Genomic DNA, 144,179 nt, shown 5'->3' with positions numbered 1-144,179 from the left:
TCAAAAGGCAAGATTCTTCACGAGATACCTGAAGACTACTGTGTGGTATCCTGATCCAGCTTCAGTCTGTGTCATCCCATCTAAGGCAGTTACAGGTCCAGAATCCAGCAACCACCACAGTAGTACCCAGTCGCAACCAGCTGTCTGCCTTTCCGTCCAAGTTGCCAGTGAATGTCATCTCCTGCAAGTAAAGGAGTTCCCATAGCTTGCTAAGAGTAGAAGGGTGCCGGGCTTTATGCCTTTTGGGGTCAAACCTCTGTGCTATTATTCTATTGCCTTTGTTAATTTGTTTAATTTTAATAAATCTTAGTAAATCTATCTTTACACTGAGTTGTTTTTACTTACCTCATGGGTTTTAAAAAGTGATACAGATATTTATCTGGGTCCGAACCTTAGTCTTATTTATCCATTACAGAGTTTTGAGTAACACCAGACCAATCATGGATTAGAAGTGGGAACCAATCTTTAGACTTTCAGTAATAATCTGATCACTAAACTACTACTGAAACTTTTTGGAGAATAGATTAGCAAAAAGGCCAAGTCACATTCACAATTAAAAACATGCCTGGCAACATATGTTATTCCCTGCTACAGTCTGTTCAGATAATGCAGCACAGGTAAGTTTAGAAAGTTTAGTAAAAAAAAGAGTGGATGTGTCATCCTGTAAACTCATCTCTAGGATACCTGCACAAGAGAATGGAGAAACAGAATTTGCAGTGAAAGATCCGAAAGGTGTGTAGCCTGATTTGGGGAGGGTTAATAGGGACAGTGGAATTTATCCACTTAATTTAGTTGTATTTAATAATTAATTTTCTAATTAATTAAGAATGTTAGTAATAATTAATAGATATTAATAATATGGGTATGGCTCGCCAATATGTGTGATCAGAAGATAAAAGTTCGTCTTGAATCAGGCTTCACAGAATTTAATACAAGGAGATTGGGGTATAACAGGAATTACACTGAGACAAAGTTTAGTCAAACAAGACCTTTTATTTAAAATCAATGAAACAAGAAGTAAATGTAAAATGTTAAAAGCAGTTTGATTACAAAGTTACAAAATATCACAGTTCTTTAAGAGATATGATATGATATTACACAGTTCTAATGCACTTTGCAGCAAATAGTACTAGAGTTAATTTCACACCTCTGCTAGAGGAAGTATAGTTATAAAGAAACTGGTTATGAATTAAACCCTTCTTAGCATAGATGCTTTAGAGGTGAAGTAGAAATTAAGAATTATTTCATACTCACAACTTTGAAAAGAATTAATACTATGACTTAGTATTGACAGCGTTCGTAGGAGGAAAAGGCTTCGAAGCAGGTTGAGACGACCAGGAAACAGAGAGATGTATCGCCTGCCCTAATGGTGGATTATCACACCTTTTATAGGGAGAAATCCTTCCTCCTATGCCCAAATTTGTCTTTCCCCCATGGAAAGGTGAGGGTACCTGTTTTCATTGGCTGACCTTTTGTGTGCGTACTAATGACAACTATCTACGTATCTTGTGGTAGACTTGTATTTTGTGGGCAGAAATACCCTACTTTTGCACCTAACTAGGTGAAAGGTTAGCAGATATTCAGAAAGTCCCTAGACAATTTGCGTAGGTTTGTTTCCTATTATCACTTTTCTGAGTAAGGGTCTTAAAGGTTGCTTTCAGCATCACAGAGGAAATAGGCCAGGATGTCTGGTTTAGAAGCTTCTAGGTATCTTGCATTTATAGCTATTGCAAATTCTATTAATCTATGCAGCCTACACACTTTTATCAAAAAGACATTTTATACAGACCAACAGATTAATCCTCAGGGCTACAGGTGGCAGGGGAAAGTTAAAAGTAAAAGGCTTTTACAGTAGACTGATGCTGCCACCTGTTGTTTTTATAAACTATTGCAATCAAACAAATGTTCAAAGTCTTTTTTTGGTAGTACAAATTCAAATCAATAAATTCTTGAAACAAAAGTAGTGTTTAATTGGACTAATTTTCAAACTTTGAGAGTGAGATTGTTACCATGCCCATGTTTGATTTTGAATATGCAGGTCTTTGCCTTTCAAAAGAGCGAGGTTTGCAAGGCAGTGCCACTCCAGACCAATGACTAACTTGCAGTGTTTATAAACAGGGTTTCAGGAGTGCTTCATTATTGGTTCCCTCTTTGGATCCTTTCTGCTGTAACTTAGTAGGTAGCACTAGTTTCCTGTTCAGCCTGAGGAAAGTTCCTTTAATGTGACTCGTCTGGAAGTGGGTCGTGTGACTGCTCTAAGAACTCCTCCCAAGGCCCTCTGCCAATCAGAGTGCAGCACCATTACCCCATTAGTCCCAGCGCCGGACAGAGGATACCATCTCTTACCAAGGACACGTGTTTTAGAAATCATGGAATGGCTGCTGAGAGGAAACATGGACTCCTTCACCACCCCCATGAGACCTTTGGACTTTGTTTTAGCCCCCAGGGTCTTTGACCATCCGTGGAGAAAGCGCTACATCAGCGACAGTTCCGAGGAGGAGGGAGCAAATGAGGGGAGCCCTTTGGCCCAGCTGTTGATGGATACATCAGAACATGCACCCAAAACCCAACTGCTTGTGAGACACCCCAATGGGCATGGTGGCCTCTCTTTGTCCACCCCCTTAGAGGTGGAATGCAATTGCAGCTTGGGGGAGTCACGGGCGGACAAGGTGAACGGAAAAGACGTTGCACAGGTAAATGAATGATTAAGAAGCGACGGTCGAGGAAGGGATGTAATGGGTTAGGAACCGGGGGTTGTGTAAATCTAAAAACAAGCCGTGGGGTGCTTACACTGTTTCTTTTCTGAAAATCTCTCAAGAGCATGACGATTCCTTTCTAGAGGACCGGAGGCCCTGGACAGTGTTGCATCAAGCAGCAAAGATGAACCGGGCCCACCTTGTTTTTGCTCAATGCTGATACAAATACTCTGAGGAAGATGGCTATGAGGAGTTTAGGAGGCAGCTTGGCATAGAACTAACTGAGCCAGTGCCATGTCGTGAGCATAAAAGACTCATGTGGCCTATTGTACGCATTGCTGTTTATGCTCTCCTTATACACTTTCTTAGGGAAAAGCTTTTTGAAAATTGTGAGGGCTCTTTCATAGATACGTCAGCCCAATGGTACCATGACTGTGTGACTTGGATTTCAGTGGATATAAACTGCAAGCTCCGGGGCCTGTGTGCTGAACTGTGTTTGGAAAGCTTATTAAACACTGTTATTGCCATAGGTTATGCTATGCAATGTTTGTGCCTAACCCAAGAACATTTAGCACAAAGGGTGACCTTGATAAATGCTGTGCAATTTAGTGCAGACCCTAACCGTGTTTTAAAGAAAATAACCAAACCAGAAGATGCCTGCTTACAGTGTTATATTGACCGTCTAATCCACACAAAAAGTTACAGTAAGAAAAAGACTATTTGTAAGAAATCTAAAAGGATTAAGTTAGAACAGGCCTGCACAACACGCGGCCCGCAGGGTCCCACTGTGCAGCCCGCAGGGTCCCACTGTGCGGCCCACAGGCAAACGGCGGTGGGGCTTCCAGGTTCACCCCCCCGCCCGGGGGGGACCGACCTCACAGCCCTGCGCACCGTGCTCTGACTGCCTGGACGGTCAGAAGCGCAGCTGCCGGGTTCGTCCCCTGCCCGGGGGGGGCGGGGCGACCTCACAGCCCCGCGCTTCTGACCGTCCGGGTGGTCAGAGCGCAGTGTGCGCGTGGGGCTGTGAGGTCGGCCCTCCCCCTTGGCAGGAGGCGAACCCGGCAGCCGCACTTCTGACCAGGTTCACCCCCCGCCGGCGGGGGGGTGTGTGTGACCTCACAGCCCTGCGCTCCGACCGCCCGGACGGTCAGAAGCGCGGCTGCCGGGTTCGCCTCACTGCTCTCCCCCGGGCAGGAGGCGAACCCGGGCAGCCCCGCTTCTGACCAGGTTCACCCCCTGCTGGGGGGCCGCGACCTCACAGTCCTGCGTGCCGCGCTCCGACCACCCGGATGGTCAGAAGCGCAGCACGCGTCTCTGTCTCCTGCTCCTCCTACACCGTCACTTCCAGAGCTGCTGAGGCGGGAAGCACGAGGCAGAGCCGGTAAGTGAGAGCGAGGGGAGAGGCACCCGGCCTGGGCTCGAGCCGCAGCAGGGGCTGGGTCAGGGGGTCCTTGGCTCAAAGGGGCTGGGCTCCGAACTAGGGGTCAGGGATGGGGAGGTTAGAAGGGTGTCTGGCTCAGAGAGGCTCAGGGCTGGGGGGCTGGGGTCAGGGGGGTGTCCAGCTCAGAGGGGCTGGGCTCAGAGCTGGGGGTCAGGGATGGGGGGGTTAGGGGGATGTCTGGCTCAGAGGGGCTGGGCTCATGGCTGGGGGGGGCTAGGGTCAGGAGGGCACCCAGCTCAGAGGGGCTGGGCTCAGAGCTGGGGGTCAGGGATGGGGAGGCTGGGGTCAGGGGTGTCCTGGACTCGGGGCTGGGCTCAGAGCTGGGGTCGGGGGGTGTCTGGCTCAGAGAGGCTCAGGGCTGAGGGGATGGGGTCAGGGGTGTCCGGCTCAGAGGGGCTGGGCTCGGGGCTGGGGGTCAGGGCTGTGGGGGAGCTGGGAGTCAGGGGGGTGTCCAGCTCAGAGGGGCTGGGCTCGGAGCTGGGGGTCAGGGATGGGTGGGATGGAGTCTGGGGGGTGTCCGGTTCAGAGGGGCTGGGGGTCAGGGCTGGGGGGGAGATGAGGTCGGGGGGTGTCCGGCTCAGAGGGGCTCAGGGCTGGGGGGGATGCCCGGCTCAGAGTGGCTTACCATGCTACTTACCCCCGCCTCATCCCTCTCCCGGAGCCTCAGTGCGCCGCGTCCAGTAGTGGCCTTGGACAATGCTGCAGCAGCCTGGCTCCAGCGGGGTGTGAGCTCCCGCTGCTCGGCTGCAGCTTGCAGCCCCGTCCCCTTACCACACGACTCTGAGCGGGAGGAGTTCAGGCCTCGCTGGAGCGACACCACTGCAGCACTGTCCACGGCTGCTCCTGGACGCGGCATGCTGAGGCACCGGGGGATGGGCGGTAGGGTGACCAGATGTCCCGATTTTATTGGGACTGTCCCGATATTTACATCATTGTCCCGCGTCCTGACCGACGTTCGGTCAGAACGCGAATTGTCCAGTTATTTTGCCTCCACAGGCACAGCCCGGAGGGGGCTCGCGCCCCCCCGACTCCGCCCGCTCCTTCCCCCATTGGATCCCTCCCCAAATCCCCGCTCCCTCACTGCCCCATTGGATCCTTCCCCAAATACCCGCCCTGGGGGGAGGAGGTAGAGGTTTTGGCCTCGGTGCCGGGGAAGGGGTGGGGGATGCCAGCTGCGGCTCAACTGCCCGTGCCCCAGCCGAGCGGTCCCGTGCCCCACCAGGCGCTTTGCAAAGGGTGGCAGAGTCGGGCTTTGTGGGCAGCTGGGTGCTGGATTGCCGGTCCCCTTGCCCAGCCCGTGTTTGTGAAGCCAGCTCCGTGGCAGCCCGCCCTGAGAGTCTCCCTTCCTGCTACCCCGGGGGCGCTGTGCCTTGCAGTTGTTTGGCTGCTGCCGCAGCTTTGCTGCTCGGGTGGGAAGGGGGGTGTAGTTGGCGCTGAGTGCCAGGTTACACGCAGCAACGGAGAGGTGAAGGAGCGGGTGGAAAATGTTGAGGGAGCAGTGCTGGGGATAATTAGTATCTGTGAGTCTGTCTGCCTCTGGGGGGCAGGGCCGGGGGAGCAGTGTGTGCCTGGCTGGGTGTGCGACCCTAGGTGAGGAGATCCCATCCCGCGATGCTGAGGCAGGTCCTGGCCTAGGGGTCATGGCAAGGGCCCGCTTTCTCCAGCAGGGTGTAGCCCAGTGGCGCAAAGGTCACTATGGCTCCGCACTCCCGGGCCTGTGGGGAGCTGGAGCCCGCCAGGGAAAGGGCTGCTCCCCGCCGGTGCGCCCACGGCCAGCCCAGGCCGGTCTCCACGCAGGGACCTGGCGGGGGCGCTCCCCCTGTCCATGCCCATCTCCGCGGCATCGGGGTGTCAGTCCTCGGGCTCTGGATGGGGGTTGTTGAGTGCCGGGGCCGCCGTTTATGTCTGCATGGCTGGCGCCAGCCCAGGTGCTTCCCACTTTTTCATGCTTTTTTTCCCTCCGCCGCCAGCTTTTTTTTTTTTTGGCTCCACCCCCGCATCTCGATATTTCGCCTCTCTGATCTGGTCACCCTAGATGGGGGAAGGGGAAGGGGAAGGCGAAGGCAGAGGCGGGGTGGAGCCTCAGACATTCTCGTGGGGGCCCCTGCGGGGCCTGGGGCAAATTGCCCCACTTGCCCTCCCCCGGGCGGCCCTGCGTGTGTGCATTGCACCTGCCCTGCCCCGACTGCTGTCCCCTTCCCTGGTCCAGGGACCTTACCCCTGGCCCCTATCACACTGCTTCCCCCCACCCCGCCCCGCAGGCTCCCTGCGGCCCCTGTGTTTGTGTGTTGGACAGTCACATCCAATCCCTCCACACTGCCCCCCCTTTCCTCTCCCTGGCTTAGTTCATAGCCCCAGAAAATCCCTTCAAACTGTCCCCCTTTTCCCCTCCCCTTATTTCATAGGGGGGTGATGAACTGAGAGGGTGGGTGGGCAGGTAGCGGCGGTGAGGCTTTATACTTTGGGGGCGGGTGAGGAGACGAGCGGTGAGTTGGTGGCTAGAGGGAGGCATCCATTTTAAGTATTTTAATTTTTGGTACTGCTGTGTGCAGTAATATAGTGACCCCTGGGGGGTTGAAGAGGAGTGTAATGGTGGGGCCGAGCAGGGAGGGGCGGTTCTATTTTACTGCTGTGATCTGGTTACCCTATATGCGCCATTTCTTTCCCCCTCTACAGGCTTCCACACACTGTCAGTACCTTGCTGGTGTGCCACGCGCCGTGAGATATCTCTTCTCTTTGTGTGTGACTGAGTGTTTCCCTTGTGTGTAAATTTATTCAACAAAATCTTGAGCTTCATAATGGTTACCACGAGTGAAAAGAAAAAGAGAAAAATAGAATCAGAGCACAGAGTTTTCAACACTGAATGGACGATTAAATACTTATGTACTGTTTCCAAAGACAAAATACTGTGCCTTGTGTGTCGCGAAACATTAGCTGTTCCGAAAGAATACAACCTTCGGCGGCACTTTGAAACTAAACATCCCAATCTCGCCAAATTGAGCCCAAATGAAAAAATAATTAAAGCAACCTTAGTGGAGAACAGCAAATTTTCAAGAAAGTGAGCACTGAGAACGATACGGTTACTAAAGTAAGCTATCAGATTTCTAAGGAAATTGCTGCCGCTGGGAAATGCTTCACAGAAGGCGAGTTTTTAAAAAAGTGTATGTTGATTGCTGTATCTGAGTTAAGTCCAGAAAAGAGGGGAATATATGAGAATGTCAGTCTATCACGCATGACTTACAGAGAAGAATAGCAGACATTCCTACCAATCTAAGGCCTGGTCTACACTAGGAGTTTATGTCGAATTTAGCAGCGTTAACCCTGCACCCGTCCACACAACGAAGCTATTTAGTTCGACATAGAGGTCTCTTTAGTTCGATTTCTGTACTCCTCCCCGACGAGGGGAGTAGCGCTAAATTCGACATGGCCATGTCGAATTAGGCTAGGTGTGGATGGAATTCGACGCTAATAGCTCCGGGAGCTATCCCACAGTGCACCACTCTGTTGACGCTCTGGACAGCAGTCCGAACTTGGATGTTCTGATCAGGCACACAGGAAAAGCCCCGGGAAAATTTGAATTCCTTTTCCTGTCTGGCCAGTTTGAATCTCATTTCCTGTTTGGATATCGTGGCGAGCTCAGCAGCACTGGCAGCGATGCAGAGCTCTCCAGCAGAGGAGTCCATGCAATCTCAGAATAGAAAGAGGGCCCCAGCATGGACTGACCAGGAAGTCTTGGATCTCATCGCTGTGTGGGGCGATGAGTCTGTGCTTTCGGAGCTGCGCTCCAAAAAATGGAATGCAAAGACCTACGAGAAGGTCTCCAAAGCCATGGCAGACAGAGGATACAGCCGGGATACAATGCAGTGCCGCGTGAAAATCAAGGACCTGAGACAAGGCTACCAAAAGATCAAAGCGACAAACGGACGCTCCGGAGCCCAGCCCCAGACATGCCACTTCTACGAGGCACTGCATTCAATTCTAGGTGCGGCCGCCACCAGTACCCCACCACTGACCGTGGACTCTGACGATGGGATAGTGTCGATGGCCGGTTCCTCGGAGATGTTCGCGGACGGGGAAGATGAGGAAGCAAATGAGGACGACGAGGCAGTCAACAGCGCTTACAACGCTGATTTCCCCAACAGCCAGGATCTGTTCATCACCCTCACTGAGATCCCCTACCAACCCTCCCCAGCTGTTAACACGGACCCTGAATCGGGGAAGGATCAGTTGGTAAGTGCTTTAAACATGTAAACATTTATTTTTAATGGAGCAGGAATAGTTACTAGTTGAAAAGAAGGTCAATATATATGGGGATAGAACAGAAATCCTCTTGGGAGATCTCCGAGAAGCTCTCCTGCAGGTAATCGAAAAGCCTCCGCATGAGGTTCCTGGGGAGAGCTGCCTTATTGGGTGCTCCGTGGTAGGACACTTTCCCGCGCTAGGCTATCATCAGGTACTCTGGGAGTATTGCCTCCACGAGCATGGCAGCATAGGGCCCTGGTTTGTGCTGGCTTTCACGCAGCATGCGCTCTCTGTCTCTGTCACTGATCCTCCTCAGGGTGATCTCGCTCGGCGACTCCTGCATTGAATTAGGTGAATTAGGGTAATGTTAGTATTGAGAATGCTTCACTGTTCCTTTGCATAACAATAAGCGTCGGTTTACAGCCACGTGGTGGAGGCTGCAGAGGGGCAGCATACAGGGATCTTTCCCGGGGACAGCCGCGAGGGGGTGGAACAGGGGCAGAGTTAATGCTTTCCGGATTGCCTGCAGCAGGAGGGCACTGCTATACATTAAGGCCTGGTCTACACTAGGAGTTTATGTCGAATTTAGCAGCGTTAATTCGATTTAACCGTGCAACTGTCCACACCAGGAAGCTAATTAGTTCGACCTAGAGGGCTCTTTAGTTCGAATTCGGTACTCCACCCCGACGAGGGGAGTAGCGCTAAATTTGACATGGCTATGTCGAGTTAGCCTATGTGTGGACGGAAATCGACCTTAGTAGCTCCGGGAGCTATCCCACACTGCACCACTCTGTTGACGCTCTGGACAGCAGTCCGAGCTCAGATGTTCTGACCAGCCATACAGGAAAAGCCCCAGGAAAATTTGAATTCCTTTTCCTGTCTGGCCAGTTTGAATCTCAATTCCTGGTTGGACATCGGGGCGAGCTCAGCAGCACCGGCAACGATGCAGAGCTCTCCAGCAGAGGGGTCCATGCAATCTCAGAGTAGAAAGAGGGCCCCAGCATGGACTGACCGGGAAGTCTTGGATCTGATCGCTGTGTGGGGCGATCAGTCTGTGCTTTTGGAGCTGCGCTCCAAAAAACGGAATGCAAAGACCTACGAGAAGGTCTCCAAAGCCATGGCAGACAGAGGATACAGCCGGGATGCAACGCAGTGCCGTGTGAAAATCAAGGACCTGAGACAAGGCTACCAAAAAATCAAAGGGGCAAACGGACGCTCCGGAGCCCAGCCCCAGACATGCCGCTTCTACGAGACACTGCATGCCATTCTCGGTGGGTCTGCCACCACTGCCCCACCAGTGACCGTGGACTCTGAGGATGGGATAGTGTCGACGGGCAGTTTCTCGATGATGTTCGCGGATGGGGAAGATGAGGAAGGGTTTGTGGAGGACGAGGCAGGCGACAGCGCTTACAATACTGATTTCCCCGACAGCCAGGATCTCTTCATCACCCTCACAGAGATCCCCTACCAACCCTCCCCGGCCGTTAACCCGGACTCTGAATCAGGGGAAGGATCAGTCGGTAAGTGCTATAAACATGTAAACATTTATTTTTAAAAAAACAGGAATAAAAACTATATGAAAAGAAGGTCAATGCATATGGGGATAGAACAGAAATCCTCTTGGGAGAGTTCCACGAAGCTCTCGTAGAGGTACTCGAAAAACCTCCGCAGGAGGTTCCTGGGGAGAGGTGCCTTATTGGGTGCTCCGTGGAAGCACACTCTTCCGCGCCAGGCTGTCCTCAGGTACTGTGGGAGCATTGCCTCCACGAGCATGGCAGCATAGGGCCCTCGTTTGTGCAGGGTTTCATGCAGCATGCGCTCTCTGTCTGTCTTAGTGACCCGCCTCAGGGTGATCTCACTCGGCAACTGCTGCATCTAATTAGGGGAATTAGTGTCATGTTACTATTGGGAATGCTTCACTTTTCCTTTGCATAACAATAAGCGTCGGTTAACAGCCACGTGGTGGAGGCTGCAGAGGGGAAGCATACAGGGATCTTTCCCGGGGACAGCCGCGAGGGGGTGGAACAGGGTCAGAGTTTATGCTTTCCGGATTGCCTGCAGCAGGAAGGCACTGCTATACATTAACTTTTAAGCAGCCTAAAGTTTACGGCTTACCATGCCTGGCTGCTACACGGATTCTGCTGTCCTGCCCCGCTTGTCTGATCTCCAGTGCAAGACCCCAGGCAATGAAAGTGAAGGCCGAAAATTCGAACTTGCCCTGAGAGCGCATGAGATAGGTGCCGTGTATGGTCTTGTTCACAGAGACAGACTAGACTGTGTTCAGTGTTCGCAAACATGTATCTTTGCAAGGAAATCACTTCCTTTTTCCCATCACACAGCTGCGGCTGTTTCCCGACCTGCCCCGGCATCCCCCTCACAGAGGCTGGCGCAGATTAGGCGGCGAAAGAAAAAGACTCGGGACGAGATGTTCGCTGAACTGATGGCCTTCTCCAGAGCCGAGGCAGCCCAGCAGAGCCAGTGGAGGGAGACCCTCTCTCAGTACCAGCGCTCACACAGCGAACGGGAGGACAGTTGGCGGCAGGAAGACCAGCAGGCAACTCAAACGCTGCTTGGCCTAATGAGGGAGCAAACGGACACGCTCCGGCGCCTTGTGGATGTTCTGCAGGACCGCAGGCAGGAGGAGAGAGCCCCCCTGCACTGTATCTGCAACCGCCCTCCCCCGCCACAAAGTCCTGTCCCCCCCTCACCCAAAATAACAAGAAGGAGGGGCGCTAGGGGCCGTGAAAACTGTCACTCCACCCCAGCAGAGCGCTCATGTACCAAACAACTCTCATTCCCTAAATTTTGAGAAGTACTTCCCTTCCTGGCTCACCCAATCCCAAATCCCAGTTTCATCCCCCAACTGTGTAGTTGAGTATTAAAAATAGTTTGCTGTTAAGTACTGTTTCCGTCATGTTTCTTTGCAGAAGACTTTGTGTGAAGGGGGGGGAGGGGTTTGTTAATTGCATAGGACAGCCACCATTACCAGGGTACAGACATGGGGGCAGGATCAACAGCAGGTCACACACAGAGTGCAGTCACTAGGCACCCGGGTCACTCTGGGAGGTGTCTGCTGCCCCAGGTCAGTCTGGGAGGTGTATGCTGCCCCAGGGTCCTAGCGCCTGCCGTCCACAAATGGCAAGGCAGGCTGCCCTTACCATGCCCTTCCACCCTAGCCATGAGCCTCTCCGATGCCCTGAGCCCCAGCCAGAGCCCTCATCCCCCTACTCCTACTCACCCTTCCCACACACCCCTCACCCCTTCCTGCAAACCCACCCCTTCCTGCACACCCTCCTGTAACCGTCCTCCCCCCAGAGACCGCTGTAGGAGCAGGAGCATGTCATTCCTCGAGTGTAGAAGCAGTCTGTACATCACTGCACACCGTACCCACCACAGTCTGCGTCCCTGTTTGAACCCTTTAACGCGAATTCATTAGTAAAGAAAACTTTGTTAATTAACAATGTTCCATTAACTTTATTTTTAAACGTCTGTTGGAAGGGGGGAAACCTGGTGATCGGGGTATGTAACCGCAGAAAAAAGTCAACAGTAACTGAAACAGGGGCAGGTTCAGCTTCTCTGTAAAGAAACTGGACAGTCATAGGTTACCCTGCTCTCTGAGGAACCTAGCTTTCAAAGCCTCCCAGATGCACAGCGCTTCCCGCTGGGCTCTTCTAATCGCATGGGTGTCTGGCTGAGCGTAATCAGCAGCCAGGCGATTTGCCTCAACCTCCCATCCCGCCATAAAGGTCTCCCCCTTGCTCTCACAGAGATTGTGGAGCACACAGCAAGCTGCAATAACAATGGGGATACTGGTTTCGCTGAGATCCGAGCGAGTCAGTAAGCTCCTCCATCTCCCCTTGAGACGTCCGAAAGCACACTCCACCACCATTCTGCACTTGCTCAGCCGGTAGTTGAAGCATTCCTTGTCACTGTCCAAGGCGCCTGTATAGGGCTTCATGAGCCAGGGCATTAGCGGGTAGGCTGGGTCCCCGAGGATCACTATAGGCATCTGCACATCCCCAACAGTTATTTTGTGGTCTGGGAAGAAACTACCTTCCTGCAGGCGTCTAAACAGACCAGAGTTCCTGAAAACACGCGCGTCATGAACCTTGCCCAGCCACCCGACGATGTTGGTAAAGCGTCCCCTATGGTCCACCAGTGCTTGCAGCACCATTGAAAAGTAGCCCTTTCTGTTAATATACTGGCTGGCCTGGTGGGCCGGTCCCAGGATAGGGATGTGAGTTCCATCTATAGCCCCACTGCAGTTTGGGAATCCCATTGCGGCGAAGCCATCTATGATGACCTGGACGTTTCCCAGGGTCACTACCTTTGACAGCAGTAGCTCAACGATTGCGTTGGCTATTTGCATCACAGCAACCCCCACGGTAGATTTGCCCACGCCAAAGTGGTTCGCTACTGACCGGTAGCTGTCTGGCGTTGCAAGTTTCCAGAGGGCTATGGCCACTCGCTTCTGCACACTCAGGGCTGCTCGCATCCGGGTGTCCTGGCGCTTCAGGGCAGGGGACAGCAACTCACACAGTTCAAGGAAAGTGCCCTTACGCATGCGAAAGTTTCGCAGCCACTGTGATTCATCCCAGACCTGCAGCACTATGCGGTCCCACCAGTCCGTGCTTGTTTCCCGGGCCCAGAATCGCCGTTCCAGAACATGAACATGACCCACTGCCACCATGATGTCCACGGTGCGGGGTCCCGTGCTTTGTGAGAGGTCTGTGCCACTCTGACACTTCATGTCCTCACCGCTTTGCCGGAGCCTCCTCGCCCGATTTCTCAGCATCTGACTGCGGAAGGGGTGGACGATAAGCTGCGGGGAGTTGACAACGGCCATAAGTGCAGCGATGATCGCAGCGGGCTCCATGCTCGCAGTGCTGTGGCGTCCGCGCTGTCACTGACCAGAAAAGTGTGCGAACAGATTTCCCGCTGGCGCTTTCAGGGAGGGAGGGCGGGAGTGACGGTTGAATGATGACAGTCGACACATATTTTCCCCCAGCAGGCATTGGGGGCTTGCCCCAGAATTCCAATGGCCAGCGGGGACTGCGGGAACTGTGGGATAGCTGCCCACAGTGCACCACTTCCAATGTCGACGCTTGCCCTGTTAGTGTGGACACACAAAGTCGAATTACTGTCCTTAGTGTGGATACACACGTTCGACTTTGTAAGGTCGATTCCACAAATTCGAGTTAAGTTAAATCGAACTACTCTGGTAGTGTAGACATACCCTAAGTGATCAGTTAAAGCAGAGAGTCACTGAATTCTGCTTTTACTCCCTAGCTATGGATAAAAGCACCAATTTAAAAGACACTGCCCAACTTCTTATTTTTATTAGAGGTATTGATAAAAACTTTGAAATTACAGAAAAACTTGTTGGCATGTGCTCCATGACAGGCCGCACAACCGGAAAAGAAATCTCCAGTGAAGTGATCAAGTGCATGAATGATAAATTGGGATTAGATTTCACAAGCTTGGTGGCCATTTGTACTGATGGTGCTCCAGCTATGTGCGGAAAAAATGTTGGAGCCGTTAGTCTTCTTGAAGAATTTATTGGGAGACAAATAACCAAACATCACTGCATTATACATCAGCAGGTTTTGTGTAGCAAAGTCTTAAAATTTGAGCATATAATGTCAGTGGTAGTTTCCATTGTAAACTACATCCGTTCTAGAGGACTAAAACATAGGACATTTCGAGCCTTTCTTGAAGGGGAAGACGCCGAGTGCAGGGACTTAATCTACCATACAGAAGTGAGGTGGTTGAGTCGAGGAAGAGTGCTCCAGCGTTTCGTTGCTTTGAAAGAGGAGATAGCAAAATTCCTAGAAAATGGGCCAATAAAATTCCCAGAGCTTGAAAATGAGTCCTGGAATCAAGATCTCTTTTTCTTTTGTGATATTACAGCACACCTGAATGATCTCAACATTCAACTTCAGGGAAAAAATCTACTTATATTTCAAATGTGTGCAGCAGTGAAAGCTTTCAAAATGAAATTGAAACTTTTCAGAAGTCAGCTGTCAAAAGGTGAAATGTGTCACTTTCCCACTTGTGCACAGCGTATCCCTCAGCACAAACAAGCCGAGTTAGGAGAAAAATACGCAAAGCACATCAATCTTTTGATTGAAGAATTTGACAGAAGACTTACTTTGTCTAAAGATGATGACATCCAGTTGAAGCTGATTGAAGATCCCTTTTCTCTGGATCCAGAGGAAGTGCCAGGAGATTTGCAGTTGGAGGTTATTGAACTTCAGTGTTCGGCAATTTACCGAAATAAGCACAGAGAAAGCAGCCTGTGGGACTTCTACAAAAGTTTGGATGATGAAAAATACAAGAATCTTATCGAAGTTGCACTGAAAACGCTTAGCATTTTTGGAAGCACTTACATATGTGAACAAACATTTTCCATCATGAACATGAATAAAAACAAGCAACGTTCTTCTCTGACTGACAACCATTTGGAAGACATTATGAAAATATCCACTTCAAATATGACCCCCGAATATGACAAGCTTGTTGCCGAAAAGAGATGTAATATCTCTCATTAAATTTGCAAGGTGATTATGAAAAGTACAAATGTTTTCTTTCAACGGAACAGGTGTTTTTCATTTTTCCATGGTTCATAAAAAAAGTAAAAATAATTTAAAAAATTGTTTGCTTTAATTGAAAAATTCTTAATAAAGTGTCACCCCCCCCAAAAAACCCTTCCTTTTCAGCCCACAGCTGTTTCGGCAAGGCGGCGCTGGAGAAGGCGGGTTTGTTTCCATGGTGTGGGCATCGCTGGGGTAGGGGGATGTGTTTTGGGGGGTGTAGCAGGGTGGTTACCCCGCTCCTGCCCTGAAGGGCTTAAAACAGCCCTGGGGAAGGGCTGTGGCAGGGGAAAAGCTGAGCTGACTGGGGAAGCCGCCCCAGCTGGCCTCTATAAAAAGGCTGTGGGCCAGAGGAAGTCTCTCTCTGCTTGTACAGAGAGAAGGGTCTGGCTGCTAGGGACCTGAGCAGGGTACTGGGAGTGGAGCAGGGCTGGGGGAAGACTAGAGGAGCTGGGGGAGCTCCAGCCTGGAAAACCCCCAAGCTGCGGACTTAGCTGAGGGCCTAAGACCAGTACCAGGACAGTAAAGAGGCAGCCCAGCTATAGAGGGAGGCAGCAGGTCCAAACCCAACCTTGCCTGTGATGAGTGGCTGGTATAATGCAGTCTGCCCCAGGGCGCGGGGGCTAGTTGGTGACTGGCAGTAGCCTTATAGTGAGGTGAGGTGAGGATTAGAGGATTGGGGGTTCCCCAGAGAGGGGAGACCTAGAGCCAGAGTGTGGGGGTATTGTCAGGGGGCAACACCCCAGATCAAAGGGCACCAGGGTCGAGGAGGGACACAGAGCCAGCGGCAGTGGGACACCGGCCTGCAGAGGGTGCTCCAACGACTGGATGAGCTAATTCCCGAGAAGACCAGCAGGTGGCGCCGCCGGGGTGAGTCCTGCTTGCTTACAAGGCTGGGCGGCACGTTGGGGGGGGGGTGGGGGCGTGTTTCAGTACGGCCGGGGGGATTCGGCCCTCAGCTATTTTCTTTGGAGTAATGTGGCCCTCGCCGCTCTATGAGTTGTGAAGGCCTGACATAGAGCATACCAAGCCCTTGAGACGCTCGACTCAGCTCTTCGTCGCGGTGGCGGAGAGGATGAAGGGGCTCCCGGTCTCCTCTCAGCGAATCTCTTCGTGGATCACGACCTGCATCCGGGAATGCTACCATATAGCTAAGACCCCTGTCCCTCCAGTCACGGCCCACTCCACTAGGGCGCAGGCCTCCTCTGTGGCGTTCCTGGCTCAGGTCCCGACTCAGGATATTTGTAGAGTGGCCACGTGGTCCTCCATCCACACATTCTCGGCTCACTACGCCATCACGCAACAGGCGAGGGATGACGCAGCCTTCGGTCGTGCAGTTCTCCAGTCAGCAGTGATCTCCAACCCCTCCTCCTAAGGTTAGGCTTCTGAGTCACCTACTTTGAATGGACATGAACAACCACTCGAAGAAGAAAAAACAGTTACCCACCTTTTAGTAACTGTTGTTCTTCGAAATGTGTTGTTCATGTCCATTCTAACACCCACCCTCCTACCCCTCTGTCAGAGAGCGGGCAAGAAGGAACTGAGGGGGTGGAGTGTCAGCGGCCTCTTTTATAGGGCACCGTGGTGGCGCCACTCCAGGGGGCGCCCGAGCCGACCCTACGGACGCTGCTGGGGAAAATCTTCCGGTTGGGCGTGCACGCAGCGCGCACACACCTACTTTGAATGGACATGAACAACACATCTCGAAGAACAACAGTTCCTAAAAGGTGGGTAACCGTTTTTTTTTTGTTTTAAAGCTATGACTTTTTAAATAGAAAAAACACCCTAATGAATATTTTATTTTTTTAAGTTTACAAGATGGTTTCCTGTATTTTATAATAATGTTGTTTGCTCCACAGTACAGTCAAAACATGAGAGATCCTTAGACCAGATGGAAAACAAGCTCAAAAGAAAAAGGAAAGAGACAGCTGAAAAAGAAAATTCACCAGCATCAGTGACTGATGGATGGATGGATGAAGCCCAGTAAATATATTTTGCTTATTGGTTTGGTTGTTTTATGGGGTTTTGTATTTTAAGTAAATACATAGGTGTGGGAGAGAAAGCTAGTAAAGTTCAGTTTTGTAATTCCCCGCCCCCTCCCCGCCCCCATAGGCATGGGCAACTTTTCTGACAGTGCTGTAGTCAGAGCTACAAGGACACCTCCTCCAGAACCACCAAAGAACCAGGAATCTGATTTGAGACCTTTAACAATGCACAACAGCACAAGAGTGCAGATGAAGCATCAGGGTGGTCCAAACTTCATATACATCAAACCCAATGACAAGACAAAAGACTCTAGTAAAAAACAACCAAGCAAACAACTCCAGTTCCTCAGCGGCCATCACCACACCAAACCTTGAGGAAACTATGAGCGAAAATGCACACATTCATGCGCTTTAGTGTTGTGAATAAAAAAAAAAAAAAAAAATAAGGACTGAGAAACCATTCTCCCAAAACCATAAGCTCGTCACAGCTCCCCCATATTCTAGTATTTGGGAAGAGTCTGATGCTTCATTCAGAAAACTGATGGATGCTGTATCCTCAGGGAGTCTAAAAGAACGGCATTCTAAAAAGATTTGGGAAAAATAGACGCTTTGTTCAGAACACTGCTGAACTCTGTATCCTCAGGGGGTCTAAAAGACAGGAGGGCTGGAAAGGGTGGTTCTTCTTCGAGTGATTGCTCCTATGCATTCCATGTAGGTGTGCGCGTCGCGCGTGCACGGCTCTTCGGAACATTTTTACCCTAGCAACTCCGGCGGGCCGGCTGGGCGCCCCCTGGAGTGGCGCCGCTATGGCGCTGGATATATACCCCAGCCGGCCCGTCCGCTCCTCAGTTCCTTCTTACCACCCGTGACGGCCAGTTGGAACAGTGGAGTGCTCCTTTACCTCCACAGCCCTAGCATTTCTCTGTTTCCTACGTGTACATAGTTGGTTAAGTTAGTTAAGTTTTTAGGTTAGTTGAATAGTTTAGTTAGTTATAGTGTAGTAAGGGAATTAGGGGGGTTACCCCTCTTCTTCCACAACCAGTGCGGGCTCATGCCCAAGGCACCAGGGTTTAAGCCCTGTGCGGCTTGCCAGCGGCACATGCCGGTCGGGGACCTGCACGACTCCTGCCTGCGCTGCCTCGGGGAGACCCATCGGCCAGATAAGTGTCCGATCTGCTCGGCGTTTAAGCCGCGAACTAGGAAGGAGCGGGACTCTCGCCTAAAGCAGCTCCTTATGGAAGCGACACTTCAACCTCCCACGCCGACCCCAGCGGCACCGAAGTCATCATCGGCGCGCAGCGCACCTGCGGCCCCGAGCCGCTCCAGTACCGAGACTGCTCGAGCGCCGCAACCGGCACCGGCGTCCCGGCACCGTTCCCTCTCTCCCGCGAGGAAACGGAAGACGGCGCAGACGGCCTCTAAGCCGCATGCTCCGGGACCGCTTGCCCAGCCACCACCAGCACCTCCGGTACCGGCTGCGGCGGTGCACAAACCGTGCACGGTACCGTCGACTCCGGCGCCGCAAGAACCGTTGAGTCCGGTACCGCTCTGCTCCCCGGTGCCAACCGTGGTCGAGCTACATCTCCCGTCCACGCCTGAGACCTTCTCGACGGCGAGAGAGCTCATCGAGCTCACAGAGGCACCGAGCCTCCGGCCCCCGGCACCGCCGGTGCGGGCCGTTCAGTCAGCGGGCAAGCCGGCGATGATGCAGCCGCCTTCCCCTGACGGACGAAATAGACGACGGTCCCGGTCCCGCTCCCGCAGATGGTCACCGCCACGCCGATCCAGGTCCCGGCACCGTTCACCATCGCGGTACCGCTCCCCGTCTCAGCACCGGTCGCAGTCCCGGTACCGCTCAACATCGCGGTACCGGTCGCACTCCCGGAGACGCTCCCGGTCCCGGTCACCCGACCGTCGGTACCGAAAGAGGTCCAGATCCTGGTACCGTTCCCGGCACCGCGACTCCCGAAGCCGCTCCCGACACCGTCGGTCGAGATCGCGGTCGAGCTCCCGGCACCGAGGCAGTCGATGGTCCCGCTCTCCATCCCGGCACCACGACGACCGGCACCGATCCTCGGCACCGTCCAGGGACATGCTGCCAGCATCCACGGCGCAATCTATTAGCGCCTCTGCCCTGCCATGGCCTTCTCGTCAGCCCTCAGTCGCCTCTCAGGCAGGAAGCGGGAGAGATCTCCGGGCTAACCCCCAAGGCCAGGACCACGGACCGCAGCAGTGGGGTTTTTGGGTCCCCTGGGCCTACCATGAGCCTCAAGGGCTCCCCTTCCCCCCGCGGCATGCAGGCACCGAACATAGGGTGCCGGAAGCCACGGTGAGCAGGCCTCCCCCATCACCACCGGGTGAGGCCCCGTCGCCACCTGGTCCCGCAGAGCATCCGGGGTCCGAGGCGAATTCATCATCATCCTCGCCGGATGAGGCGGTGGCGGGGGCTTCTACAGCAGACCCCCCTCCTATTAACTTGCGGGCCCACCAAGACCTTCTTCGCCGGGTGGCGAAGGCTATCGACCTCCCCGTGGCGGAGGTCCCAGAGGATGACGACCCGGTGACCAACGTGATTGGAGCTGAGGCCCCGCTGCGGGTGGCCCTGCCCTTCATCCGCACCATACAGCGAAATGCCACTACCATCTGGCAGTCACCGGCGTCCGTCCCTCCCACCGCGCAAGGCGTGGAGCACAAGTACTCGGTCCCGCCCACTGGATACAAGTACCTCTATATGCACCCGACTCCGGACTCCCTCGTGGTGCAGTCCGTAAATGACCGGGAGAGACATGGGCAGCCCGCTCCGGCGCCAAAATCCAAAGACGCACGGCGCATGGACCTGTTGGGCTGGAAGGTCTATTCGGCGGGTGGCCTCCAGCTCCGGATTGCCAACCAGATGGCTCTTCTCGCTCGCTACACCTTTGACATCTTGGTGTCCCTGGCGAAATTTTCAGAGCTGATCCCAACAGCCTCACGTCAGGAGTTCTCGGCCCTCCTGGAAGAAGGCAGGAAAGCCTCCCGGTCCTCCATCCAGGCCGCTCTGGACTCGGCGGACTCAGGAGCCAGAACCCTGGCCTCAGGTGTGACCATGAGGCGCATGTCCTGGCTGCAGTCCTCCACCTTGCCGCCTGAGGTGCAGTACACCCTACAAGACCTCCCATTCGACACTCAGGGTCTCTTCTCGGAGAAAACGGACTCCAGGATTCAGACCCTCAAAGATGGTCGAATCGCCATTCGCACCTTGGGTATGCACACACCGGCTACCCAACAGAGGTCATTCCAGCAGCAGCCCTACCGGCCCTTTACTCAGGCCAGGTCGCGGCCGTATAATAGTCGGCGAGGTAGCCTGAACCGCCGTAGACCATCGGGCAACAGGCGCAACCAGGCCCAGACGCCTTCCAAGGCCCCTCAAGGACCCAAACAGGCCTTTTGATGGGACGCCCGAGGACGGCCCATCAGACTCTTTCCCGGATCCTACCCCATTATTTTGCAACCGCCTTTCCCACTTCCTCCCGGCGTGATCCCAAATAACATCGGACAACTGGGTACTTCGTACTATCCAGAATGGTTACCGCCTTCAGTTTGTTTCGCCCCCTCCTTCCCACCCACCTTCCCCGTCCCTCTTCAGGGACCCCTCTCACGAGCAATTCCTCCTACAAGAGGTCGAGACTCTGTTGAGCTTGGGTGCCATAGAGGAGGTGCCGCACGACATGCGGGGCAGGGGATTTTATTCCCGATATTTTCTCATCCCCAAGGCGAAAGGAGGTCTCCGACCTATACTAGACCTCTGGGTGCTCAACAGGTACCTGCTCAAGCTCAAGTTTCGCATGGTCACCCTGGGGACCATCATTCCCTCCCTGGATCCGGGAGACTGGTTTGCCGCCCTCGATATGAAGGACGCGTACTTTCATATCGCGATTTACCCTCCCCATCGATGCTACCTGCGCTTCGTGGTCAACAGCACGCACTACCAGTTTGCGGTGCTACCCTTCGGCCTGTCCACCGCGCCAAGGGTCTTTACCAAGTGCATGGCAGTGGTTGCCGCAGCCCTCTGCCGTCGTCGCATACACGTCTACCCGTATCTCGACGACTGGCTGGTTCGCGGGACATCCCGACAGCTGGTAGTGGATCAAATGACCGAAATACTATCCCTATTTCGGTTCCTGGGCCTTCTCATCAATGCCGAGAAGTCCACTTGAACTCCATCACAACGAGTGGAGTTCATCGGAGCGGTCCTCGACTCCAGTTTGGCCAGGGCCTGCCTCCCTCAACCTCGGCACCAGACAATGGTCTCCATCATCCGGGACCTACACACCTTTCCCACGACAACGGTTTGGTCCTGCCCATGCCTCCTGGGCCACATGGCGTCCTGCACATTCGTGACCACGCACGCCAGGCTGCGCCTTCGCCCATTTCAATCGTGGCTAGCATCGGTGTACCGCCCGCATCGCGACCCCATAGACATGGTGGTCACAGTCACGAAACCAACCCTCGATTCCCTCAGCTGGTGGCTGGACCCAGAGGTCGTGTGTGCAGGAGTCCCGTTCTGCCCTCCTCGCCCATCTGTCACCCTGACCACGGATGCCTCGGCGTTGGGATGGGGGGCTCACCTGGGCGACCTTCACACCCAGGGTCTCTGGGCGCCCCAAGAGCTCTCCCTCCACATCAACGTCCGGGAGCTGCGAGCGATCCGCTTGGCGTGTCTCGCCTTCCGTGCCTGTCTGCAAGGCCGCTGCATAGCGGTGATCACGGACAACACGACGGCGATGTTCTATGTGAACAAGCAGGGTGGAGCCCGCTCCTCCCTGCTCTGCAAAGAAGCGATGCTCCTGTGGGACTTCTGCGTGACCCACTCGATTCGCCTGGAAGCGTCCTTTCTTCCAGGAGTGCAGAACATGCTGGCCGACCATCTCAGCAGGTCATTCCTCTCCCACGAGTGGTCTCTTCGTCCAGATGTGGTGCACACAATTTTCCGGAGGTGGGGGTTTCCCCAGATAGACCTGTTTGCCTCCAAGAAGAACAGGAAGTGCCACCTGTTTTGTTCGTACCAGGGTCGCTCTCCAGGCTCCCTGTTGGACACATTCCTCTGCTCCTGGACGGATCACCTCCTCTACACCTTCCCTCCGTTCCCGCTCATACACCGGGTGCTACTCAAGCTTCGGAGGGACAGGGCCCACCTAATACTCATCGCTCCGGCCTGGCCGAGGCAGCACTGGTACACCCTGCTGCTCGAGCTCTCCGTTCGGGATCCCATTCCCCTTCCGTTATGGCCGGACCTCATCACGCAGGACTTCAGCAGACTCCGCCACCCGAACCTACAGTCCCTCCATCTTACAGCTTGGTACCTGCGTGGTTGACCCACGCAGAGAGGGACTGTTCGGCGGCAGTACAGCAAGTCCTACATGAAAGCAGGAAGCCTTCCACTCGCTCCACCTACCTCGCGAAATGGAAGCGTTTCGCGCTCTGGTGCGATCAGCGCGGCCTTAATCCCTTCCTAGTCCCTATCCCTACAATCCTGGACTACCTCTGGTACCTTAAAGAACAAGGACTCGCGGTCTCCTCCTTGAAGGTGCACCTGGCAGCCGTGTCCGCCTTTCGGCCATCCATGGGAGGTCGGTCCATCTTCTCCAACCAGATGGTTTCCCGCTTCCTTAAAGGCCTGGACCGCTTGTACCCGCCGATACGGCGTCCTGCCCCGACCTGGGATTTAAACCTCGTTCTGGCCAAGCTTATGGGACCGCCCTTCGAGCCCCTGGCCACGTGCTCTCTACTCTATCTCTCCTGGAAGATGGCCTTCCTCGTCGCAATTACGTCGGCAAGACGAGTTTCCAAGCTCCGTGCCCTAACGGTTAGTCCACCATACACCATCTTCCACGGAGACAAGGTGCAGCTTCGACCACACCCAGCCTTCCTCTCTAAGGTGGTGTCGGCCTTTCACCTCAATCAGGAGATCTTCCTTCCGGTCTTCTTCCCGAAGCCGCACGCCTCACCTCGTGAGCAACAGCTTCACACCCTGGACGTCCGCAGGTCCCTCGCTTTTTATATCGAGCGGACGAAGCCCTTCCGGCGTTCACCACAGCTATTTGTAGCGGTTGCTGATCGCATGAAAGGCGAGCCGGTCTCCTCGCAGCGGATTTCCTCCTGGGTGACGGCATGTATCCGGACATGCTACGAGCTTGCTCGCGTGCCACGATGCCGCCTCACCGCTCACTCGACGAGAGCGCAAGCCTCGTCGGCCGCCTTCCTGGCCCATGTTCCCATCCAGGACATCTGTAGAGCGGCCACCTGGTCTTCTGTTCACACCTTCGCTTCCCACTACGCGTTGGTGCAGCAATCCAGAGACGATGCAGCCTTCGTCTCCGCAGTCTTACACTCTGCCACGTCTCACTCCGACCCCACCGCCTAGGTAAGGCTTGGGAATCACCTACATGGAATGCATAGGAGCAATCACTTGAAGAAGAAAAGACGGTTACTCACCGTTGTAACTGTTGTTCTTCGAGATGTGTTGCTCCTATCCATTCCAGACCCGCCCTCCTTCCCCACTGTGGGAGTAGCTGGCAAGAAGGAACTGAGGAGCGGACAGGCCGGCTGGGGTATATATCCAGCCCCATAGCGGCGCCACTCCAGGGGGCGCCCAGCCGGCCCGCCGGAGTTGCTAGGGTAAAAATGTTCCGAAGAGCCGTGCACGCACGGCGCGCACACCTACATGAAATGGATAGGAGCAACACATCTCGAAGAACAACAGTTACAACAGTGAGTAACCGTCTTTTCTGAGCAGGTGTGACTAGTCGTGGCTCTGAGCAGGTGTGACTAGGCCTGGGTAAAAGGGGCACTCTCCAGGGTACACATCAGCTGATGTGTAAACACAGGGGGGACAGCGCTTGGGGGATAAACAAATGGCTACCAAAAAGTTTCAAGCCAGGGTTGTTGTAAAATTTTTAAAAAGGGCTAAAGAGGTAATGAGAAAAAAAAGATGCCCCCTATTGGAGGCTTTCAAACTGGCTTGTCTGAAAATGGGGAGGCAGAATCAGACTCTGGTTTAGAAAATTCCCCAGAGGGCTCTCTAGAGGGGTCCCCGTCTACTCCCAATGACCCTCACGGAGGTGCCTCTGATGTAGAATATGCTGCTAATGGTCCCGTAGAGGAACCCCCAAGTAACCCTGAAAATGCAGAGGTGTATATGGAGACAGTGAGAAATTGGCAACGTGAATTACCTAGATTTGGGGGGTCCGTGTATTGTGAGTAATTTCGCTTCCTCAATCTTGAGCAAATAAATTCAGCTCAGCAGGTTGTTGAAGCCCTACACAGGGGGATACAGTTAGTGCTCAGTGACGTTAACGGTAGGGTAGGCCCTGATGACTATGTTCAGTTACGTTTAGAGAGCCGTAATTTAACTAACCCTTTGTTTTCAGTCAGAAGAACTAGGGATGAGCTGTCTGCTGAGGATTTCTTAAATCAGACCTCAAAGCTGCTACAGAGCAACCGAGTTGCATGTCGATGGGACATTGCACCTCGTTGTGACAGTTGTAAAAAAGGAGTGGGGGCGCTCATAGAGCTTTAAATTCTATCCTTAGTAGTCAAATTATTCATAAAAAGAGACAATGTTTAGTAGACCTAGTTTACACTGGTACCAATCTGTGTTTTGCGGGTGGGCTCTTGGCCGTCAAGTCCGATCGTAAACATACGGACATGGAATTGTTAGCGGAGGCGAGAAAGTTGCATGAGAAACTGGGGTGGTCAGATAAAAAAAAGGTTATGCTCAGTGATGTAGCAAAGTTTGCACAGCATTTAGGAGTTAACATACAGGTGGTGCTGTATACGGCGAAAGGCAGCTGAGGCTTTTTTAAAACGGGGGGCACAGTGTACCCCAAGACTTATTTCATCCTGTTGCACGATGAGCATTACTGTGGGGTTCTGGATGTGAAAAAGTTCGGAGCGAAAAATTATTGTGAGTTTTGCCACACAGTGTACAGCCACGACCACTCTTGCAGGCATCATTGCCACCTCTGCTTGAGCGTAACGTGCTCAGATAGCGTGGCCGTGCAGCTGAGGTGTCCTAGCTGTAGACTGTATTGTCGGTCCAAAGAAAGTTTGGTCAGACATATCGACTGTGCATCAAAAAACCAAGTTGAATGCCTGTCTAAAACTTTGTGTGATAAGTGTCAGTCTTATGTGGACAAGCGGCACAGGTGTAAAGGGAGGTGGTGTAAGCAGTGTCAGGGTTTGATCATTGGTGATGTAGACAGCCACCTCTGTTTTATGGACAACCTTAGAAAGCCTGAATTCCTAGAAAAGTATATTTTTTATGATTTCAAATGCACGCAGGAGACTGGGTTGCATACTCCCAATTACATTTTTGCTATGTCCCTAAAGCCAGAAAAATCCTGGGAATTTAAGGGCGATAAGTGTCTTTCTATGTTTGTTAAGACCTTTATTGGCAAAGTTTTGGGACTACACGTTCCTAGCACACAATTCCAAAGATTACGATGAGTACTTTATCATTAGGCAGTTACTGAAAGAAAAGATGTGCCTAGAACTGATCACTCAGGGTAGTAAACTAATGTGTGTGTGGAAGTTAAGGCCCTGGGGATTCGTTTTATAGACTCTTTAAGCTTCTTGCCCATGAAGCTTAGCAAGCTACCGCAGGCGATGGGGTTTGAAGGGTGCAAAGGTTATTTTCCACATTTTTTTAAAACTTTAGAAAATCAAAATTACGTGGGGCCTATGCCCAGTGTGGAGCACTATGGTGTAGAAAGCATGATGCCCAGGGAAAAAGCAGTTTCTCGACTGGTATCGGGACCACAGCTCTGAGGCGTCTGACTTGCAGAAAGAGCTCGCGTATTACTGTCAGCAGGATGTCAAAATTTTGAGACAGGCTTGTATCCTATACAGAAAAGAGATTATGAAAATGACGGAGAAGGGAGATATAGTAGAGAAAGAACCTGGTAAATTCACCAAGATAAAACTGTGCATATATCCATTCCGGTACATAACACTAGAATCTGTCTGCATGGCTATGTACAGGTTTATGTTTTTGGAGCCTAACACAGTAGCTCTTCTCCCTCCAGACAATTATCACAGGCAGAAAAAGAGATATTCGACCCCATCTATTCAGTGGCTGTTGTATATCTCTCACAAAGAAAATATACAAATATGGCATGCTTTACAGGGTGAGGAACTACAGGTAGGCCCCTACTTTTTAGATGGTTATGCTGATGTTGATGGGGCATGCACAGCCTTTGAGTTTAACGGGTGTTTTTTCCACGGTTGTGTCACCTGTCACTGTGAAAAAGTACAAAACCCTATGATGGGGACATCTTTTGGGTTTCTTTATTACAAGACGCAGTTCAAGACTGACTCTCTAAAACGACTTGGTTTTGTAGTGAGGATTCTTTGGGAGCACAAGTGGGAGGTGATGAAAGAAATAGACAGGGATCTTGCAGACTTTTTAAACTGAGCCCAGTTACCCCAGCCTCTTGTGCCTAGGGATGCTCTTTTTTGGGGGAGGACAAATGCTATCTGCCTATATTACAAGCCTAACCCCGGGGAAGAAATCCACTATTATAATTTTACCAGCCTGTACCCTTTCATAAACAAAAGCAAAGAATAAATTATATTGGGGTGTCCGATAGGGTATGACAAATTTGGACCCCTTGCAAATTATTTTGGAATTGCAAAAATTAAAATGTACCCCCCGCGAGGCCTCTTTTCCCCACTGTTACCTGTCAGAGTGGGTGACAAGCTTATGTTCCCGCTATGCCGAACCTGTGCAGAAACCCAGCAGCGGGAAACATGCACCCATAATGACGAGGGCCATCCTGGAGACTTGGTGCACGGTGGAATTAAACGCGGCCATAGCGAAGGGGTACGCGGTGGCTAAAATCTATGAAATCTGGCATTTTAATGAAAAATCTGATGAACTCTTTTCAGAGTACATAAAATTACACCTCTGCCAGAAACAAGAGGCTTCAGGGTATCCTGGCTGGTGCACAGATGAAGAAAAACAAAGTAAGTATGTTAGTGATTTCTTCCAGAAAGAAGGCATGCGTTTACGCCAACATGAGATCAGATCAAACCTTGCTAAACACCAAATCGCTAAACTGTTTTTAAATTCTTTGTGGGGTAAATTCGGCCAAAGAAACAACCTACCCAACACCAGCATCGTGACAGACCCTGATGAACTCTTTCAGTACCTGTTTTCCCCCAATTACAAGGTTTCATCCTGCGAGTTTATCAATGATGAAACAGCATGTGTGTCTTGGAAGCACGCAAAAGAACGGTACTCTATCTCTGGCAATACCAATAGCCTGTTTCATCGCTGCTTATGCCTGCTTAGAACTATACAGCCTCCTAGATGGGTTGCAAGAGCGGTGTCTGTACCATGACAGTGACTCAGTGATATTTGTGAAAAAGGGTGGGTGACTGGAATCCTCCCTCTGGGGGATTATTTAGGGTACCTCACGAGCGAGATCCCACCAGATCAATGTAAATTGCCACGGGCACACAGGGGCAAAAGAAAATGCAAGCCTGTTATTTACCAGGCTGCACGTGGCAATAGACTATATTGGTAAGGGATGCAAGGAGAGTATTGGGTCACGATGCAAACTGCAGACACACACACACAACTAAAATTAATCAATTTAAAGTTTTATTGGGGATAATTACAAGGGGTAAGGGAGCAGCGTATGATTAGCTAATAGAGTTGATGAAACTTAAAACACACAATGACTAAATATCTACTAACAATATTTATAAACAAAGATGCAGCATTTAGTAATAACCGATACTTACAAGTACAAACCAACACATAACGACCGGCAAACGTAGAAACTGTTTGAAACACGTGAGCTGAGAGAGAGGCTTCGAGGTGATCAGGCTCGGTTACGGGTGTACACAGGATACACAGGATTCGTTTTTCTTTCTCCTCTCTCTGCCTGCACATGGCAGGCAGGCCTAAAGTACCAACTATGACATCATAGAAGAAGTGTCATAGGGGACGGGGCCCAAAACCTGTTTGTGTTCGTTTCTGATTGGCACAAGCAAAGTTTACACCAAGTAGGGGAGCAGGTGCCTTAAAGTCTGGCTTCGCCCCCAAAAGGTGAGGAAATGCATATTGTTTTAGAATGCATTCAACACTGAATGACAAAAGAAGAGGACAGGGCAATACCGGTATGGGCAAGTTTTACAGGATGCAGACAGGAACTCATCTCAACAATCAACACATCACTGAGTTTATGTTGGCAGGCCCGAAAACGTATGGGTATAAGCTGTCGGGAGGAAAGGCCTGTATGAAAGTCAAAGGTATTACCCTAAACATAGCAAACTGTGAAAAGATCAGCTTTGACAGTTTGAAAGATCTAGTCCTGGACTATTTCACGGGTCTGCGAGAAAACACCTAAAAAAAGATAGAGGTGCAGCAGCCCTCTATCGTAAGAAACAAAAATCAGTGGCAAATAGAGACAAAAACCCTTAAAAAAAATACAGAAAGTCCTTTACAACAAGAGGGCCCTAGGAGAAGGGTTTAAAACCCTGCCCTATGGCTATTGAAAAATGGATACGAGGTAGAAACACCCCTTTTCTGCAATTCTTGCAGGGCCTAGCAACTGCGGGAAAAGTTACTTTATAAAAAACGTGTTGGATAATGCCAAACAAACACTGTCTGTTATGCCTGAGAATATTGTGTGGTGTTACAGTTGTTAGCAACCTCTGTATAAAGAACTGCTCTGTAAATATGCCTTTATCAATTTTATGGAGGGGCTGCCTGATGCTTTTGACTATGACTGTTTCCTACTAATAAAGTAAACATGTATCAGAGGGGTAGCCGTGTTAGTCTGGTTCTGTAGAAGCAGCAAAGAATCCTGTGGCACCTTATAGACTAACAGATGTTTTGCAGCATGAGCTTTCGTGGGTGAATACCCACTTCTTCGGATGCAAGCAGAGATTGTAAACATGATTATATCATAGACGATCTGATGAACTCTGCTTGTGAAAGAGATGAAATTGAGAAAGCCTTTACCAAGTACGTGCATCACAGAAACCGAGCATTATGTATATGGTTCAAAATGTATTTTGTCAGGGAAAAAAGAGTCGCACGATTAACCTAAACACAAAGTACATGGTTCTGTTCAAAAACCCCAGGGATAAATTACAAATCGCTACGCTCGCTTGGCAAATGTACCCCGGCAAAGCTCAATTCTTTCTAGAAGCTTTTGAGGATACTGCCAAAAGAAATTATGGCTACCTGGTGGTGGATTTAAATGCTTCCACACCAGAAGCTTATAGACTAAGAACTGGTCTTTTCCCTCCAGAATGGCCGGCGGTTTATACTTTGAAAAGAACAACAGCAGGGTATAAAAAGAGATGAAATATTGGCAGGCCTCTTTTTAACAGCTGGGGCTGCTGACCGAAAACATGTCTAGCTGCGTGAAGAGAAACCTGGGCCTTTCAAAATTACTTAGCAAATCGTCCCCACAGCAGAGGAGGGCTATACTGTGTTCAGCCTCTGACAACCTAGTAGCAGCCATCTCAGAAATAGCGCTCAATACCTTAAAAGGAAACGTACCTTTGACACAGAATCAAGTGCGCATGCTGAAAAAGAGATGCACACTTATAAAAACTTTATGTAATAAAAGGGTTTCACTTAAAAGAAAGAAGCATCTGTTAAAGAAGTCTAGGGGGTTTATCAGACCTCTGTTAAGTTTTGCTATCCCTCTGATAACGGGGTTTTTAACTAATCGATAATGGAGTTTGCAGAAAAAAATGTACCTGGTGCCCAGCCGCCAGTTGGGGCAATTAAAAAACGAAAATTGGCTAAAAAAGCCAAATGGCTCAGTATGTAATGTTTTTTACATTCTAAAATTTTTAAAACTGGTAATGTTTTACTTTAAATAAAACATTTCTATACTTTTAAAAAAAAATAATCTGTGTCCTTTTTCTCAATTGGTCATTTTTTAAAAATAAAAACAAAACAACAACAGCAAAACACCAAACATCAAGTGTCTTTAAACCCCTCACTCGGGGTGCTTTATTGGTAACATGGCTATGCAAATCATTGCAAGATACACGTCTGGGCTTGTTGAAACATGTTTTGAGTAAGGTTAGGCATGCTCAAGAATTTAAATTTATTTTTTACAAAATTCATCACCATCCGGTCGTTTTTCACTAAGTCGTTAGAATACAATTTTAAAATCCAGTCAAAAGATATACCTTTGCTACGATGATGTAAGAAAAACAGGCAGTGATAGCCATAGACGACGGAGTGGGGGTCTTGTAATTGTCTATTGTGAAACACGTCTGTGGCATTTTTGTTTAAAAATTTCATAATGCTTTTAGGAAACACCACACTGTTTGGGGGGTGCCCATATGAATAAAAAAACTCTCCACGGTTACGCTCCGCCAGATACAAGGCGAGCCAGTGTTCACCTGGTTGGTTGTGTGGATGCGTGTTCACCACCAGACCTAGGGGTCTCTGAGACAGCTTTCCTACAAGGAGCCAATCGCAAGGGAACGCATCTAAGAAATTCTTTTTCGTGTAAGGATCCGTTGATAAGATACATGAAAGCTGCACGGTGTCCACGTTCATATATAGTCAAACAGAACGTTTCTCCTCTGATTATCTCTATGACATAGTCAAAAACCCCATACACAATCATATTGACGGTGACCGTTAAAGCCTTCCCAAAACGTATTTCTGCTCTCAGGTTCCCGGTTTTAATCAGGGAGTAGTGATCGGTGCATTCCTGGTCGGGAGACAGGTCAAAGGCAAATGAGGTGTAACCCTGTGCAAACTCCTCACGGTCAATTAACAGAGAACGATCTTTCATGTGTTTACCAGCCGTCTGTACCAAATTCATGTATTCTCTCACGCAGTGTCCTGCCTCGAAGTCTGGTTGCAGAAGCTTGGTCGGTATCTGTTCACCATCCACATACAAGGCCACAAAATTAATATTGTAATGTTTAAAATGAAAGGGATTTTTAGCGTAACTTCTGCGAAAGGCATCATTATCCACAAACCCTAGGACAAGCATTTTGGGTAACTGTCCCAAGAACAGGTTCTCCTGGTTACTGACTCTGCTGCCCGCGGGGATGCTAAACACTTTCATTCCCACACGGCCCACGGAGTATTTAGCATTATCGGTAAGCAGGACCTCCGCGTGCCCCAGACGGACACTCAGGGCCACCCGTACTTTCTTCACAAAAAGGGACGCTGATATAATGCACAGTTTAAAGCCTTCAACCGCACTGCCCATTAAACAGAAAGCGTCTTTACTGCAAGTCAGTTTAATTTTCACATCCACTCAGTTCAACAAAAGTTTTTCTTGAAAAAACAGGCTGCTGGGTAGATGACCCAGCAGCTCTACCGTTCTGCTCTGGGCTGTCAGCTTTGCACACCTCACAAACCCTAGATTCCCGCCATCCAACTCTGTTTCTTCGTGCTGTCCGACAGTGTCTTTGTAAACAGGCCAGTGGAAAATTGTGTGGCGAGGATGTCATTGCTGTAAATTAGCACCGATTCTATAAAGGCCCTTTAAGGGTTACAGTTGTTGCTTTTGGCTTATGAGGCAGTTTCCCAGTGTAACATCCAACTGACTGAAAACAGAGGCCACGGGGTAATTTACCAGACCCACCTCGGTGTCCACGGCGAGTTCAGTTCCGTCTCCTTTTACAATCTTGCAACACAGGTACAGCAGCGTGTTGTTTAAAACCATATAATCTATGCCATTCCCTGCTATAAAAAGGTCAATGGGGGCAGACTCCGTAACGGCCGATAGAGGCGGCACCTCAATGTAGATGCTTTTCTCAATGCTGGTCTGCATAGGGGCTATTTGGAACAAGTCTAGTTCGGATTTGGTGCACTCTTCAGACCTGCAGAGAACAAAAGCCATAATGATTAAAATATGTCTCTTTTACCAGACAGAGCGTGTCTCCTCTTTCGCCCAGGCTTCCTCTTGGACTTTCGCTTATGGATGGACCTGTGTCAAAGCCCTTCTTTTAAAGGGTTTTGGAGGACCTGTGCATCGCGAGTATGACATATTTCTCTTTCTCTTCCTCCTTTTAATGTACACCAGCCCCGATCCTTCCTGTGAAGCTGTATTCCTCACCTTCTCCAGAACAGCACAGGAGACAAGACCTACCACGTCTTTAGCTATGTTTTGAGCAGCATTTTCAGGACGAAACCCATCCTAATTGGTAGAGGACAGCGGGAAGAGTTTTTAGAGGGGTCACACAACCCACTTCCAGATGGGTCACCCCCGCCTCAGAAGTCGCCCTGATTTGTCAAATCTCCTCTTGGGGCAGTTCTTTCAGGACGAAACCCATCCTGATTAAGATCTCCACCCACCACCCTCTGCCAGAGGGGTCACATGACACACCTTGTTTCCAGTCATGTGGCCGCCTTGACCCCAGAAGTAATACCCCCATGGGACGGGACTTCCAGTGACAGGTGGGAGGGACTAGGGGATCAAGGGGTGGCGCTTAAGGGGCCAACAGGCGGGGTTAGGGTTTGATTGACGATACGGCCCTTATACTACTACTATAAGTCATGGACATTGAGTCTTCACATATAAACATTGCCAAAACATACCATTCACTAAGGGACCAGCTCATTCTGGACATACATGTACAGTACCATATATATAGCACACAAGGTTTTGTGAACCCTGTATCTTGATAATCCCTGCTCAGGCCATCTACCATGGCATGAGTAAGATCATCATCCCCAGAGGTTTCATCTCCTCCAGGCCCACAGGAACTTAATCAATTCACATTAGACCACATGATCTTCTCACCCAGCAACAAGACCTCTGACAGGGCTGTAACTAGGGCAGGGCGAGCATGACAGGCACACAGGGCACAAAGCTGGGGGCAGCGTCAGTTGAACAGAGGGTGCTCAGCCCACCTGCAGGATTTGACCCAGCAGCATCAGCCACAGTGCTCAGCATGCTCCCCGCCCCCCAATACTGGAAAAATTGCATGAACTCCATCTTAGGTCCCTAGCTTCCATTTTAAAATAAGTGTCACTTCACCATTGAAAAATTGCAGGCTGTATACTAATTGGAAGTTGTGGAGCAGATGATTGCTACAAGTAGAATGAAGTACGCCCACGAAGTATCTCTGGGCTTAGCATGCCCAGTAGAAAGTTAAAATGGAAACAACTAAAGATTGCTATAGGCCTAAAGGTTACTTAGGGTCCCACAGCTGAAGATATGGGTCACTAAAGGCTACAGAGTAGAAGCTAAAGGTTACTGGGGGTTGTTAAAACTGCTGGACACACATAGAGCAAAAATAGGCTAAAGATAAAACGTGAGACTAAAGGGTGAGATCTGGAGCATGCTCAGTAAAGGTCTCGGTGCTGATAGAATAGTACCGGTATATCAGGCAGTCAAATGAGATAGTTGAGAGAGATTGGAAATCTGACAGAGCAGGCAGAAGAGCTGCTGGAAGGATCGAGGAGACGACCCTTAGGGGTTCTGAGGAGAGAGTGACAGTTTAGAACCCTGAGAACACTGCTGTAGAGAGCATCCACCGCTGCAGCCGCATCACCAGCAACTCTAGCAGCCACAGTGCCGTAACACCAGCTGCACCCATACGTCTACGGCAGCAATACAAATAACCAACAGAGGAAGTAAGCTTGCTATTAAATTTCAGTATATAGTGTACCATAGTTTAGTAGTAGTAGTATTATGTATAAGTGTGTGTGTGTGAATAAAAGTTTATTCATTAAAGTTCATATAGGAAAATTGCAAAGTACAAAGTAAGCACTGCTGTCTGAGACCCGTTACAGATTGGCCACCTACTCCGGATCGTATCCATGTAGTGTCATTTGAACTGTACATCACTGCAGTTCAGATGCTCAGACTTACATTAAGGAATTGTGTCTGATATTTACTTTTAGATTATAGTGTAGTACAGATTATTTAGTTATATTAATAAAAAGATACTTTGTTGTGGAAAAGAATACTGCCTGTGGCAATCATTTTATCAGAAGTTTATATCTGTGTCCTTTGGTGTTTAACTGTCCTGGAAACCCATACCTTGGGAGGGATAGATTAAGGGGGCAATGAGGTTATTCTAGGGGTTCTGCAATCCATTTTTTTGGGATAATACCCCTCCCCGTAGGATCGGGCCCAGTGACTTTGGCTGGAGCAGGCTCTCCCCACAGGGCTAGGACCACGGCAACAGGCAGGCAGGGCACTAAGTACTGCCAACTGCTGAAGTGTGAGTCAGATATGCCCCCTGCCAACCCAGCCCACCTTCTGCAGTCCAATAGGGGGGAGGGAGGCGTCACTCCGTTTTTACAGCCTCAGGTTATGGAGCTGGTGGGAGCAAGTCCACCTTGCCAGCAGCAGTCAACTGCCCCAGCACCTGCAGTGGGGGCTGAGCTCAGACTGTGTGACCGTGAGACCAGCAACCATGGGGCTGGGGCAGAGCAACCAAAGGGAGCCAAAGGGAGGTGGTTCCACTCTGCACTCAGGGAACGTGGGAAAACTGACATGGCTGCAAAGGCAGGTTTCCAGGTGGCGAGCGCAGTGTGACTGGGCTGCTGAGAGACAGGTGCCCCAGGGGGATCAGTACTGCAGGGAGTGCCTCAGGGAGCATCTCATGGCAGCCAGGCTCCACAGGCAGGGGTTCAACTTCAGGAAGTGTCCACTGAGCAACTTTGGGCAGAGGCAAGACTGCGTCAGGGACACAGCTCTGAGCTGTACTGCCCACCCTGCCTGGGGAGCACCCAGCCCAGTGTTGGGGAGGTCTGGATATTGGGGGGACCATCCCAGGAGGGTAGGGTGATGGGGACCACTCCCTCAGTGGAGGGTTGGATGCATGTGAGGGGGCCCCACATCAGGCAGGGCTCCCCACCTTTGCAGGCAGGCTCGGCAGCCACGCTCTCCGGGTGCTTAGTCCAGCCGTGCACAGAAGTCAAGGTGGCAATACACCATGCTATGCCACCCTTATAGTAAATTAATGTTAACAATTAATGTTTTGACTTATTTTGCTAATTTAAAATGACCTTGGTAGACATTTGCCAGTGTTGAAATGAAAGTTACCGTATTGATTTGAATAAAACCTCATTTTTTAAAAACAGATGTACAGGTAATATATATATTGTGTGGATGCGGTCCATGTAACACAGAGAGCTGCGTATGTGGTCCACGTTAGTAAATAGGTTGAGAACTATTGCCTCAGCCTCTCATAACAACTAGTGGCAGCTCCTCTGGCTCAGACCCCAACACCACATGGCATCTCTCTGGAGGAAGGTAGCCACAGAAACACTGATCCAGTTTGGGAGCTTTTCTGTGATGGGGTAGAAAAGCTGGAGATAATGATGTTCTGCCTCTGAGAAGTTGGCAGCTAAAAATTGTAACAAAACATCATGCCCGATGGATCTACCCCACTCACCCCATGCCGATTATTGGTCCGGTTCTAAATCCTGTGAGGGCTAGCTATTGACCGACTCTTTTAAAACAGCCCCAAGCTATTTGTGTTTCAGGTCCACTTAGAGAAGCAAAAAGAGCTACAACCTCCTGGTTATAATAGAAATAGAGCTTTTTCTTCCACTGAGCTCCAGGAAAGAAACATCAAGAAAGCTAACAAAGCAGAAGTCTACCACTCTCTCAATCAGGAGATAGGGAAGACAGGGGACAAGGGAGAAGGGAGAAGGCAATGGCTACTAGGCAGACTCCTGGAGGACAAGGTCTACTCCCATCTTCTCTTGTTTCTGCAGGCTCCTCCTCCCCAACATATCAGCTTTGAAAATGCCCATGTTCAGGATTATAGGACCTACTTCAAAGGCAGCATGGAGTCAGGTAGTGATAGACAATTACGTCAGCAAGCAGGCGGGTGGCTCACTATGCTCTCCTGTATGCAGAGGCACTAATCTCTGGGACTGCTGTATCTGTCATAATGTTTAGCCTGTGGCCCTATATTTGATTTGGCAGGAGAAAAACAAACAATGTACTTGCAGATCACCTCAGCAGAAACAGCACTCAGATGCATAAATGGTCCCTAAAGGACAAGTTGGTTCAGACCAACTTCTGCAGCTGGGGTCCAACCAGTTGTGGACCTGTTTACAATGAGGTCCAACAAGAAGCATTGCCTCTTCTGTTCCAGAGCAGGCAGTGCCAGTATCTCTATCAGACCCTTTCTTTCTGCACTAGGGAAGAGTTTTGATACATGCTTTTCCATTGGTCCATAAGGTAGTAAGAAAGATACACCAGAACAGGGTAAGGATGATTCTTCTTTGAGTGCTTACTCATTCACTCCATGTTAGGTGTGTGCATGCCACATGCACTGTTGCCAGAGATTTTTCCCTCAGTGGTATCTGCTGGGCTGGCAATAGTGCACTCTAGAGCTGCACACTCATGCACTAGTATAAGGGGCACTGCCGGCCATGGACCCTCTCAGCTTCTTCTTACTGCCCATGATGGTTGCTGGAAAAGGTTGGAATTGGAAAAGGTTCAGAAAAGGGCTACAAAAATGGAATGGCTACCATACGAGGAGCAATTAATAAGATTGGTACTTTTCAGCTTGGAAAAGAGACGACTAAGGGGGGATATGATAGACGTCTAAAAATCATGACTGGTGTGGGGAAAGTAAATATGGAAGTGCTATTTACTCCTCATTACACAAGATCTAGGGGACACCAAATTAAATTAATAGGCATCAGCTTTAAAACAAAAAGGAAGTACAGTATTTTTTTCACACAATGCAGAGTCAACCTGTGGAACTCCTAGCCAGAGGATGATGTGAAGGCCAAGATTATAACAGGGTTCAAAACAGAAACTAGGTAAGTTCATGAAGAACTGGTCCATCAATGGCTATTAGCCAGGATGGACAGGAATGGTGTCCCTAGCCTGTTTGCCAGAAGCTGGGAATGGGCGACAGAGGATGGATCACTTAATGATTATCTGTTCTGTTCATTCCCTTTGGGGCACCTGGCATTGGCCACTGTCGGAAGACAGGATAACTGGGCTAGATGGACCTTTGGTCTGACCTAGTATGGCCATTCTTATGTTCTTAGGACCCCTCTTGCTTTGGCAAGTCTTCCCTGTGGTTTTTGGACTCTAATTCTTTGTTGTTGTTTTTAACATAGTTTTTAGTGTATACAGATATTGTAGTTAGAGCAGTATAAAGTCGTTGTCTATGAATTTTTAGTTTGTACCAACTTCACTATTTTTTTTATGTAGCTTGTTGTAAAACTAGGCAAATATCTAGAAGAGTTGATGTACCCCTTGGAAGACCTCTGCATACCCCCAGAGGTATGCGTACCTCTGGTTGAGAATCACCGATCTAGAGTATCAATCTGTTTAGGGAAGGGGCCCTCTGTACATGGTCAATTATAATGTACAGCACACCAAGTGAAGGCACATCCACAGAAAAGTGAAATGGAAGTTAATTTTTGGCTTGCGTAAGACAGCAAAATGTGGCATGCCAACCTTGATTTCATTGTGATACTCTGAAATTCATCTTAATGCATGTTTTATTATGCATTTTCAATACAATGAACTATGAAAAATTCTTGTATTTGACTCCCTTCAACTCACCTCAGAATTTGTAATAGAAAATGTATAGCAGCCTACATACAGTGTTCATGTTTTACTAAGATCTTACAAGGGTATTTCCACTGCTGAACGCGCCCACCTCTACAGAAGCTGCCAAGGTAGAAAAATTCAGCTTCCATGTTACCTTACTAGTTTCTGGTGTTTGAAAAGTGAATCATTTGCTGCTACAATATGATTGCAAACAATCTCTCTACTCTGTATTTCGCACTGGTGGGACTGTTGCCACGCTACCGTGAGTAGTTCTGGTGCCCACAATTCAAGAAGGATGTTGAGAAATTGGAGAGGGTTCAGAGAAGAGGTGTGAGAATGATCAAAGGATTAGAAAACATGCCTTATAAGAGACTCAGATATCCATCTATTTAGTTTAAAAAGAGAAGCTAAGGGGGTAATTTGATTACAGTCTTAGTATCTACATGGGGAACAAATATTTGATAATGGGCTCTTCAGTCACGCAGAGTTATTCCAATGGCTGGAAATGAAGCTAGATACATTCAGCCTGCAAGGAATAGATTTTTGCCAGTAATGGTAATTAACCACTGTAACAATTTACCAAGGACCATGGGTGATTACCCATCACTGACAATTATTAAATCAAGATTGAATGTTTTTTTTTTCTAATATATACTTTAAGAATTATTTTGGGGAAGTCCTATGGCCTATTTTATATAAAAGGTCGGACTATATGAACACAGTCATGCCTCCTGGCCTTGGTATCTATGAAATTGTTCCTTTAGGATGCCTTCAAGAATGTTAATAGCTTCATGTTGTCATATGTAATAAGCATACCTCTTAAATGTCAACATTGACATTAGAGTTTAAGGTGGACCTAGAAAAGTACTCACTAAAATGAATAGACACATTTTCATTAAATATGTTGGTAAATAATTTAGAAAATCTTGGGTAAATTGAGATTTGAGTATTATGATCCAAAGTTGAGAATGGTTTCCTTGGAATCTCATGTTTACAATATATTGAACTTTAATTGAAATATTATGCACACTGGTTGCATACTGAGTGTTAACACAAGAGCTGTTTTCAGCTGCATGAAAAATCTGCTTTCTCACAGAGGGGAGGAGTTCTCTGGCCATCTCTGATGACACACAGTCTCCATGGCAACAAATCCATGACAAGGCAACAGAGGAGGGTACTGCAGGCTGCAATTTGAGCTGTCTGCTTCAGGAATGCAGTGGTTAATGGCTGTACGGAAGAGCTAGGAAGTCAGCAAATTTTAATGACCAATTTTGATCAAGTAAAGAACACCCCTGTATGTTTTGGAATAAAATGGATAACTCTTTTGTGGAAGAAGTGGCTGCATCTTTGGTTAGAGAATTTCTCAGCAGAAAGGTAATTTTGTCTCATTTTGCTCCAGTCAATGCATGTGCGAGACCCTAGCAAAACAACACATGAACAGCCCCCCAGTCATCTGAAAGAGATTAAGGGATGCTAGGGGAGAGGAGAGAATTTTTCCAGTTTTTGGGCGGTTGTATCTAAATGGTAACAAGCTACTAGAATAAAAACAATAGACTACATTTCCCATAAGGCATTTCTTTAATAGTAACACTTCTGAATACGGAAGTTGGGTTTTATCTAGCTTAAGAAACATGACTTTGCATATAACAATCTGTTTTGTTGAAAATGCCCCCATCAACATTTTAAAAAAAGGTTATGGAATATTTCTGGGGGCTACTGGGAAGTGTCCATTCTGATGCTGTCCAAATATTAGGTGTCCCAAACCTAATAGAGATCAAGCAGTCAGAATGCATGTAGGGAGCAGGGGAATACAGAGAAACAGCACAATCATGAATTACGCATAGAGAACTGATTTTGTCAATGTAAAAAAATCCCATTCTAAATTTAGTTTTCAAACATTCATGCAGCTCCCTCTGGAAAGTTTCAAATACTAAAGGGAAAACTGAAATCCTGATAAGGATTTATTGAAAAACTAGTTTTTCTGGAAGCCCCATTTAAAAATTTTACTCCATGTAAGGCATTATGGAGCACTCTAAATAATGTTCTTGGTGCTCATACCAAACTTAGGCTCAGAAATCAAAAATCCTATTTTCAGAATCATAGAATGATAGGACTGGAAGGGACCTCGAGAGGTCATCTAGTCCAGTCCCCTGCACTCATGGCAGGACTATTATCTAGACCATCCCTGACAAGTGTTTGTCCAACCTGCTCTTAAAAATCCCCAATGATGGAGATTCCACAACCTCCCTAGGCAATTTATTCCAGTGTTTAACCACTCTGACAGTTAGGAAGTTTTTCCTAATGTCCAACCTAAACCTCCATTGTGGCAATTTAAGCCCATTGCTTCTTGTCCTATCCTCAGTGGTTAAGAAGAACATTTTTTTTCTCCCTCCTCCTTGTAACAACCTTTTATGTACTTGAAAACTGTTATCATATCTCCTCTCAGACTTCTGAATTAAGGGCCTAGTTGGTAGGGATTATAGAAAGCACTACCTTCATACATCTCTGTACTATCCACTCCTCACCTCATAATATTCTCCATCTGCACTGATGCCTATTAGAGCTATAATTTTGGTATATGGGTTGAGATAAGGATAAGTTTATGGAGGGGAAGGTATGATAGGATAACGGGTTTAGTCAATAGGTCAATAACGTGCCACACTGGTAATTAGTACAAAGGGTCAATGTTGGGATATTGTTAGCCTTTTCCAGAGGGTCTGGCTGGAAAGTCTTGCCCACATGCTCGGGGTTCAGCTGATCGCCATATTTGGGGTCGGGAAGGAATTTTCCTCCAGGGTAGATTGGCAGTGGCCCTGGAGGTTTTTCGCCTTCCTCCGAAGCATGGGGCAGGGGTCGCTTGCTGGTGGATTATCTGCTACTTGAAGTCTTTAAATCATGATTTGGAGCATTCAACAGCAGAGTCAAGGGAGAGAATTAGTACAGGAGTGGGTGGATCGGCTTATGTGGCCTGCATCTTGCAGGAGGTCAGACTAGATGATCATAATGGTCCCTTCTGATCTTGAATTCTATGATTCTACGATTCTATGAGATAGTTAGGATTCCAGGATCCAGATGCTGTTCCCATCCATGGGAATTAGTTTTAATTCTCTATTTGCCTTATGCTATCAACTCTTTGTTTCAAAGCACAATAGAAGTTATCTGCCAAGATGACATTTTACCAAGATGTTTGGCTAAAAATACTGCATTTCTTTTTAGATTAGATGTATACATAGAACACTTAGCGAGCCACTACTAAAATTATCAGTTTAATCTGAGCAGTGGGATGGTGGCAGAATGGGCAAATACAAGACTTGCTTCAAGGTCCCTCACATCCAAAACCTAGAACCTGTGCCAGATTCATCTCCCTTCATGATTCATCTCTTCTCTTCTTCCATTAAGCAAGAGACACATTACAATTGAAAAGAGGCTGCTTTTATTTCATTTCTGCCATAGTGCTTTTTGTGTTTATGTGACTTTCTATGGAGCTACTTCATAGCTCAGAAGCATGGTGTCTGCAGCAGAGAATCATTCACTAGCAGTTTCGCCACACATCTTTGTGACTGAAGCCAGCCACCTTAACTCCTTATAGCAATCTCTCAGCATAACTATCAAGTAGGAATCTCATGTCTCATGAGAGCAAAGTAATTTGTTTTGCTGGATTTTAGCTTCAACTTTCCCATTGTTTACACTAAAATTGGGATTCTTCTCCAAAGCTAACATTTCAGTGCAATTTTGTATGGAGTCTTTCTAAAGCAGAGATTTTATAAAATATTCATGTATAGATCTAATATTTGAATCTTGTCCTGGGACTGCTGTTAATCATTTTTGTGTAACCTTTTAACTCAACCTGATTCATAAGTTCACTAAGTAGTTTAGAAAGAGACTTCATATAACTAAAAGTGGTGCTTTGCTTCTCTTAACTGGAGAAAACCACAAGAGTTCTGTGGAAGTGTACATTTTGAAGTTTTGGATTGGTTTTTAGCCTGCTTTAAAGTAGTTAACCATGTTTTGAAATACACTGTTAAGGTCTCTTCAGATCAATTCCAACATTTTATGTTTGACAAAAGGTAATACATTACAAAGCAGATTCAAGTTATTATTTACTAATGGTCAAATACTTTCTGAAAATATTCAACAGTTTGTGCAACGCAGGAGGAATATGAGGACTTCTAGACAGCCATTATCAGATGTCATGCATGCCTGATTGACCTTTGAACATACAATACAGCTTGTTTTCTACACATGAGACCTGATCAGTGGAAGTATTTAGACTATAAAAACATAAGATACTGTTTCAGATACATTTTATGAACTCTCAGCATCCTCTTAAAGATTTTCATCTGCTGCCTAAATATTCTGGGAATTTATATTCACAACAGGCCTAGTTTTCACTAGTACTATCAGCAGCCCCATCAGATATTAATGAGATTCTTAAATTCAGCACCTATGAAAAAGTCAAGCCACTGGTATACATATTTCATAACCAAGCTTTATTGATTTTTTATATATTGTGAGCCTATAGATTTTATTCCCGATGTAAAAGCACTGTAGCCATGCTTTAAGCATCACCTTGGAAAATGTAACCATTGTGTTTGCAGGCTTCCCTTGATTAATTATAAAAAGTTTAGATAACACAGCAATAGTTACATTATCTAAGATAATAGGAAGTTTAAGCATTAGTGCTGTATGTGCTGTAGCATTTATAGCAAGCTTCAAATTAGGTATGACCTATTGAATAAAGATGTTGTAAACTTTAAAGTTGTACTATGTTTCCTGCAGTATTGCTAAAATTGACATTTCTTCCCTTGAGGGTTTAAAAAAGACAAGTGCCATTATGGACAGAGAATTTCCACGTACTGCACTTAGCATCAACAATAGAAATGAACTGCGAAATGTTTTGCATCTACAATCTTTGTACAAACAAAATAAGGTAAGGGAATTTTCAGTTTTGTACTTAAGTGACCAAAAGTTGTATGTTATTACGTGTTAAAAGCAATCTTAAAAAACTGGTCAGACAAGAATCATCATTGCTTTTCATGCTCAGCTTTGTACGGTTAAACAGTGTAGTTTTTTTTACTGGTTTTGAAGGACTTATGTTTTGTTTAATATCTTTTCCTTGTTACATTTACACAGAAGTGGTTGACACCCAATATTTCTGACTTTTTTTTAAACCAACATTTGAGAAATATAGTTCAACATGCATGATTGTATTTACTTATATCTAATTGGATAGCTAATGCTAGCTGCAGAACTTCAGATTTTTTTGCAAGAAAAACGGAACAGAAATCAGAAGTTTGAGTTGAGTTATTATTGTATGTATAATACTCTAGTTCATTCAATCCATTATGGTCAGTTTCCCAAGCAGTAGTTTCTTCCTGGAATAAACATACCACTTTAGTCATTTGTTTGGATATTGTATTAAGAAATATTTTAAAATATGAAGCCAAGAAAGAAGGACTGGAGAAAGAATGTTTTGTTTCACTGTCTGCCTATTCTGTTTTAAGCTTCTGACTCTTAAGAATCTTTAAGGTGTAAAATAAACTAGATCTCTGAGTACTCAACATTCCTTAATATTTTCCTGAATCATACCATTTATGAACTAACATGACTTTATATCTGCAAAACCCCTCAGTGCAGCCTAAAAGACCACGAGTCAGTTTAAACTGCTGCACTGTAAAACTAAAATGTTTCTTAATCTTCTTTTTTAACTAAAGTTAACTGGAGACTTTCACTAGTTGTAAAGCAACGTATTCCCTCCTCCTCCTCCTCCCTAGGCAAAGGAGAATCCACTGAAAACAATTCTTGAAGTTATCACCAACTATTTTCTTGAACATTTTGGGACTACCAGATGTATCGCAAGTCCTGCAGCTTCAGTTCTACAAGCTAAGAGCTCACAGCCTAGGTGTATAGAAACATCATCAGTTAATGATTACTTAGATGAAGACATGCATGGCAGAACAACAGTGTCTGATGCAAGTAAAACTGAGGTTTACAGGTATAGTCCCATTTTACTTTACATAAGTGTGTATGCAGTCTAATCCCTACATTGAGAATTACAAGTATGAAGAGGATTCAGTTTTGTCATCTTTTCCAAGTTGCCTTTAGCTTGGCACACTATTAAAAGGGCACTATGATGAATATAGGTAAATATATTCTAAATTGAAACAATCCTTTTAATTATGTGCTCCTTGAGATTTGTTTTAGGGTACCCTCTGCTATCATATTTGGTGTTTGACAATCTCTCTATCCTACATCTTCATTCTGCTGTACAAGGGGCCCTGAGCTATTATAGATGTTTGAGAAAGTTCAGATATGAATGCATGCCTTTAAGTCAGCAGTGAGCAAACTGGGGCCAGCCTATCAAGGTAATCTGATTGTGGGCCACAAGACATTTTGCTGATGTTGACTGTCTGCAGACATGTCCCCCAGAAGCTCCCAGCCACAATGAGATTACCCTGATGGGCCACAGGTTGCCCATTACTGCTTTAAGTAGTGATAAATATCTAGGCAAAAAATTCTCTTATATGTAACTAGAAATAAAATACATAGGATCAGAATAATAAAAAAGGCATGATTGTATTCTTTTCATCCCTACAAACTTAACCTCAAGTATTTTGAACCCCTTTCTACCCAAGCGTATATCCTGCAGGATGGAACTTGTACAAATCCTTTCTATGACTTATTTTGAATATTAATGTCCCCTTGTTAAGATGTTTATGTTTAGTTTATGCTAGATACTATGCTTCACCTGAATACTTTTAGAAGCAGGTTCTTCTATTGGCTAGATCAGGGGTTGGCAACCGTTCAGAAGTGGTGTGCCGAGTCTTCATTTATTCACGCTAAGGTTGTGTGTGCCAGTAATACATTTTAACGTTTTTAGGTCTCTTTCTACAAGCTTATAATTTATAACTAAACTATTGGTGCATATAAAGTAAATAAGGCTTTTAAAATGTTTAAGAAGCTTCATTTAAAATAAAATTAAAATGCAGAGTCCGCTGGACTGGGGGCCAGGACCCAGGCACTGTCAGTACCACTGAAAATCAGCTCATGGGCTGCCTTCAGCACCCGTGCCATAGGTTCCCTACCCCAGGGCTAGATCAATTGAAGTCCCAGAGCCTCAGGCAATTGCTTTCAAGTAATCTGTAGCTGCCAGCACTTTAGTCTTTGTTCCTTTAGCAGGGTCAATGAGCAGGCAGGCTGAACAAAGTGGATTTTTAAGTGTGTTTAAAAAAAAAAAAAAACAGCTTGTCTTTCCAGTAGCCAGAAAGCCTAACCCCACATGAAGGACAAGCCCTACAGACGTGGAGGTTTGCAGCAGTGCAAGAGATTTGGAAACCAAACGCTTTTATAAACGTCCACCAACTCTCCCTCCCCCCAGTGAGAGGATTTGAAACTAGACTAAACGATCTCTCCCCACCCCCGCACTGGGGAGCTGCCCCCCTGGGGACATTTCTCTTGAACAAGCGGCCCCTCCCGGGCAGCCCCGGTCCCTAGTATCAGCCCCCGTAGGGGGGAGGGTCCCCCTCAGCATGTAAGAGTCAGGCCACAATGAATCACCTCGTCCCCCCCCACAGCGCCTACATCCCCGCGCCACAGCGACAACCCGCTCCAGACCCCTCCCCGGGCTCGCGCCCTCCGCTCTACTTATACACCTCCGTCGCGCATGCGCAATGAAGCGTGCGGCCGTTCTTTCCCTCCCCCCGCCTCCCGCGCGCAGGAGGCGGGAATGATTGACCAGCGAGCTCTCCGCTCCCGACGCGATCGCGAAGGTTTACTCTCTTTCTTGTGCCTCGGTGGGACTCTATGATCCTCACCCTCCAAAGCCAGGCGGCTCTAGTCTCCGGGCTTGCGCAGTGGTTCCCTGGCGGAGGCCGGAGGGGGAGGGCAGGGGGGAGTGCCCAGCTCCTTTTAAAGAGACACACACACGTTCAGCTTTCCTCTCCCCATGTTGGGGTTTCAGGGTGCAGCCAGGGGAGGTGACCCCACTGACATGCCTGGTGTCGCCTCCCTTCTCTGTTGCTCCAAAGGTGGCTTGAGTAAGGTGAGCTGCCAACTCTCACAGTAGGAGGTGCTTTTTTTTAAAGCCCCAGCTCCAGGAATCAAGTGATTACCTGAGATGCTTAATTTTCTTTTTAAAAAAAGTACACTTCTAGCCACTGTGGGTGCACATGACATGATCCCAGTGTATTCTGAAAGCTCAGAAACCAGAAAGCAAAGATAAAATAACACAAAATGTATTCACTTAAAAAAATGATTTTTTTTTTCTGCCAGGCTTGTGGGTTTTTTGGATCGCCTGATTCATGATTCTTGTATACTTGGGGTTGGTGATGCTGAGCGTGGATGCATGTGGGGATGGAAGAAAGTAAACTGACTGGCTGTGCAATGGAGGCATACGTTGTGGGTTTGTTCTCAGCTGGCATACATCAGTGTGGCTCTATTGACTGGAATGGAGCTGTGCCGATTTACACCCGCTGAGATTCTGCCCATTTGTATGTTGATCTCATTCCTACCTTTGAGTGGCCTTGGAAGGGATGTGAGGAAAGGTGGGGATTTCTCCTTCCCATCTTTAATACCCTGGGGGCTGCAGATCTCTGTCAGTGGGGGACAGTGGGACACGTTTTGGCCCATGCTCTGGCAACACAAAGGGGCTGCAAAGCTGCCGTAATGAGGAATGGCATGCGGAACTGTGCATCTGGCAATGCTAAGTCCTTCCAGAATGTCAGGGCGGGAAGGAGTGTGGCTGGAGTATGCTACCTCCAGTGATCCCTGTAACCAAGTCAGCCCCCAGCAGCCAGAGGAGAAATGGGGCAACTAGAGTGTAAAAAGCCAGTGCCTGAGATGAGTCTTCATTTCAGCCTTCCTGATCATTTAAAAAAAAAAAGTGAAACAGCACAGAATGAGAATTAGATTTTCTGTGCCAAGAGCTGGTTCTTTGAGCCATGATCTAATAACCATCTCTTACCAATAAGTTTACCTCTTCACATCCTTTAGAGAGGCTTGACAAACTCTAAAACAGGGGTCGGCAACCTTTCAGAAGTGCTGGGCCGAGTCTTCATTTATGCACTCTAATTTATGGTTTCGTGTGCCAGTAATACATTTTAACCTTTTTAAAAGGTCTCTTTCTATAAGTCTATAATATATAACTAAACTATTGTTGTATGTAAAGTAAATAAGGTTTCAAAATGTTTAAGAAGCTTCATTTAAAATTAAATTAAAATGCAGAGCCCCCCAGAGCAGTGGCCAGGACCTGGGCAGTGTGAGTGCCACTGAAAATCAGCTCATGTGCCGCCTTCGGCACACGTGCCATAGGTTGCCTACCCCTGCTCTAAAAACAGCCCCAGCATTTACACACTGGGCCAGATTTTTAGAGGTATTTAGGCACCTAAAGTTGCAGATAGATGCCTAATGGGATTTTCAAAAGCACATAAGTGCCCATGGGGCTTAGGTGCCTTGGCACTTTTGAAAATCCCACTAGGTACTTATCTGCATTATTAGGTGCCTAAATACCTTTTAAATCTGGCCCACTGTGCCCTTTGCCAGCCGAGAGTTGCATGGCATTGAGTCCCCGGAACCTCTAGAACTTCCATGTATCCTTTCTGTATACTGTGCCCTTCCCTCTTGTACAATATTTTGGTTGCTTCTAAAAAGCAGCTGTTTAACTATTTAATTAAAAGGAATATTTTATAACACAACATTTTTTAACTTCATGGAACTTGCTGCTGAAGGATCCTAGTGATGAAAATAGTTAATTAGAAAAAAAAGGTTAAAAGGTAAGATATTTAAATGAACATGTTAATCACTTAATGTTTTAGCCTCTGCAGTTACATTAGCTGGGATACAAATTATATTGGTACTAATACTCATGCATCAGGGCTTAAATTGCTCACCACCTATAGTCAGGAAGTACAATCCCCCCATGATATACCAGTTACTATATACTATATCAGGGGTTGGCAACCTTTCAGAAGTGGTGTGCCAAGTCTTCATTTATTCACTCTAATTTAAGGTTTCGTGTGCCGGTAATACATTTTAACATTTTAGAAGGCCTCTTCCTATAAGTCTATAATATATAACTAAACTATTGTTGTATGTAAAATAAATAAGGTTTTTAAAATGTTTAAGAAGCTTCATTTAAAATTAAATTAAAATGCAGAGCTCCCCTGGACTGGTGGCCAGGACCCTGGCAGTGTGAGTGCCACTGAAAATCAGCTCGTGTGCCACCTTCGGCACGCGTGCCATAGGTTGCCTACCCTTGTAGTATATTATAGATACTATATATACTAATATAATAGATCAGAGGTTCTCAAACTGTGGGTCAGGACCCCAAAGTGGGTCACAACCGTGTTTTAATGGGGTTGCCAGGGCTACTGTTAGACTTGCTGGGGTCTGGGGTTAAAGCTGAAGCCCAAGGGCTTCAAGCCTTGGGTCGTAGGACTCAGGCTTCGGCTTTGGCCCAGGGTGGCAGGGCTCAGGTTACAGGCCCCCTGCCCAGGGCTGAAGCCCTTGGGCTTTGGCCCCTGACCTGGAGCAGTGGGGCTCAGGCAGGCTCAGGCTTTGGTCCCTGCTCCTGGGGTTATGTAGTAATTTTTGTTGTCAGAAGGGGGTCGCAGAGCAATGAAGTTTGAGAACCCCTGCTATAGATGCTTTATGGGGTTTTGTACCTTCCTGTGTATCATCTAAAACTGGCTAAAGTCAGAGGGTGAAATCCTGGCCCCAGTGAAGTCAAAAGGAGTTTTGCCAGAATTTCACCCATCGGCCAGATACTAGACTAGGGCCTAATCCTGCAAAGATTTATGTGACTTTACAATTTTAGTTCAATCCCCATTGACTTCCATGTGGCAACTCATACATAAAGATAAGCACCAGCATAAGTCATTGCAGGATGGGAGCCATATGGTATTCTTGCACATCCTATATTTAAATAAGGAGTCAGAGAACTTTTGGCAATGTAACATTAGCAAGACACAAAAATCTAAGCCTCACAGAAACACATTACAAAACGTAAATCATAAGAATGAAATATTTTAAAAACACCCTTAACTTTAATCCAAAATCAGTGATTCTCATTCCAAATGAGAGACTTTTGGCAAGCTTGTCTTAGCGATTATCTGAACAAGAAGTAGGACTGAGTGGACTTGTAGGCTCTAAAGTTTTACATTGTTTTGTTTTTGAGTGCAGTTATGTAACAAAAAATACCTACATTTGTAAGTTGCACTTTCACGATAAAGAGATTGCGCTACAGTACTTGTATGAGATGAATTGAAAAATACTATTTCTTTTGTTTATCATTTTAAAAGTGCAATATTTGTAATAAAAAATAATAATAAAAACTGAGCACTGTACACTTTGTATTCTGTGTTGTAATTGAAATCAATATATTTAAAAATGTAGAAAAACATCCAAAATATTTAATACATTTCAATTGGCATTCTACTGTTTAACAGTGTGATTAAAACTGTGATTAATCATGATTAATTTTTTAAATCACGATTAATTTTTTTAATTAATTGCGAAAATTAACTTTGATTAATTGACAGCCCTAATTACAAATAAGAAATGATAATAAATTAATTCTCATTGAAGACAGCTAATGGTTTAAAAGCTATTTAGGATTTTATACATACTTTCTCCATTAGGAGATGGTATGTAGCACATTAAGAGATCACAAGATTAAAATAATGATTTATTTAATTTATAATTCATTCCAGAAAAAATGCAGGATTAAAAAGTGAAGAGCTGTATGTAGACATTTTAAGTGATGAGCTATCATAGTCATATATAATTGCTAGATAATTCACAAGTAACTCAACCACGTTATTATTGTAATTTTTTATTGATAGTATTTGTGTATAATTTCATTTTAAATACGTTTCTTCCCTGATAGATATGACATTGATGTTCCACTATATAAAGACAGACATCAACATAAAAGTGAGAAATCCAAGACTGTGGTAGTACCCAATAGTGGCTCATCCTCTGAAGGAGATAAAAAGTCAAAAAATAGCAGAGATGATTTGAAAATAACAGAAACTTCTGAGGAGATGAAGACCACAATGAGAGAGAAGCAAAGGTCCAGGTCTGGTCTCATTGTCAGAGGAATGATGGCTGGACCCACTGCAAGTTCACAAGAGGTGCTTTCCTGTACTTCTAGAGAGATTAAATAGAGGGTTAGAGTTATAGATTTCTACATAATATTTGCTAGTAAAGACATCTGAATATAACATACAGATTGTTTTTGTATATTAAATTGCTATATTTAGAGTTTGTAGTAGAGCAGTAATTTAAGGAAGAAATTGTAGTTAGTAATTTAAGAAAATCTTTTAGATGATTTAGAACAATCAGCAATCATCACATTGTGTAATAACTAACCTATGCAACTCTCTGATCTTTGATTAGACTATGTATAGTTATTGTTTATTTTCCATTCTCATTACCTTTTATTTCTTTAAGACTGGAATTTTCAAAGGTACCTAAGAGAGTTAGGCACTCAAATCCCAAAGAATTTCTTTAGAAACCTCACCCTAAGTCAATAACTGTTCTGGGTTCCAGCAATTAAACTTCAACTAACATTCTCATGTGTTTTGTACTGTACTCTTTCAGTGACTATTCTGGAAAACCAACACCAGGATTCATGGTTTTGGTTTTTCTCCCTATTCTGTTTTTTTAATGTCAACGGGAGTTTTGCCTCAGTAAAGAGTGCAAAGTTGGACCCATGATCATTAGCAATGGTAAAATCTTTCATGACCAGTTTTAAATAGTTTCTGAGATGCACATAAAAGTTTGTGTGTGTATCTGAACTTGTCTAAACCACTTTGGTCTGGAAATAGGACTGGATACTTTCCTGTACTTCCTGATTTCATCTGAACTGGGTTAAACCTCAACAACGAGGTTTCGTGAGCTAGTTAATTTCTGATCCTGGATGAAAAGAAGGAGTGCCTGAAAATGCACAACAATTAAGAGACCAAAAAAGTTGATCCTTATCATTATTATTATTAATAATATATTTATGTGTTTATTTATTTATTTTTATGTTGTAGCACCAAGGAGCCCTATTCATGGGCCCACCCCAAGTGACTTACCATATATATCTGGCTTGATACTGTCCAAATTTTGGGTGAAGATGCAAGTCAGTTCTTACTATTATTATCCAAACTCCATCCCTAATAACAGAATAAACTGCATATGCCAGTAGTTAGACTAATATGGCCTTTTGCTTTCTTGTGTGTTTGTTTAAAAAGGCTGAACATTTAATCTGGTATGTTCTTTATTGACAACTTATCCTAGGATTCAGTAAAAAGGAGGCTTCTGAAACGATCCTCTGGCATAAATAGCACAATGCAATTCAAAGAGGAAGATCATCAGAAAAATTCTTCAGAGGTGCTAACTAGTGATTTTCAAGAGATTAAAGGAATTTCCACAGAGTCCATGAGTTACCTTTCATCACATAATGTCAGTGGTCTGAAAGTAGATACGGAATTTTCATCAAAGATTTCATCAAACTCATACACAACTTCCGTCAGTGAGAAGCTAAGACATACACCCAAAGACACAGCTGATCCACTTGCCAAACTCTTAGAAAGAGAAAGGACCAAAGTTGAAGAAAGGAAATCAATGGCAAGCTTTGATATAGACACCAGTGAAAAAACCCTCAAATTAAGTGTTCTTCACAGAGATTCAGAAGCTGGAAGAGAAAAGAGAGAAAGATCTCCCAAAAACAATGAGAATCGGTTATCAGGTCGCAGGTAAGATTGTTGGGTATCTTACAAGAATATCTGTAAAACTACTGTACTGAAGAGTTCAGGAAGTAACTAATATTGATTTGTGCAGGAAGCCTAGATATGATTTGCATTTAGCTCAGAGGCACAAAAGGAGGTGCTCAACAAAGAGCCCTCTTATGCATTAAGAACTAGCACTGATGAGCTTCGGATTGTGTGAAGAAGGTGAATAAGGAAGTATAATTTATCTCTTCACATAACCTAAGAACCAGGGCTCACTCAATAAAATTAATAGGCAGCAGGTTTAAAACAAACAAAAGGAAGTATTTCTTCACATAATGCTCAGTCAACCTGTGGAACTCATTGCCATGGTATGTTGTGAAGACCATAAGTAACTGGGTTAAAAAAAATGAGATAAGTTCATGGAGGACAGCTCCATCAATGGCTGTTAGCCTCTGTTTGCCCGATGCTGGACTGGACAACAGGGGACGGGTCACTTGATAATTGCCCTGTTCTGTTCATTCCCTTTGAAGCATTTGGCACTGGCCACCATCAGAAGACAGGATACTGGGCTAGATGGACCATTGATCTGACTCAGTATGGCTGTTCTTGTGTTTTTATGAACTGAGCTCTGTTGCATCTGAGAAATATGAGAATATGGCTTCTGGGTGCTCATGTAAAATGAGGGAATATAGAAGGTGATCCTCAAGTCTCTAAGAGGGAGAGAGAGCTTCCCTAAAACATATTGATGGCTTTCCCTCTCCTTCCACCCTTATATGTCACTATCTTCACATGGATTGTAAACTCTTCAGTGCGGGATCTGAGGTATTTTATATATAGGAGCTTTGTACAGCTCCTAGCACATTTGGAACCCGATGCTGATCCATGCTTCAGGGCGCTAATGTGAAATAAATGCACGTTGTCTGAATGGGGCTGTGGTCTTGATTAGGCCTTGAAATAATGCAGAGCTATACTGCATTGGGTTTAAGCAGGCTGATTTGTGAACATAGGATGCTCTATATCTGAACAGCAGAAGAGGAAAATGCTGGAGACAGTGTTGTTTTCTTCCCTTTCAAGTGATGCTAGGACAGGTGGTATTTAAGAGTTATCTGGCCTGAAGTTAGAATGAAGTTGTCGGCAGGTGCGGCGCCAGGGTTTTTGGCGCCTTAGGCGGGGGTCCCTCTGCGCTCCCAGTCGTTGGCAGCAATTCTGCGGCGGGTCCTGGAGCGAGTGAAGGAGCGCAGAATGACCACCTGCCGCCGAATTGCCGCCAAGGGCCCTCCCAAATCCTGGCGCCCTAGGGTCACCTAAATGGAAGCGCCGGCCCTGGTTGTCGGTACTTGGCTAAAAGTTTCTAATTTCTAATCGGCTTCATTGGCCCGTTGCTTATAGCAGTCTATAATTAGTTGCATAAATAAGTGGCCTGAATTGCAAAGGTGTTTCAGTCAATAGAAATTGAGTGTGGTCAACACCTCTTAAAATTAGGAGACTTGGGTTGGTGTCTTATTGTGGGTATTGTGGCAAATTGCAAGTACTGTTATGCTGGGTCTCGCGCTTTCTCTTTTTTGGGGAAGGTCCAGGGCACCATTGCTTGCCTCTGAACTGGTATTTTTAATTACCCCACTAGTGTCCTTGAGGAGTGGAGTGGAGAGGGAGGGACCTAGGCCCGCCCTCTTCTCCAGGTCCCAACCCAGGGGCCCTGAGGTTAGTGATGAACCACTTGAACTGGTGGTTCCTTCCCCTGGGCTACTTCCCTCTCCTGCCTTTCAGCTTCTGGAGGGGCTTCTTGCTTTCCTTCTACACAAGCCAGGTGCCCCTTACCTAGGGTTTTTTGGACTTCTCAGCCCACCACAGCACTCCTCCAAACTTTCCTTTTGTCTCTCTTCAAGACTATTCTCTGCTTCTACTCCTTCAAACCACAATCTGCTCCAACCAAACCTTCCTGCTCCAACCCCCGCCACTGTCTGACTGAAGCAGGGGGTTTATATCATGTGACTGCAGGTGCTCTAATTGGCTTCAGGTGCTCTAATTGGCTTCAGGTGCTCTAATTGGCTTCAGGTGTTCTAGTTAATCTATAGCAAACCTTCCTCCCCTTGCAGGGAATAAGGCTCCCTGCTAACCCTCTCCTGCTGCCCTCTGGCCATGCTGTATCTCAGTACAGAAGAGTAGCATTAGGCACCTGGTTTGAAAATCTTGGACTGAATGTAATACTACTGGTTATTATAAGATTAGATTGATTTAAAAACAAAACACTGAGGATGAGCTTATAGCTATTCCAAACTGCAAACTTAAATTCTTTCTTTTGTTTATTGGGTTTCTATACTTAAATTCTGCGACCTAATGAGCACAGGACACTGTTGACATCCATGTTAGTATGTTAGGTCCCTCCACCTTTCTTTTCCATGGACTGGAGGAAGCAGTGAGCAAGGGACTCATTGAAGCTGCACGGAGACATGCATGGCACTTTCCTCTTCCTAGGAGCCAAAAAACATTTGCAGAGGCTGCTGCCTTTCCTCCCCTTTCCTCTTCCTTCACCTGCATGACACAGTTATTTGTTCATGTTAGCAGACTTCATCTGAATGATGTGGATTGCTGAACAATCTGTCAGAACACCGTCTTCAAGGTCCCAGCATCTCAAGAGATTTACAGTAGAGGGTCAAAAAAAAATAAAAAAGCCTTTATGTCACGAGTAAGAATAAATAAGTGTTCTACACTAGCAGAAATAATTGCTTTAGGGAATACAGGGTGATAAGAGTGAGTATGTTCCCAATATTGATGAAATAATAGGAGTATAGCAGATTATCACTGCCCTGCACTGTAGCAAAGGGCTGGCTAAAACCGAGTAGGAGGTTTTGTTCAAACAACAAAGCAGTTGTAATACCTCCATGCAGCTGCTGCTGGGCCTTGTGGCATCTACCATGCTAAATCAGCACCTGTGGGACAGAGATGAAAAGCAGTAGCTGTGCTGAAAGGAACCGACACCCCAGGCACAATCCTGAAGAATGTATGTATGTCCTTGTGAGTCACAGCAGCTTTGATCCTCTGATGGAATGAGCAGGTTTCAGAAAGAACAGTAGAGGGAGCTGTTTCATAAACAGTCTGTTTAATCATTGCATTGGTATTAGTATCTTTAAGAACTTGCTGACATACGGCTCACAGGCTCTTGCACGGGTGCTGAGAACTCTGGCGAAACCACAAAGTACTTCAGTACTTTGAGCACCTGAGTATTGTCTTTGAAGTCAGGGGGACTGCTCCTGTGCTTAAAATTAACCACATGCTTAAGTGCTTTGCCGCATTTGGGCAGAGAGTTTAGCACTTCCGTTGTAGACTCTCTTAGGTAGGGATTGTTTTTTTATTCTGTGTTTCTACAGTGCCTAGCATGACTGGGTCCTGGTGCAGAAGTAGGGCTCCCAGCTGCTAGAATAGTACAAATAATAAGTACTAATAACTTTGCAGGATCTGTCTGAGAAAGTAGAACAGTCACTATTTATTTGGAGCCAAAGTCCACTCTCTGTAACTCCCATAGTTCCATTGACTTCAGTGTTAATGATGACAGAATTTGACCCTTCTCGATTAATATTTGAAATTTAGTTCAGGTCTGCTGGTTCACCCGCAGGGTTTTGTAATCTTTCTCTTTTTTTCCTTTAGCAAAGTAAAGACATTCCAGTCGTATTTTTCATTCCTGTTTTCTTTTCCTTTTTCTGGCTTGCCATTTTCAAAGGTTCTTATTGTTATTCACCACCCCAGGCACCTTTTGTCTATATGTGCACTTGGCAAAAAAAAGAAGGCAAAACCACAGCACTGCATCAAAGGACTATCTGAATATCAATGAATAACAGTGGCTGACAGAGCAGAGAAAAATAACTGTTTATAAAAATCTACTGGAGAAATATGGATTCGTCAATATTTGGGCTCCCACACTTAAGTAAAAGGGAAAGACAAACACGGTGCTGTGAGTCATTATATCATTGATTAGCTTTAACAAGGCAAGAATTGGGGGGCACAGGAGGGTATCTGTTAACTTCAGTTTAATAATGACCATGATAATACTGATCTCTTACACTTTTTAACAGGAGATTTCAAAGCAATTACAAAGGAGATCAATATCATTTTCCCCTTTTAGATGGAGAAACTGATGCACAGAGAGGTGATGTGACTTTCCCAAGGTCACCAAGCAGGCCCATGGCAGAGCTGGGAATCAGAGGTGGATTAGGGGTTTGTGGGGCCCGGGGCCAGAGCAAATGGTGGCCCTCCCCGCCCCTTTCACATGCAGTCCCCCCCCCATCCCTGCCTGGTGCACCTGCTGGGGAAATGAGGTAAGGGCAGGAGAGTTTGCCCTACCCCACCTCCCCTTCCGGCACTCCTGCTGGGGAGCTTGGTCAGGGCACAGGGGCTTCCCCTGCCCACCCGGCGCTGCTGCCAGGGAGCAGGGTCGGGGCACGGGGGCTTGCCCTACCCCAACTGCCCAGCACTCCTGCCGGTTAGGTCATGGGGACTTCCCCTGCTCCCTGGTAGGAGTGCCAAGCGGGCAGAACAGATTGGGGCACGGCGGTGCCCATTTTTCCAGAGGCCTCCAAATTGGCCAGGGCCCCTGGGCACAGGCCCTGTTGGCTCTGTGGCTAAATTCGCGACTGCTGGGAATAGAACCCACGTATCCTAAATCTCAGTCTAGTGCTCTATTGACTAGTTTAGACTAATATATATATATATATATTTTACAGTATTAAAAATATAAACTCAAAACTAGTCATCTATATTTAACGGTCTGTATTGAGGCCAACATTGCATTAGCTTTGTTGGGAGGTTGTCTGAATAAGAACTGCTGTTTGGCTCTGTGGCTATTTTGATACTGGGAATGAAAACACGTATCCTAAATCTCTCTCTAGTGCTCTAGTCTATTAGTTAGACTAATATATATATATATATATTTTACAGTATTAAAAATATAAACTCAAAACTAGTCATCTATATTTAACGGTCTGTATTGAGGCCAACATTGCATTAGCTTTGTTGGGAGTTGTCCTGAATAAGAACTGCAGGATTATAATCTTATTTTTATAGGCACATTTTAGCCAGGTAGACAAACTGAGAAGACATTTGGATTTCTCTTACAACCAAAATGAAATGCTCAGCCATTTTGGATTTACATATAAGAGGAATGATGAACTGACTATGAATGGAATCTTTCCAGAAATGATCAGCTGTAGTAATACAATTATTCTCCAAATATACTTTAAAAAGCAAACTTAGTTGCTATTATTTCTTATTAAGTAGTTTTTCATAAAATAGCTGACTGAATTTACGAAAATCAATTCAAAACAAAAAATATGGATGTAGCTTGTGGCATTTATCGGTTTATTTAAAGGACACCATTAGGGATCTCTGGATTAATATCTGATTTATTTACCTTAACAGATGTTCTCCATTTTCTAGGTCTGACAAAGATTCCAAACATCCACCATTAAAAAGTCAACATTTAACTACATTTACTACACTATCAGGGGTAATTGTGGTAAAATGTTGATTTCTTAATGGAGACCTCTCTATTTTTCAATACACTTCTGACTTATCATGCATCCCCTTGTAGATATATTATGTCTACTGCCATGTAATAACTTTTAAAACATCCCTTTAGTCACAGAAGTTAGAAATGGAAAAAATATCTAACTTAAATAGTGCCTATCACTGTGGTGTCTTAGTGCTTCTACACAAAATTAAGGAGTGCAAATGAGAAGAACAAAGGTGTTATTTTCTCTGTGTTCCTCAAGAGTTAGATCTTGTCAGGGTCATATGGTCTCTTCCACGCCACTACAGATTTGATCCAAAAATAGTTACATGCTTTCAAGTGCTTTATACAATTTGTGCATTCACTCGTGGTAATTTCATGCACAAAATGAATGCCTTTACTTTGAAATTCTGTCCTTCACTTTTTAATATAACCCTACAAAAGAGGAGAAATCATAGGTAGGTGGCAGCAAATCTGCATGAATCCTGAGTAATAAATAATTGACAACAAATCTAATTCCCTAACTCATCCTCTTCTAGCTATGTATTAAACCATATAAGATATGTGTCCCTTGCCTCTATTTGCCAGAAGCTGGGAATGGGCGACACAGGATGGAGTCTGGCATTGGCATAGTTCTTGTGAGGGTCTATATCTAAGTAATAGGTATATTTTATAGTCCTTGTGAGATTATACACACACACACACACACACAGTATATACTCTTTTACACTGTGAAAAAGGCTGTAAATATGACACCTTCACATGACTTCATATCAACATTGCTCAATTTAACAAGTCAAAAATGATTTTTCAAACTTCCAATGCCAGTCAATGTAAAATCTCAAAATCAAGCTTTTTTTTTCTTACCCTTTCTATGTTCATCACCAGTAATGCTCATTATTCTTCAGCTATCCCTTTCTATCCTCATTATCCTTTCATTTGAATTTATGGTACTTGAAAACATTGTTAGTGACGTGCAATCTCTGAGGGTAGGCCCTCTGTGTAACTGTAACAGTTCTGATGTTTTCAGGACCTATGTCTACCCCTAGCTGGGTGAGACGATCTGGCCCATCAAAGGGTATCACATTCTGGGAGTTTTGACATCTGTGTTCTGCCTGCCATGGCATATGGCGCGGAAAAAAAATTAATTCCCCAGGAAAACACACTAGATGCTAAAATCTCAACAGCAAAGGAAGCATGACTATACCTATGGAATTACATGGAGAACCAGGAGACCAAACAAAGAGATCAGTTCAAGAATATCTTGCCTGTACTGTAGAAGCTAAAAAGGGAAGGGCAGACAGTACCACAAAAAGAGACAGAACTGTTTTACACTAGAATAGTTTCCTTCTTCCATAATTAAACAAAAGGATATGGGTTGCCTGTGATAACAGAGGACTGAAGTCGGTGACTCAGTCGGTCCCTTCTGCTCCTGTGTTCCTATAATATCTCAGAAGATCCCATTGCCCAAAGGAAGGGATTTATAATACAGGATCAGGAATGAGGCACTTAATTGAGTTTTTACTCATACTTCCATTGTGAACACTAGTCATCCCTACCTCTTCTGTACCTCTAATTACGCCTTCTATAATGTCCTCTTTACTGCCTGCAGTCTTGGCTAGAAATGGAATGTGAGCTAGTGATTTCCTTTCAAGACTCTGCCAATGTAGCTAGGTAATTTGAAGAATAGGGGCTGTTTTATGAGCATGTGGCTTGGCATCAGCCATCTTCTTCCAACCAAAACCTTAGCATCTCTGTGATGTGCTCCATCTCCACTAGCTTTGGAGTAAGTGCCAAATGAGTCCACTGCCAGAATTTCTTTTCCTATATGGCAATGCATAGCCTTTTAACCAAAATTCCCCAGATGGGAACTTTTAATTGTTCCAAAAATATCACGGCAAAGACTCATTATTCGGTCATGAATTCTTTCCGAGCTGTGCTGTGCATCCAAACACAAGCAGGCCAAATGTAGTGAATTGCCATAGATACTAATGCCTTCATTGGAACATTAGTCATATTTCATAGAATCATTGAAATTAGAGATGGAAAAGACCTTTTTAGGTCACTTTGCTCTACAGTATATTATTCAGTACTATATATATATTTGCTACAGCACATTTTCCAGGGTTTTGTCCAGTTCAGTCTTTAAATGGCTCAAGCCACAGAACTCCCCCACCATTTCCCTTGCGGATCTATTCCAAAGTCTAATAGATCTTAGTTTTAGGATTTCCCTCCTTATATTCAGCCTAAATTTTCTTTTGCTTAATTCTATCCCATTATTTGTAGTTGTAGCTGCTTTTACCACCCTGGTCATTCCTCTCTCTGCTTTTTGTTTACCCCTTTTAAGTACCTGTAGACAGTTATCTTATTCCATTAGTCATCATTTGACTAAAATTTATATATAATGATTTTAATATTTGCTCATAATTCTGTCCCTCCAACCTCTGAATTTTTGTCTTTTGCTGCTCTTCTTTAATTTCCTTCCTATTTCTTTGTAGTACTCAGGGCTCCCATAATGGTACAGTATCCTAGGCATGTCTCACCAGTGCCACATGGAGATTAAAAATCTTTCTGTTGATGTTATACTTCTTAGTATGTGTTGAAAAATAACATTGGTGTCTCTTGCCACTACATTGCATTGCAAGCTCATGTCTTATTAGTTTCAGTTCTGGACAGTGATGTAAACATAATCTTTTCCTGAGTGTCTTCCTCTGAACCACTCTTTATGAGCCAGTGCTAGATGTAGGATACTGGCTTAGAGGAATCTGTTGTGGTGCAGTAGTTCTGCATTCCTATGTCCTGGTGAGTACAGGCGCTTTCTCTAGTCTTTGCAATATGGCATTTCTACATGTGACTGTCAGCTGTGAGTCTGAATCACTTTGTTTTGTCTTCTGAATCATCACTCACTTTCTCACTCTTACTTTAACTGAGGTTAATGAAAGTGGACATTTGTATTATGCTACTGACAGTTCTTACTTAGAGATGATGAAAAATTCTTGGCTACGAGAGGATTTTCCCTACATATACATTTCAGTAAAAAGGATAGTAAAAACCCCAACAACCTGAAGACACATTTTGGGGAATAGAAGTAGAGCTGGGTAGGAAAGGGCTTTGCTGTCCCACAAACATATATTCAGAGTTTGAAATATTTTCCCATCTTTAATCTAGACAAAATGTCAAAATCTCTAAATTATTCATGAACCGGAAAAGCTTTTTTTTTTTTTTTTTTTTTTCATTTCAGGTCAATCAAAACGTTTCATTTCTATAATTCTGAAATGTTTTGTTTCAATTTTGTTAGGTTTTTTTTACCCTTTTTTAGTGAAATTAGCTTACATTTTGAAACTTTGGATTGGGAAACTAGAATTTTTCATTTTGAAAATGTTGCAATTAAATATTTTGACAAATGTGAAACATTTTTTCTCAAAATTTTTTTGAGTCGGGAGATTTGTTGACTCTGACCCCGTTTCGCAAACCATTTCAATAGCAACAAATCAGCTTTAAAAAAAATTGTCCAAAAATTGTTGACCAGCTCTAGATAGAAGACCACTAGAAGCAAATACCTCTTGCCCCCCAAGAAACTCAGTAGAAAAATCAAGATGACCAATTTTAAAATACAAATGTTATTTCTTACTATTTCTCCAGTTTTCTGAAACCAGCAAAAATATATATATATATTAACAAAAACAGTGACTTGGCCCTTTAAATAATCAGCGTTCTTGCTTTAAATGACTGAGTTTTAAAACTAGAGTAAAACAGCTTAATTGCCTATAGGAGGACTCAAACCTACGCTTGTCAATTCTCTATGCTTAATTAGCTTTAGAACTGCCTTAGAGCTCAGGATTATTTTTTTCTCCTGGTAAACCGTTGCAGGCTTCCCACCCACAAGCCATCTGTGCTGGCATACATTAAAATATAAGCACAGAAGACGGATATTCATTTCTGAAGGACTAACTGACCACACACACACACACACACACAGTTTTCCCTTGTGCTAAATGAGAAATGAACCTGGAGGAAGTCTGTTATGTTGGAGGTGGAACAGTTGTATCCTTGGTTTGAGTGGGCAATTAAGGGCTGGGCTCCAATGGAGAGCATTCCAATGAAGGTGTACTGTACACTCCACTAGACTAACTCATTAAGAATCTTGACGTTGCCAACTTCCTTCCATTTATTTTCAGCTTTGCTGGAAATGGCCAAGCCTTTTTGCTCTTGGGAAAAGAGGGAATCCTTCCATTTCTGGGGATTCCTCCCAGTTTAAATCTGGTGTCAAAATAATTGTGTTGATCTAACATCGTAAATATTGATTTAAGTGGAAGTGTACATCTGGATACAGTCAATATTGCGCTTGAATTTTAACTGCATTCTCTCCTTGTCTAAAAGGAAAATAATAACTAATACACAAAGCACTTTATTTCAGAACTTCAATGAGATAAGAAATTCTTGTTCTAAAATGTGTTCATATGATATACTCTGGGCCTGATCCACTCTTCTCCCAGGTTTACAATGGTGTAACTCCGTTATCTTCAGGAAGGTTACTCCTAATTTCCACTGGTGTAGGTGAAATCAGAATCAAGCCATTTACCCAAAATCTTTGTAATGCTCTCCCTAATCTGAGTGACAGTAATATCAAAAAGAAAATCCTTCTTGGTTTTTCAGATAAATGTCTTCTTATTTTTCACAGCTCATTTTTGTTAAGTAGGAGAGAGAATTGTCAAATCCAGAACAGAGCTATTCCACTTGGAGTAACAAATGTGGATGGCTTGCAGACAATACTTGACATATCACACTGAAATGACTTTTCAGCAGCCTGGGAAAAAAATGTAATAGCTGACTGGAAAAGAAAAGTGCTTATCAGTATTTTAACTTGGTTTTTAGTCTTCATAAACTTTTATCAGAACAGTAAAGTGAAGCATCTGAGCCAAAGAAGTTCCTCCAGATAGAATAAAACAAACATCTGCAGACATCCACTTTCAGCATAGAGCCAGACCCTGTCATCCTTCACCAGGCAAAACTCCCATTAACGCCAGTGAGAATTTTGTCTGGTGGAGGACTGCAGGATTTGGCCCAGGGGATGGAAAAATCAGTGCTGATGTGATGTTATTAAGACATCATTAATTACTTCTGAGGCAGCGTAAGGGTGAGCAGGGCAAGGAGGAAGGTGTTGGACTCTGCTTTATTCCTAACATTACTGAACTCTTGTGGAGTTTTCCTATTTTAGTTTTGCATCCATGATGTTATTGTTAAGCTGACATCTACTAATGATATTTATAAAAACAAGTTAAATGTCACAAAGACCTGCAGCTGGGTTCTACTGTTTATTATCTATTTAAAATAACTTTTCCACCCAACTTTTCTGCCCATATATTTTCCAATTTGTGCTTCAAGAGGAGCCTTTTGTGAAGGGGGACATTAGAACTTGGGTTGCCGCATGAGGATGTTTCTTGGAATTATATGTAACTAGTAACAGCAAGGAAGAGACAAAAAATATTCCAGGATTGAGAAAGTCGTGATTTTACAAAGATTTGTGATATTGACAAATCCTAGTAGATTCAGAGCTTGATTCATCACTTTGTTAACTCCATTTAATGCTTGTAGCTTCATGGACATCAGCGGAGATGCATCAGAGTACAACTGGTATAAAAGCCAGGTGAATCAGGCCCTCAGAGTTAAAATGGCTGCTCCTTCTTTAACATATGTTGTCTTTAAGGGTGGGGGGTGGGAAATCATACTGGCTTCAGTAAAGGATAAGGTTTCATCTTTATCTTTTGATTTCCTAAATTTCATTGATCAATATTCCGGATTTAATGGTACATTTTTTAAATTTAATTTCCTTGTTAAAAACAATAAAAAGCTTTCCAGGAAGGTTATATAATGCATATCATTTACCCAAGAGTTATGATTGGCTCCAATCCTTTCTGTCAGCTAACCCTGTGGATAAGTAGTTTTTCTAAGTATAATAAATATTTTTAAAAGCAGCAAAGAGTCTTGTGTCAGTCTATAAGGTGCCACAAGACTCTTGGCTGCTTTTACAGATCCAGACTAACATGGCTACCCCTCAAATATTTTTAAATGTGCTGTTTATCCAGTGGGCTGTGATGCTCTCTTGTTAAATATGTAACTTAATTTATCAGCTCGGACTGTTTTATCTAAAATAACTAAACCTGCTAATTAGGCAAGCATTAGTGCCATTATCCTACAAACTGCTGAGCAATGACTGATGGGGCTCAAACTGTGCTCTGAGAGGGTGTGGCCTGATTTGGATGACTGTGTTGTGGGGTCTAATCCAGATCCCACGGAAATCCAATTGGCTTCACTGAGCATTGGATCAGGCCCTAGGTCCACACCCGTGTGTGGTAGGTTTGTTTGATGTTTCAAAAATGTATTTAATTGTTCCCATAATAGGCAGGAGAGGATGAGCTTTACAATGGTAGCGTTTGTAGAAAAGGTCAGTTTAGTCTGGGTTCGGCGTTCAACATTAAAGCAATGCACTTAACATAGTTACCTGTACATGCTTCCTTTCCATCCTCTCTGAATTCCCAACCCAGCTTGTGTGTGTTGCCCATGCTGTACCCTTTGCCAGGAGAGTAAGCGTGTGGCTTGATCCGCAGCTGACGTCAATACTGCTGTGTGACTCTGCAGACAGGAAGCACTGTAAGAATAGGGCAGTCAGCACCTTCCCGCAGAGACTAAACACATCACCTCAGCCTTGAGCCTGGGAATAGGTCTCTGCTTGACTCTCTTAACTGGCAGTGCAGTGAACTGCTGTCAAACAAGATCAGGTCAATTTAGGCGTTATGGATTTAAATATCCCATATAAAAAGGGTAAATAAATGAGGGGAGGAAACCTTCAGCTATCTCAAATTGCATAGCACCTTTCATAACGCAAAGTCTGGATGGGTAAGAAAAACTAAAAGAAAGATTCGTGTTCTATTGTGGCCTTTTGCTTGGTGCCAGTGGATTCATGGCACCAGATATGTCAACACAACATCTGTGCATGTTGCCATCTGCCCTTTCAATATTTTCCCAAAAATTAATAGGAAGAGGCTGTGTGCAATTACTGGAAATGGTGAATTGCTTCTTCATTATATTTTATTTTTGGAAAGCACATCAAACTGGAAGAGGACAGCCGCATGGCCTGAAATGCAGTTGGTCAACAAGACAACTTGCTTAATCAGAGCACTGGAAACATACAGTATCTCTAGAGCATACTGTATGTAAAGCAGGAAGGTGGTACACATTAATTTATGCACTTAGAGCTTTACATGTTTCCTTTTCAGTCTGTCTGCTTGGGAACATCTGGTGTAACACATTAGGAAGAAGAATTAGCGCAAGAAATCACTGTCCCACAAGAACAATTGCGTGTATGGCAGTAGCTCAAAGAGTATGTTCTCCCAAAGCTTTATACCCCTTCTGATTACTTTAACAGGAGGTAAAGGCTATCTCTACAGTACCTGTTCTCACCAATCAGCTATCATCTTTGTTTGGTTTTGATCATAACAAATGGAGATAAGAGAGCTTCTCTGGTGTTCAGTGTAAGCTCTCTTCATGTTCCTATTACAGGTTTGACATTACTTTTCAGGAAGAAAATTCATTTGGCTAGAAATTATTAAGTTAGATTGTCTGGGATTGTTGAAACTCCTAAGTTTTCTCACAGGAAATGTCAGGCCAGACACTTTCCACATACTTAAAAACAAATGAAGGTCAAAAACTGAAGAAGTGGCTACTTTTTATTAGACAAGCAAAAGAGAGAGCTCTTAAACCACCCACAACCGAGAGGACTCATGTGACTGTTAAATGCTGGGAACCCAATTTTTATGTGGGTCCTGCATTATTTAGGGTTGTCATTGCCACGTGTACAATGGACAGTGTCTTGAATGTGCCTTTATTTAATGTAAATCAGTCTACCTCCCTTAGCTCTTCTACTGGCTGCTACCGCCATCGTTTGAGCGTCTTAGGGTATGTCTGCACTGCAGCTGGAAGCAAGCTTCCCAGCCTAGGTAGACAGGCTTGTGCTAGCAGGGCTCAATCAGCTTGCTAAAAGTAGCAGTGTGAGCATTTCAGCTTACTTACTATATGTGGTGTTGGGATGCGAGGTACTTCCAGTATGGAAGTTTTAATTTGGAATTCTTAATTAAGAGTAGAATCTGTAACTGAACTGCACCTTCTTCATGTTAGCTCCTTGTCCATATCCAGTGATAATTGTAGTTATTTATTGTACTAGTGTTACAAATTGTAGTTATCTGCATTAAGACACATTATTCAAGTGAGCCCAGCATACCGTGCAATCCATATTGCTCAATAGAACTGACATGTCATCATTATTTACCACTTCTCCAATTTTTGTGTCATCTGCAAACTTTGCCAACAGTTATTTAATTTTCTTCTAGATCATTGATAACGATATTGCGTTACATAGGACCAAGAACAGATCCCTGTGGGATACCACTAGAAATGCCCCAATTGATGATGACTCCCCATTTACAATTACTTTTTGACATCTATCAGTCAGCCAGTTTTAATCAATTTAACGTGTGCTATGTTGATTTTGTATAGTGCTAATTTTGAATCAGAATTTCATGCTATACTCAGTCAAATGACTTACAGAAGTATATTATGTTAGCAGAGTTACTGTTGTCAACAAAACTTGCAGTTTCATAAAAAAACTATATTGAGTTTATCTGACCAGATTTGTTTTCCATAAAACCATATTGATTGGCATTAATTACACTGCCACCCTTTAACTCTTTACTGATTGCATCCTGTATAAGTCTTTCCATGATTTTGCCCAGAATCGTTGTCACTCTAACCAGCCTATATATACGTGGGTCATCCCATTTACCTTTTAAAAATACTGGCACAAAATACATTAGTTTTTTCCCAGTCCTCTGGAACATCTTGTAGCCCAATGTAATAATATAATATTGATTATATAATTATATTGATTACTTAAGAATTCCCAGTTATCCCTTTGAGGGGTGACAGGTTCTTGTCCCAAGATCAAACCCAGTTTTATAAAATTACTATATAGTTGGGAACCCTAATATGCACAGTTGCAACACTCACACTGTAGGAACTCTTCTATATTTCCAAATATTGTATTAATACTTTTAGCAAAGTCACAAACACTCTAACTCAATAAGGTAGATAGAGAGACTATAGAATGTACCTCTGCACAGCCATATACTCAGACCATGTCTTGCAGGATGACCTGAAATGTTAGCCGTTATCTTCCTCATCATCATCACCTTCCTCCTCATCATGAGTGGCCATCATTCTGGTCCCTGCCAAGGGCCACCTCTCTCTCCTACCCTATCATGCTGGGATGCGACTTATATGATATGTTGCACTGACACCACTATATCTAATGCATATTCAGTAATGGGTTTCCCACTTTTAATTATTTGTATTTTCTCATCCTACTAATCATTCTTCTATAGGTTAGTATATTGATACACGTACTACCACAGGGATTGGCAACCTTTGGCACGCAGCCCGGCAGGGAAAGCCGCTGGCGGGCCGGGATGGTTTGTTTAATTGCAGTGTCTGCAGGTTCGGCCAATTGCAGCTCCCACTGGCTGCAGTTTGCCACTCCAGGCCAATGGGAGCTGCGGGAAGCAGCGGCCAGCACATCCCTCAGCCCGCGCCGCTCCCCACAGTCCCTATTGGCCTGGAGTGGTGAACCACGGCCAGAGGGAGCTGCGATTGGCCGAACCTGTGGACACTGCAGGTAAACAACCGTCCCAGCCTGCCAGTAGCTTTCCCTGCCAGGCTGCGTGCCAAAGGTTGCCAATCCCTGTACTACTATGTCAGCTCGTGATCATACCCATCAACCCTTGCTTAAGCAGATGTTGGGTTATTACTCCTATGTTCCTTGTGGTGGCACTTAGTGGCACATTCCACCTCCTACTATTGAGCAAGCTCTCCCTAGTTCTTAAAATCTAAAGGTAACAGTTGATCTATGCCACGGGTTATGGCCTATTTAACCACACATGATAACTTATGCTTCATCTAATATCTTACAGGATACAGGATACCGTAGATTTCTTGTGGTACAGCTGAATATAATGAAAACAGCTAAATATAATGAAGGCAAGGCAGTGAATATAATAAAGGCAAGCTAGCCCTATGGGCTCCAGGCGCCAGTATCACAAGAATGGAATAAGGGCTGTATACATCTATTGTACTGTGTGTACAGCAACAGAACAGTATACAACTCTAGGATTGTTTCAGAACCTGTAGGAATTCTTCTGAATCTCTACGTTATTTCAGAGGCAAGATGTAAGTACCATGCAAGAGCTGCAGAATGCATTAAATTGACAAGGAAACCATGGTTTTCCAACACAGTTAGTTACTCTGAAATAGCTGGTGACCATTGCTTATTTTAGAAGCACGTTTGTTTGTTTGACCTCCAGCATAGGTTAATATAAATAGGAAACCGTAGAGGACACATGCATTATTGTGCAGAGGGAAGAACTTTCTCTGAGTTTGGTTGTCCTATGTAAACAACATTTTCTATGCATGGAGTTGAAAGAGGAATGTTCAAATATTTGGAGAAAGTACAGTATGGTATATTTATAATAAAACATATTTTCTTCCTGCCCCATTTTTCTGACATGACGGATGACTTCCTCCTTGCAAAGTGCTTTAATTGTATGATTTTATATGCACAATAAATGTTCCTGGAATGGTAGCCATCTGTTGAAGTGGAAATAACAGTTAAAGTTCTGACGAAGTTTCAAGTAACTTAAGAAGGGAGCTCACAAATAATCTCCACCTGCAAAAATACCCTTCTGTGCAGGCAACCATCCTACGTGGAGCTCTGCTTTTGGTGCTTTCCCCAGTGATATACGCCTTGGAAGTTCTCTGAGATCATCCATTTAGACTTTCTTTCAGTTCTTTCAGTGGTGGGTCTGTATATTTTTTCATTTGCAATTGCTTTCAGGTTGAGAATTTTTTGTGAGAAGAAGAGTTTTGGAGAGGAAAGAGTCAGAATATCAACTTAACCTGTTTCCAGTCCTTTCTGTTTCAAAAGGCAGTCAGATACTAAGGTGATTGTGCATGTTAAGACGATGGATGGAGATCTGGATTCAGTTCAGTTTCTAGTTCTGCCACACACCCCTTGTGTGGCCTTGGGCAAGTCTTTTAACTCTTCTGTGTTTTAGTTTCCCGTCTATAAAAATAGGGATAATAATACTTCCATACCTTTAGAGTACTTTAAAGAGGATAAATTTATTAATGTTTGTGAGCATTAATATATAGAGAGAGAGACAGAGATGTAAATGCTGATGCAAGGCTGCATGATAGGCTCCTTCTAAAGGGGTAAAGAACATGATCGGTAAACCCTGTACTTCCATTTCAGACTGCCATTGGCAGCATTTGGCAGTTATCATCTCCGACAATCCTAGTCTGTAATCTCTGTAATATATCCTATCACCTTTGTGGCTCAATTCGTGATCAAATCTTCGACCTGTGCCATGGTGAAGTGCAATGTAATGTAAATGGAGGTGAGTGGCTTTTTTTGGTGACACACACACACACTCTTTTAAGTGTAAACAATGCTGATGTAGATAGGAACAATGACTTCTACCAAATGGCACTTTTGGTAACTTTCCTTTATATCCAAACCCTATGTGTATTGCGATCTCAGCTTTCAGAGTCACTGTATGTGTAAGACTAGACCCAAAGGGGTTGACCTTGAAAGGAAAACACATTCTTGCTAGGAAGCCAGGTGGAATAGTTTGCAATCTCAGAAATAAAAATAAAAAAGCATGTTACTGTTGTAAGCATGGTGGAGTGACTTCAGTATTCAGTTGAAACACATTCTGTGTGCAAACATCGATTTTATTGATACCCTCCACCTGAGCAGTAAGTATGAAAATATTAGTAAGTAGCACAGAAAAAAAATGAATTGAAAAGAATGATGGAAACCGATATTAGTAAGATCAGTTAGAATGTACTGTAATTTACGTGACAATGGTTAGTCCGCTGGTGTGCTGAGACCATTGCCCATCATGCTGACCAATACTGTTTCATTCTTTCCTTGCGCTCCCCTGTCCTTCTGTATCCATCTGGGGTGTCTTGTCTTATTCTTTGATTGTAATCTCATTGGGGCAAGGTCTGTATTTTTGATCTGTTTCTATAGAGCACCCAGCACACTGGGGTTCTGCTCCATGATTATCACTCCTAATGCGTAATAAATACTACTACTACTACTACTAATTGTATATTAAAAAACACTGTAGTAAAAGGTACTGCTATTTTCCACTGTTACTCAGAATCTTTTCATATGTTGCTATGCATATTTGCTCTCAACCCACCTACTTAGATCTCAGGACTGAGCCCATGAACATTAATTCTTTGACTTACTAGTAATATGGGTGATTCATTTCCCACTGTAGAGTGTCTATTTGTTGTGACTCAGTGCATGCCGCCAGATTTAGTTGAATCAATCCCTGAATGCTTTTATGGAGAAAAACAGCATGGTAGTTCCTACTTTTATGTTCCAGAAAGGCTTGTAAGGGGAAAAGGTGTCAAAAAGGTTTCAGACTGGAAAAGTCCCGAGTGTGGTGTGTATGTGTATTCTGCTTTCATTCATCTCCTTTTACACAGTGAAAAAAGGAAATTAAGTTAATGGAAAGTATGTGATATGGCAGCAACTGTTGTTATAATAATAGCGTGCATACAAAGAGTGTTTCTGAGGAAATTATTCCCTACAGTTTTTGAAAGGACTGTCATTTGCAACAAAGTTTTCCAAACAAAAGATGGATGAAAAATGATTCAGTGTTATTATTTTGAAAAACAAAAAATCCTCTTTAACAATGACAGTAGGAAACTTTTCCTTGGACTGTATTCACTTTGGCATGAATTCAATGGGAACAACAAGCCTGTGCTACCTCTGAAAATCCGACTGATATTTAGGAGTCTAACTTCATAGCCAAGTTTGAAAAAAATTAGCTTTTATCATCATTTACTTATTTCTATAAACGTTTAACTTGTTGATACACAATTTACAAATAAGGTCAGTATGTGAGCCAGCACCGTTTATATCCCACTTAAATTTTATTTTAAGGATTAAGTTGGGTTTAAGTGGTCCATAGGCCTCATGCAGGAGTGAATTTCACGCCATGGGTCCCAGTCCTGCAAGCTGAGTTGTGGGCACCCAAACATTGTACTCATGCAGAGCGCCATAGACATCAGTTGAGACTCCATGGGGGTGTAAAGTCCTGCCCATGCATATGAGCTTGCAGGATCTGAGTCATAGTGGAGTTACATTTAGTGATACAAATTGATTGCATTATGTTGCAATGTGCAGACTGCTTTTCTGGCTTTAGTGATTGTCTATATCCCATATAGAATGCCATATACTTCTGTGAAAAAATTGATTTTGCCCTAATAAGGTTTGATTGTTTATACATTGTTTAACTTAATCTTCTGTATTGCTGTTTCATTAAATGTGAACCTTTGGTAATTTGTTCTTTAATTCATTTTAATTTAGAAAGACTCCATCATCCATATCCAATAAAAGTGACCAGATAAAAGATGTCCTAGAACTAGGTATGTCATGTCATGCTTCGCTTTGGTCTATCTCTCATATTTGTCATAGCAAATAAAACTTAACAGCAATGTGCATAATGATCCGTTTTTGATCAAGTCTTAGTTGATTCAAGGTACATACAGTTGTGTTTTAATTTCCTACATAAGATTGTGTGCTCACTTCAATCCCAGTTTAACTTTTAGATGCCAGGCCAAGAAAGTGCAACTAGCACTTAGGAAATTTAAACAAACAAATAAACCATTTTCATTTAATTGTCCGTTGAACAAATTTAATACAAAATTATTGGGGCATAAGAAACAGTGGCTCTCATGATCTAATTTGTATCGTAACTTTTTAAAGATCAGTGGTATTAAAGTTGCATCGGTCATTATGATAAACCACTAGCAGTGGGTTACCTGGAGGTATTGGAGGGCAGAATTTGGTTTACCAGACAGCATTCTGCATATTACAAGGTTTCTTCTCTTTCAGTTGATTTCGATGATGAAGCAACGATTGGGGAAGTTAGTAGGATCCCAGAACTTTCAACGCTGTATACACTTGAAATAGTATCAAAGGCAATTGATATTTCCCTAGCAAAAGTAAGACAAATGTATGATGATAAACACAAAATGATGCATTAAAAGCTGTTATTTTTATTGAGTAAGACAAAGCTACAATAGGTTTTGCTTTTTATATTTAGTGCATCTGAGATTCATAATCCAGTAAATCCTAATAATCATTAAAATTACATTTTCACATTCCTTTGTTAATGGTTCCAGTCAATTGTGCATCTTTGACCTTTTCTAATTTGTAATCAGTTATTTCAAAAGCAGTATTTTAAGGGGGGGTTAGAATAAGAAAGGAGGACTACTGGGATCTCTTATTGATATTCCACGGACTTCTGGGTGACCTTGAGCAACTCACACTCCTCCATCCATTTTATGCATTTGTAAAATAGTAATAATTGTATTTACCTTCCTCATAGTTATATTGTAAGGCTTCATCCATCAGTTATTTTTTGTAGAGTGCTTCAAGAGCCTTGGATGAAGTGTACTGTACAGGTTCAATGTATTGTTATTATTTCATAGACTATGTTTGGAGCTGCGAAACCTCACAAACAAGTACAAAATAAGAATTTATTTCCCCCATTTTACTCGGGGCCTAATCCAATGCCATTGAAGTCAGTGGAAAGACTTCTAATTGACTGACTTCAGTTCAAGATGAATCAGGCCCTTGGTGTGTTGGTATTGTATGTTTATGAGTGGGAAGGTGTACACTCGTTCATTAGCACACCTGGGTTATCACTAGTTGTGGACAAACTGGTTTGGCTAAAATAAAAGTTATTCCGTACCTTCATCTTTCTCTCTCTCTAACGGAAACAAATTTGCATGTTTACCTATCCCCAAACTAAACCTTTCATGAGGTTTAGAGTAATTTGAATTATTTTATTCCCTAGTGCTCCCTCCATTTTCTCATGCATCTTTATCTCTTTTATTTCGGGCAGACACAGAAGTCTCTAAAAACCATGTGAAGGGCTATTCTTATAGCACTTCCCACTCAACCAGAGCTAAAAAGCACTACAAATCTCTTGAGAATGATTCCCAGCCTGATTTCCATACCAAAGTAGTCTGAATAAATATCCAAACACTGAAGGAGTCTGATTCTTACTTACATCCACTTACACTAGCATAACTCCATTGACTTCAGCAAAGCTACTCCTGATTGGGGTCAACAGTCCGAATTTGTAAAAGCAGCAAAGAGTCCTGTGGCACCTTATAGACTAACAGACATCTATAAGGTGCCCCAGGACTCTTTGCTGCTTTTACAGATCCAGATTAACACGGCTACCCCTCTGATACTTGAGTCCAAATTTGGTTGGTGTTAATATCTGAATGTGATAGTTTGTTACATGTCCCAACACAAGTGTTATTCAAAACTTTGAACAACATGGGTCTCTTTTACCACCACCTTTGGTAGGTGAAACAGATTGTCTATTCTACATAATGTGCCAGCTAAGGTACTTCTTTCACAGCTTATATTTCACCCCATTGGATGATATCTTTTACTGGGGTGTGGGAAATTGAAAACTCTTCAAGAGAGGACCATAGCAAAATCTTTTTTTTTTTAACCAGTAGTACATATTATTCCTCTCGTAGTTAAGTTTGAGGCTGTCTTCTGTGAACATTTCAAGAAACACCGTTTATCCAATGATCTACAGAAAAAAGCTCATAATGCTGAGCAACACATAGCATTATGTGCTGAAGGAACACAATGTGCTGAAGGAACATTGCAGGAAAAGGAAAAAATGACTCCTTTTCAGTGGAATTGCCCTGCTATTTACAGTATTTATAAAACAGAAATTAAAAGGGTGGTTATATAGAGTTAGTAATTATCCTGCCACATGCCTCCTTATTATAAATTATGGAAAGAAACTATACCTATTGGGTTTGTTTTTAAAATGAGAGCTTTTTTCCCCCCCTTTTTTTTTAGGAAATAAAAAGTCTTTTGTTTGGCTCAAGCCTTTGTTGCTTCAGTGAAGAATGGAAAATACAGAACTTTACATTTAACAGTATACCACAGCTAAAATACGGCATCGTTCAAAAAAAGGTACAGTAAATGACTTCCTTAAAAGCTCCATGATCTTTACCTTTAACCTAAAGTTTCCAGAAGTTGTGTGTTACCTTAATAAAAGAAACCATCCTTCTTTAAAAGATATCCCCTTTTCTTTTTCATCACTGGTTAATTAATGGAATTTTACTTCAGAAATCTGCAAAATAGCTAAATCTTTTAAGGAGAGTTGGGCTAGATGGAAAACTTCAGAAGAAAACTCAGGGTGCTCCAGGAAGTATGGGGAATCAGTAGGTGACATTTATTCCTTTAAGTCAATTTTGAACCAATGCTTTAGGAAACATTCTGCTACAAGAGGTGCCATCATCTTGAGGTCTAGAACATCTTTGGTCATTAAAGATGTCTGTCTTCCATTAAAGGTCCTATGGAGACCAAGAGAAAGGGAGTAAACCCTGGAATTCTGGTTACATTTGTAAATTTCAAATGGATACTTTATTTTTCTCTTCACTTCCTAGCTTGACTTCACTTAACTGGTTGTATACTGCTGCTTTACAGTGTTAGTTTCTGTGTTTCACTCTAGTTGTTAAACCATAGTAGTTCTGAGTGATATTAAACAGTTGCTGTGTTTCATGTAAACTTTTAATATCAGGAGCTTTCCTTGATAGACTGAAATAAACCCTGCTGTTTTCCACAGGTCAGTTTTCCAAAGTTTCACTCATTAGTTATTTAAATGATTTATTGAGAGAGTGAAGAAAAAGTTAAGTTTCTCTGCTGAATATTTGTTCTGGATGAAATGCATTTATTATCTATTATTTATATTGTGGTAGCACCTAGAGGCCTCCTTCAGGGGCTGGGGCCTGATCAGCGGCGGCTCCACACACCAGCGCTCCAAGCGTGTGCCTGGGGCAGCAAGCCACGGGGGGTGCCCTGCCGGTCCCTGTGAAGCTTTGGCGGCTTGCCTGCGGGACCGGGGACCTCCCGCAGGCAAGCCGCCAAATCCGCAGGACCGGGGATCTCCCTCAGACAAGCCGCCGAAGGCTGCCTGACTGCTGTGCTTGGGGCGGCACAAAAGCTAGAGCCGCCCCTGGGCCTCATTGTGCAAGGCATTGCACATACCTATAGTAAGCAACAAAATGAAGTGCCTCACTAAATAAAAATTGCATAACTGGATGCAGTTTAAAATGTGAGCTTGTGATGGGCCATGCCTCTCTAGGCCTTTGACAGAAGAGTGGATTGAAGCCTCTTACATACTTTAAACCGTATTGTGGCTGACCTGTTTTTCATAATGCTCTAAGATGGCAGATCACATTAATGCACAACAATATAAAGGGTTGGCTTATATATTTAAGTATGAACCTGGACTTGAAAACAGTAACATATGCAGAGAGAGGAGCTTTTCATCTTCCCGTGACAGTGTCTGAATCAAGCCCATTAAGCACACAACTTCCATCTCTCCCTGTTATTCTCTGTGGGTGAAATTCTTCCCTGTGCAGAGGGCCCACACCAGACATATATACCACTGAAACCCCATTTTGAGAGTTTGTATGGGTTTTAATTCATGAATAGGCTGTGGGGGCGGGGGGGCTCTGCCTAGGGATTAATTTCAAAAGGTAGGAATATAGACCTTCCTCATTTGTTTTCATCTTCAGGCAAGGTGCATGTTCAAGGGGCATTAGGAGCAATATTTTTGCTTGATGGTGGAGGAGATAAAACTCCTGTCCTTGACTTCATAGATGTCTGTACGGTATGTTCTAGGCACTTTCAAACAGAACACAGAGAAAACAGAACCTCAATTAGTAATGCTGACTTTTCAGTTGCTTCAAAAAGCAGCATAATGCTGCAAATTCAGTAAGCAAAACAGATACATCAAAGGATGGCTTTAAACTTGAATGAAAACACATGGGTTGTGAAAAGTTCTCACCAGCATCAAACAGTGCTAGTTGTTTTGTTCATCCAGTGTATTATTCATTTTAGGGCGGCCCATGTGGAGTATTGGCCGCAGTTCAAGCCTGTGTCCTGCAACAACTTCTCTTTGGAGACAGTCACAGAAATAGCGATGTGCGGTGAGTCAACAGCTGACACCAGAAATTTTTTCCATTCTAAATTAAACTAAAACTTTATCTTAGTGTGTCCAGAAAAAAGCCTTTCAGAGCTTGGCCCTGTTGCCCTTGCATTTGCATCCAGAAGAGAGAAAGTGTCAACTGCTTTACATGTTCTTCTTGAGGCTAATAGAAGTTGCCTTTTAACAGTGGATTTAAAGGCTAGCTTTTCATTAACATACTAGTTTCTTGTGATTAACCAAGAACCTTTTTAAAAAAAGAAACCCTGAATTATGGCCAGCATCAGTTACTGAACCTGCAGAGTCCCATGGTGAAGCAATGATTTAAAAGAGAATGCAATCATGTATTGTAAGACCATGCTATGCATGGGGTCTTTCATGGCAATATAAAATCCCAATGAACTTGCAAAACATTAGTTATACCAGCTCTTTTCCTTACTAATTTTACACAGCTAAAGTCCCTAATGGGATTTAAAAACTGTATGTCTTTTAATTACTTTACAGAAAAGTTACAGGATATTCATAGCATCAAGGGGAAATTACTTGCTACGTTCTAATAAACTCAGAGCACACAGCATTTGTGTCAGTGCTAAAGAGACAAATTTTATTCACTGTGGGAATTTATCATAGTGGAATTTTCAAAAGCACATGGACACCTAATTCCCATTAATTTCAATGGGATTTATGCACCTACACACTTTTGGAAAAGCTTTAGTGCCTGTCTGAATCTTTAGTGCCTAAATACCATTAAAATCTGTCTCTCAGCCTCTTTCTCTACTTGTGGACAGAAATTCTGGCCCCATTCGGACTTCAATCTGGCCATGTAAATGGGTCTTAAAGTGAGTGTAAGTGTAATTTACTTCCACTTTAAAATTTCCTTTCCTTGAGAATTGTGTAAAGGGACAAAGGACTTTTTACATGAGAAGGAGAATCTCCACCAATATGTGCAGATTCTTGTGGAAATTATGTGATATCTGTTCAGATTTTCTGCAGTGATTCCTGATGTTCTAATATACAATTTTGAGTTTTTCAAGGGCAAAAATTACGATTTGACATAAAATGGGAGAGAATTAGCACTTAAATTGTTCTGTGAACAATTCTGGATCTCCACTCCTAAGTAAGTCTCACGGGGTATGTCCTCAAAGTGAAACAATGATTGCATATGCCTATAATTGCTGGAGATCTGGGTTATGTTAATCTACAATTGAAAATCTATTTTTGGATCTCATTTTATTCCTCATCTCTCCTAAAGACACCATTAGTGCACAGATTGGTATAAATCAGCGCCGCTAGCCAACTATTCTCAACATGGACCCAAAATGAAAATACCAGAGGCCAAATTATGTCCATTGTCACTCTGGTATAAAACTGCAAATCAATTATTAGTTCCTCACCTTCACTCCCACAGCTGTGAAGAAAAAAAAAGTTGAGATTTCGGAGCTATCCCATTGTATTTTATACCCTCTTGAAAACAGGCTGAGCCTTATACGTTGGATGGGACTCAAATTGTCTCTCTCTCTGTTTCTCAACTAAAGAAAAAAATTTTGAACATGCAAAAATTACATTGGTAAATCCCCAAATGTCAAATGACGTTTGTGATCCCTATCCTATTATATTTAGATTCTTTTACTGCACGCACCTCCACAGCATCAGCTCAAAAAGAGCTCCACAGGAATCAGCGCTTAGCAGATAATGGTTCAGACCCATCATTCTTGTATAGATAGAGCCAACACACCTCTGTTGCCAGTAACATAACAGGAATATCCTGAACTTGAGAGGTCATCGCCCTTTAGAATATTGCCAGCCTCAGAAGCCCCATACTTGCTAATCTATCTGTTGTAGACATTTGCACTATACATGGCATTATAATATTTAGGCACCAGATTCAAAACTGGTGGGATGCTTGAAAGAAATCTCCAACAGAGGTGGGCCTGGTGCTAAACTTTTAAAACATTATTTTTAACCTCAATCTTTGTTTAACATCACTTTTTTTACTAATCTCTTTGTGACACTAGTGTGAAATTAGTGCTCTAATTATATGATATCAGTTAAGGCAGGGGGAGGTAACCTATGGCACGCGTGCCAAAGGCGGCACGCAAGCTGATTTTCAGTGGCACTCACACTGCCCAGGTCCTGGCCTGGCTGGGGGGCTCTGCATTTTAATTTAATTTTAAATGAAGCTTCTTAAACATTTTAAAAACCTTATTTACTTTACATACAACAACTGTTTAGTTATCTATTATAGACTTATAGAAAGAGACCTTCTACAAACGTTAAAATGTATTACTGGCACGCGGAACCTTAAATTAGAGTGAATAAATGAAAACTCGGCACAGCACTTCTGAAAGGTTGCCGACCCCTGAGATAAGGCATTTTCATGGTTATGTCATTAGAAAACATTATACCTTAATGGAAAATATTTTTTTGATTTGTCTTTAGATAAAGGTCTGGATATTCTGTTTATATATAAATTTATCTTTTTCTTTATCTTCACTATCTGACGGCTATCTCAAGTCCCTAATCTAGGTTACTTAGGCAAACATATACTGTGAATATATACATACACACACACACACAGACACACACAGACTATACACTGTAGCCTATTTTAAGCTCAGTTGAATAGATTTTGAAATGTAAGCCTCATTTTCTTGAGGGATATTGTCAAGCTCTTTGCATAGCTTCCCTGGTTCATCCTTTCATTAAATGATTTCATAACGCAGAATGCGCCATGCAAATGTGGATTTCGAAATAGGCTATTTGGTAGACAGAATCAGCTTTCACTAGGAAAAAAGGAATTCTAACTAGAGATGATAAGTCAGAGACAGCTATTGCTGGGGTGGCAAATTCTTCTATGTATACATGTATTGTCAGAGGTGGACAATATTTCTAATATTTATGAGATACCGATTAATATGTCTTTAAGAATATGTGTGTGCTGGACTTGGCGGAGTGATTACAGCACATCTAGCTATACCCAACCTCACTTTGATTTATGGAGTGCAGCTTAAAATAGCAGTGGTGATGAGACAGCATGAACCGCAGTACAGACTAGGAACACAAATACCCAGGGTACCAGGTAGGCCCGTGCTGAGTCCCATGTCACTGCATCTTCACTGCTTTTTTTTAGCCATGTGACCTAGATTAAACTTAGCGTGAGTACGCCTGCACGAATTGCACTCACACCTCTGATTACAGTTAGACATACCCTGAGTGTCATAGAAAAAATGAATGTAAAACATTAACATCAAATGAAGAACCAACTCTCCCAACCTATCCAAAATAAAGTAACCCTGCTTTCAAAGGCAGACATTCCTGGCACAAGAATCAACGCCATAATCATGAGGAAGCCACCTTACCAGGTGAAAAGGACTGATTCCTCATTGACAGAAAGAATGGGGATGGAAAGACACGAGACACAGTAAACCAAGATAACAGGGGAGGGGCCCCTAAAACCCTCAGGGATGAGTCTCTTGCAGGGCGTGTGATTTGAATCATCCAAGGCAGCCAGTGAGAATTATTCTGGCAAACCACCTCTGGGAGAGAGTTCCAAACAAACAGGGTGTGACATCATGTAAGTTCCACAATTTTTGTTGTTTTGTTTCTTTATTTTTTCTCAGTTCTTCCAGAAGAGCATATCTATCTGTAGCTCCACCAGCTAGCTCTCATTCAGAACAGACTTTTTTTTAAATACACAGCGATCTACCATGTTTTACATTGCGATGCCATGCTCCAGTTTGGACAAGGGGACAGGAAAATTCCTGAGTTTTAGAAGGGACTGTCTCTGGTTTATCATATTACAGAATATGAGGGGAATATGATAGAAATCATTTCTCAATCAATTCAGTGAGAACAGAAATTGGCTACAGTGGAGGGGAAAATTATTAAAACATTGCAAATCAATGACATCTGACATATCAATCAACTAAGAAATCAACTCAGGGGTGGTTCAAGCACCAGCTAAAGGAGCATTAAGAAATATGTAACTGTATATTCTCTTCCAGATACAATGACGGTATATTTTTGAAGACAGTTTCTAACCTTTGTCCATATTCATAGAATCATAGAATATCAAGGTTGGAAGAGACCTCAGGAGGTCATTTAGTCCAACCCCCTGCTCAAAGCAGGACCAATCCCCAACTAAATCATCCCAGCCAGAGCTTTGTCAAGCCTGATCTTAAAAAGCTCTAGGGAAGAAGATTCTACCACCTCCCTAGGTAACCCATTCCAGTGCTTCACCACCCTCCTAGTGAAAAAGTTTTTCCTAATATCCAACCTAGACCTCCCCACTGCAACTTGAGACCATTACTCCTCATTCTGCCGTCAGCCACCACTGAGAACAGCTTAGATCCATCCTCTTTGGAACCCTCTTTCAGGTAGTTGAAAGCAGCTATCAACCCCCCCCTCATTCTTCTCTTCTGCAGATGAAACAATCCCAGTTCCCTCCACCTCTCCTCATAAGTCATGCGCTCCAGCCCCCTAATCATTCTTGTTGCCCTCCGCTGGACTCTTTCCAATTTTTCCACATCCTTCTTGTAGTGTGGGGCCCAAAACTGAACACAGTGCTCCAGATGAGGCCTCACCAATGCCAAATAGAGGGGAATGATCACGTCCCTCGATCTGCTGGCAATGCCCCTACTTATACAGCCCAAAATGTGATTAGCCTTCTTGGCAACAAGGGCACACTGTTGACTCATAGCACACTGTTGACTCATAAAGACAAATGTAAATGTATTATAGATGTCTGACGCCACCATGAGACTTAAATTCAGTTTTAGAGTTTGTTGCTTAGGAATCTCCTTTGGAGTCAGTAAAGGATTATTTTCTGACCATGAGGACCAGGAACCTAATTTCATCGTGGAGGCCAATGGGAAATCTTCCTCCTTTTTCTGGGGCTAAATGTGGCCCAGAACATTTAAGAGGCTCAGGCTCCCATGTTTAATGGAGAAACGGAGTCTGATATTTGGTAGTTTACAAAAAGGAGAGGAAGAAAGATTCAGTGGTCAGGATGCTGTCCTTGTTCTTAAGAGACCAGGGTTGAATTCCCAGCTCCTCAGACTTCTTTAGGCAAGTCACAGACAGATTTTCAATAGTTTTTAGGTGCCTAGTTGGATTTTCAAAAGTGCCTAAGCAGGTTAGATGCCTGAGTCCATCAATGAAATCAATGGGAGTTAGGTGCCAAAGCTCCTTAGGCACTTTTGAAAATCCTACTGGGTATCTACCCACATCTTTAGGCACCTACACAGCTTTGAATATCTGGTCCTTTGTTTTACTGTCTCACAATTCCCCATTTGTAAAATGGGAATAATAGCATTTCCCTAACTTACAGGATGGTTGTGAGAGGCTCAGATATTAAGGTGATGGCAGCCATATAAGTACCTAAGATAGATTTTTTGCTCTAACATGACTTCTCCCAGCCCGGTTTATCTGGAAATTGTTCTCCTCTCCTCGTGTTTCTCATCCTCATTTGAAAGGATTTTATTTCCCACTATTTTGTGTGTGAGAAGGGCTGTTGAAGTATGCAGAAATTCCCAAAAGAATTCTGGTTAACGGGCAAACTCTTTATCTTTATGGGCAGAAACAAAAAAGGCCTTCAGGCATGTAAAACTTGAATAGCGAGATGGGTTGTTTTATTCATGAGAGAGGCATATTTTTCTTCAGATGTGTCTCCCTAGAGTGGAAGCTGATTCTTGATCAGAAAAGGACAGGAATCTTCATGGTTGAACTGTTTAAATTAACATCTTTTTCTACTGTATCTGCCTTTTCAAGGTGTTGACTGCTTCACATCAAGCATTGGGCTTCAGATTTCTTCCAGCTACATGAATAAAATAATGGATTTTCTTATTGCTCCTTTACCTGCTCCATCTACAGAATATAATTTTGGCACTGCCCACAAATACCTGAACAACTCAGCTAGAATACAAGAACAGACGTGAAAAGGCTATGGGCACATTTTTTTTTTAAACTGAGTTCTCTCTGTTTGTTCAAATGCCCCACGTCCATCACAGAGGGAAGAGTTTTCTCACTAAACATTATATTCCAGGCAGACATACAACTTAGAACTCTGTTATTTAATTTTTGTCAGTTGATGTTTAGTGTTTTGAATTATTAGATCTTTTAATTCAAGTGCTGCACATGTTTTTTTACCTCATCTCTCAGGCTGGCAGAGCTCTAAGACTAATATTGTCTAAAACTCAAAGAGGTCACCCTTAAAACCAGTGGAGAACGATTCCAAACTTCCCATGTGGAAGGGTGTATAATTTAGTTGTTAGAGCAAGGGGCTAGGAGTCAGGACCCCTAGGTTCTATTCTCAGGTCTGCCAGTTTCTCACTATACAACTTTTGGTCCTATAATCACTTAATCTCTCTGTGCCTCAGTTTAATTAGAATCATAGAATCATAAAAGATTGGGGTTGGAAGAGACTTCAGGAGGTCATCTAGTTCAACCCCCTGCTCAAAGCAGGACCAACCCCAACTAAATCATCCCAGCCAGGGCTTTGTCAAGCCGGGCCTTAAAAACCTCTAAGGTTGGAGATTCCACCACCTCCCCAGGTAACCCATTCCAGTGCTTCACCCCCCTCCTAGTGAAATAGTGTTTCCTAATATCCAACCTAGACCTCCCACACTGCAACTTGAGACCATTGTTCCTTGTTCTGTCATCTGCCACCACTGAGAACAGCCTAGCTCCATCCTCTTTGGAACTCCCCTTCAGGTAGTTGAAGGCTGCTATCAAATCTCCCCTCCCTCTTCTTTTCTGCAGACTAAATAAGCCCAGTTCCCTCAGCCTCTACTCATAAGTCATGTGCCCCAGCCCCCTAATCATTTTCATTGCCCTCTGATGGACTCTTTCCAATTTGTCCACATCCTTTCTGTAGTGGGGGACCCAAAACTGGACGCAATGCTCCAGGTGTAACCTCACCAGTGCTGAATAGAGGGGAATAATCACTTTCCTCGATCTGCTGGCAATAGTCCTACTAGTGCAGCCCAATATACCGTTAGTCTTCTTGGCAACAAGGGCACACTGCTGACTCATATCCAGCTTCTCGTCCATTGTAATCCCCAGGTCCTTTTCAGTAGAACTACCACTTAGCCGGTTGGTCCCCAGCCTGTAGCAGTGCATGGGATTCTTCTGTCCTAAGTGCAGAATTCTGCACTTGTCCTTGTTGAACCTCATCAGATTTCTTTTAGTCCAATCCTCCAATTTGTCTAGGTCACTCTGGACTCTATCCCTACCCTCCAGCATATCTACCTCTCCCCCCAGCTTAGTGTTATCTGCAAAATTGCTGAGGGTGCAATCCATCCCATCATCCAGATCATTAATGAAGATGTTGAACCAAACCGGCCCCAGAACAGCCCCCTGGGGCACTCTGCTTGATACTGGCTGCCGGCAAGACATCAAGCTGTTGATCACTACCTGTTGAGCCCAACAATCTAGCCAGCCTACTATCCACCTTATAGTCCATTCATCCAATCCATACTTCTTTAACTTGCTGGCAAGAATACTGTGGGAGACCTATCAAAAGCTTTGCTAAAGTCAAGATATATCACGTCAACCACTTTCCCCATATCCACAGAGCCAGTTATTTCATCATAGAATGCAATCAGATTGGTCAGGCATGACTTGCCCTTGGTGAATCCATATTGACTGTTCCTGATCACCTTCATCTCCTCCAAGTGCTTCAAAATGGAATCCTTGAGGACCTGCTCCATGATTTTTCCAGGGACTGAAGTGAGGCTGATTGGTCTGTAGCTCCCCGGATTATCCTTCTTCCCTTAAAGTTGGGCACTATATTTGCCTTTTTCCAATCGTCCAATTCATCTGTAAAACTGGAATAATATTTCTTACCTATCTCATGGGGCATTGTGAGACTTAGAAAATAAATTTTGTAAAGAGCTTAGAGATCCTTTGGTGAAAGGTGCTACACAAGTGCAATGTATTCTATTTACAGCACATGACATTTTAGATAAAGTCAATTAGTAGATAAGGATTTTCAGGCTTGAGCTTCAAGCCAACAAAAGCTAAACCATTCAGAGTTAGGATTGAAATGAAATTTGAAGGCCTTTTTTAACTTATAAAGCATATTCAGCATATAAAACAATCATATCATAGAATGTAGAGATGGAAAAGATATATTAAGTCACCTGGTCAAACTCCCTGCCAGTGCAAGATTATTCCCCAAGGGACAATTACTTGTATTTTGACAGATATAATTTTAAATGTGCCTACTGATGGAGTTTGTACTGCTTCCCCTAGAAGTTTAATCCATAGCCTATTACTGTAGATCTCACTGTCTAAAAGTATTTCCCACTATCCAGCCTAAATTGGCTCTTTCTTGATTTTTACCACTTTACTCCTAGTTATAACCTTTCATATTATGCTAAATAATTCTTCATTGCTTGACACCCTTTATCATGACCCAGTCATTGCTTCACCAGGCTCCACATGCTAATTTTGTGAATTTTTCCTTGTAAGTGAATCGTGAAAAAACGGAGACCGCCCTTTAAAGTCAACCCCCCAGAATTAAAGATGTTAGTGTGTATCATGCCTAGTATACTAGGCATGTTCTACCAACAGTGCAAAGAGAATATCCTACATGAGGCAACTCTACTCATTGATTGTAGTCGTTTAGTCTCACATTCTCAAAGGTATTTAAGTGCATAACTCCCATTGACTTCAATGGGATTTAGGTGCCTAAATACATTTGAGGATCTGGGCCTTTGTACATACCAAACCTGCTGTGAATCTGTGCACACTGAAAGAGGAGAAGTTCATCTTTACATGGCTGCCTCACTAATAGTGTCAATTTTTGCTTGTTTCTCATATATCCAAAAACAACAGGTGTCTGCAACCTTCAGACGCTCATAGGACCAAATGCCTCACCGTGGCTATTGCAGATATTTTATGGCGTGCAGGGGGCAATGAAAAAGCTGTGGTTGCACTGTAAGTGGGAGGAACATTTTTAATTATCATGTAAGATTCTCATGTGTGTATAAAATGTTTGTTTCTGTTTATACATCTAAGTAGCTATCACTATGTATGAAGGACAGTATGTATCCGTATAGTCTGAAAGGGTTTATTGCTAATGGTCACATGCTCGCAGCAGTTACCTGTCCTAATAGTCAGAGAAATCTCAGGGTGAATTCCTGGCCCCATTGAATTCAATGGGACAGTTTTTGATGAGAATTCCTTCCTGTTAATCTGGAAGTAGAACTTCCCCAAAGCAGCTCACTGACTATTGTAATTATATTTTTAAATTTTTTCAAACTACAATGGGTATCTCAGAAGAGACTTTCAATGTCTGTTCCACTCTTGTTATAATATTATTGTTCTTATATTTTGTTGCAGTGAAAAAATTCAGTAAGTTCTTCAATCTATACCTTTCTTCTTTCTAGATACAGAAACATGAACTGATCAATTGCAAACAAATCTAAAGGCTATCAGAGCTCAGATAAAGTAATATTAAAAGCCAAAGGTCTTTTATTTAACACCACTTTTTTTTTGGTTTAGTCTTCCAATTCATTACAGCCCATGGATTTCTCTTTGCTGTGTTGTTGGTTCTTCTAAAGTGAACTGCTGTTCATTTAATTCTCCTCTTTAGGTCTTCAGGTAGGCAGCAGTTCACTCCAGCAGGAAAATACAAAGCAGATGGAATCTTCGAAACAGTAAGGTTTTATGTGTAATCTTCCTGTAATATATTTTGTAACTTCACTTATATAAGTGCAATGGGCCTGATTCTCCCCTGTCTCACCAAGGTTTAACTCTACTGACACCACTGTAATTACTCTAATTTACTCCAGTGTCAGAAGAGAATCAAAGAGGAAGTGACATAATTGGCTCCCAAACTGCCACACCCTTTAATGGGAATTGGGTTTTCTGACATCCTCCTTTTTCCTTTCCTTTCATTCCCTCTTCTCTCCCAGGCCCCAAACAATAGCAGTTTCCCCTCTAGTTACTGGAAATGGATCCTTCCATAGCTCCTCACAACACTGTTAGAGAAAGAAACCATGATTTTCCCTTCTTGTCCTTCCTACAATATTCCTTGCCCTTTGTTTTTCTGATTAAATAATAATAATTAATTGTAAACTAAATACTTTCCACTTATACATTTTTTCCATCTGAAGATCTCAAATTGATTTAATAATCCAGTAAAGCAATAATGAATTAAGCCTTACAAATAATACCTCCGTGAATTAGGGAAATCTTTTTATCCCCCAAAACTGAGACAGAATGGGAAGAAGGGCTTTCCCACAATCACACAGGAAACCCATGGCAAAGTCAGAAATATAACTATCTCTCCCGACCCTGAGTCCCATGTTTTGGCCTCAAGACTATTACTCCCCTCAAAATCAAGGGGTGTAAATCAATTATAAAGAACAGACACTGTTGAAATAATAGAATTGTAGAACTGGAAGGGACCTTGAGAGGTCATCTAGTCCAGTCCCCTGCACTCAAGGCAGGACTAAGTATTATCTAGACTATCCCTGACAGGTTTTTGTCTAACCTGCTCTTAAAAATCTCCAATGATTTGGTATTCCTAAGATGATTCCAAGAATTGCCCTTTCTCCCACAGATCATTCTTTAATTAATAATGAACTTCCATGCAATAAATTTCACATATCAGGAACTAACATTTTAAAAGAGCTCTCAGAATATATGAATTTTATAGCTAAAATAGGATTTAAAATATATTATTTTGGTAAGTGTTGTTGTAGCCATGTTGGTCCCCGGATATGAGCGAGACAAGGTAGGTAAGATAATACCTCACCATATATTACCTCACCAATGTTGTCTCTCTCATTTTAGTAACATTGCTGAAAAAAGTGAGAGTTGTGAACATCATGGGCTTCAATGGATCCGATCCAATTTACACCAGCTGAGGATCTGGCCAAACATACAGATTCTGGTTACTTAAATAATTCTGGCTTGAGTTATACCAGCTTCTTGTTATCTATTTTAATTGCATTATTTTACATTTTGTTCCAGCTAATACTACATAGTGTCACAAAATATGAAGATCTGACCATTTTTCTTCAGCAGAATATTCATCAGGTATGGTGCATGGAGAGAAAATGAAACTTGTCATTGTTCAGCTGTTATTTTTTCAGTATTTAGCGTTTTGTAGAAAACTGTATAAACAACGTTTTGGGTATGATGCTGATGCGTCCCATGTTTGAAAAAGATGAAGGACCAAATTCAGACCATAATGTAAATAGGAGTGAGTCTTATTGACCTCAGTTGGAGGTGCATCTCCTTATGCTAGGGCTGAAAAGCATATTCAATAAACAAACACATGTAAATACAGTGGAACTTTTTTTTTTCCAGTTTGAAACTGGTCCATTTGGGTGCATTCTTCTTACCGTGTCGGTTATCTTTACAAGATCTATCGATCTGTGAGTATTTTTATATTCCTCTTTCATAAACTTCAGAGTTGCCTTAGCCATGTGAAAGGTGTAACACAGGCCGGGAGTGGTCACCCTTCAAAACTTCCTAGTTTCCACAGAAAGTCCCTTGGCCCACTAAATAATATGAGTTCAGCATTTACAGCATTCTAGCTGTTGTCTCTTACAAGAAGAGGGAATACCGCTGATATTGACTGATTCCTATCTTTGGCTTTATCAAAAGTTCAATAAATCAGTAAGAGGCTTTCTGTTAGTTTTAGATGAGGCTCCTAATCTATAACTGGTGAGTTTTTAAGTGCGTCCACTGTGGAAAGTGTTCTAGTAGAAAGATGCTGAGCCCTAGGGTGACCAGACAGCAAATGTGAAAAATCGGGACAGATGGTGGGGGGTAGTAGGAGCCTATATAAGAAAAAGACCCAAAAATCAGGACTGTCCCTATAAAATTGGGACATCTGGTCACCCTATTCAGCCCAGTCCTTTGGACCACATGGAGCCTGGTTTATGTGACATCTGCAGTGAGGTACACAATACATCCAGCCAGCAGGTGAAGTGCACTGTGCCAGTTGGGTTAGTCTATTCTAGTGTGTCTCTGCCACATAACAAATACAACCAAAATAACAGGCTCATCATTACTGCTCTAAAGACCTTTTTTGTTCCTGGCTCTCCAATTCTAGCAGATTTTCTGATAGCCTGAGCAGTTTTACTTCATTTCAGTTTTGGATGGTGATTCCGTTGTATATGGTCAGATGTCACTCAGGAAGCAGTGATCACTACATGAGTCAGTTGTTCAGTATAATATACATGCCGGCTCTAATTTAGAAGCATTCTTTAAGATAGCCTGTGTTACATTCCATTGAGGGTCACCAGCATGTGGGACAATGGGTGAGATGTTGATTTGCACTTAATAGAGTTCACTGCCATCTGTCTCAGGACTAATCAGCGAACTCTATATCACAATGTCAAAGCACACCCTGCAAAGAGCCTTCAAGAATCATACCCAAGTGAAAGAGAAGTGTCAATTCATACATTCATCCATTGTATATCCATCTCTCAACAATAACTCTTATGAAGAAACCATTTGTGTTTACAGAAGATTATGCATTAGGCTTATCAAAGTGCTTTGCTGCAGTTAGGATTTTCTTCCTCTCACCCCTATAGTGTGTTGAAAAGAAATCACAATTTGGAACTGAGTTTTATATATATATTCAGTTGGTAATCCATTGAGTTTTCTTCCAGGATTCACAGGTTTTTTTTAATTGACTTCACGTTAACATTCCACACGTTTCCATTGCCATTATCCAGAGTTGACCCCCAAGCAGTTGGTTTAATACTAATAATATCTGTATTTTATAACATAAGTAGCATTATCTTCATTTTATTGACTGGGGAACTGAGGCCCAAAAAGATGTGGTGGCTTTTCTTAGGCCATACAGGCGTGAGATTTTAAAAGATATTTAGGTGCCAAGTGGGTTTTTCATAAGCACGTAGCTGCCTAACTCCCACTGATTTCAGTCCAGGAACCAACCATTAACTAGTACCTATTTCCAAATGATACAAGCAGTGAGGTCATATCTCCTATTATTTTTGAAATCCTAACAGAAGGATTATGCCATGTCAATTTATCTGTAATTGATTTCAGTGGGAGTTAGGTGCCTAGACACGTTTGAAAAATCCCACTTGGCACTGATCTGCATTTCCAGCTGTCGAAATACCTTTATAAATCTGATCTACAGTTGCAGTGCTGGTACAAACTCCAGTTCTCTTATATGCCAGCTCGAGCACTGTCTCATTGGACCACCTTCAGAAACTGTGCTGCTTTCCTGGCCTTGAGTGAGGTAGTGAAAGTAAATAGTACCAAACCGTATCTTTTGTTTATAAGAAACAGAAATTTAATACTAAAGACAGTGAAATGTGGACTCAAACCTCTGCACAGCCTTTAAATAGCAAACTACACCTTCTTATGTATATTTCAATTACAGATGAGTGGAGATGTCCTAATCATAGGAGATATGACCTCACTATTCATATCTTTCAGAACTATATGCCATTTAGTGGCTGGTGCACAGATGTAGTGAGTGGTTGTGATTTACATAACTGACATAGTTCTGGGTGAGAACTCAAAGGCCAGGGAGAACTGTTATACTCAGGGCTGTCCCTAGGGGGGTGCAGGGCCCAGGACAAATCAGCCTATATGGGCCCCCCCTTGGGGCAGGGGGTGCACTGGATCTCCCATGGGGGCACTGGATGGGGCAGGGGGCATGCTGGTGGGGGCAACGGGGCTCCAGCTGCTCCATGGGGTGTGGGTCATGGAAGTTTACCTGGCGCAAAGCGCATCCACTGGTGTTCAGGGGTGCCCTTCCACTGGGTGACAGTGCTGCCTCCTGCCCAGCCTTGGCTGGGATCCCCACACTCCCCGGCCTCAGCATTCGAATAATAGCAGGACCAGGGTGGGTGCACGGGGAAGGAGAGCTGCGTGCGCAGCACTCTCCTTCCAACACTGCCCCGGGGCCGGCAGGGGCCCAAGAGCCCAGGGAAGAGGCAGGGGCCACGTGATCTGTGTGCAGGTGCCACAGGGGAGCCCAGCTGTCTGGGGGAAGGCAGGGCCAGACAAACCAGGCTGCCTCCTGCTTGCTGGCTGCCTCTGCCTGCTCTGCTCACTGCTCAAGGCAGACAGCTGCTGTCCTCACCCCATCTGGCACCGTGATGTTGAAGTGCAGGGCCCAGCAAAGCACATTGCCTGGAGCGGTTGCCCTGATTTGTCTTACCCAAGGGATGGCTCTGATTATACTTAAGGGGGTCTTGTCCAGAGTAGAGCTGATCGGGAATTTTCTGTTAAAATATTTTTTTCCACAGAAAATGAAATTGCCACAAAATTAAAACTTTCCATGCAAAAATTTCAATTTTGCCAACATTTTTCAATTTTACATTGAGAAAATCAAAACAAAATATGTCAGCCCAAATCAAAATATTTTGGTTCCTCTAACTGAATCAAATGTTTCATTTCAGGTCAGTTTGATATTAAAGTGTGTCTGAGTGGTCACGATGCCTCATGGAAGTTGTAGCTTGGGTGCCTCGTTCCACACTTCTCTATAGGCTACAGTCCTTGGCTGGACTACTGATCTCCGAGAGTGGACTCCAGTTTCTCCTCTGGTTGAACCGATGCAGGAGCCCAGCCCATGGTAGAGAATGGGGGCACAAAGCATTCAATTAGGACCTTGCTGGCACTGATCCATCCATCCAGAGGCCTACTTTATAGTCCTGCATCCCACCAGAATGGTCCTGCGGTGGGCCCCCATTGTAGCAACATAAAATCTTCTTGGCCTTTCTCCCTCCTCTGTTATACATGAGACCATCAGTTCTACAACCTATTGCCAAACTGAGGCCTGATTGACCATTTGAATATGTTACCTCAGATTCCTGTATGCAAGCACAGTGCATTGCCACCTTGAAGCTATCTTATCATCCCCCCAAAACAAAATATAATATTGGCTGCATCACACACACTGTCAGTGTGTTACTCACAAACTTCAGGAACTTAATTGGCTAGCGCGGACCATGGGCATTTCAATGCTTAATAGTAGCTCATTGCAACTAGATTTGTGCACACAGCAGTGCTTATTTGACTCTTTTAACTTTTACCTCTTAAGTGTTTCTTGTGAATGAAGAAAACAGTCGTTTGATCTCTGAAAAACCACCAAGAAGTTAGAGGTCACACCCACAATGCTGCTTCATCTCCATGTCCATCACAGTAATCTGAACCTGAGCTAAAGTCTGTGAAGGGTCCCACACTGATGAGCATCCTAGCTAGATAGAGGGATTTGATTGTCTAAAAATACATATTTACATAGCATAAATCAGCTTCAAAATGACGCATTGTGCTGTGGGGTCATCTTCCATGTGCTTCTATGAAGAATTTTTCTCCTTTAAAAGGTACTGTAAAGAGAAAGCACAGCAAAAAGATATAAACTAGCACACCAACTGCTCTAGTTCTGCTAAGGTTGGGAGAAAATGTATAGCAAACACAACTTAAAATCAAATGCTGAGGCTGCCTTTAACTGTTGTGTCTAGATGATGACAGTCTCAGAGCAGTTTCTCTTTGGCTATAGAAAACAGATGCTTTGCATTTCCATGGCACCTTTCATCCCTCAGGGTCTTGAAACTATTTGCAAAATGCATATGCATGACCTCACTGAAATGCAGCCATCCCTCTAGAATTCTAGTTACTGCTCCCCTGTAACTGTAAAATGGAATCCCCCCATGCCCCATCCGAAAAATTCAAACCCAATTTTTTTCAATTTCAAAAGCAAAAAGTTGCATTAAAAAAAAAAAAGAACAAAGCAACAACAACTAACTCAGAATATGTTGAGAATTAAACCTCGGGCTTTTATGAAACAGAACAGAGTGGAAAACGCTCTCAAATTTACCAGTTTCAGCTGATTTTTCCCTCCCCTCAAGCTTTGATCAGTTATATTTGCTAAGCTTAAGTATCAGCATTAATGTGGACAAATAGGCCAGTCTTGTTTGGTTTAGTATCTTTGTTTGCTGTGTCAGGCTTTGATACAGAAGAGCTTGACATGGTAAATACAGAAAACAATCAACATACTTTGGAAAAATGAAGGCCTGAGTTGATCCTGCCTGGATTTGAATCAGTACCTACATGAAGTAAGTTGTATTAAATCAGAATACACTATATACTGTATTAAAATTGGTTTCAGAGTAGCAGCCGTGTTCGTCTGTATCCGCAAAAAGAACATGAGTACTTGGGGCACCTTAGAGACTAACAAATTTATTTGAGCATAAACTTTTGTGGGCTACAGCCCACTTCATCAGATGCATAGAATGGAACATACAGTGAGAAGATATATATACATACAGAGAACATGAAAAGGTGCAAGTTGCCATACTAACTCTAAGAGGCTAATTAATTAAGATGAGCTATTATCAGCAGGAGAAAAAAACTTGATGGCCCATTTCAGACAGTTGACAAAAAGGTGTGAGGATACTTAACATGGGGAAATAGATTCAATTTGTGTAATGACCCAGCCACTTCCAGTCTCTATTCAAGCCAAAGTTAATGGTATCTAGTTTGACTGTCTTGTTAATGGAACTATTCACATGCTTAAAGTTAAATATGTATTTGCTGAGCTGGGGCTCAAACAAGAAAAAACAGTGAGTTAAGAACAACACCATATCGTTGCTTTTATTAAGTCACATCGCAACCTTCACAGTTTTTAAACATAGGTTTATTTCTGCCCTTTTTTAAACATCTGTTACCTTTGTAAAAGGACTTTCATATTGTGCAAATGTGAAAAAATTAGACCATTAGTACAAAAAGCCATTCATTCTTCCCGTCATTCCTCATATCTCCTTTATAATTATTTGAGATCTTTACATTCAAAGAGGAGTTTTTCTCCTTCTTAGCTCAAATTCTATTTCTGTAGTGGACTCCTAATTGTGTGTTTGTTAATGTAACAGTGTTGCCATGAAAATGGGTGTGATGTCATCAATTTACTATTACAGCTTCACCACAGGATTAAGGAACCAGCCCTAACTTAAACACACACTTTTTTTTATAGCTAACAAACAGAAGGAAAATCTAAGATAAATAATGAACAGTTTTATGCTTATTTTGCTATGTCAGCGTTTTCCCCTGTAGTAAATGTATGCCTGGTTTTTGGATTTAGTGTGCAATTCTAATCTGTTTTCCATTAACGACAGGGCATGGATTTTCCTTTGAGTTTGCAGGTTCTTGCAATCAACAGATTGAGAACACAAACCGTTATGGAGCATTGTTTTTTTAACATGAGTGTCCAGTATTCAAGTATTTTTGTTTCTTTACATTTTTGAACTTGTATGTGTGCATTCTTAAAAACTGGATAAAACCCGGATACATCTCACTAGAAATCCCCATTCCCACTACAGTTTCAGTTAAATATGTTTTTTTTTCTTTACTTTTCCTAAACTCTTGTGTGATTTGTTTGTATTTTCTATATCAGGAGTGGCTGCAATATACTGGTGGGTTTAATAGGAGGGATGGATAGGAGTAGATGAATGGATACAAAATTTTGGGGCAGATGGTAAACTGATGTAAATTGTATTAGCTCCATTGATTTCAAAGGAGCATTGTCAATGGAGCAATGAGAATTTATATCAGGTGAGGCTCTTACCCATAGAGTTTGTATAGCTCTTTGAGATTAATGGCACGGTAATTCTTATAATTCCAACAGGACTCAAGGTTAATATATAATAATACAGTTTTACCCAGGCAAAATAAGATTAATTATATGTAATGATGATATCATTCTGTAATGTGTATTTTAACCAGTCCTGCCTCTAACAACAGCCTTCTGAGACAGTGTTGGAAAGTATCGGAAAAGTGCATACAGGCCACTGGATTTTTTTATAACTGTAAAAAGGCTTCACTGAGGTATTTTTGTCATGAAGGGATTTCCCTAACTGATACAAAGCAAAAGAGTTACACTGGGAACTTACCATCCCAAAACAATGTTTTAAAAGAATAATATGTGATGATAGAGATGGCTACAAATAATTGGGCATAAGGAGGGGAGTTTTAACATCAGCGTTTGGGTTCCAAATGGAGCAAATGTGTTTCCGTAAATACAGTGCAAGCTGAAAATAGAAAATACATCTAGTAATGATAGTTCATCTGTAAGACCTTTGAGAACAATCTGGAAGCCCAAAGCTATCATTATAGCTTTATGCAAATAGGTCCCCATTCAGGGCAGCACTTAAGAATGAACTTAACTTTTAGCACATGCTTAAGCACTTTCCTGAATCAGAACCTTGGTGTCTAACTGGACCATTTTCTTTACAGACTATTGCTTATGATTCAAACCCCATATCTTTTGTGTTTTCAGCCTCCAATCAAAATATTTTCTCCCACTCTGCAGTAATACTTCCATACTATCATAACAGAGGAAAATACTGATAATGTCACGCCATGAAGATGCACAAGAGCCCTATAGGGTAATGAAAGGAAACAATCCTCCCTTTTTAATGACTTTGTACTTGAGCAGCATCTTTTCATTGACTTGAGACCCTCCTGACCTAGGGAATAGAGCCAGGAGACGTGGATTTTATACTGAGCTGAACCACTGATGCACTGTGTACCACTGGACAAAATTCTTAGTCCCTCAGCTTCCCCATCTTTAATTTAAGGATAATGATACTCACCACTGTAGAGTACTTTAAGATGTAGGGCTTGTCTACACTGGCCTGCTAAATTGGCGCTGCTGTGATTGATTTAGTGGCATCGATTTAGCAGGTCTGGTGAAGACGCGATAAGATGATGAGAGAGCACTCTCCCATTGACTTCAGTAGTCCACGTCCCCGAGAAGTGGAAGCTAAATTGGCGAGTGAGCATCTTCCATCAACATAGCACGGTGTAGACACTGCGTTAGGTCAAGATAAGCTACGTCGCTCAGGGTGGTGATTTTTTCACACCCCTGAGTGACGTAACTTACATCGATTTAGGCGGCAGTGTGGACCAGGACTTACAGATGGAAAATGCTATTGAAGTGATATCATTAGTAACAATAATTTATTTATTAAGGTTCTTTAGACAATTTATTATCAGGACATCAAAATTAATGACCCTTTCACAAGCAGCATGTCTTCAACGTACTGCATTGCAAGCTGACAAAAATATACAATGCAATGTCATTACCTGTATTTATTTGCTGTCTATATAGTGCCTAAAGTGTGCTAGGCCCAGCAAATACTACACCTCTTATTATACTGTAAATAAACACTCTGGCTCACATGCTAACTTCTTGGGAATGGGGAATTGTAGTGACAGTATGATTAATAATTGTTGTAAATCTTATAGCTATATGTTTGTTGGTTGTTTCCTCCCTAGCAGAAATGATTTGAAATGCAGATGTATTTCTTCTTGAAAATCTGAGATACACCTCTAAAGTCCCATATTGTTTGCACCTACAGAAGCAATTAGAACTTCCTTCCATTGTCCTGCTTGTATGTCCCATCGCCCCTAACTGACGTATATTGTATAGTCCGCTCATTTCGAACAAGGCTATGGCATTTTCAAGATGCAACTGTTTCTAAAACTAATGAGTGGCCAAAGTCCAAAGATTGTTATCGTTCCATCCATGCCTTGAAAGGTTGTGATCTCTTTATACAAGACTTTTCCACACCACATACACAGTGTTCATGGATTCTTCTTAGCCCTTTTGATTCAGTACTAGTAACATTAGCTAGTATTGCACTTAGACATCACTGGAACTGGCTCTTGGATTGCCCTTCTCATTTATACACATGAAGTAGTGCACGGGTGAACCTCAACAGGTTCAGTTCAGATTTAGTGATTCTAAGGACCTCTTCAGTCCTGAAAGCCGGCTGGAAATCTTAGAAGACTTACAGGTACATCCTGCTTTTGGCACTACAAGTAATACCACAAGAAACATATCTCTGCAATATTTGGGACGTAACCAGGAACTGCAGAGATGCCCCAACTTTTTTATTCTTGGAACCAAATTTTTGAAGTGAAAATATGTGTTAAGTTTGAGTTTTGGATGAAATGTCAGGTTAAATCCTATTTTAATCACACCAAGTCAACCATAATACCTATTCCATTATCACAGACATATTATACCACTATATATTTTTTTAAAACTGAAATTTAAGGGGTCCAAAGACAGGCAACAAAAATTGCTAGATACATGGAAAGACTTACATACCAGGAAAGAGTGAAAAGATTAGGATTGTTCAGTTTAGAGAGGAGACAAATAAGAGGGAACATGCAACAGGTATATAAAACAATGAAATATATAGAGAAAGTCGGTCAGATAATCCCTTTTCCTTTTTACTAATACAGGAATAAGGGGAACCAATGTAATTGAAATCAGCACATTTAAAACTGAAAGAAGAAATACTTTTTTAGGCAGCACATAATCAGTGGAATTTATTGCTATAAAATTGTCATAGGGTCCAGTTGGTTGATTGGGTTCAGAAAAGGCTCATACATTTATATGTATAATAAGAATATTCACAGTTACATTAGGTAGAATAAAAAATATAAGGGATATAAACCCTCATGTCTCAGGGCATAAACCAACCACTAACTGATAGGATTTAGGAAAAAAACTTCCTCTTTGGGGAGAGTATTCCATAATTGTCTACTAGGATGTTTCTTGAATCTTCTTCTGAATCATCTGATGCTGACTACTATCTGAGACAGAGTATCGGAGTAGCTGGACTAGTGGCATGAAGCATTATGATGATTCTGATGTTTCTAAGAATAAAGGATCTCAGAATGGGGTTTTAAATTTGCACATTGTTCTTCCATGTTGTGTATGGTGGATTCTAGTATGTACGGTGCATATACAGAATTGTCTGCTGTTAATGGACAGATCTCATTGATAGCACTGAGAATTTCCCTAGAGATCAAAGACAGACTAACCTGGTGGATGCACCTTTGTTAGTAATATCTATATTTCATATCTGAAACATTACATAAAGTACAAAATCAAGTATGTTCCTAAAACAATCATCCTTGGAAGTAATTAATATATATGAAGAATACTTGTATATCTTCTTCTAACACTCTTTTTCTGGTCAATATTCATTTAAGTAAAACGCTCAGTAGCTGTGAGTTTTGTAGCTTTAACTATTGTTGAAAATAGAGTTCCTTTCTCTTTACTGCTGCAGTTTACCACTTAATTGCTAATTTCTTGTAAAACAACTTATATCTGCTGTCTTCAACAGGCTTTAGGTAACTATATAAACAAGCATATTTTTTCATAGAGAAATGTACCCCCCAAAAATCAAAAATTGAGCCATGTTTGCAACTTTCCAAACCTTGGAAATGTAAAATCCTGTGAAATTGTGATTAAACCTTCCCAAACCTTTTTCAGGGTGCGCAACGATTTTGATGTGTCCACAAACCAACTGATTGGCACCCACGGATACTGCACACAAGTAAGTAGGGGAGGTGTGTGAGTGTTAAAGACAACACATGCAGAAAGCCAACATAATATGAACTATACCCCGTGAAGAAACAACACTGTTGATTTCACGTTCCTCGTGTTTTTCCCTTTGTCAAGTATCTTCCTCCTTTTTTTCTTTTATAAGACTTTTGTTTTCTCTTCTTTGTTCTGAGAGTCTCTTGCTTTCAGAATCTTCTCCTTAGCTGCCTGAAACACAAATTTTTATTATTTTGCTATTTTTCTAATTTTGCTTTGTTTTTCTAATTTTTTATTTTTGCATGCTCAGTTGGGACCTAATCCAAAGCCTGATGTAGTCAGTGGGCTTTTGATTGTGTTTTGTGGAGGTTTTATCCAAAGTGAGATGTGTGTGGTGTCCCATTCAGTTCCACAGGCTTTATACACACACCCCACTCTGACTCCATGGACTGGCCAACAGTAATATTAGAAGGAACAGAACGAGCAGACTGGCAGATGTCATGGGTAGGCCATAATGGGTAGCACAGGTGGCATCTGACTAAACCGACCACTGATTATTGTAAATAAGTGGCAGAGAAGGGTGTTTTGGAGTTGTACTGGGTGAATTTAATACATTGTTAAAGCATGGAAGGATGTTTTGTTCAGGCAACATTTGTTCTCATCTCATTCACTTCACTCATTTCTTGGCTAGGCATCTACCTCGACTGAATTTGAATTTCAATGTGAATTGATTAAATTTTCTCCAGGGATAGCCACCCAATGGCTTTATGAATGTTGGCTGTTTCAATTCACAGGGCATGGGAGGAACATGTTCTTTGGTTTCACCCTTTGAGATGTGCTTTGGGATTCAGGTTCCAAGAAGCCCAAACCATCAAAGCACAGCTCAGGCCAAACCCCTAATGGCTCAGGTCCCTGCCACAGTCACAGTTTTCTGAGGCCCTTACTGTATTTTAAGGCTGTCCTTCCAGAGTGGATCTACCTCCTTGCAGTGTTCTCCAACATGATCTTCAGTGGTAATACCATTGCAGTGAGAGGCCTGGGGTTCACACAGGCTTTCAAAGGCAGCAGTGATACGAGACATATAGATAGATACTGCATCTATCTGCCTCCATGAAGGTAAATCCATCTCTGAGTGAGTCCAGGTTCTCAAACATTAGTAAACCTTTTGGCAAATCAGATCAGATAGAAAAAATATGCCCACACACATGCAGAAATATCAGGAAAATACTATAAAATACTTGTTTACTCAACTCCTAATTAACCATATCTTGATAATGTCTTCTGGTATTGAAATGTTTCTCAACCAGTGGGTTGCAGCCCCTCGAGGGGCTGGGTAATGAAAGTCAATTGGGAGTGGGGGTGTCATAAGCCAGCAAAATTTTTATTACAATCTAAAGAAAATCACGCTCCTCCATTCCCTGCACCCACTTACTCTTCAAGCTCAAGTATGTCAGCCTCTCAAAAAATGTGCACGTCAATTACATAGGCTTAGCATTAATGTTGATACATTTTTTACTCTTACTTTTACAGTACATGTCAGGGCTACTGAAATGATTGACTTAAAATAAGGGTGTGCCAACCAAGAAAGGTTGAGAATAATATTGGATGTAAGGTTGTATTGGATGTAAACTGGCTTCCCTGCCCTAATCTGGCTGGCCTTTTAAATCCAGTTGATGTTTCTTCATTGCACTTTGGGGTCGGAATCCTGAAGCACATCTTTTGAAAAGTCCACTGCTTAGCTGATGCCTTTATTCCAGATAAGGTTAACTCCCCACTTAAATAAAAGCTGTGGTGCAGCCTTAACTATGCTGACCTACCATAATGTGTTGTGTTGATTCTTAGTGAGCTGGCGAGATGTATAGTTGATGACTTTTTTTATATTGTAAACAGGAACTTGTGAACTTGCTGCTGACTGGTAAGGCTGTGTCCAATGTGTTCAATGATGTAATAGAGCTGGACTCTGGAAATGGAAATATCACAGTTTTGAAAGGAATCACTAACCGCAGTGATATCGGCTTGCTGTCTCTTTTTGAGCACTATGATGTTTGCCAGGTATGTACCATTTGCTTTTGAGTTTAGTTTAAAAAGGAAGCAATTTACAAATCTGAAACTTGACATGGACTGAACACTTGCAGTAAAACATTATATTTTGCTTACTGTGCGATTGCACATTTGGGAGCTGTCCTGGATGAATCATCTAGGTGATGCCACCATACAATTCTGGTAATAATAATTGGAGATATACCAATCTCCTAGAACTGGAAAGGACCTTGAAAGGTCATTGAGTCCAGCCCCTGCCTTCACTAGCAGGACCAAGTACTGTTTTTGCCCCAGATCCCTAGGTGGCCCCCTCAAGGATTGAGCTCATAACCCTGGCTTTAGTAGGCCAATGCTCAAACCACTGAGCTATCCCTCCCTCCCAACCTTCTGCTACTTCCACTAATAATAACAGGAACATAGGACACAGGACTGGACAGGACCTCCTGGTTCACTGACTCCAGTTCCCTGCTATTACAAGCAGCCCATCATATAATCACATATATGAACTTATCAAGCTTAGGTTGTTTGTCCCCACTTCTCCTGCTGGGAGGCTGTTGCAGAATCCCACTCCATTAATGGTTAGAAACTGTCTTCTAACCTTGAGCCCAAATATATTCATGACTAGTCTATGCTCCTTTGTTCTTGTGCCAACTCTGTTGTTGATCTTAAATAGCTCTTTCCCTCTCTTGTGTTTACCTCCCTAATGTGTTTGTAGAGAGGAATCAAATCCCTTCTCAGTCTTCATTTTGCTAGACTAATAAAAGACAATGATAATACCTGGCAACATAAAGGGACATGTTTCTTTTCAACACTTAATTTTGAAAATAATATTTTAGTTACATTTAGAATGAAAATGCAAAATTAGATGGAAATTTAAAAAAAAAACAGTAAGAGGAATTAACTGTTGGAACAATTTATGTACAGCTGTAGTGGATTATCCATCACTTGAAGTCATTAAATCATGACTGTGTGTGTTTTTAAAAGATATGTTCTCTCACAACCAGAAGTTATTGGGCTTGACTCTGGAATAGTGTTGGAAATTCTCTGGCCTGTGTTATACAGGGGATCAGACTTGATGATCACAATATTCCCTCTGGCCTTTTCAGTTTAGGGATCTGTGACAAGACAACCATCAAGCAATAAGCTAATAATTTGTTTTAACTGATTGAATGCAAATAAATGTATCTGAAAACAAATCCTGCCTTTAAATGTTTCCCATATGGCTGAAGTTAGTGGGATTTTCTTAACACTGATAAATTCTAGTGTTTCATATTTGTAATGGAAAAAGAGTACTACCGTATTCAGGACTAAAACAATATAGTCAAGAAAATATCCCAACATGATATTAATGTTCAAATTTGATGAATACTGATCAAAACAAAGCAAGGAAAACATTTGCTGCATCTGGTTCATGCTTCTAGTCCTTCCTTAGTATTATTATAAGGACTGTATCACTTCCTTGGCTTGAACCTCAAAAAGATTAACACCTCTTACAGATGTTTTCCATGCTCCAGAGTGAAAGATATGTTGTATGTAGCACAACATTAAGTGAGGTTCGTATAGATTATAACTCACCTACTCCTCCACTCCCCCCAAAAAATTCTACGTTACCAAATCCCAAAACATCTGAAAACCAAACACCTTCAACTTATTCTCCAGATACTACACTTAAAGAATGTGGTGCCTTCTATTAATATGCAGTTGCTTGGGAATTAGAATCATGATCAGCAATATATTTTCCAAGTCAATTATTCTTACTCAGTTGCAGAAACCCCAGTAGACATAATTTCATTTTTCTTGTCTACACTAGTTCAGGCATCTGATGCAAACTTTATTACATTTTATTTGGAACATCTGTCACTGCTGTACATTTGAGTTCTTAGACTACACTGCAATACATGCCGGAGGGAATGTAACAAAAATCGGATTCCAGTGGACTTATGTCACCAGGCCAGGAACTCATTGTCCTGGTTTCAGAATTAAGGGCCAAATTCAACTCTCAGTTACACCAATGTGAATCTAGAGTAGCACCAGGAAAGTCACTGAGGTTGCACTGTATTTACTTTGGTGTAACTGAGAACAGAATTGGGTTCTAAGTCTTTAGAATTGACTGTTTCCTTCATAGCAGCATTTCAGTAAATAGGTTCTGCATGAAATTACAATGTGGCAATGAGAATGGTAACTGGAACCAGAAATGGAAAAGAACAGTAATTTTTTCAACAGTTAGAGGCTTATGTATGTGACTTATAGTGAATCACAGAATGAGAACTTAGGGATGGAAAAGTACTTTGAGGTCATATCCAGTCAATCTCCCAGGTGTAGGATTGTGCCCATTTTCTAGTGTTTTGTGAAGTCTATCTTGAAAAGTCTAAAGCAATAGAGCTACTCTTTAGTTGAATACACTGCACACCATTAAAAACTCAATGTTATCCTCGCTGCAGTGATCCAGACGCTATCATGCCTTTAACCCTCACTGCCTTTCCCCATATCTACTTGATCATATTAGCTCCTCATTTTCCCACTCTTTCCTAACGAGTTAAGTGAGTGATCTGAGAGGAGGACTCAGAACCAAGAACTAATCTTGGCTCTGCCAGTGGTTCCCACTGTGGTGGAAATGGGCATGTTAAACTTTTCTACCTACATTTCTTGATTTAGAAAACTGGGGACAATGACAGTTATCTGTTAACTCAACTTATTCATTAAAATGCCACTGATGGGAAATATTAGCTTCAACCCCTTTGACGCAACCAGCACACTCTGTGCACTAACAAGATCTGCTTTATATTAACTCACAGACTTACTGCACATTCTCTGTCTTCTAGTACTTCGTGTTTATCCGCCCTGTGCAACATTCTTCCCATAACCTTTTGCAGCTAGGAAATTTGTCTGTTTTGCAAGGCACCTCTCACACTTAGATGTATTAGAAGCAACTCATCCAGGGGGAAATGATATCTAACCATCTTAGCTAAGAAATAATTGATGAAAACATGCAAAATGGGAACTGGTGGGCAAGCTTTATTATCCATCAGTTTGGCTTTTTATTGTTCGGTAATGAGCAAGCAGTAGAGATTCTGCTTCATGTATGGATTCTGCAAAGGTACTGTAATATCTCTATAAATTACTGGTGAGCTCCATTTTGGAGAAAAATGTGTGTTCCATTTTAAGGTATCCATCATTTTAAAAAAATTGTTCTTGACTCCTTGTTTATTCAAATCCCTTTCTAGCTTAGAAATGAAATGTGTTTCCTTACAAAAAACTTTTTGTCTTCTATCTCATCCATGGATTTGTTTTCATAGCATTTGTCATTACTGTTGGGATATTAGCATTGATCTGTTTCTAACTTGTTTAACAAAAGACAAAACAAGATTGCAGCATTTCTTTAATTAAACCTTAGATTTTAGAGATTTTCACAGATTTTGCAAGCATATATAGCAGAAAGAGATTGGTCAAATATAGCCCAAATTTCTGTAGCATTGGACTGTCTCTGATACCACTGCGAGTAAAACTTGACTTCTTGAAAATGAAATGTTAAGCTTTTGCACACAGAATGCTCTACCAACCCCTGTTCTCAAAGCCACCCCTGTTATTTTTACATGTATTATTTATGTTGCAGTAGCACCTAAAGACCCCAGTCAGGGTGGGGGCCCATTGAATTAAACATTGTGCACCTACATAATGAAAAGAACCAAAGAGCTTACAATCACCATCCCTTGGACCTACCACTTGCAAATTACGATTGGTGAAGCCTGTAAGTGGTGTGGAAATTCATTATTATTATCTGTCTGTCTTGGATGACACGCTTCACTCAGCACCATGATGTCTGCATGCCTTTTCGAGCACAAATTGAACATGAGTCTTGACCCACAGCCATCACTTCATTTGCTATAGATCTCTTTAATCTGACCTGTGTTAGGCACCACTGATATAATAATTGGTCATAATTGTATGTTGTGGCTGCATATAGGACCTTGTTCAAAACCCACTGCAGTCAATGGGAGTTTTGTCACTTATTTCAGTGAGGTTTGGATTGGACCCATATCTGATCCAATCCTCTCCATTATTTTTCCCCTTTTCACCTCTTTCCTATTTCATCATGCAAGACAGTTCTTCTTCTATATCAAAACTATCCAGTGGCATATTGTTCTGTGTTTGTCCAGCGCTTAGCACAGTGGGGTCTGGGTCCATGATTAGGGCTCTTAGATGCTACCACAATACAAATAATAATATTAATAAATCACATACTGCTTCTGTTATACTCATGACTGTCTATTTCTAGTTTATCTCAAAGGTCTCTGTTTAAAACTTTTTTGTTTCTGGCAGGGCTGGCATATTCTTCTATTTATCAATATTCCCAAACATTCAGAATTGAATTTTGTTTTCTTTAATCTGCTTGAAATCTGTACAGTTTAATGGCCACAACTGATCTGCCCTCCATGCCATCCTGGAGCTGGAAAAAAATACAAGTGCAAGTTCAGTAGGATTGGGGAGTTTTTAAAAGGGGCATTAATGAGTTAGTAAACTATTGCCTTGATCCCAGACAGTGATCTGTGTGGCCAGTCCTTTGCACCCACGTAGAATCCTATTGACTTCAACAGTGGTGCTGGGTGAAATTTTAATAATATATTTGCTGAAAAATGCAGTTTTGTTGACCCAAAACTATTTGCAAATTCATGTTGAGTTCACTGAATAGTTTCAACTGAACTGAAAAAAAACAAAATATTTTGGAAATGTCAAAATAAAACTTTGTTTTCCTACACAGAGTTTTTTTGACTTTCCAATTCACTGGAAATTTTGAAAAAAAAAAACCATGTTTTTGATGTGCCCAAAACAAAACTATATATTTTTTATTTTTCAGAATTGCCAGTGAACTGATTTTATTTATTTATTTATTTATTTTTGCCAAGCTCTACTCAATTGTGCAAGATGGGACTTTGCAGGAGAGGAGCTTGTAAGTGTAACAGTCATACCCAAGCAAACAAAAATAAGGCAGGAAATGGCAGGGTTGATATTATAAATAAATACAATTCAAGTTTAAATAATGTAAAACACAGCAAGCATAAAAATTAAAAACTGTGCTAAATAAGATGGAACTAAAAAGCGTCAGCCATCGTCATTCAGACACCTGGTTTTTTCTGATGCATCCTCTTCCCATCTGAATTATAAACATTACAACGAATGATGAGAACATTGATTGGTTTCAGCTCAATCTGTGTGACTTACTAAAGCACCAAAAACAGAAAAAAAAGCCTCTGCCTCATATGTATTGCTTCTGAAGAAAACTTAGCAAGAATGCAGTTGTACTGTGCTATAAGAAGATAAGATATGAATGGTGAAATATGTGCAGACCAAGAACTTTCACACTGGCAGATACATTGGAAATGATTCTTCCACAGTAAGTGTTGGAGAGGAGAGTTAAATTTGCCATTGTGAAAGTATGAAATTAAGTCAGATGTGTAAAAAGACCACCCATAGAGTTGGAAATTAGTCTTTCTTTGCAGGTGCTCCCTTCTGAAAGGTTGACATTTTCCAAAGATGAAAATTGCCTCAGTGAAATTTACAAGAGTACTTAAGGGATTTGTAAGGGAGGGGCAAAGTGGTAGGGAAGTCTCTGTAAGATTTTAAACATGAAGCATAAGAAGATATCTAACTCCCTATATCCCCCCCACACTTTTTGCTGGCAATAGATTAATAAGCATCTGTCAAAATTGATTAAATATTTTGAAACTGATGCATTATAGTATTTAATTCATTTGCAATACGAATATAGGCTCCTTAAAAGAGGATTCTCTTTATACTTCTCTTCTGTAAAGTACAAAGCATATGGCTGGCCATAACAAAAATTACAATTGTTAAATACTAATAGGTCCAAGAGCCAGATCTCTCTGCAAGCTCTTAGAGTTGGTTTACACTACTGTGGTAAGTCAACCTAAGTTATGCTATTTCAGTTACGTAACTGAAGTTGACACAGCTTAGGTTGACTTACTGCAGTGTCTACACTGCGCTGTGTCATGGGAGATGCTCTCCCACCAACTTCTTACTCTTCACAGGGAGCTGGAGTACCGGATTTGACAGGAGAGTGCTCTGCCATTGACTTAGCAGGTCTTCACCAGACCCACTAAATTGACACCGCTGCATCGATCACAGCAGTGCTGATCTACCAGTAAATGTAGACATGGCCTGAGTAAATAGGCCTTGCCTAAAGATTTTCAGCGGCCCAAGAGGAGACAAGGGAATCTTTGGGTTTTTATTTACACACTCTGAATTCTGCATGTGCATCACTGTGATTTCAGCAGACAAAGATGAATGAGTCTCCTGAGTGTGAGACATCAGGAAAATATGCAAGCTCTTCTTGCTAGTGGGTGAGGCTGGGGTAAACAACTGGCTTCTTTGGCCAGCAAGAGGCAGGGGCACAGAATTAATCTCCTCTTGCAGAAAACTTGGGGTATTTGACTGCCATTATCTTCTTGAAGGTGACTACATCAGAAATAGTATCCAGGGTGGGATTTTCAAAAGCCCTCAATGTTGGCCTAAATTTGAAGTTTGACCATTGACTTCAACGGAAGCAAGTTAGGCCAGCAAATGAGCACTTGTGAACATTCCTCCATTAGTCTAGCATATTCCCCTTCTCACTGTGTTAGTGGTCTCTGGTCTAAAATCTTGGGGAGAGCTGATCGTATTTGTTTCATTGAAACTCTTGATTATCAGTCCAACTAACAACACTGTTTTATGATATAGTTAAGACCAACTCTTCCTCTAGTGTAATTGGTGTAGCTCTGTTGTTTACACTAGCTGAGGATTTGGCATGCAGTGTTTTAAACACTAGTGGAACACTTATTATGTTAATGCAGTATGTGCTTTTAGCTCTTTGTGCAATATACATGTCTGAGGCTGCAGCGTGGGGCATGGGTCACTTGCTGGAAGATTCTCTACATCTTGAAGTCTTTAAACCATGATTTGAGGACTTCAATGGCTCAGACACAGGTTTGATGCAGGAGTGGGTGGGTGAGATTCTGTGGCCTGTGTTGTGCAGGAGATCAGACTAGATGATCATAATGGTCCCTTCTGACCTTCAAGTTTATGAGTCTATGATTCTGCAGGCCTTACTCACATGAGCAGCCCTATTGACTTCAGTGGGACTGTTCAAATGAATAAGAACTAGAGTGGAACCTTGGTTGGAAACCTTTTTCTATGTCCTTAATCTCACATCAGCACCTATTGTTTGAAGCCTTTTGGGCGTTATTTTAGCAGCCATTTATGGGATGACAGCATTGTTACAAGGAAATCACTTACTAGTCACATTTGTCTTTGATTTACATGAATACTAATATAAGCATCTTTGTAAAGTGAAATCTTTTCATCAATTTCCATCACATTTGAAATCTTTTGAAATCTGGGATCTATGTACTTCTCTTATTGTTATCCCTTTTATGAAGTTCTATTTTTTTTAGCTTTTAACTTTGCAAAATTTCTTTTGTACTTTTGAGCCAAGAATTTACAACCCCTCCCTCTCCAAACTATTGAATAAAAGGATGTGTTATGTAGCCATTAACAAAGTAATGAGTCAGGGAACAGTTACTTACTGAGCTAGAGAATTGTTACCTAATATCCCAAGGAACTCTGCTTCAGGAAGATGCTTGATTTTGTGTTTATATAATATTTCAGATGCAAAATACATATCTTATTAACAAAAGTGCATAATTCGCAATGCTGAGAATTTTGTTTAGATTTTTGTAATAGAATGGGCTATACAGCATATGCTGTATTTTTTTCTGATTAGCTCACATTGGTGTCTATAGGCAATGTGCCTGAGAATTGGCAGCAACATTATATATGCAATATATACCATAATGTCCACAGTAGCAAATATACCTGCTAGAACCCTCTCCTGACATCTTTATTCAGTCCCAGGAACTCAGGAATAAAGGCCTTATCAGATCAGATCTAGAGCAGCAGTCCACCTAGTCCGAAATCCTTTCTCTGACAGTGGCCAACACCAGAAGCTTTAGGGAAAGTTGCAAGAAGCCACATACTGGACAGTTATTATGGAACACCAGCCCAAAGGGAAGGGTTCTTTTTAGTTAGTGGATGAGGATTTAGAGCCTTTTTATATATTTTTATTCACCCTAATGTAACTGTGGATATTCTCATTATCCATATAAATGTCCAAACTTCTTTTGAAAATTACTGACCCTCAGAACAAGTAGTTCTGTGTTGCAGGGATGACAATTGACCTTACGTCTCTTTGTAGAGTCATTGTCCAATACCTTGTATCAATGACAGCAGTTTTGCAGAGAATAGAAGTGGCATAAAAACTGTGGCGAAACGGAAGGCTTCAATTTCTGTGGTTATCAGTGCAGCAGTCATCAAGATAAAATTCACAATATTAAAAAAGGAAAAATAATATGAAGGAAAGAAGAATAATGGATCTATGAAAATCAGACATACCATTCTAATGTTAAGCAGTTCTAAAGTTAACATTTGTAAAGCACCTAACACAATAGAGTTGGGGTCTCTAGGCACCACCTCAATAGAAATAATTATAATAATAATAAAAGCTATCCTGTTAACACAGAAGCTTTATTTTTGTCTTTAGTTTCCCTAAACAATTTCTGGAAGATAAAACAGTCAGCAGTTTCATGGGGAAAACAAAGCTGCTTTGTGTTCAGATGCCATATTTCAGTTACAGGAATATAGCAAATAACTAAATATCTTTTATCGGAGGGGTAGCCGTGTTAGTCTGGATCTGTAAAAGCAGCAAAGAGTCCTGTGGCGCCTTATAGACTAACAGACGTATTGGAGCATGAGCTTTCATGGGTGAATACCCACTTCATCGGATGCATGGAACAGATTAAGGCAGGAAAAGAAAATCTAGAATAAATCTCTTATTGACTTCAGTGGATATAGGAGCATGGCCTGAATAATTTACATTTCAGTATGTTGTAAACACCAGAAATATATGTATATTGCACAAATATATATATAGTATATAGACATATATAAAATATACATATATAAAAACATGCACCCCAAGAAGAGTTTTTACCCCAAAAAGGAAGATGTGTCAGAGACTCTATGAAGTCCAGTGGGGACTTTGTTATTGCTATTGATTTTACATGGAAGGTGGTCAAATTCTACAGTGGTGGGCAGCAGGATAAAACCCTATGATTGATAGATAGATAGATAGATAGACAGATAGATAGATAGATGATCGTTCAAGAACCATCAATACTACTGTATTTACTTATATTTCAAACTATTGGGAGATTTAAAAATAATGGCCATTCAAGTAAGTTACACTTCATATTTTTTTCCCATGAAGAATGCTTAGGGCTATATTGTGCCTTTAGTCTGTGGATGGAACTTCCATATGAGATCAGCAGGAGTTGCAAATGTGACTTGAGCGCATGATAGCAATTGAAGGCTAAAAAAAAGAACTGAGGTTTATCAAAAGCGGCCAATACTAATGCGTTGATTTTACTCCATCTGAGAATCTTTCTGTTTTAGTAATAATGGAAATGGTTGTTCAACGTCAAAAGATTGTATTGTTTTATTCTACTCATTCAAAACCAAACCAAACCCCCTGAATTTGAGATGCCAGTGAAAAATGTGTCGCTATGAGGGGATTGTATTCGATTGTAAACTCTTCAGAGCGGGGATTTTGTCTTCCAATATGTCTGTACAGCATCTAGGAATAACTAAATCATCATCATCGAATTACTCTACTCTTTTCAGTGTGGTTTAGTAGCTGCTGCAGGTAACTGGATTCTCCTTGCTTCTGAATGCCAGGGATGGAATCCTGGGCCCATTGAAGCCAATGGGAGTTCTGCCACTGACTTCAGTCAGGCCAGGATTTCACCCTCTGTGAAAAAGAGGTGTTCTTAACTGGGGTTAGCTAACTCAGTTTAAAATAGCAGTCAAGATACAGTAAATCGGCTTTTAACTTAGGTTAGTAACTTGAGTTTAACTTCAGGTTCCTCTATAGGCTTTTAACTCAACCTGCTAAGCTAAGTTAATGGCCAAGTTGCAGTGTCTTCACTGCTAATTTAACCCCTGTTAATTAACCAAAGCTAAGAACACACCTTTGTTGCAGTGAAAAACATACTGTATCTGTGTGTAATCTTGGGCAAATTACTGGACCTAATTGTCCCTCAGTTTACCTAATTGTAAAAATAGGCGAAATAACCCATACCAGCTTTAGCGGTGTACTATGAGCCATAATTAATTAATGTTTGTTGAAAGTGACACATAAGTGAAAATTATTGTTATTTCTATTATTGTACACCATCAACTGTTTTGTTTTTCATGCTCGCTCTCTTTCTTCCAGGTTGGCTGCTATTTGAAGACCCCTAGGTACCCAATTTGGGTCGTGTGCAGTGAAAGCCATTTCAGTGTACTTTTTTGCTTGAGAAAAGACTTACTAGGTGACTGGAAAACGGAACGGAGATTTGATCTCTATTACTATGATGGCCTGGCCAACCAGGAAGAGGAAATACGGTTAACGGTTGGTATGTATAGGAGAACCTTTGCATTTCCTCCACAGTGACAGTAACAGAATCACACCTGAAAGAAGAGTCCTGATAATATAACCCAAATCTAGCCAGCTGTTGATGGTATCAGACTATTAGAGGTTTGGTGCTCATTGCCTAGCTTTCCATTATTAGTTACAATAAATAGTGGTTCACGTCATGATAATTTTGAGGTTAAGGGCCCTTAAATGTTTAAAAGTGCGCAGGCACTATTTCCCAGAATCTCCTACACCCTTAAAGAAAGCTGATTTCTAAGGGCTAGATTGTGACCTGGTCTATCCAGACTCACAGGGCCATAAACCAGTTGTGAGTTTGGATAGGCTCTATATGTCTGCAGGCGCAGGGGACAAAGTAGATACTGCAGGCTCAGTATTTCCCCCTCCCCTTGCAGGAGAGGTGGAAAATGGCAGAGAGGGTGGGGAATGGTTACAGCCTTAGCTTGAACCTTAATGCTCCTTGGGGACAGCTGAGTTGGTGCAGGGAATATAGTAATCTGCTGCTAATAAGGTCCAATTCCTTCCTTGGACTGCTTGTGAGGCAGCACACCTACACACTACACTGCCCGTTAGTCATGGCTAGTTGTAAATGGGCAATCTGGCCACTCATTAAACAGAGCTGATGTGCCTAACCTTGAGAGTTGCAGTGTGGAGTAGTGGGTGCTCAGGAGCACCTTTCAAGATTTGGTCTTTGGTAAGTGAAAGTGTAGCAGCACCATAGTTTGTATCTTCTTACTCAAATTCACCTAGAATCCACCCTACTGGGATGATTATGATGGTTCTAGGTTATCTCAGTGATGAGCTGCCAAAATCTTAGGAGCCGGTTCTCTACCGGTTCTTCGGTGGCGAGTCCTTCACTCGCTCCGGGTCTTCGGTGGCACATCGGCGGCGGGTCCTTCAATGCCGCTGAAGACCCAGAGCGAGTGAAGGACCCGCCGCCGAAGTGCCGCCAGTGAGTACAAGCCCGTTCTGGCAGGGAACCGCCCAGTGAGTACAAGCCCCACATGCCTCCCAAAACAGTCTATCTCCCCCATCCGATCCCCACCCACGTCCTGCCCCTACTGCCCCCTCAGAACCATCAACCTATCAACCCCCCCACTCCTTGTCCCCTGACCACCCCTTCCTGAGACCCTCCACCCTAACTGCCCCCCAGGATCCCACCCCCGACCCCACTCGCCCTGCTCCCTGTCCCCTGACTGCCCCAACCTCATCCACCACCACCCCAACAGAACCCCGGAACTCCCATGCCTACCCAACGCCCCCCATTCCCCGTCCCCTGACCGCCCACCCAGAACCTCCATCCCCTCCAACCGCTCCCTGTCCCTTATCCAACCCCTCCTCCCAGCCCTGGCCCGGTCCCCTTACCATGCTGCTCAGGGTAGCTTGTATGAATGCCACGCGGTTCGCTGGAGCTCGCAGCCCAACCCCCTTACCATGCTGCTCAAAGTGGAAGGAGCTGCAGAGCTGCCCAGGAGCGGTCCAGAGCGCAGGCGCTGGCGGCGCGGCACGCTGAGGCTCTGTGAGAGTGGGGAAGGCAGGGGAAGGGCCAGGGGAGCCTCCCCAGCTGGGAGCTCAGGCGGGCCAGACAGGACGGTCCCGCAGGCCGGAGTTTGCCCACCCCTTAACAACCGGTTCTAAACCGGCTTCTACATTTAACAACTGGTTCACGTGAATCGGTGCGAACGGGCTCCAGCTCACCACTGGGTTATCTCCATAAATAAACAAACTTCCAGGTACTCATATGTGGTCTATTTCAGAAGTGAGCAGACTTACTAGCATATATCGTAGAAAGGGCCACTAGGAGAGAACATTTATTATAAATAGCTCCTGCTACCCTTACACACAGCTACTACATTTATTTTTTCATATGCCCCCAATTTTTTTGAAACGTTTGCTTCTCGGGCTGACCTTTTCCGTGATTTTTTCCAAAGTTTTTTGTAAGTTTGAGAAAAAACATTTCAGTTTTTGTGTTATTGAAAAGCAACAACACACCCTTTTGGTTCAAGCAAGTCTTATTAGTTGTCCATGGTCAAGGAGAACCCTTACTTATTGATTGTTTCTAACAGCGGAGAGCTTCAGTTTGTGGCAAGGACATCTTTTGTCAGTATAGTAGTAGAGACCTAGGTTCTATTTACACCTCTGCTACTAACATCTGTGTACTTGGGCAAGTCACTTCACTTCTGTTGTTCTTAGTTTATCCATCAGTAGAACAGGAATAATAATACTTGCTCACACTTTGAGATCTGTGGATGAGAAATTGCTAATTATTATTTTGTGTATTGTTTCTTTGTACCATTCAGCCAGCTCTTATGACTCCAATTTATTTCTCCTCTGGAATTAGGCTTGGATTCAGAAGTATGTTTTAAATTTAAGGCATCACACCCCCAAATGGTTTGCACTACTAAATCTTTTCTTATCTTTGGAATTTTGCAGTATGGCATTAACTCCAAATAGTTTCACCATTCCAGCTAGAAAATCTCTCCAAGAGTCCTCTGAGCCTGTTGTGTGTCTTTGGAGATAGACATCCTGCTCAGTACAAACTTTGTTTGATCTTGAGAAATGTTGGCGTTCTTTAACATCTCCTAAAAAGTGGAACTGAGTCTTCTGAGGCTGTATGCACTGTGCTTTCTTTGACCAGATGTGCAAAAGTGGTGTTGCTTGAAATGATGCCCTTCGCCCAGGGCTGTCGTTTCTAACAAAGAAGGCAGGATCAAGGCCTGGTAAAGCCTTTTGCAAAAATAGAGAAAGGGTCAAGAAGTGGCAAGCAGACGTAACTTCATTTGGAGTGGACCAGAACACAATCGATGTCGGACTTTACTGATGCACAGTCTCATGCTAGCCCTTTGCATAGGGGCAGATTTTATCTGTGGTGCTCACTCATATGGACCCATTTCCTGCACGTTAGAGAGAACACCTGTTATCTCTTTCCAAAAAATAGAGCAAATCCGTGGTCGCAGAACTTCACTCTGCCTTTACAGGGTAAAAAGGGCCTTCTTCCCCACAGAAAGTCCTACTCAGATATAGGCGGCAAATAGGCTCATTTATTTGGAGCGAACGATGCACTCCATGAGAACTTTACATGACTCTCATGTTTCACCTATGTGCCTTTGTCAGTCATTCAGGGAATCTCTGTGGGTTCAGGGATATTTATTATATATTTTACACAGAACTTTCAGAAAAGAACAACTTTTTTTGGACTTCTGGAGAGATGTTGCTGATCTTTACAATGATTACAGGTGATGACCATCTATGTAGCTTACCCCATTCAAACATCCTTTGAACTCAGAACTCTTTAAAACTCTTTAAAATGGGGTTCTCAGGAGAATACAGTCATTTACTAATGAGGCTATTGGGTATTGCATGTATATTGATTGCTGTACTTTCCGTTAAAAAGAGTCTTGTCCCACATTTAAGAAGAGAGGTCCTGTGTGTGCCACTATAGGCTTTGTGGGAAAATGATCGGTAAAACATAATTGGTTCTGAATGGCAGGGTACCATTTTTAAATAATAGAAGTAAAACGTATGAGGTTTTCAGACTATCATACTTTTCTTTAAACTACACCTTTGCTCATAGTACATTACCAGACTCATCCTGAACGGAATCAGTGAATTTATGATAATATTTGATCTGCCATCCCATGCTAATACTAACTGTTTGCAGGATTTGGAAAGAGGATTTAGCATGTAGATTGTAAACTCTTTGGGGCTGGGACTATCTTCTTGTTCTGTGTTTGTATGGTGCCTAACACAGTGGGGCTCTGATCCATGATGTTGACTCCCAGGCATGATGATGGTGATGATAAATATCTGAAATGTCTCTGCAGATACAGTTCAGCCTTACACTGAAGATAAAGAAAATGACCTTATTCCTCCACTTGAGCACTGTATTAGGACAAAGTAAGTAACCCTCATCTAAAATTTTACAGCACTGATAGTTTCAGTTCTCTAAATTTTTTCTCAGGATGAGGTTTTGACTTGCCATAAAATAAGCATAGTCGGCAGAGTCATACAGAGTTGTTGGTTAACATAAAGAAAGGACCTCAATGAGCCAGAGCTGGATAACAAAACATCAGAAATAGGGTTCCAGTCCTGTATGATGTTATGATGACCACATTAATGGGCTGGGATGTTCAATTCAGTGCTTAAAGAAACCTTCAGTAAATCACTAAGAGCTGGTTGTATTGCAGTAATTCTCCTTGACTTCCATAGGACCAGATTTGGGCCCCCAAAAACAATGTGTTATAAGAGCACAAAATGCATGAACATAAGAACAGCCATACTGGGTCAGACCAAAGGTCTATCTAGCCCAGTATCCTGTCTTCTGACAGTGGCCAATGCCAGGTGCCCCAGAGGGAATGAACAGAACAAGTCATCATCAAGTGATCCATCCCCTGTCGCCCATTCCCAGCTTCTGGCAAAAGGAGTGAAAAGGAGAAGAAAAGCCCTTTTTTCTGTCCTTTTAAATGTCCAGATTCAAAGCACAGGGAAGCACGAGCAACTGTAATATGAATGGGATTTAGACATGAATGGGGAAAAAAACCCAGTAACAGGGCAGACAATGCTGTGAGCTTAACAGAGCAAAGATAAACATGCATGCTTTAAATAAAACATGAACATGGGGGCAGAATAGGGTATTTGTATGGTTACTCATAAATATAGTGGATATGCTGCTATAATAGCATTAACTCAGACAGCTGATGGTATAGAGGTCATCCTGGTGATGGCCATTATAGGTAAGGCTGCCGAACAGTTTCTATTATAATTTTCTGTTTTCACATGCTCACAACTTTCTGAAACATTCAAGCTTTTAACCAAAATATTCCCTGCTTGGGGTTAGCCCGATGGTGCTTTTATTTATTTATTTATTTTTATTGAAGGTTTGAGTAAAATCCTTTTTATCTTGGTGATGGTGAAAAAAATCTCAAATATGTCCATAGTAAAAAAAAATTTGAGCACTCTTTCTTTTATTGTGATAACTACAACCCCCCCCCCACACACGCTGCAGTCCTGGCTTTTTAACAGGCATCTATGAGGCGTACGTGATTTCTCAAGATTGCAAAAGACCATGTTTTTACACAATGATTGTTTGAAGAAATGGGACTGAGCATGCACAATAGAAATTGGTTTTTGTTTTGTTAGGTAAACTCTTAGGCCAAATTCTGCCCTCAAATATGCACAACTCCCACTGCAATGGAAATTTCATGCACATATTGGAGGACAGATTTTGGTACTTAAAAATAAGTGTGGTGGTCATGGTTGTGCAGATATTTAAGGGCTTAATCCAGTTCACACATTGAAGTGGATGAGAAGATTCCCACTTGTGTCAGTGGAAAGGGAGGGGGATTATGTGCGTAACTAGCTAAACTAAGAAATGTATCCTCTCCACTGGCAGAGCTTGGAAAATCCCGTAACTGGGTATCTCTGAAGCAAGAAACATACACACATCATTGGTGAAGACTGTAGCACTTGTTAAATCAGCAACACAAACATCTCCACATTTTTTAATTTCCTATTGTCATCACCTCCCCTCCCCCAGTTTTATTTTTAAAAACAAACTGGGACATTAACTCAAACACCATTGCAATGCAAAGCTGATATTACACAGTCAACATCACAAAAAGTTAGAAAAGGCAGATCATAACATTACAACAGATACATTGGCACAGCTACATTGCATGTATGGGATGCCTCTATTTTCATGACCTGGCTAAACACACAGCCTAACAAATGACACAAAAAGAACAGGATTACTTGTGGCACCTTAGAGACTAACAAATTTATTTGAGCATAAGCTTTCGTGGGCTACAGCCAACTTCATCTGATGCATAGACTGGAACATACAGCAAGAAGATATTTATACATACAGAGAACATGAAAAGGTGGAAGTACGCACAGGGCCAGTGCAACCATTTAGGCGACCTAGGCGGTCGCCTAGGGTGCTGGCATTTGGGGGGCGCCAGCATTTGGGGGGCGCCATTTTCTTCGGCAGCGACTGCGGCAACTGGCTCTTCGGCCACCCTGGTCACCGCTGGCATTTAGGTGGAGGGAGCTGGGGCAGGGGAGCGCGGGGAGGGCCGCCTGCAGCAAGTAAGTGGGGGGCGGCACGCAGGGGAACTCCCCACCCCACCTCACCCTGCCCCACCTTCTCCTCGAGCATGCCGTGGCCGCTTCACTTCTCCCACCTCCCAGGCTTGCAGCGCCTACGCTGATTAGCGCCGCAAGCCTGGGAGGCAGGAGAAGTGAAGCAGCCATGGCGTGCTCGGGGAGGAGGAGGGGCAGGGGTGAGCTGGGGTGGGGGGGGTGCCTCAGGGTGGAGGGTGGGGGGTGGGGAGCTGCCGCAAGGGGGCGCCTCAGGGTGGAGGGGGGAGCTGCCATGGGGGGGCGCCTCAGGGTGGGGGCGCGGGGTGGGGGAGGGCGCAAGGTGGAAGTTTTGCCTAGGGCGCAAAACATCCTTGCACCGGCCCTGAGTACGCATACCAACTGTAAGAGTCCAATCAATTGAGATGAGCTATCATCAGCAGGAGAAAAAAAACTTTTGAAGTGATAATCGAGATGACCCATAGATTTCCCCATGTTAAGTATCCTCACACCTTTTATGGGTCATCTCGATTATCACTTCAAAAGCCCACGAAAGCTTAAGCTCAAATAAATTTGTTAGTCTCTAAGGTGCCCCAAGTACTCCTGTTCTTTTTGCAGCTACAGACTAACACAGCTGCTACTCTGAAACCTAACAAATGACAGTTTAGGATGTGAAACCTATACCCGAAGAATACACAGGATGGGCAATGCAGACAAAGTTAAATTTGTTGTTATAATCAGTTTGTTTCCTGGCTTTTGGAGATTGCCACCTTGCAACACAATTCTACACAGCCTTTTTTTAAACTTTTCCCTACATTAATTTTTAGAGGGTGGAATTAAAAATGAATTCCACTATCAACAAAAAGAACAGGAGTACTTGTGGCACCTTAGAGACGAACACATTTATTTGGGCATATACTTTTGTTGGCTAAAACCCACTTTATTTGGGCATAAGCTTTCGTGGGCCAAAACCCACTTAGAGTCTAAGGTGCCACAAGTACTCCTCGTTCTTTTTGCTGATACAGACTAACACGGCTACCACTTCTGAAATCTGTCCGCTATCAACGTCTCTGGTTGCGTCAGTTCTAAGCACGAAAGGCTGTTTCATTGATCTGTCTGTCTGTCTAGCGCTCTTATTGATAAGTTGCTAATCATTGTACTGTAGCCTGTCAGCAGGCAGCCAATCAACGAGTAGCAAATCTAGAGGGTAGTCATGTTACACTCCTTCCCCCAGCCCCCATTTGATTACTGTGTTTCTTAGAATCACCAGAAGGTGCAGAGGGAAAATGAAAAACAAAGATTGTGTGTTCTTATGTGTAACAGAAAATCCATATGCTAAGTATGATCTGGAAACAAAGGTTATTATAAAGTAGGCACTGAAGTATACATGCAGAGAGAAAAAGAGAGCGAGAGAGAGAAGGAAAAATACTTTATATGATATAGGCAGAGCAGAGGAAATACTTCAAAAAACCCCTTGTAAACAAAAACAATCCCTAGTCCCTACTTGATCCCTGTTGCCATAAAACTCTCACTATAGATGCAATAATAGCTGCAAGATTTGGGGGAAGTTTTTTTTGCCCCTCTAGATTCTCAGAACCAAGAAGTTTTGCGGAGGACTCCCATCCTAGATTGGGGTTTTCAAGAGAACTCAATTTTTCCCTTTCTTCCCTGCTAGTCTGTTCTGTTCTATACAGGTTCTTACATCATGTCCATCACCGTAGTAACTGAGAACCTTCCAGTAGAGCAGGAATCAGTTTCAACTAACATCTGTCATGTGTGGTTTGTTCTCTCATCCTCTTCCTAGGGGGAGAAATGGGTGTGCAGTGCAGGGTTTTTGTTTGTTCTTTTGAGGGGCATTTTGAGGGGGAAGGTGTTTTAATTTTATTTTAATGTCCATGTTGCTCTGAGAAGACAAGGTCGGAGAAGTGCAGTTTGCCTTTGGAACAGGAGGCAACACAGTCTGAACGTTGCCTCCTGATGTCGCTTCCAACTGCAAACTCCCAACCAAGGACTCAGAGCAACCACATGCCCTTCCATTGTGCCTCCCAGCTCCAGACATCTGGGGAAGCAGTTAGATTCTGACCAAAAGATGCCTGGAATGTGCGTCCTTGGGTTGTTCTGGCGATGCCGTGCAGACTTCAGTAGAACACGCTTGTATTGTAGTCCCTGTCCTCAGTTGTTTTCTGTCTTCAGCGGTGGAAATATCATCTGTCAGCTCTGCCTGAGGGGAGAAAACTTTGATCTTACTTTATCATCTAAATTCAGCAATACATTTTATTAACCCATAGCCTCTACCTTCCTCTGCAGTTTCCGGGCTATACAGTAGCAGAATACAGCTGTTGTCTTTTGAAGTGACACACTCCACTGGGACAATAGGGATGTACCAAATACCATATGCAGGGCAGCACTGCAGGTACATTTCACCCCAAGTTACTCACACATTATGCAACAGCCAAATAATTAGCACAGCACCAGCTTTATGAACTTTATTCTAGACTGAATGCTCTGGAAGGGCTTAATTCAGGTTCCTTTGGAGTCAATGGCAACACTCCCATTCACCTCAATGGGCTTTGGACGAGTCCTCAAGTGAATGGCCTGAGTAAGAGTTTCTTGTTATTGTTAATCTGATAAAGTAGAATTGAGTCAGAAGCAAAAATGCCAGGGTAGAGTTGAGGTAGGGTAGCATGGGGGGAAAGCTCAAACTGCCACACTCCATGCCCTGCCTGTTCTGCCAATAAGGAAAGAACTTGCCCCGCACCTGACAGTTCAACACTTGGTGTGAGTTCATGAAAGGAAAAATACTGACATTCCAGCATCTTCAACTCAAGCTTTTATGGGAGGTGAACAGCAAAGGGATTTTTTTTTTTGCAGCCTACCAATAGCTCAAGGGAAGTGGTTTGTAAATCAGTAAGGAAAATCAGTGTTGTTATGGGAGTTGTCCTGACTTTTTCCACAGAATATTTTTTCTATTTTTGTTTTTGCTGAATACTTAATTAGAAAGAAAAACTTCGTCAGTGTAACATGACTAACATGTGTCTCAATGTGCAGCAGGAAGAGTGGTGTCTGCCATAACTATGGTATTTCAGTACTTTAGTTCATTGCACATTCACTAGAGTGCTTTTTCTACCATGTGGTTTTGCATTTGCCAATCCAGGCAGTTGTATCATATCATCCCACCAGCTCCTGATGATGGAAGATGATGTGGCAGGGAGAGCGTGCATGGAACGGTGATGTGTCTGAGCTCTGTAGCATTGTCAAAGAGGCCAGGAGAGGATGGGGATTATATTTCTTAGCCACATATTTCTGCTTTTTTGGTCACATCAGGAAGGATGTTGATAAATTGGAGAGGATTCAGAGAAAAGCCACAAGAATGATTAAAGAATTAGAAAGCCTGCCTTATAGTGATAGACTCAAAGAGTTCAATCTGTTTAGCTTAATAAAGAGAAAGTTAAAGGGTGACGTGATTACAGTCTAGAAGTATCTACATGGGGAACAACTATTTAGTAATGAGCTCTTCCATCTAGCAGAGAGAAGTATAACACTATCCAATGGCTGGAAGCTCTAACTAGACAAATTCAGACTGGAAATAAGGCGTAAATTTTTAACAGTGAGGGTAATTAACTATTAACAACTAGTAACAATTTACCAAGGGTCATAGTAGATTCTTCACCACTGACAATTTTTAAATCAAGATTGGATGTTTTTCTAAAAGCTGTCCTCTAGGAATTATTTTGGGGAAGTTCTGTGGCCTGTGTTATACAGTTCAGACTAGATCACAATGGTCCCGTCTGACCTTGGAATCTATGAATCTCTTTCTGAACTTTTTGCAGTGATTCCAATGTGATTCCAATTCAAAAGTCCACAAGACTTTCAAGCCAGATCAAAGTAACTGGTGTTTGGAATGTATTAGACTGGAGGTGACTCATTTTCAGAGGCTTCCAAACAGGCACTTGCAAATATTACATGTACAAGTGGCTGTTTGTATGTGTAGCTCATGTAATGCTTCATCTAAATACCCAATTGTACTCTCCATGGGCCTGATCTTCAACCCAATGAGGTTATCAGTAAGACTCCCATTGACTTCAATGGACTTTGGATCAAGCCCGGTGTCTTTCTCTAAATTTGACAATACCTAGCACACTTTGGATTCTACTGCAAATTACTGAATAAATATGTTGATGTATACAGATGTAGAGGCCCATTTGAAAATGCTCTCCTAAATATGTATCTTAGCATTATTTCTAGGGCAGGGCAGTGGCAGATAAGAGAAGATATAGAATTTTCCAGTAGACGTGTGTCTATTGAGCATTTGAAAGAAATAAACACTTGCAGCAGCAGCAAAATGTACTTTCCTGGGCTTAGGGTCACAAATACAAATCACATATTCAGAGGCCCATCTATTTAGGAATGTGCAAATTGCCTAGTGGCATTTGAGAGTTTAGAGCAGTAGTAGTTGCTTAGGGGATAACCCTTATAGAGATCACTAAGGCCTGGTCTACACTGGGGGGGGGGCGGTCAAACTAAGGTACGCAAGTTCAGCTAGCTGAACTCGAACTACCTTAGTTCGAACTACTCACTCGTCCAGACGCCGCGGGATCAAAGTCCGCGGCTCCCCCGTCGACTCCGCCACCGCCGTTTGCGGTGGTGGAGTTCCGGAGTCGACGGAAGCACGTTTGGAGTTTGATATATCACATCTAGATGAGACGCGATATATCGAACTCCGAGAAGTCGAACGCTACCCGCCGACCCGGGCAGGTAGTATAGACGTAGCCTAAGAGACCACAAGAAAGATGTGTCAAATCTTTTGGGGGGAGTGAAGTTAAGGCAGAAGACAGTATATAATAGGAACAACTATTTGATTTTAAGTGTGTGCCTCTGATTACAGTGGAAGGGGAAGATAAGGAGTTTTCAAGTGTGTCCCTCCTTTGTTTCTCATCTGATGCTTGGCCTTATCAAAGTTTAAATAAGACCAGTAATATTATTCCCAGAAAACACAGTAGGAAGCCTGGAATTTCGGTAGTAAACTGGGATTTGAAAAGGAGTCTAAGTAGGGAGCTGCTCCAAATCCCATTGAAATCTAATGGGAGTTGGGTACCTAACTCCCTCAGGTGCCTTTCAAAGTCTCATCCTTGAATATTAAGGGCAGAAACCTAATACGAGACCTCTTAGTCTCCAGGCCAAGTCAGTTTTGGGGCCCCTTCTGCAGAGAGTGCCAGCCAGCATGCAAATGGGTTCCAATTGAAGCCGTGGTTCCAGAGAGGTGGATTCCTGTTGAATACACAAAGGTAGTGGTTGACTTTAATGGGTCCACCCCAATTAAACACACCCGACACTATTTTTTTTGGAGGAGCACCACTCCAGCTGGCACCATAACCCATTAGAATAAAACAATCTCTTTCGTCCTTAGGTGGAAAGGAGCCGTTATTGACTGGAATGGCACAGAACCCATCTTGTGACTGAACTGAAATAAAAGGAAACTGCTAGAACAGCATGCTCTTATTCTCACCAGTAAGGAAGCAGGGGAAAACTCCTGGCCGCTTTTGCAATGTATGGTGAAGCTGAGTGACATGCTGCATGCAGGCGGGAAGAATTTCACCTTGCGCTTCAGATATTTCATCCATTGCGTAAACATCATTTACGTAAATTCTCTGTCACTTCCTTTTATGCACAATGCGTGAAAGTAGACAGAACCTCCACTGCCAAAATAAACTTTCAGACAAAGCAGTAAAGCTGTCAGCTTCTACTTGAGTTCCATTGCTGGGTTCATTCTGCATCTTGCAAGTTTCTCCAAAGATCAGACAAAAGAAGCCGCACCCAGATTTCTTTGACATTGGCTTTTCCTTCCTCCCCCTCACAGCCCCCACCCAAGAAAACCAAGGTACAAATGTGAAGCACTGCTAGAGAAAGAAGTTATCTTCTTTCACTAGTTTTTGTAGTTCACACTTTCCAATGAACTGGTTATTAACACCGTAGGCACTTGCAGTATGGCCTGGAATACAGACACAATTTTTGTACTAGTGTAACTAGGTGGGGATATAATATTTACTGATATCATTATACTGGTACAAGCCCTAGTATGGAAGCCAGTTATACCAATATAAGTGTCCTTATACCAGTAGAATTTATTCCTCTTCCTGTACAGGCGACTATGTCTATATTATGAAGAGCTGCAGCCATAGCTATGTCAGTCTGAGATTTGAAGAGGGAGATCTCTGACCAACATAGCTGTGCCAGGAGAAGCTCCTAGAGTAAATACAGCAATACCGGCAAAACTTTGCTTTTACTGATATAGCTTGTTTCACGCATGGGGGGTGGTTTTACTATATCAGGACAAAGTGCATCTATGCTAGCACAGCTGCATCTACACTAGAGATATCTCTACACTACTGAGACTATGGGCTTGTCTTCACTATAGAGCTAAATCAGCACTGCTGCAATCAATGCAGCAACATCAATTTAGTGGGTCTAGTGAAGACATGCTCAATCGATGGGAGAGCACTCTCCCATCGATTTCTGTACTCCACCTCAATGAGAGGCGGAAGCAATGTTGGCAGGAGAGCGTCTCTCATTGACATAGTATAATGTGGGCCCCGCGGTAAGTAGATCTAAACTACGTCTCCTTGAGTTACGCTACTAATGTCACTCAAATGGCATAGCTTAGATCGACCATCAACGTTAGTGTAGACCTGCCCTAAATTGGTATAGCTGTGTTGGCATACCTATGTCACCATAGCCATGTAGTGCAGACACAGCCTATTCTGACAGAAGAAGTTTTTCTGTTGGTGTAGGAGCACCACCTCCCTGAGCAAAGTTAGCTATGCTGGTGGAAGCCCTCTTTCATCAACATAACTGTCTACACTGGGGATTATGTCAGCATAGCTAGGTCCATCGGTGTGGTTTTTCAACCCCCTGACAGACTGATGTCCATATAACTTTTCACTGTAGCCCAGGCCTCAGATCACTTTGCTTGTGCAGTATACTGGCATCCTGTACAGGTAAATGGTTCTAGTGTAGACGTAGCTGGAATAAGCTATGCCACTATAGGCACTTTTATACTGGTATACCTGCATCCACACTAGGGGTGTTGTACCACATGAACTATTCTGACATAGTTAAAGCCATACCACTTTTGTGTGTAGATAAGGTCTAAGATGTTTTGCCCCTTCGCAACTGTAAAAAAACAGAGGCACCATAATGTTCTACATTTAAGATGCACATATCTGTGACAGGTACTGTTCCTAACAGTTAAATAAAAGGCATGTGTGAAAACATATTCTTTCAGTTAATCCAGAGGCTACCAAACCCAGAGCTAGGGGTTCGTGAATGAACTGTGTGAGGGTTATGTTGCAAATAAAATGTGCAGAACTGGGCTAGATCAATCAAAGGAACAATGGAACAAAAAATTTGAAACAAAGCAACAATATTAGTTACTAATGGAAAGGCAACAGAGAAGTGGTGTATCTATCATTTATTCCTATGCCTTTGGAAGCAACTCTCATAAAATGTCTGTTTTTTATGTTCAAAATGGTACCCTAGGAATATCCATTTTTTCAGTTATCCACTTTGTCATCATTTAATATTTAGTTTCTACTTTTCTATCAATAATAGTAAAATTTTTCAGACTGAATTTTCAGATTAAAACTTAATTTTACATTCGCATATATTCAGACAAGTTACAGCAGAGTATTCAACTACACAGAAACATATAGACACCTAGGGAAATTATCACTAGCTATAGATTGATGAGCCTGTCTGAATGTGAGACAGGACACCAAAGAGAATTTTTTTTTAGTATAAAAAGTCTTTGGATATGTATCCTCCTTCTCTGTTGCTTCCAGTTCCCAGCAGGCCTTCTACCTCCACATATCTGGGTCTCTGCTGGTCTGATAAGGTTAGCTAGGCCAGATACTGTACTTAAACCTTGTGAGATCAAAACCTTCCATTAAAGTAAAGATCATCAGGAGCTGGCAGATCTGGTTGCTATTCCTGGCTCTGCTACAGTTATATGGCCTTTGCCAAGTCCCTTAACCTCTCTGTGCTTAGGTTTCCTCATCTACAAAATGGGGATAATAACACCTACCTCACAGGTGTATTGCGAGGCTTGATCAATTACTATTTGTAAGGTGCTTTTTTGAATCCTGATCGGAAGGTACTATAAGAGAGCAAAGGAAATTGGTGATGAATTCCTGGGGTCAGATATAATGAGAGAAAATATCTTTGTGGGCCTTCAAGTCTGGAAAAACCCAGGTGCATGTGAGATGTCAATAGAACACCTAGCTGGACCCTTGTAGAAAGAGTGCCAATCCCAAGAACATCTTCCAAATAGAATATCAACAAAGGTAGAGGGTCTGTTGGGGTTTAGGGAGCCGTTTAGTGTCAGGAAGATATAGGGAATCTTCAGGATGTAAGAGACAGGAAGTTGGGACTTAAGACAAAGGAAGTATAGAACCAGGGAAAGAGGGAATGTTTTGGTTAGGCCTGGGAGGGTAGAGGAGTGGAGGTAAGGAAAAGGGGAGTTTAGGTAAGCATATGAACGTCTGAGTCTTTCTCCAAACCAGATTGTAGAGACTTTTGAGTCTCTTCTGTGACTGGCAAGTATTTTCGCAGAAAGTCGAGTATCAGAGGGGTAGCCGTGTTAGTCTGGATCTGTAAAAAGTGACAAAGAATCCTGGGGCACCTTAGAGACTAAAAGATGTATTGGAGCATGAGCTTTCGTGGGTGAATACCCACTTTGTCAGACACATGTGGTGGAAATTTCCACCCACGAAAGCTTATGCTCCGATACGTCTGTTAGTCTATAAGGTGCCACAGGACTCTTTGTCACTGAAAGTTGTTTTTCATCACAGCAGAATCCTATGGATCCAACTCCCTCTGATCCAAGAAGACCTGTTACCTATAATTGTTATGTCCTCCCACACATACCATTTGCTTTCAAAAGTCCCCTGTGTATCTGAAATCTTTTTATTTGAATAAAATCCAAATCCCATTTCATCCGGATAGAAGATACAGTCAAATCCTGTATATCAGAAAGCCAGAAATAAATTTGCTCAGTACAATTCCACAAAACCACTGTATGTGTATATTGATTAACTTCCACTCCTATCCATGGTTCTCCATGACTTGGCTGGGACCCTGAGGATCTGCACATTGCTAATATACTTCCACCCCCATCAGGGCTCACAGTACAGCCACCATCCTGGCTAAAAGGAACTGAAGGGTTTGATCTTCAGAGCTCAGAGATAGCTGTCCGGGTGAGAGGAATCACTGATGAAAGATGTTTGGTAATCCTTCTCTCAAAGGTGATGAGGGCTTATCTTGGTCCTGAGACCAAGGTACTGGGACCCTTACTCAGATCTAATTCTTCTGCATGACATTACAGAGCATCAACATTATAACTGTTCACACTACCCACAGGCCTGATGATCAACCCACTTGAGTGATTCTATTTCATTTAAAATACAAGTGAACACTGACAGTTGCAAATGTATAGATCTCTTTTTGGGTCAGACAAGCATAAAGGGCCCCCCAGAATTTGTTTTCTCTAGCGGCTCAGTGGCAATATAGAAACACAATTCTATGCAGACTCACATCTTGTTCCAGCAAATTGACTCTGTTTTTTAAACTACATTTTCCTTTTCATTGTTTCCCCTTTTGGTTTTCATTGTTCTCCAGATGTGACTTCCTGAAACTAACAAAGCAGCAATTCTTTGCAAAACTGCATTTAAAACCTGTAATATTCATAAATTGCTGTATATCTTAATTTCATGCTCATTCCTTCTATAGTGTTATAAATGTACCTTCTTATTAAAACAGACCTCTTAGTAGACAACAGAAGTGACATATTGCATATTCAGATGAGGATTTGATCAGAAATTGAGTAAATTGTATATAATCTGTCACCTTTGTGGAAAATATACCTTTCAAACCAATAGTAATATCTTTGATCCCTCACCCTTTTTGAATGATGAATTTGTTAGTGGAAATTAAACCAAGAGATTTGAAAATGAACATTTCTTGGGAGTAGCTGACCCATGAAAGTTGTTACCATCTCATAGCTCTTTGGAGTCCTCTGTGAAATTAGTTTGATGGCCTTTATCTTGTTCTCAGCAGAAAGGTGTCCACACTACGAAAGATACCACTTGTTAACAGTTTCAGCCTGGATACTAAATTTTTCTCTCATCCCTAGGCAGGCCTTCCAATACTAGAAAAATGACGTCAACTTCCATCAGTGGTGCAGCTATTGCATTAGAGCCAGTAGCAATGTAAGTGCTCGTGTTGCTAGGACTCTGGGGCTTTGTGTTACATTCATGTCATGAAAACCTGGTAAAATAGCTTAAGCCCTGTCTATGCTAGTGGCTTAGTACAGGCGCAGTTACACCATTGTTTTCTATTGCTGTGATGTGCGCATTGATTTTTCCAGTGCAGATCCACCCCTAAGGTGACAGGCGTATCTAGGAACAGGTTGAGGTACACTGGCAGGACCTATGGAGAAGCTTGTACTAACGCTAGTTGTGCTGTCCCCATCCTGTGCAAAAAATGGCAACGTATTGTCAAACCAGCATCTTCCATGAACATGACATTCAAATTAATTATTTTTTAAAATGACATAGTAGGCTCAATGGAATTGAGCTGACATGAGGTGGTTGCTGAAGAATGCAGTGGGAAGCTATATGCCTTGGTAAAATCATACAGCCTTACGCCAAGATTTTCAAAAGAGGCTAATGTGCTTCAGGTTTTGATTGACCAAACTGAGACACTTTAAGGCGGCCTGATTTTCAGGAGGCGGGTATGCAGCCATTAAGGAGGACCCTGTAAAATATCTCAGGTTGGGAACCCCGAAATTGGGAATCCAAAATCCCTAGTCCCTTTAGAAATTCTTGGCCTTAATTTCTGAACTAATAAAATGTCTAATTTTCAAAAATGCCAAAGCAATTAAGGTGTTTAAATCTCACTTGACTTTCAGTAGGACATAGGCATCAAAGTCACCATTATGACTGGTGTCTGTTATTTTTGTTTTATGTTAGTAAGGGCTGAGAACGAAAGAGGCTAATCCACAGCAAGGGAATAATGAGCCCCACTGTCTGGTTCACTTTGCTATGTAAACGGTGGAAGCTAGTCCCAGCAGGCTCCCATTAAAGTGACTTCCTATATATTGGTACTTTTTATTTATTTGTTTTCATTGGCTGGAAGATAATAAACCCAACTGTGCACTCTGAATTGAGGAAGTTGTTTTCTCTCTAGCAACCTTATTTATAACTGGGAGGTGGGAAAAGAAGGTTTCTCTTCAGATATTTTCTTTTGTCATTTCAACCAGCATGGAATGGGATCGTAGCCATTGTAGAAAACAACTTATTTTAATGATGTTCTAAGTTAACAAAAAGCTGCCAAATGAATTATATGAACACGGAAACAAGAGCTGTATTAAAAAGAGAACTGGAAGAGATGGCATGTAGTGTTCTTTAGTGATACTTATTCCAAGATTTCAAAATTCATTTCCCAACCTCATTTTACTTGACACAATGATCTTTAATTATAACACTACATTATAACTAATATGTTTTGCTTAACCCTAATGCTTCATGAAAGTTGGGTATTAAGGATATGCAGGGTATTGGTTATTAAAGGTGGAATTCAGCACTATGCCGAAGACCTGCAGAATGTCCGTACACCACCTAAGCTCTCAAATTAGAGCATCACTGGACCCTAAGCATTACATAGGTTTTAGCCGGGGGTGGACATCACCTTACATGCAGTTCCATTGCATTGTAGCTCATGAACACACGACATTGTTATCCAGTTCATTGATGTAGCAGAGCCTAGTTACATGTAGGCCAAGATTTTCAAGAGCATCCAATGATTTTCAATGCTTCAGGTGCCCACTTGAGACACCTCAAAGGGATTTGAATTTCAGAAAGTGCTGAACACCCACCTATGAAAATCAAGGGCCTTTAAGGTGTCTCAAGTTGAGCATCCAAAAATGGAGGCACCCATGATCATTAGTTGTTTCTGAAAACCTCATCTGCAATGGATATTATATATATAGCAACCTGCTCAAGCGGCTTCCTGCTGCAGTAGCTTTGCTCTCACCTGTGGAAACTCTGTGAATGGTACAGTTGTTGATAGATACATATAACTGGTGAAATCAATAGGGATTTTGATGGGTGGTAGAATCCTCCTGGTATATATGCCATTCCCACCTCTGCCTTCCATATCCTTATTCACCTTCCATTTATTAGCCCAAGAAACCTCCCAGTCAGTTCAGGAGCTAGCCAAGGGGGATTATGAAAAGAAGTCAGGAGGCTTTTGACACCCTCAGAGATTTGCAAATGTGGTGGGACTGGGTTGGTGATGAGGTTAGATACCTCAGATCAGGAAACTGGAGGTTTATCAAGGTTGGGATGTGGAGGGAGTCCTGGGCATGTCTGAGGGTGGGTGACATGGAGGGAGTAGATTTTGTTGTATAACCACCCTAAAACTGAGTAAAAATCCCAAAGGCTACTAATATAGCAAAGATGCAGTTCTCTTTTACGTGTGCGTTCTGTTTATTTCCTAATCATTATCTTGAATCCATTTGTCATGAAAGTCCAAATCATCAGCAAAAATATGCCAGGAATTCAGCACATTGGTATTTAGCAAATATTTATTAGTTAACGAAATACTAGCAAAGAATGTGCAGCAGAAAATTTTCCATTCCAGTCTTTTCTTTGTGCAGTACACAAAGAGAATAAGGTTAAAAAGTTATATTCGGCAAACAGATTTTCCACTAAGATGTATTTGGTTTGGTAAGTGTTGTGACTAACAGCCAAGCTCTTCAGACACTGGATTTTGTCCCATTGATGTGACATAGTGCAGTGAACAAGGAACATTTTAGGTTGTTGTTAGGGAGGAGTGTGGTCCCAGCTCTCCACATGTGCAGATGTACGGGGCATGATCTGTCCGAGAGGGGCTAGGTTTTTCGCAAGGTTACTTTGAAAGAGAAGTCGTAAACCCAAATGAGGAAATTAGAGTAACTGAGCAGTGGATTTAACTGTGTTATTGACATGATCCATCTGGGTTTTGACAGGGGGAAGGGTGTTCAAATGCTATACCATAAAAAAAGTATCACCATAGGAGGGAGCAAAAAGATGCAATGGCACTTTTAAGAACCCTGACTTAAAAACAAAACATCCACCTTAAATACCAGGCAGTGAAACTAGAACAAATTGTTTCATCCTGGAGATGCAGCACATTGTGAAACATAGACTCGATGATAAACACTCGCCTTTTTTTGAAACGGTGACAACCGGCCTTTCACCTGCAATTGCTTCTCTCTTTGTTCTATTAACTAAATTAAATGAGAAGGTTACTACAGTTAGAGCCAAATTCATTCCCACTATAATTCCATTGAGGCCTGCCTGTTTCCACTATGTGGAAATAAATAGCTCAGAAGATTAAGACCTTACACAATTTTGTTTTTCCTGGCTAATAAAAGGATTATCTGTCTGTTTGTCTCGCTATCTGTCATCTTTATCCTAGATGTCTCTATTCATACGTTCTGTTAATTGGCCATATTCCTTTGTTGTTGTTGTTGTTTAAAATTGATATTATATGCATTTGAGCTATACAATTAAAAAAGCCAATAGCAACACAAGAAATCTCCGTGTTCTAAATCACTTGTGTTCTAAATGTCGACTAATTTTAACCCTTTAGTTCCTGGTTTATTATGTTGTGCAAAGCATATATCTTCAGGGTTACAGTGAGTTAGCAAGTGTATTTCTTCCATGGACTCTGAGAAGCAAATTTGCTGCAGGTGCCTGATACAAGAAGAAAGTTTTACATGGGAAGGGAGGAAACAGATGACTGTTGTTTAAAGGAAAAATACCATTCTTTGCTTTAAAACAAAAACAAAATCAAGTCCAGCCCATCCAAACCCAGTCACGAGGAGGGTATATGTTATCTACAACTGTTCCAGAAAGACCGTCCTACAGAACAACCACTACAGGTTATTGTAAATCTCCTGGGAACAGCAGTTAAAAACATCAACAGTTAATTATTAGAATTTCCCATAATCAACCTTCCTTGGCATGACATGAAGTGAATGAAAGCAATAAAGGCAAGGAAGTCCATTGTGCTTTGTCCTGCCTAACTCCTGTTCGGACAGGCGTAAGTTGTGAGCACAAATGTACTCAGCCGTGAATTGTTCTTTTTTATTATTTATTTTAATTTGTGGCCTTGGGTTGCATTAAATGAGCATGCAAGAAAGGCCAAGGTAAAACATGAGGCCAGATCCTCAGCTGGCGTAAATCATCGTGGCCTCCACCTACTGACTTACACCGACTGAGGATATGGCACACATCCGTAACAATCCCCATAGGGTTGGGATTATCTAAGTGATTATTCTCCACTGCCTTGAACCCTAGAAATTAATGGGAATGGAAGTGTATTTATTTTATAATAGCAAGTAAAAATAACAGATACGTGCAGGAAGCCATTCTCTTTAGGGTCTGATTTTGCAAGCAAATGTTCAGTCTTGGAAAGACATGCTATGGTTTTTTTTAAACCTTCATTATGCAAGTGTCATGACCCCAGGTTTTCTATGAACTGTCTCAGTTACTGGCTATCACCATCCAGCTTTTCACTTGGAAATCTTATCTCAGGTCACCCGTCCTCTGCTCCCATGTTACGAGGAGCCTGTTCCCAGCTGTGGGGGTCCCTGATAGGTATGGTAAGCATTCTTCAAAAGCCACCGCAGAAATCCCCATTCACCACAGCTCTACTTCAAACGGAATTAATGAATTTGTAATTTGTTATTTACAATTAAAACCTATGAATGAATTCTGGTACTAATCCTCTAGAATTGGCCACTTCCTTTTTCAAGCCTCAGAAAGTCTTATTTCATACCCAGTTCAGGTTTTCTTTTCACAAGCCACAGGGTCTGATGCTCTCCTATCATGTCTCACCACCACCGCTCGGCAACCTGGACCCTAATGGACCAGTCTCTGGAATCTGAAGAAACCTTGATTGGCAACTTCATCCAGTCTGAACCCTACTGCCTCGAGCTGGCAAGTGTCTACACCCCCTCCTCTAACAGTCCTCTTCCCATTTTCACTCAGACATTCTGGGAGGCTCCTAGAAACCCAATGCATCATCACAGACTCCTTAGATTTCAAACCATTATTTCACTTCCAGCCACATATTTCACCTCCCACATACTTCATAATTAAAATAATAGATATGTAACACATCCCTAGCATTCTCCGTAGCAAGGTATTGCAAAGAGGGAGTTTTGTGAGCTGCAGGAGAATTTGTGCTCTGTCTTGGTCTCTGATTGGGGTCAGTCCTCGGCAGGCAGAATTGTTCCCTGAGACTTGTGCAGTGGTGCTATCTGAGATCCCTGAAAGATGAGATTGTCCTGTATGCTGTTTGTGGACACCTCTGTTCTAGGACAGGTGTATAGGTGTAACTCAAGTAAGTTACACTTAGAATATACCTGGGTTCTGCATCACTGATTTCTCTGCTATTGGAAAACCAAACTGCAAGGCCCTGGACTCAGCAGCGGGGCATTATTATTAATATTAAAAATTGTTAATTCCCCTACCAATTTGATCTTCCTCTCATCAAACAATGGGGTCAATAAGACATTTAATTGATGGGGCTAGTGAGCCTGACTGCCTAAGAGAGTCTTTAGGAAGGATTTGAATAAAGAGAGGGCTGGCATACTGGGACTAGGAATGTGTTCCATGCATAGGTGCAACATCCAAGAAGACTTAGAGACAGGAATGATCTAGAAGGAAATTGGGTAGTGAAGTTTGGCTTCACCAGTGGAGGGAAGAGACTATGGGGATGAGAACTCAATAAGAAATTAGATATGACACATAGGTTGGGCAGAAATCTGTAGGGCCTGGATGTTTATACTTGACATAAATTGGGTGAGGGGAACCCAGTGAAACAATGTTCAGAGGGGAAGTGATGTGCTCAGATGGACGGGGAGTAGAATCATGTTAGCTGTTGCCTTTTAGATGAATGGAAGGGGAGGCCAGAAAGAAGGAGGAGATCAACAGGGCCTGGACAAACTTTTTAGCTGTTGAAACAGAAAGGAAGAGCTGGGTTTATGCCAGGGAGGGACTTCGTTAGCCACTATACCCGACAGCTGCTGTTGACTCGGTCCTGTCTGTGCTCTCAGTCTCTAGAACCGGGACCTGCTCATGCATAGGCATCATGATGGACAACCAGCTAAACATGAGCTCCCAGTGCAACACTGTGGCCAAAAGGGCTTAAGCGATCCTGGGAGGCATAAACAGGGGAATCCAGAGTAGGAGTATAGAGGTAAAACCCAATGCGTCTATATTCTTACCTCTGTATTTGGCACTGGTGTGACCACTGCTGGAATACTGTGTGAAGTTCTGCTGCCCAGTATTCAAGAAGGGTGTTGAAAAACTGGAGAGAGTTCAGAGAAGAGCCATGAGAATGACTAAAAGATGAGAAAAATCTGCCTTATAGTGATAGACTAGAGGCACTCAGTCTATTTAGCTTAGCAAAGAGAAGGCTAAGGGATGACTTGATCACAGTGTATAAATTCCTACATGGGGAACAAGTACTAGATAATAGTCTCTTCAATCTACGGAACAAGGGTATAACACGATGCAATGGCTGGAAGTTGAAGCTAGACAAATTTAAACAGCAAATAAGGTGTCAATTTTTAACAGTCAGTGTAATTAGCCACTAGCACAATTAACCTAGGGTGGTGGGTCTATTATCCAACAATGGCAATTTTTAAAAGAAGATTGGATTTTTTCTAAAAGATCTGCTCTAGTTCAAAAGGAATTATTTTGGAGAACTTCTCTGGCCTATGTCATAGAGGATGGACTAGATGATCACAATGGTTCCTCCTGGTTTTGGAATCTATAAACACACAGCTGTTGTTGAAAGCTACTGGCCTATATGGAAGTCATGTGAATACTCCTGCATTCAGGATTTCATTCCTCTTACCCTTCAGCCTGGACTCCAGACTCTTACATGTGCCAAAAACTCAAATGGGGATGTGCAGTCTCTAATCCCATTGGAATTGGATATTCAGCACCTTCACCAGGTCACCCCTTAAGTTCCTGCTTCCTAAAGAATATGGATAAAGTTCTCTTCCCATCCTTTCTGTACAGACAAATTCCCTGGATCAGAACTGCCACTTTCTGCTATGTACCTTCTAAATTGCTGCAACATTTTTCTTCAATAAGGTGGTCAAGGTGGCACCACATTCCTCATATATTTTTTTGTTTGTCTCCATTTTTAAACATCTAGTCCAAAATTAAGGTAAAATTAAAGAGTCCCCATTAGGCCTTTATTACTGATTATTAGCTAGTGTTTGTATTTCAGTAGGTTAAAGGCCCTGTCAGAGTTCAGGGTTTTACTGTGCTACACACGCGTAATAAAAAAAAAATTGCCCCTGCCCTGAACAGCTTACAAATTACATAGATAATTGAAGAGAATAGACTTTATGCCATGGCTGAATATATCCCTGTGATCAAACAGCTAAGCAAAACAATTGTCCTTATTGTAACTTTATGTCTGCTTTAGTCTTGTATTTTTCAAGTTTGGGAACGGTTTCTGCGTAGATGTTTCCTCCTGCTGTTTATCAGCCTATGACCTTTATTCCTCACTCGCTCAGGTTTGCGCTTTGCAGTTTGGTGCTAAGGATGTTAAAATGAAAGGGTGTTGTGGAGCAACAAGCTACTAACCATGATTTCCAAGGAAGGATCTTAAACCAAAGGCCGTATGTATGCTGAATGCAACATTCTGCACGCAGAATACAGGTGGATAGACAAAACCAGGATGGAGAAAGCAACAGAGTCACGGACTAAGATTTTAAAAAATGCCGAGTGATTTTGAGTGCCCAGCTTAAACCGAACAAACACTGAGGCATGCGAAATCATTAAAATTCCCCAATTTTTGAAATTCTTGATCATATTGTTTGATGCTAGTCATGGTGTTAATGCACCAGGGGAAGTGCTTGGCCTACATTATATACATCTTGCTTGTATTGTCTTTCTTTTAATGTTGTGTCTGTTACATCTGAACATGTCCTGTTGCCTGCTTTCCAGAGAAGCAAAGGGTATGACAACACTGCAGTCAGAGGTGGCATTGCAGCTTGTGTAGACATACTCCAACTAGTTTTAATTTAGCTAGCTCACGTTAGTCACTTGAGTACAAGCCTGTCAGGGACTCTGGGTCATTACTCAGATAGTTAGCCCATGTGGCAACCAGGGCTGCCACGGCTTCACTACTGTTGGTAACTGAACTAGCTAGAGTAAAGCCTAGCTCAGGTATGTTCTTGTTCTTGTTCTTAACAGAACAAGGAGTAATGGTCTCAAGTTGCAGTGGGGGAGGTCTAGGTTGGATATCAGGAAACATTATTTCACTAGGAGAGTGGTGAAGCACTGGAATGGGTTACCTAGGGAGGTGGTGGAATCTCCATCCTTAGAGGTTTTTAAGGCCCAGCTTGACAAAGCCCTGGCTGGGATGATTTAGTTGGTGTTGGTCCTGCTTTGAGCAGGGGGTTGGACTAGATGATCTCCTGAGGTCTCTTTCAATCCTGATATTCTATGATGCTATGATCCGTCTACATGTGCTGCAGTCACAGCTCTGATTACAGTGTACACATACCCCAACTGTCTAGTGCTCTGAGTATAGGAGAAGGGACCAGGATGTCCTGAGTTCTAACTGTGGCTCTGACACTAACTCCATCTGTGACCTTTAGCAAAGCACTTAACTTCTCTGTGCCTTAATTTATCTCTAAGCACCAGCATAAACAGCATCAAAGATACTCTTATGCTGTCCAAGGAATGAAGCGACTAATGCTATATTTTTAACTAGTTTCTCTTTGGGATTATTGCAGAAGCATATTATATTTATTGCAGTACCTGCTCATCATCCGACTGTGCCCACTTTCAAAGGTGCTTGCCTTTCCAGTGATAACTTCAGTGCAAATTCATGAATGGGGAGCGAAATTAGGGGAAGAGACATGTTCTGCATTTCACACATGTTACGCAGCTGATTGGCTTAGCTCATTTGTTGGAATAAAGCCTTATGCTGGGCATGCTCAGCTACTTATATAAGACAAGAGCATCTTGTCCATTCCTACTGCTAAGTCCCTGGACCATCCCTTGGTCCTCACCTGGTCTATTTCTCCTTGGTCTCCATGTCTCTACCTCTCCGCATCCTGGGATGCACAATGCCCTAACGAGGCAGGAAGTGTCTTGCTTTTTACCATGTCAGACAGCTGGGAGTGTCTTGGTTGTCACTATGCTACAGTCTCAGCATTTCAGGAACCCACAGTGAGACCTGGAACCATTTAAACCCCAATTCTCTTTGTTAGATACATGCTGAGATGGCTCCCATAGACTCCAAGCAAGCAGACCCTGACTTTGCCTGCATCATGTGAGCGTCCCCTCACAAGGGGAGGCCCTTTGACTAATTTTGCAAAGACGGTATCACAATATACTACGGGGAGGAGAGCAAACCATGGCCTCACCCTGTCCTCCACACCAGCCTGTAGAGTTCTTGAAGTACAGTGCTGCTTTTGTAGCTCCTGTACACAGCGGGGGGACGGATCATGCTCGGGGTGGACTGGCTCCACACTGTCCCAAATACAAGCTAGCACAAGCTGGCACCATTTGGCCTTATACAATTTCCTTCTTGTGTCTCTAATCCAAAGGACGGCTCTTGCCAACCCTTCCCCATGTGAATAGTTCTGACTATTTTCTTTTCTTATTCAGACATCCCAAGGTCCTTAGCTGTTGGCTAATGTTTTCCTAGGCATTGGACAAATAGCTGGAAACACAACGGCTTCTCAAGAGGAAGCCCTGCGTGCAGCTGCTGTGACAGCTCTGGAGCTTTAATGGAGGGTCAGCCAATGATACCTGTGCACAGATAATAAACCTACCCAGGAAAGTAATGGCAAAATTCAAACCTTGCTTTGCAGGCCTTTTCTGGTTGCTGTTCTGTGTTCGCAAAGCATTGTTAACGGCTTGTTCCAGCATCGGGACAAGTGTCAATTAGGCAGGAGAAGCACATTATGATCTCAGGCCTCAATAAGTTGCCTTCCAGCTGAGATTTTTGAGCACTTTCAGTGCAGTGTGTAGGAAACGGCCTCTGGTGACATTCTTCTGCTTTCAATGGCAGTGCTGGAATGTGCCAAGAGAACTACTCCCATAATAAATAAAACACAGCCTCATTCCAGTTCCCCTCTTTATAAACAAGGCATGTGGAATTTGAATGTTCCTAAAATTCCCCACCCCCTAAATTATTAAATCACTTCTTTATCCAGGAGGGACTGTGTGTGCTGCCCCTGTGTTAGGAGTGTGTCTCTCTAAATAAATGTGTTAGTCTCTAAGGTGCCACAAGTACCCCTGTTCTTTTTGTCTCTCTAAAGGGTAAACTCCGTCATAATGTATTATTAACTCATTATTAATATACACTGAATAGGTTCTGCTGCTTTTGAACCGACTTTGAAGGGAAACATGCAAGGGAATCTGAAATTAAAACATCCCACCTGAGTGCCATAAATAATTACCCACCAGCAATTACAATAATACAATAAACTCACATAATAAAACCCCTTTAAACTTTAACCCATCCCCCCGCCCCAAAAAAAAAAGCCCAGGAGATATGGTGATCTTTTTTAAGATGTCTGGAAGGTTAGCTAATTTTAAGATGGAGCTTAATAAATTTGTGAATGGGATTATATAATGGATTGGCAACCAGGGGTCTGGGCTTGACTCATGAGGTCTTTTCCAGTCCTACGGCCTGTGTCCACATTGTAACAAATATGGGGGTCTGGCGCATCAAAGGAGGTAGCAAGTTTCAAAGTTCCATCATGGAGAATGGTATCCCAGCGGCCTCGACTCATTTATAGTAAGAAGGCTCTAGTTTGGGTGCCTGTGCAGATCTCAACGGCGGTGCTATTGCACAAAGAGAAAGAGACAGTTTCACAGTACATAACATAAGAACATAAGAACATAAGAAAGGCCTTACCGGGTCAGACCAAAGGTCCATCTAGCCCAGTATCTGTCTACCGACAGTGGCCAATGCCAGGTGCCCCGAGGGAGTGAACCTAACAGGCAATGATCAAGTGATCTCTCTCCTGCCATCCATCTCCATCCTCTGACGAACAGAGGCTAGGGACACCATTCTTACCCATCCTGGCTAATAGCCATTTATGGACTTAGCCACCATGAATTTATCCAGTCCCCTTTTAAACATTGTTATAGTCCTAGCCTTCACAACCTCCTCAGGTAAGGAGTTCCACAAGTTGACTGTGCGCTGCGTGAAGAACTTCCTTTTATTTGTTTTAAACCTGCTGCTATTTAATTTCATTGACCCCCCCTAGTTCTTGTATTATGGGAATAAGTAAATAACTTTTCCTTATCCACTTTCTCAACATCACTCATGATTTTATATACCTCTATCATGTCCCCCCTTAGTCTCCTCTTTTCCAAACTGAAGAGTCCTAGCCTCTTTAATCTTTCCTCATATGGGACCCTCTCTAAACCCCTAATCATTTTAGTTGCTCTTTTCTGAACCTTTTCTAGTGCTAGAATATCTTTTTTGAGGTGAGGAGACCACATCTGTACACAGTATTCGAGATGTGGGCGTACCATGGATTTATATAAGGGCAATAATATATTCTCAGTCTTATTCTCTATCCCCTTTTTAATGATTCCTAACATCCTGTTTGCTTTTTTGACCGCCTGCACACACTGTGTGACATCTTCAGAGAACTATCCACAATAACTCCAAGATCTTTTTCCTGACTCGTTGTAGCTAAATTAGCCCCCATCATGTTGTATGTATAGTTGGGGTTATTTTTTCCAATGTGCATTACTTTACATTTCTCCACATTAAATTTGTGTAATGTATCAAATGTCCTCAACATTTTGAAAAAGGGTGTGATTTTCAAACACACCCAGTACTGGCCTAATTCTGTTCACACTGAAACCAATGGTAACATTTCCCTTGATTTGAATGGGAGCAGCCAACACTGAGTACTTTTGAGAATCCTACTCACAGTTTGTTTATTTTTAAATTTGAAAGTCAAACAATCTATTTATTCTTCATTTAGTCTGAAAAAGAGACAATTTTAAAAGTAAGGACAGCAGTACAGATGATAACAGGGAAGTAAAATGAAATTCAGGGAGAACAGAATGTGAGCACCAACCACATAATCACCACTGAATTATTTTATTTCTTCTTTTGTGCCATAAAACAGTTTAAAAAAGACTCAGAAACATCAAAATCAAACAAATTATACATTTTTTTTCTGTCTAATCTACAAGCACAAAAAGTTATCAGGAAAACCAGACCTCTGAGAGTTTGTGTAGATTTTGCAAGATTGGGAAATATATGCATTTTTATGATCAGAGCACCATATGTGAATTCCATGTATCCCTACTGTAAATAACATGCCTTGTAAAAATTATCTAAGCGAGTACCAGTATTTGCACTATAGACTGATATCAACTCAGTTATAGTAAGTTTCCATTATTGCTGATATGGCTTGAGTGAAATCCTGGTAAAACGAGAGTTTTATCATTGACTTCAATAGGGCCAGAATTTCACCTGGAGAATTTACTGTTGGATATTTAGAATCACTGATAAAACTCTGCATTTAAGAACGTCCCCATTATAGGGCATTTAGGCACCACACAGAATAAGCATTTAGCGATCAGCAAGGATGGACAATCAGAGCCAAATACAGAGGGATGGAGGGATGCAAGCTACATTTTGAGATGTATGAATCTGAGAATATAATTCAGCTTAAGCAGGTCAAAGTGAATCCAAGGGAGTCTAGTGCTGATAGGATTGTAAGAAGGTGTAAATTACACCACCTTAGACCCCTTTAGGCTTACCTCCAAATTTGTCCCATGTTCTCTGCTCCAAAGAGCTTACAACAGGGGTAGGCAACCTATGGCTTGGGTGCCAAAAGCGGCACACAAGCTGATTTACAGTGGCACTCACATTGCCTGGGTCCTGGCCACTGGTCCGGGGGGGGTGGGGGGCTCTGCATTTTAATTTAATTTTAAATAAAGTTTCTTCAACATTTTCATAAGAATATAAGAACATAAGAACGGCTGTACCGGATCAGACCAAAGGTCCATCTAGCCCTGTATTCTGTCTGCCGACAGTGGCCAATGCCAGGTGCCCCAGAGGGAGTGAACCTAACAGGCAATGATCAAGTGATCCCTCTCCTGCCATCCATCTCCATCCTCTGACAAACAGAGGCTAGGGACACCATTCCTTACCCATCCTGGCTAATAGCCATTTATGGACTTAACCACCATGAATTTATCCATTTCCTTTTAAACATTGTTATAGTCCTAGCATTCACAACCTCCTCAGGTAAGGAGTTCCACAAGTTGACTGTGCTCTGCGTGAAGAAGAACTTCCTTTTATTTGTTTTAAACCTGCTGCCTATTAATTTCATTTGGTGATCCCTAGTTCTTGTATTATGGGAATAAGTAAATAACTTTTCCTTATCCACTTTCTCCACATCACTCATGATTTTATATACCTCTATCATATCCCCCCTTAGTCTTCTCTTTTCCAAGATGAAGAGTCCTAGCCTCTTTAATCTTTCCTCATATGCGACCCTCTCCAAACCCCTAATCATTTTAGTTGCCCTTTTCTGAACCTTTTCTAGTGCCAGTATATCTTTTTTGAGATGAGGAGACCACATCTGTACACAGTATTTGAGATGTGGGCGTACCATGGATTTATATAAGGGCAATAATATATTCTCAGTCTTATTCTCTATCCCCTTTTTAATGATTCCTAACATCCTGTTTGCTTTTTTGACCGCCTCTACACACTGCATGGACATCTTCAGAAAACTATCCATGATGACTCCAAGATCTTTTTCCTGACTCGTTGTAGCTAAATTAGCCCCCATCATATTGTATGTATAGTTGGGGTTATTTTTTCCAATGTGCATTACTTTACATTTATCCACATGAAATTTCATTTGCCATTTTGTTGCCCAATTACTTAGTTTTGTGAGATCTTTTTGAAGTTCTTCACAGTCTGCTTTGGTCTTAACTATCTTGAGCAGTTTAGTATCATCTGCAAACTTTGCCACCTCACTGTTTACCCCTTTCTCCAGATCATTTATGAATAAGTTGAATAGGATTGGTCCTAGGACTGACCCTTGGGTAACACCACTAGATACCCCTCTCCATTCTGAGAATTTACCATTAATTCCTACCCTTTGTTCCCTGTCAAAACCTTTCAAACCTTATTTACTTTACATACAACAATAGTTTAGTTATATATTAGAGACTTATAGAAAGAGACCTGCTAAAAATGTTAAAAGGTATAACGGGCACGCGAAACCTTAAATTAGAGTGAATAAATGAAGACTTGGCACACCACTTCTGAAAAGTTGCCAACCCCTGGCTTACAATCTGAGGCCCCAACCTCACAATCAGACCTATGGAGTTGATTCATATTGTATCAAACCCACAGAAGTGGAGTTGATATCTATCATCACAGCTATCACATCTAGACCCTAAGATATATATTTTAAAACCAGACTGTATGACATATTAACATGAGCGTATAGATTCTTAGCCAAAATATAAGAAAATTGATTCTGTTCAGTTAATTTCTTCCATAATCAGTCCCATTTACTGAAGAATAATTGAAGTTCATTTGATTGATAACTTTTAAAACTTTTGGATTTGTGAATAAACTGGTAATTGAGTTTCTGTTGTTTTTATTGGAGACAGGGTAATCCTGGGCAGATGCAAGCAATTGTCAAGAAGAAGTCTGGCTCCCTTTGTGAAAATGATTAGTCGTGTCCTAACTACAGAGTACAAAAGAAGAGAATTATTTACCAAATGGTCATGGTAAAAAGAAGAGAAGAAATGGAGAAATCTGGAACCAAAACAATCAACCCACTGATTGAAAAGAAAATAGGGGAGTGACAAAAAGGTCATTACCAAAGCTGAGCAGTTGAAAAATTAGAACAGGTCAGAATAAGTGGGACCTCTTCCTACACAAGAAGACCTGAAGGAGTCATTATTAGATAGCTGCTCACTGCTAGAATTCCCAGGGGAGCAATTCAGAGACTACCCTGGTTGCTTTTCTTTTAGAGAAACCAGGTGGACTGAATAATTCTCTAATTTTGAAGCCTAGGAACAAGAAGAGTCATAACTTTGCATCTGCTTTTAATATATCATTAAATAATCTACTTCCTGCACCCTATTCTGTAATAATACTGTGTTAGGATGAACTGTGAGAAGCACAGAATATATACCAGGCACAAAGAATTCCTGGTCATATTCACTTTTGCCTGAGAGCTTTGGTGGCAAAAGAAAGCACATTAGAACCTGACGGCTTTCCAGGAAAATTAATAACAACTCTGAAGGCTGTTCAGCATTTTACTGCTGTCAAGGTAATTAGGGAGATTGGATCTGGTTTCATAATGATACAACTCCCCCGCTGTATATGTTGCTTTCATCACTAGAAACATTAATGTTTGCAAAAGGCATGAAGGGTAAAATTTAGCACTCAGCAAAATGGGTGCAAATCCATTGACATCAACATGGGTTACACCCATCACCAGTCAGTGATGAATTTTGCCTGTGTTCATTTAGTCTGAAATCCTTGTTTTTAATTCACTGGTGAAGTGGGTTCTCTCTCTCTCCAGCCTGGGGCCATATAGAGGATAAGAACTTGCTACTGCTAGCAATTAATGGAAGTAGGGTGGGATTCACAAAGGTATTTAGGCACCAAAGTCCTCTTTCTAGAAACCACTGAGATCGACAAAACCCCCGCTTGGTTACTGCCTAACCCTATAGGTGTCTACATTCACTCGGTGCCTACTCTTTTTCAGTCAAGTTTCCCTAAATGCCTGTGCTTCTACCTCTATGTACGTGCCTGGCTGCCTCACTCCGGATGCCTGGATGCCCATTTCCCGCCTAAGCCCCGAGTGATTCGCTAACTGGGGAAGGCAGGTGCTCCGCTGCCTAACTCACATGTGGGACCCAGACTGGTAGGCATGCAGAGAGGTTGCCAAACTAACTTCACACAAAACAGCTGGGGATGTGTGTAGCCACAGACCTGCTTTATAATCTTTTCCCCAGTGGTTAGAGCACTCACCCATGCTGTAGGAAACCACAGGTTCAAGTTCCCCTCTACCTCATAAGGAAAGCAGGGATTGTCACCTCCTCAGGTGTGTGCTATATCCACTGGACTATAGAGTCATTCTCACTTTCTCCCTGGCCCAGTAAATATTTAACTGTTGAATTAACGTGGAACAACTGCAATAGGAGCGATTGAGGGAGACCCACATCAGAATATGCCAGAGCCCACTGGGTAGGGCACTGATGACCTGGTTTTTAGAGGTGCCGAGTGACTATAATGAGTTTCCTGAATATGGATTTCGGCACCTCACGTTAAACACACAAGTATGAAAATGTTGGCTTAAATTTCCTTGACATTTTTAAATGTAAAAATGTATCATAAACTTGTGGCTAAAGAAAACCGTGCGAGAGTCTATAGAATAGCAAACCCAGGACGTATGTTGGCATCCTGTCAGGAGACCACAGATCTTGAATCCTGATCTAGAGCAGTGGTTCACAACCAATTGTCCGGGGGGCCCTGGTGAGGCACCAGCTGGTTTCAGGGGGTCCGCCAAGCACGGCCGGCATTAGACTTGCTGGGGCCCAGGGCAGAAAGCCAAAGCCCCACCACCTGGGGCAGAAACCCAGGGCTCCAAGCCCTGCCACCTGGGGCTGAAGCCAAAGCCTGAGCAACTTAGCTTCACGGGGCCCCCTGTTGCAAGGGCCCTGGGCAATTGCCCTGCTTGCTACCCCCTCACCCTGGCCCTGGCTTTTATAGGCAGAAAAAGGTTGAGAACCCCTGATCTAGAAAACATTTAGGGGCTAGACACTTCGAATCTGCCACCCATTAACCTCCTAAGCTGCCAGCGTAGAAACTGACCTCTGACAGAGGACTCAAATCCTGGGGTCCCCATTGGTGGAGCACTGGGGGTCCGGACTGATTCCCAGCTCTTGTTTAAACCAAGCACGGGAACAGGAAGTTATCCATGCAACTAGATTCCCACTGCTTAGGACTGCTTCCCTTGCAGTACCTGTTCCTGATCTCCTGGTAATCTCACTCTTGGTTTGCCCTTTGGCCTGTTTTGGACTCTGACCTCCTGGTATCCTGACCCTGTGTCACCCAGCCTCAGTGGGTCACAGCTGAGAATACCAGATTCAGGACAAACTGCTGAAAAATAAGGCAGAATCACCCCAGAACTGGTGGATATTCTATCATCAGATACACCAAGTCAGAAACAAAAGTAAACTTCCGTTTCACCATACTGGTTAACAAGAAGTCCAAACTGCAGTCTCCTTAGGCATTCCAGAACTCATTTCACCACCCAGACACTGGACTTTATGATGAGCGGTTATTTAAAACCAATTTCATCAAACAAAGAGTCCTTCTAATCCCAAGAGACAAGCCACATAGTCAGGTCTATAACTCAGATCTTACCCATCACGCTGTTGCCAATCCTTTAGTATCTAATATCTAAAGATTTATTGATAAGAGAAGAGAAGAGGAGCAAGTTAAAATGGATAAGGAAGTCATGTACATACAATCATTGCAAAGTTCTTGGATCAAGTTTGTAGCAATGATGTAACAGATTGCTGGCTTGTAAAGTCTCTGGTAACTTCTGGTAACTAATCTCTTCCGGAAGAAATGTCTTGATAGGTGAGTCTCACATTCTCAGAGGTTCAGTCCAGATAGTTATGCAAAAATCCATGTACTTATCTGAACTCCTTCACCTGGAAACCAGGCTGGAACACTCATGAGAAGAAATTCTAGCTTGAGCTTTCTGGTCCATATTCACCAGAGGGATGGGCATATTATGTGAAACCAAAAAGAGAAAAGGGTCATATTCATGGTGCTGGCTGAATCGGAAATATCATGAGGAAAACATTTTTGACTAAATTCTGGCAGATTCACTTCCACTCCTAGCCAAATCTAGGATGTACCAAGGCAGTAAATATGAAAAAGAACACAAAAAAAAGTTAACTATTTTTTTATGACCCTCAGAAAAGTTAAAGGTGATGTTTGTTTTATCAAAAGTAGCCTGTTCACCTCTGCTTGCTATATTTGCAGATATGCTCCCCCCGCACTCCCAATCTGAACACATGCCTTGTGAATATAAAGTTCCTTGATTTAAAATAGAATCAAATGTTGTGTCCCAGTCTAATAAAGACCGGGAATGTCTGGACTCCAGAAATAGGTTATGTTCCTTCTTTAGAGAGAAATCAGTCAACACACAAACAGTATAATTTATGATACTGCTTTTAAATATATTATTTATATAGACTCTTGAATGGGCTGGAGAGGGACTCCAGTGATGGTTTTCTTAGTGGGGTTTATTAAGTTTTCACTATATTCATACTGTGGTGGTGGTGGTATTATCTGTGGATAATTGCTGGAATTTGTTTATGTATAAATGTATTATTAAGAGGTTTTCAAGATGCTAGGAGTTTATGATGGCCACTCCTTTATGTAGTATAGTAACCATTAGGGGAAAAAATAGGTGGAAAAGGTAAAAGGCAGTTTATAAGACTCAGATATAGATGTCACACACCAGAACTCTTGCACACAGTTCTGTATTCAAGCATTCAGACCGACTGTTTCTATGACAAAAGACTCTCCCAAGTGCTCTGTAACTAAGTGCGTTTTAACTCATGCCAAGGCACCTTAAATATTTTGTTATGAACAAATGCCAGAGTCTGTCACTTAAGATCACAACTCTCAGCCAGCTGACTCAGGTGCCAGTCAAAACCAGATCACATTTGGGGACTCGGGTATCTGGGTTTGTCCTGCAGGTAAGTGGGTTTGTCTGTAAAACGCACTTTAAGTTAAAGGGATTCAAGTTGTTTCATTAATACTCACTGATGTGGCAGGAGCCTCGCAGAGGTGTAGGAAAGGGATCTTTATTAAGGATGCTTAGTGGTCAGTGTTACATAATGAGCTCTACAGTTTGAGTAAAAACCACATTGGCCTCTGCTTGCATTCCTGAGCCCCCTAGTGTCATACCCAACTAGGTCCCTCCTGAAACTTGAACCTCCTTTTCCAGTTCCACTCATCGTACTACACATGTGATAGGGTTGTTAATGGCCCTTTTTTGAATAAAAGTGTATTTTAATCAATATATTCTGGGCTGCATCCTGTTTCCAATTATGTTGGGAGCAAAAGTCCCTTCAACTTCAATGGCAGCAGGATCGAGGCTTTTTAGGTTCTTCTCAGTAAAGTGTATACCAAGACCTCGCGAACTCATGTC

At 42.9% G+C, this 144,179-nt stretch overlaps 1 protein-coding gene across 13 annotated transcripts; it reads left to right on the top strand.

The window, feature by feature from the left end:
* The first annotated feature begins 33,432 nt into the window (after positions 1-33,432).
* On the top strand, positions 33,433-120,568 carry MINDY4 (MINDY lysine 48 deubiquitinase 4). Of its 13 annotated transcripts, none has more exons than XM_039523197.1 (22): positions 33,433-33,578; positions 36,663-36,737; positions 38,579-38,856; positions 42,293-42,412; positions 43,257-43,477; positions 49,367-49,613; positions 50,767-51,224; positions 70,199-70,257; positions 70,727-70,836; positions 72,728-72,844; positions 74,780-74,868; positions 83,703-83,804; positions 84,463-84,526; positions 85,848-85,913; positions 86,187-86,254; positions 96,157-96,220; positions 98,095-98,256; positions 108,569-108,745; positions 112,591-112,663; positions 117,152-117,257; positions 120,014-120,129; positions 120,252-120,568. In XM_039523197.1, exons 3-21 carry the CDS (start codon positions 38,779-38,781, stop codon positions 120,084-120,086), a joined length of 2,454 nt encoding a protein of 817 aa, XP_039379131.1. In that variant the 5' UTR covers positions 33,433-33,578; positions 36,663-36,737; positions 38,579-38,778; the 3' UTR covers positions 120,087-120,129; positions 120,252-120,568. The 13 variants fall into 13 exon arrangements, 12 of the variants coding, with proteins under 12 accessions (XP_039379131.1, XP_039379138.1, XP_039379136.1 ...); XM_039523204.1 differs by lacking the exon at positions 36,663-36,737 and adding an exon at positions 41,621-41,738 and having other exon boundaries at positions 33,439-33,578; positions 42,305-42,412; XM_039523202.1 differs by lacking the exon at positions 36,663-36,737 and adding an exon at positions 41,621-41,738 and having other exon boundaries at positions 33,439-33,578.
* The last annotated feature ends 23,611 nt before the right edge of the window (positions 120,569-144,179 follow it).

Source organism: Mauremys reevesii, linkage group 2 (assembly GCF_016161935.1).
Source record: "Mauremys reevesii isolate NIE-2019 linkage group 2, ASM1616193v1, whole genome shotgun sequence".
Taxonomy (NCBI): domain Eukaryota; kingdom Metazoa; phylum Chordata; order Testudines; family Geoemydidae; genus Mauremys; species Mauremys reevesii.
The sequence above is the reverse complement of the archived record's forward strand: the minus strand, read 5'-3'. Positions and strand labels throughout refer to the sequence as shown.

What these genes read in the sequence shown, in the direction of transcription:
- MINDY4 (XM_039523197.1), top strand. Translation starts at nt 38,779, where the DNA reads ATGTTTTGGAATAAAATGGATAACTCTTTTGTGGAAGAAGTGGCTGCA. An exon ending in TTTACAAGATCTATCGATCT is followed by an intron (nt 86,255 to 96,156) that starts GTGAGTATTTTT and finishes AACCTTTTTCAG; the next exon opens with GGTGCGCAACGATTTTGATG. An exon ending in TATGCAGGGCAGCACTGCAG is followed by an intron (nt 117,258 to 120,013) that starts GTACATTTCACC and finishes GAGACCTCTTAG; the next exon opens with TCTCCAGGCCAAGTCAGTTT.